The sequence below is a fragment of the Zingiber officinale genome, chromosome 8A, assembly GCF_018446385.1.
Source record: "Zingiber officinale cultivar Zhangliang chromosome 8A, Zo_v1.1, whole genome shotgun sequence".
Classification (NCBI taxonomy): Eukaryota; Viridiplantae; Streptophyta; class Magnoliopsida; order Zingiberales; family Zingiberaceae; genus Zingiber; species Zingiber officinale.
The window spans coordinates 38,400,897-38,545,075 of record NC_056000.1 but is presented as its reverse complement, the minus strand read 5'-3'; the positions used below and the strand labels follow the sequence as shown (position 1 = coordinate 38,545,075).

The 144,179-nt window shown below is 39.2% G+C and overlaps 3 protein-coding genes across 4 annotated transcripts; 1 reads left to right on the top strand and 2 right to left on the bottom strand.

The window, feature by feature from the left end:
• Window positions 1-19,856: 19,856 nt before the first annotated feature.
• Window positions 19,857-21,640, bottom strand: LOC122008556 (anthocyanidin-3-O-glucoside rhamnosyltransferase-like). The gene has a single exon (XM_042564317.1). It carries the CDS (start codon window positions 21,426-21,428, stop codon window positions 20,010-20,012), a length of 1,419 nt encoding a protein of 472 aa, XP_042420251.1. The 5' UTR covers window positions 21,429-21,640; the 3' UTR covers window positions 19,857-20,009.
• Window positions 21,641-76,086: 54,446 nt separating this feature from the next.
• On the top strand, window positions 76,087-91,782 carry LOC122008553 (probable xyloglucan glycosyltransferase 6). Of its 2 annotated transcripts, none has more exons than XM_042564315.1 (5): window positions 76,087-76,910; window positions 80,894-81,202; window positions 89,954-90,244; window positions 90,340-90,453; window positions 90,598-91,782. In XM_042564315.1, exons 1-5 carry the CDS (start codon window positions 76,167-76,169, stop codon window positions 91,177-91,179), a joined length of 2,040 nt encoding a protein of 679 aa, XP_042420249.1. In that variant the 5' UTR covers window positions 76,087-76,166; the 3' UTR covers window positions 91,180-91,782. The 2 variants fall into 2 exon arrangements, with proteins under 2 accessions (XP_042420249.1, XP_042420248.1); XM_042564314.1 differs by having other exon boundaries at window positions 90,544-91,782.
• A 17,482-nt stretch (window positions 91,783-109,264) lies between these two features.
• LOC122008552 (receptor like protein kinase S.2-like) lies at window positions 109,265-112,174 on the bottom strand. Its single transcript, XM_042564313.1, has one exon. It carries the CDS (start codon window positions 111,799-111,801, stop codon window positions 109,384-109,386), a length of 2,418 nt encoding a protein of 805 aa, XP_042420247.1. The 5' UTR covers window positions 111,802-112,174; the 3' UTR covers window positions 109,265-109,383.
• Between the last annotated feature and the right edge of the window lie 32,005 nt (window positions 112,175-144,179).

The window sequence follows — 144,179 nt, the reverse complement described above, 5'->3', positions numbered from 1 at the left end:
GCTGAACCTTGCAAGGAGGAGAAGAAGGTGCTTTGGTGGTTTCTCATCTCGGAAGATCGTTGCCCACACAACGTTCGAGGTTAGAAGAGGAATACGGTAGAAGACCTAGAGGTTTTTGCTTGCAAAAGAAAAGGTATACTAGTATTTAATTTCCGCATCATACTAGTTTTATTTCTTTGTAAAAATATCAAATACAAGAGGCATGCGATTCTAGTATTTTGAATTAGTTTTCGATGTTGTGTTCTTTATTTTTCTTTTCCTTGTGATTTGATTGTTCCTTTTGGTTGACCTAAAGTTATTTAAGGAAATTAAATATTAGCTTTCCTTAAAAGGCTTTGTCTAGGCGGTGGTGGTTGTTCCCATATCCAAGAAGGCCATGTGCCTCGCCATGCAGTCCTAGAAGCTAATTTTGGAAATTAATATTTAATGGAATTAATAACCTAGGTGATTTGGATCGAACGTGTTAAGTTCCGCAGGAGATCCAAGTCTAAACCTAAAAGAACAAATAAATTAAACTTTGGATCAAACGTGTTAAGTTCCGCAGGCGATCCAAGTTTAATTTAAAAGAATACATGGTAGCTAGGAAAAGGTTCAGACCTTTGTACAAAATTTTTATACAGTGGAACCATTAGGTTTTCCGAGCAGCAACCAACAAATGTCACATGGAATTCTCGATTCCCTTGACATGTCAGACTTTAATATCTGCATAGAGTGTATCAAGGGGAAGATCACTAACAAAAGGTATAAGAGGGCTAATCATTGTAGTGATGTTTTAAAGCTAATACATACGAATATTTGTAGACCATTCCCTAAGGCATCTTAGAATGGACACACATATTTTATTAGCTTCATAGACAACTATTCTAGATTTTGCTATCTGTACCTTATTCATGAGAAATCGTAATCTTTGGACATGTTCAAAATTTTCAAAGTCGAAATTGAACTTCAACTAGGTAAGAAAATTAAAGCTCTCCGATCCGACCGTGAAGGTGAATATTACGATCGATATGATGGATCAGATGAACAAAGTCTATGACCTTTTGCGAATTACCTTATTGAGTGTGAATTTGTACCTCAGTATACCATGCCTGGTATACCTAGTTAGAATGATGTAGCTGAGCGTCGCAATCGAACCATAAAAGACATGGTAAGAAGTATGATGACTTTCACTTCTCTACCAGGGTTCTTGTGGGGTGAAGAACTCAAGACTGTAGTTTACCTACTCAATAGAGTATCTAGTAAGGCAGTAACTAAAACTCCATTCGAGACGTGGACGGGTAAGAGGCCTAGCATTAGGTACTTACACGTCTGAGTTTGTTTAGCTTAAGCTAGGCCTTATAAGCCTAATGAAAGGAAACTGGACTTAAGAATGGTTAGTTATAATTTTGTAGGATACTCTAAGAAGTCAAGAGGGTATAAATTTTATGATCCCTCTAATAGATCATTCTTCGAAACGGAAAATGCCAAGTTCATTAAGGACAGTGGGAGTAATAAAATCAGAGAAGTATCTTTTGAGGAAAGCATTGACGATCCTCCTGTGGTTACTGCTAGTGCGATCAGTAGCGGCATGATTACCATACTGCATATTATGGGTATCACACATCCAGTAAGCGTAGTGAACCAAGATATTCCCATGATATTTCCAATGCAATTGGAGGAATCTGCCACTGAAATTGAAGTATTACCTCATATTGATGAGCAAGTACCTCAACCACCTTAAACATAAGTGCCTTTAAGGTGATCCACAAGGGAACGAAGAACCATGAATTTTCGTGATTATGTTTATCTCTAAGAGCATGATTTTGACATAGGCCTGGAGAGCGATCCTACATATTTCCAAGAAGTCAAATAATGTTCTAACCCTGAAAGGAGGATTAACGCCATGCAAGAAGAGTTGAAGTCTATGGTGGACAATGACATTTGAGAACTTGTCGAATTCCCTGAAGGAAAGAAGCTCATTGGTTGTAAATAGATATTTAAAACCAAGCAGGATTCAAGGGGCAATGTCGAAAAGTATAAGGCTCATCTTGTTGCCAAGGGATTCACTCAGAAAGAAGACATTGATTACAAGGAAACTTTCTCACCTGTGTCGATGAAAGACTCCCTTAGGGTAATTATGACACTTGTAGCTCATTCTAATTTGGAGCAACATCAAATGGACGTAAAGACTGCATTCCTCAATGGAGATATAGAGAAGTCTATATATATAGTGCAACCAGAAAACTTTGAGTCTAAAGATTTAAAACACCTAGTATGTAGATTAGAGAAGTCTATTTATGGTTTAAAACAAGCATCTCGTCAGTGGTACCGAAAATTTAATCAAGTGGTTACCTCATTTGGATTTAAAGAGAATCCCGTTGATCAGTGCATATATGTCAAGTTCAGTGGGAGCAAGTTTGTTATACTTGTTTTGTATGTGCATGATATATTGCTTGCGAGTAATAATAAAGGTATGCTGCATCAAACCAAGTCATTTCTATCTGATAATTTTGAAATGAAAGATCTTGGTGAAGCATCCTTTGTTTTAGGCATACAGATCTATCGTGATCGTTCAGGAGGCATTCTTGGACTTTCACAATAGACCTATATTGAAAAGGTACTTATTGTAGGACCGTTAGATTCGATAGAGGGGGGGGTGAATATCGATTCAAAAACTTAGAGTATAAACGCAGCGGAAAAGTAAAATAGACACAAATGTTTTTTACTTCGTTCAGAGCCTGTGACGACTCCTACTCGAAGGCCCGTGGTCCTTGACCACTTTCGTTGGGCAATCACTAACAAATCGAAATATGATTACAGAATGAATACAGGAAATGCTAGTGAAAATAAAGCAATACCGACAAGGAAATTAAATAAAAACTGAAGGAGCACTTTGTCGGAGCGTTGTTGGCGTCGCACTGAACGTCGAGCAGCAAGACCAGCAGTAGAAGAGTTCTCAGATGAATTGTTGATGAAGCTCCTGCCTGGGGCTTCTTTTATATGCTGTTCCGGGCGCCTGGATCCCTTCCGGGCGCCTGGAATGCGACGTAGCTGCACAAACTGTGATGCTCCACGTGGCGACGACTCGGCTGGATATAATTTGCCTTCCAGGCGCCCGGACCACCTTGTTCCAGAAATCTCCTTTTTCCTACAAAACAAAGTTAGTCCGAGGCAATATATATCCTGCAAAACAGATTATTAGCACATTTATAATAGTATGAATTAGCATAAGTTAGTATGACTTAGATTCCGTCTTTCCGAGACCGGAATCTAGTCACGATCTCGACTTAGACATCCGAAATGGATCTAAGCCGGATCGACGCCTAATGTTTCCTTCCCGGGAACGCGTCCTCGCAGTCACTCCCCTCCAGTGACTTACCTCACTTACCTGCCAGACGTCCGGTCAGCCCTTCGACTCGTCTGGACTTCTTGCCAGCTATCCGGTCAGCCCGTCGACCTAGTTGGACTTCTTGCTAGCTATCCGGTCAGCCCATCGACCTAGCTAGACTTCTTGCTAGCTATCCGGTCAGCCCGTCGACCTAGCTAGACTTCTCGCCAAGCGTCCGGTCAGCCCGTCGACCCGCTTGGATTTCTCGCCAGCTATCCGGTCAGCCCCATCTGGACTTATCCTGCACACTTCGTCGAGTGTTAGATAAATATGAACCTAACTTAACCTGATTTGTCATTCATCAAAACCTGAGTTAGACCGTTAGTGCTAACCGCACCAACAATCTCCCCCTTTTTGATGGAATGACAACCTGGTTAAGTTAGTGATAAATATATGCAAAAATCAAGCATGATTTTCGAGGTTTTTAAGTTAGTTTTTCAAGTTTGCATTTAGTTGCTCTAACTTAACCACCTAACCCTCCCCCTTTTGCATTCATAAAAAAAAACAAGGGTACACATAGTGTAGAGTTACTGTAAAACAGCTGATCTTGAAAAATATCTGAGTTCGGTTCAAAAATTCAAGAAAAAATTCAAGTAAAAATTTTTTTTAAATCAGGTTTTTCAACTTTTCAACAAAAAATTTTGGTTTAAGTAACATTTACTTTTACTTTTCACTTTTTCAAAACAAAGCAAAAATTAAGTGAGATTAAATTTTGCCAAAAAAATTTTTAAGGCTAATTTGATAAAAGCTAAATTTGTAAAGTTTAATAGTCAACTTTTTAAATCAGGTTTAGAAATTAGGTGGAATTAATCTTCCAAGTTTTTCAAACACTTAGTTAAGTTTAACTTTTTGTAAACATAAAGCATTTTTCAAACACACAAATTTTAGTTAACTCTCCCCCTGAACTTGATACTTAAATTTAACCAGCTGTCTAACCAATTAGGTACTAACTGACTATCAGAAGATAGTAGCTTTCACTTGGTTAGTCAGATTAAGTTGACTTGATTGATCAACTTAATCTAATTAATATCTGAGTTGTATTTAACGTCCAGACTTATGCTGATGCACTGAAATAAGCATCTTAAGTCCAGACAATTGGCCTATGCATCTCACCCTTTTCTATGTTTGTCAAACACAAGCAAGGTAAACCTAAGGTATTGGCGAGATGCTCAAAAACTAGACCTATGGGTACATGCTTTCTAAGGATTCAAAACTAGTCTAAGGCCAAAACTGTTTTTGAAAACTAAAAATGGAAAGTTTTGAAAACTTACAGTTTTAACTTATAAGTTAAAAAACATTATTTTAAAAGTAGTTTTAAAAAAATCCTAGTCTATTAGGCGCATCCCTAATTGTCGCCGTAAGTTGCTAAATTCACTTTCAGGGAGTGGTTTTGTAAAAATGTCAGCTAAATTTGATTTGGACTCAATGTATTTGAGTTCAATATCACCTTTAGTAACATGATCCCTGATGAAGTGGTGCCTAATTTCAATATGTTTGGTTCTTGAATGATGCACAGGATTCTTGGTTAAGTTAATTGAACTTATATTGTCAATTAATACTTTTACATTTGTGATATTTAAGTTGAAATCTTTTAGAGTATGCATCATCCATAATAATTGTGCAACACATTTGCCTATAGCTATGTATTCTGACTCAGTTGTAGATAGAGCAACACAATGTTGCTTTCTACTAAACCAGCTAACAAGTGATGAACCTAATAATTGGCATCCACCACCTGTGCTTTTGCGGTCTAATTTGCATCCAGCATAATCTGAGTCAGAATACCCTATTAGTTCAAAATTATTTGTCCTAGGATACCAGATTCCTACATTTGTTGTTCCTTTAAGATATCTAAAAATTCTTTTGACTTGTGTCAAATGGGATTCCTTAGCACAGGTTTGGTATCTAGCACACATACTAACTGCAAATAAAATATCAGGTCGGCTTGCAGTTAAGTACAGTAGGCTACCTATTGTACTTCTATAATGTTTTAAATCAATTGATTTTCCATTTGGGTCACTGTCTAAGATTGTGTTTACTGCCATAGGTGTCTTTATTTCTTTTGTATTTTCCATTCCGAATTTTTTAAGTAATTCTTTGGTGTATTTATGTTAATAAATATAATTTCCTTCATTTGTTTGTTTGATTTGTAATCCTAAGAAATAGGTTAATTTTCCCACTAAGCTCATTTCAAATTCTTTTTCCATTAGATTAATAAATTCTTCTAAAAATTTTGAATTTGTTGAGCCAAATATTATATCATCTACATATATTTGTGCAATAAATATGTATGTATTTAATGATTTAACAAACAAGGTTGGGTCAATTTGACCTTGTTTGAATCCTTTAGATGTTAAGTAAGATGTTAGCCTCTCATACCATGCCCTGGGTGCTTGTTTAAGTCTATATAGTGCTTTCTTTAATTTAAAAACATAATCAGGATGTTCTAGACTTTCAAACCCAGGAGACTGACCTATATAAACTTATTCTTTAATTAGTCCATTAAGAAAGGCAGGCTTAACATCCATTTGGTATAGTTTGAATCCCTTATGGGCTGCATAACTTAGTAACATTCTGATGGACTCTAATCTGGCTACTGGGGCATATGTTTCATCATAGTCAAGTCCTTTAACTTGACTAAATCCTTTGGCAACCAGCCTAGCCTTATTTCTAGTAATTTCCCCAGTTTCACTTAGTTTGTTTCTGAATACCCATTTTGTTTCTATTATTTTCTTATTCTTAGGTGGTGGGACTAGGTCCCAAACCTCATTACGCTCAAATTGGGCTAGTTCTTCTTGCATAGATATAATCCAATCTGGGTCTAGTAAGGATTCATCCACAGTTTTGGGTTTAATTTTTGAAATTAATGAAATTTGACTTAGGTTTCGAAAAGATGATCTGGTTTGAACTCTTAAGTCTGGGTCACCGATTATTTGATCAAATGGATGATTTGGGTTGACCCTTATTGTTCTAGGGGGTTGACTCTCTTGATGTTGTTCCTCCTCTTCATGACTTAGAGTTTGGTTGGTTTCTGGAACAAACTTAGGTATTTGTGTAGGTTCTATGTCTTGTTTAGTTTCTTCAAATTTTACATTAGTAGTTTCTTCAATTTTTAAGGTAACCTTATTGTAAATTCTGTAGCCTCTACTATTTAGGGAATATCCTACAAAAATTCCATTTTCAATTTTAGAGGTGAATTTTCCTAAGTGTTCTCTTGTATTTAAGATAAAGACTGGGCACCCAAATACTTTAAAATATTTTATATTAGGTTGTTTATTATAAAACATTTCGAAGAATGTTTTGTTATGAGTTTTATTTATTGTTGTTCTGTTCTGTACATAGCAGGCTGTACTAATGGCTTCTGCCCAAAAGTATTTAGGTAGGTTATACTCATTTAACATTGTTCTAGAAGCTTCAAGTAAGGTTCTATTTTTTCTTTCTACAATTCCATTTTGTTGGGGGGTTTTAGGGCATGAGAACTCATGATGGTAACCGTTTTCTAGACAAAAACTGTTAAGGTTGTGATTTTTAAATTCTCCCCCATTGTCACTCCTAATTCTTTTAATTTTAATATCTTTTTCGTTTTCAATTTGTTTACAAAAATTTGTAAAAATTTCAAAAGTTTCATCTTTATGTTTTAAGAATTTTACCCAAGTAAACCTAGAATAATCGTCTATAATTACTAAGCAATATAAGTTTCCATTTATAGATTTGACTCCATGGGAGTCAAAAAGGTCTAAATGTAGGAGTTCTAAGATTGAGTTAGTTTGTGGTTGATTTGTTTGTTTGTGGGTTGATTTAGTTTGTTTGCCTTGTTGACAAGCATTACATATAGTTGAATATAAGTTAGGTAGCTTTGGTAAGCCTTTTACAAGTCCATTTAGTTTACTTATATTTCTAAAGTTGGTGTGAGACATCCTCTTATGCCATAACCAAGTTTCTTCTTTTTGTGTTAAATAACACTTAATGGAAGAAATGGTTAGGTTGATGGCATAGATGTTGTCTTTTCTAAAACCTTTTAGGCTTATGGTAGGATTATCTAGATGTTTGATTAAACACTCTGTAGATAGAAATTTGACCTTATACCTAGTATCACACAATTGACTTATACTTAGAAGATTATATTTAAAATTTTCAATAAGTAAAACATTTGTAATTATAAAGTCTAATTTTAATTCAATATTACCTATACCAATTACCTTGAGTTTGTCGTTGTTTCCAAAGGCAACTGTTCCTAGGCTTTTGTAAGTGAGTTGAGTGAACTTGGTGTGATCTCCAGTCATATGTTTGGAGCAACCACTGTCCAAAATCCACTTGGTTTCCTACAGTAAGTAGGATTTAAAGTTAGTCTTTTGAGCATGCATTACTTAAGTGTAAAATTAATTTAAGTTTGAAATTAATTAAAAATAAAATTTTTAAGTTTTTAAGATTAAAATTTTAAGTTTAAAAATTTTGAAAATAATTTTGAAGTTTTAAAAGTTAGAATTTTGAAAATTAATTTTTAAGTTTAGAATAAAAAAAATTTAAAAATTTTGAAATTAATTTTTTTTTAAATTTAAGATTAAAATTTTGAGATTAATTTTTAAAATTAAAATTTTGAAGCTTTATTCATCTCACCCGATTTATATTTTCAATCAGGGAATCCTATGATTTCGTGAGATGAAATTGGATTTTTAATTATGGAGTTTTGGTTTAACGTGTGTTAGATTCAGATTTAGTTTTGGTTTCCACAAATAGGCATTCTTCAGATAAACTTCTAAGCTTGGTGAGTCACATGGACATCATTAGAAGTAACCAACCTTTCGAGGTTTTCCGAATAGTCCTATCCACGGAACTTAGTACTAAATCTTGGTCTAACTGGTTAGGATTCATTTAAGGGTAGCTTCGGTCAGTTTCACTTGGCCAAATGCACCAGATCGAAGCCATATCTTTCTAGACATGCGATGCCCAAGCTTCCCTAACGTACTATCATCCAAAAATTTCACCAGTACCATGATTCAAGTTAAACTTGGTCTCTTTTTAACTAATGCTAATTACCCTGCCGGGTTGGTAAATTTTGGGTTACCCTGTCGGGTAAATTAGTTTTGGAGGTGCCAGCTATTCTGGAGCCTCCCCCTGAATTATTGGCCTTTAATAAATTTTGATTTTAGGCTTGTGTCGATTCTTTTTATAGTTATGGTTAACTTGGTGATAATTTTGTTGATTTTTAAACTATTTAGATTTTGAATTTGATTTAGGTTTGTATTTTGGATTTTGGTTTGGTTTATTTGATTTTATATAATGTATTTTTTTCTTTAGGTATATAATATTGATTGAGTACTACTTGCGTGGTTAAGCACGCTTTCGGAACCCACGCTTGATTAGTTGATTTGTATTGAGTTATTAATGACTTAAAAGTTTTATTTGAGTTTGACTTGTATCCGAGTCCGGTTTTATTATAACATGCTTTTTGATTGTTCAGGATTAAGTCAAGATTTTTTGATCTTGTTGTGAATTTTTCTAACATTCCTTTTAAACTGTTGATCTCATTTTTTAGTGATAAATTCTCCTCCTCAAGTGTTAGATCTTGAGTTGGATTTGAATTTTTGATTTGTTCCTTGAGGTTTTGATTTTCCTCAAGAAGTGATTTGTTTTCATTTTCTATTTTGGTTAATTTACTATTTAAACAGGAAATAATTCTAAAAAAAATTTTGTTTAAATTAAAATATACCTCATTCGGGCCTTTGGAAACGAGTATGGACTCGTGGCTTGTTTCGGGTTCAGACCCGTCTTCATCTTCCGACTCGTCTTCTGTTTCGTCTTCGCGGGCCATCAGTGCGAGGTGGCTCTGATGTTTCTGCTCTTCTTCCTCTGATTCGTCCGAGGAGTCGTCCCACGTTGCTTTGAGTGCCTTCTTTCTGGTTGGCTTTGGTTTGTCGAACTTCAGTTTTGGGCATTCGTTCTTGTAGTGTCCCTTTTTATTACAGCCGTAGCAAGTCACATTCTTTTGTTCTGAAGGAGAACTGATCTTTTGAAGATCCTTTTTGCTGAAGCTCCTCTTTCTCCTGGTGAACATTTTTCTTACCAAGTTCACCAGGTGTTCTTCGTCTTCGGAGTCTTCTTCAAATTCAGGCTTGCTTTTCTTTTCTTTGGAGGAACCTGCAAATAAAGCTACACCTTTCTCGGCTCCAGCATTAGTTTGTTCGTGTAATTCTAATTCACAGAAAAGCTCATCTAATTTTAATTTAGAAAGATTCTTAGAAATTTTGTAGGCATCCACTATTGATGCCCACAAATTATTACGTGGAAAGACGTTTAATGCGTACCTTATTAAGTCTCTATTATCCATCTGGTGGCCTATCGCATGAAGCCCGTTGAGGATATCCTTGATCCTCGCGTGGAGCTGATTCGCCATTTCACCTTCCTGCATTTTTATATTAAAAATTTTATTCAAGAGCAAGTCTCGTTTGGTTACCTTGGCGTCGCTCGTTCCCTCGTGCAGCTCGATCAATTTGTCCCATAGCTCTTTAGCGTTTTTGTGTGGACCGACTCTGTTTAGTTCTTCTCTTGTTAATCCGCACTGTAGAGTGTTGATTGCTTTATTTTCTGTTGATGCTTTCTTCTTCAAATCAGCTGTCCAGTCTTCAGGATCCAGTATATTCCCGGAAGTGTCTGCTGGAATTTTGTAGGGCCTCGTAACGCTCATCCACTGGTCGAAGTCTGTTTTGAGGTAGACCTCCATGCGCTTCTTCCAGTACGGAAAATCGTCCCCATTGAAAAGTGGAGGTCGTACTGTGCTGAAGCCTTCTTGTTGGGACATCTTGTACACAGATAAATAAAAAAAATCCCAAGACTTGGTCTTGGATTAGTAGTGCGGGAGGAGAAAATAAAAATAAAAAATCTAGATTGGTGTTGCACCAATTTAGCAAGAAAAAATTATAGAAAATTATAAACTAGTTTGGAGTTTTGAGTGTAAAACTGAAGACCGGAAAAAGAAAGAATTTCACCCCCAGTCTGATTGGTGGTTGCACCAAATCAGAGCGATACCTGCTCTGATACCACTTGTAGGACCGTTAGATTCGATAGAGGGGGGGTGAATATCGATTCAAAAACTTAGAGTATAAACGCAGCGGAAAAGTAAAATAGACACAAATGTTTTTTACTTCGTTCAGAGCCTGTGACGACTCCTACTCGAAGGCCCGTGGTCCTTGACCACTTTCGTTGGGCAATCACTAACAAATCGAAATATGATTACAGAATGAATACAGGAAATGCTAGTGAAAATAAAGCAATACCGACAAGGAAATTAAATAAAAACTGAAGGAGCACTTTGTCGGAGCGTTGTTGGCGTCGCACTGAACGTCGAGCAGCAAGACCAGCAGTAGAAGAGTTCTCAGATGAATTGTCGATGAAGCTCCTGCCTGGGGCTTCTTTTATATGCTGTTCCGGGCGCCTGGATCCCTTCCGGGCGCCTGGAATGCGACGTAGCTGCACAAACCGTGATGCTCTACGTGGCGACGACTCGGCTGGATATAATTTGCCTTCCGGGCGCCCGGATCCCCTCCGGGGAAAACTCCTTTTTCCTGCAAAACAAAGTTAGTCCGAGGCAATATATATCCTGCAAAATAGATTATTAGCACATTTATAATAGTATGAATTAGCATAAGTTAGTATGACTTAGATTCCGTCTTTCCGAGACCGGAATCTAGTCACGATCTCGACTTAGACATCCGAAATGGATCTAAGCCGGATCGACGCGAACGCGTCCTCGCAGTCACTCCCCACCAGTGACTTACCTCACTTACCTGCCAGACGTCCGGTCAGCCCTTCGACCCGTCTGGACTTCTTGCCAGCTATCCGGTCAGCCCGTCGACCTAGCTGGATTTCTTGCTAGCTATCCGGTCAGCCCATCGACCTAGCTAGACTTCTTGCTAGCTATCCGGTCAGCCCGTTGACCTAGCTAGACTTCTCGCCAAGAGTCCGGTCAGCCCGTCGACCCGCTTGGATTTCTCGCCAGCTATCCGGTCAGCCCGTCGACCTAGCTGGACTTATCCTGCACACTCGATCAGAGTGTTAGATAACGACGAACCTAACTTAACCTGATTTGTCATTCATCAAAACCTGAGTTAGACCGTTAGTGATAACCGCACCAACACTTATAAGGTATGGTATGCAGAACTGTACACCTAGTGACACACCTGTGTCAAGAGGTGATAAGTTCAGCTTGCAGTAGTGTTCACGACTTGAACTTGAAATAAAGGAGATGGAGCAATTCATATATGCGTCAGCAGTGGGAAGTCTCATGTATGCACAAGTTTATATTCGACCAGTATAACATTTATAGTGAGAATGTTAGGCAGATATGTTAGTAACCCAGGACCGTCACACTGGAAAGCGGTAAAGAGAGTGATGTGATATTTGCAAAGAACTAAAGGACAAGTACTCACGTATCGGAGATCAGATCACTTGGAGGTGATTAGATATTCAGACTCTGATTTTACTGGATGCTTGGATAGTAGAAAGTCTATTTCGGGCTATATTTTCATACTTGCTAGAGGGGCTATATCTTTGAAGCGTATCAAGCAGACACTAATATCCATTTCTACTATTGAAGCAGAGTTGATAGCATGCTATGAAGCATCCAATCATGGGATTTGGCTGTGGAACTTCATCATAGCATTACAGATTGTTGATATCATTGACAGGCCATTGAGGATTTATTGTGATAATAAAGCCGCAAAACTTTATGCCAAAAACAACCACAGTTCGTCAAAATCTAAACACATCGACATCAAGCTTCTAGTGGTTAAAGAAAAAGTTCAGAGTTGTCAGATTATGGTAGAGCACATTAGCACAAATTTCATGTTGGCTGATCCATTCACCAAAGGCTTACTGCCTAAGGTGTTTCATGCACATGTTGTGGATATGAGAATCCTTCGTATGGAAGAAGAACATATCTAGTAGGAGTCTGTATTTATTGCTCTATATTGATTAATAAAGATAAATATTTGTTTTGATTATTGTACGTACTTAAAATTCAAAACATTAATGGAAATTTATATGTTTGTTTGACACTCTGAATATGATATCATTTACTATTGCTATTTAGTATTTGGCGTTTGTAAATAATATATAGATTTGTTTTGGAATCATACAGTTTGGATCATGATTTGCTATTGCAGTTTAACATAAAGTATTTTACAAATATAATTTGATATCTTTTGAGGTCATTTTAGGATCAGTTGAAAATTGACATGTACTGATCACATTTCATGTAATTTTCACTCTACAAATCTATATCTTAATCTATGATCCGGATGTAAGTGGATGGCATAAGAGTGGTTAGGGAATAGGGAAAGGGCAGTTTTGTCATTTCATTGATTGAGGGTTTTTGCTCATAAAGAGCACGGTTCACACAGCGCAAGGGGAGGCTCTCGTGTGGTGATTTTCCGCCGCCAGCCAGGGAGGAACGTTCTCCCTCTCACATCCTTCGTCAGCGCCCGATGCAGTCGCCGGCGCTACTCTTCTTCTCCTCCTCTCCTCCCTCGCCGGCAGCCTCCGCGCGCACAGCAGCCCTCCTCGCCGGCAGCCTCCGCGTGCACAGCAGCCCTCCTCGCCGGCAGCCTCCGCGCGCACAGCAGCCCTCTCGCCGGCAGCCTCCGCGCGCACAGCAACCTTCCCCCGCGGCCACAGCCGCCGCCGGCAGCCACTATTACCTTCCCCCGCGGCCACAGCCGCCGCCGGCAGCCACTGCTGCCTTCCCCCGCGTCCATAGCCGCCACCGGCAGCCAACATCTTCCCCATCTCGCATCTACTGCCGCTGTCTTTAGTGGATATCGTCACCTTCCAGATAGCCGCAGCTCGATACTATTTGGGTTATTCCGGCCATCGCGCCGAGGTTGGGTTCGGCCATCGAGCCGAGGTTGTTCCGGCCATTGAGTCGTTGGGTTTCACTCTGTGCATCTCTTATGATTACGAGCTATCTGTGTTATCCGGCCTGCGTGCCGCGTATCGGCCTACGAGCCATTATGTCTCGGCCTACATGTCGCTTTTCGGATCCGGGACCACGACGACTTGATCATTAGCTCGACCAGCTCATCCATCCATCCGAGGGCGCCCCCCTGGGCCAGGGTACGTTCTCGTACCTTTTCTGCATTCAGTTAATTATGCTATATTATTATGCGGTTATTTATATGTCTGTGGGATTCGCCTCGAGCACCGAGGTACCAGAGACCGGGGGCGACCCGGTCGCTGGATACAGGTACAGTTGACCGGAGGAGGACTTCTGACGATCTGGTCAACGTAGAGGACAGATCACCCCCGGGTCATGGGGATGCGGTCAACCTTCCAGACACATCACACCGGCAGGTTCGTTTTCTCAGCTTCCAGACAGGAACAAAATGGCGCCGTCTGTGGGAACGCGCCTGATCTGGAACGTGAAGATGAACGACGCCGGATAGTTCTGCCATCCTCATGATCACGGTCAGTTTTTCTGGTATTTATCCTGGCAGTTATATGATCTGTATTAGTCCCGAAGGCCCCCGAGCCGTTCGGCCGGGAGGTTTATATCCGAGCCACAGGCTCGAACCCGAAGGCCCCCGAGCCGTTCGGCCGGGAGGTTTATATCCGAGCCACAGGCTCGAAGCCGAAGGCCCCCGAGCCGTTCGGCCGGGAGGTTTATATCCGAGCCACAGGCTCGAAGAGGTTTATATCCGAGCCACAGGCTCAAACACGAAGACCCCGAGCCGTTCGACCGGGCTGCATACTATTATGGCAGGATGGGAAACCAAAACCCTGCGCTGTTCAGGATGATAGAGGGAGGTTATTGCCTAGGAGCGAATGCCCGAGCCGTTCGGCCGGGTATATGGTATCCGAGCCCAGCGCTCGATGTGAAGGCCCGAGCCGTTCGGCCGGGTATATGGTATCCGAGCCCAGCGCTCGATGTGAAGGCCCGAGCCGTTCGGCCGGGTATATGGTATGCGAGCCAAGCGCTCGATGTGAAGGCCCGAGCCGTTCGGCCGGGTATATGGTATCCGAGCCCAGCGCTCGATGTGAAGGCCCGAGCCGTTCGGCCGGGTATATGGTATGCGAGCCCAGCGCTCGATGTGAAGGCCCGAGCCGTTCGGCCGGGTATATAGTCTCACTTGAAGACCGACGAGCACCGTCGGTAAAAATCGAGAGCCGCGCCGACCGGCTATAAATATCCGCGCCGACGAGCACCGTCGTTAAAAATCGAGAGCCGCGCCGACCGGCTATAAATATCCGCGCCGACGAGCACCGTCGTTAAAAATCGAGAGCCGCGCCGACCGGCTATAAATATCCGCGCCGACGAGCACCGTCGTTAAAAATCGAGAGCCGCGCCGACCGGCTATAAATATCCGCGCCGACGAGCACCGTCGTTAAAAATCGAAAGTCGGACCGGCGACTATAAACCTCCCGGGCGACCGACCAAGAGTCGGGACGCAGTCGGGCCGGCGACTATAAACCTCCCGGGCTGAAGACCTCTGCACGGACCAGCATATCATACATCTATCTCTCCCGTTCGGGGTCGAGCAGTCCTTGCGGCCCGGCATCTATTTGACCGATCGACGTCACCACGGTCGCACGCGCGGCATCGTCCGCCCGGCATCTATCTGACCGATCGACGTCACCACGGTCGCACGCGCGGCATCGTCCGCCCGGCATCTATCTGACCGATCGACGTCACCACGGTCGCACGCGCGGCATCGTCCGCCCGGCATCTATCTGACCGATCGACGTCACCACGGTCGCACGCGCGACATCGTCCGCCCGGCATCTATCTGACCGATCGACGTCACCACGGTCGCACGCGCGGCATCGTCCGCCCGGCATCCCACGTGTCATTCAGTTGGCTGTCATTTTACATGTCTATCACTTAGCTTGTTGTCGTCCGCCCGACATTTATCCGATCGATCCGGCATCTATCCGACCGATCGACATCATTCCGGTCGCACGCGCGGCATAGTCCGTCCGACATCTATCCACCCGATCGTCATCTCTTCGATCGCCCGGTCAGTATCTGCGTGGCTGCGCACTCGGCATTGGACCGATTACAGACTTGGTCCGCTCTGTATCGCTACCATCTCCTACGACACCACTATTATAGCGACCGCTCGAGCGACATTATATTATTGGTTTAGCGATTTGGTTTTGACATCGAGAGTGGTTCAACTCTTTGCAATAGACGGTCCAGTCAGTCGGACTCACGCCTCCTTCGACTAGACTTGAAGGGGGGGCTTGTGATCCAGATGTAAGTGGATGGCATAAGAGTGGTTAGGGAATAGGGAAAGGGCAGTTTTGTCATTTCATTGATTGAGGGTTTTTGCTCATAAAGAGCACGGTTCACACAGCGCAAGGGGAGGCTCTCGTGTGGTGATTTTCCGCCGCCAGCCAGGGAGGAACGTTCTCCCTCTCACATCCTTCGTCAGCGCCCGATGCAGTCGCCGGCGCTACTCTTCTTCTCCTCCTCTCCTCCCTCGCCGGCAGCCTCCGCGCGCACAGCAGCCCTCCTCGCCGGCAGCCTCCGCGTGCACAGCAGCCCTCCTCGCCGGTAGCCTCCGCGCGCACAGCAACCTTCCCCCGCGGCCACAGCCGCCGCCGGCAGCCACGGCCACAGTCGCCGCCGACAGCCGCATCTTCCCCATCTCGCATCTACTGCCGCTGTCTTTAGTGGATATCGTCACCTTCCAGATAGCCGCAGCTCGATACTATTTGGGTTATTCCGGCCATCGCGCCGAGGTTGGGTTCGGCCATCGAGCCGAGGTTGTTCCGGCCATTGAGTCGTTGGGTTTCACTCTGTGCATCTCTTATGATTACGAGCTATCTGTGTTATCCGGCCTGCGTGCCGCGTATCGGCCTACGAGCCATTATGTCTTTTTCGGATCCGGGACCACGACGACTTGATCATTAGCTCGACCAGCTCATCCATCCATCCGAGGGCGCCCCCCTGGGCCAGGGTACGTTCTCGTACCTTTTCTGCATTCAGTTAATTATGCTATATTATTATGCGGTTATTTATATGTCTGTGGGATTCGCCTCGAGCACCGAGGTACCAGAGACCGGGGGCGACCCGGTCGCTGGATACAGGTACAGTTGACCGGAGGAGGACTTCTGACGATCTGGTCAACGTAGAGGACAGATCACCCCCGGGTCATGGGGATGCGGTCAACCTTCCAGACACGTCACACCGGCAGGTTCGTTTTCTCAGCTTCCAGACAGGAACAATCTATATCATTAATAAGATTGGTATTGTGATTATTGTTGGAGCTTGTTACGATCATATATAGTAGTTATGACCTCTTTAATCTATACTAATGAAGTTAATGGACCAGATTGTTTGCAGGGGTATCTTGTACCCATAAAGTTTGATATCAACTAAACTTTTACTTGTATTCCGCATACAACTCACATATAGCTCAAGTGGGAGTTTGTTGGATATAATTATCCCTATTAGGTGGACTTATTTGTAAGTTGTATATGTGAATACTATCTGAACCCTTTAAAGTGATCTAACTTAGGCTTATTGGGTTAAGTTGTTGTGTAGACCTTGTATGTGTAGAACCTTTACACCCTGTTTGGAAATAACTTAAGTTATGGAATTGAATTGAATTCCATTATGAATTGAATTCCATAAGGAATTGAATTCAATTCTCATGTTTGGAATGAATTGCAACTTAAGTTATGGAATTCTTATGTTTTACCATTTTATCCTTCTCTCTTTTTTCTTTTCTTTTTTTACAAAGAAGAGAGAATGAGGGCACAATGGACATAATATGGATAATTGAATTCCCTATCTAAATCACACATAAAGAGGTGTGATTTACTTTTACCTTGTTTGATGGAACTGGAATTGAATTCCATATCAATTCTTAGCTAAAAAATCATTCCAAAGCATGGAATTCAATTCCAATTCTAAAAGGAATTGAATTCCATATCATTCCAAACAGGCTGTTAGTCCCGCATCTATTGCCATTTATATGCTGATAATAGATGTTCAGTATATATATGGACTTATAATCCCGCATCTATTATTATCTATGAGCTGATAATAGATGTCCACTATATATAGGGTTGGTCCCTAGGGGCTTAGGGAATGATCTTGACATATTTTCTTATTCCCCATTGACAAGAAGCTTTATGGTATAGTTATCCCTTAAGCTCCTTGGAGGACCTTACTTTCCACCGCATCTTTTTCCACAGAAATCAAGCCGACACCACTAAAAACAAGGATATGACTTTTCAATCAGGTTCCTTGTCTATTATGTACGTATTTATTTTTCTTATGTCATATTTAATTGATAAAACGAAGATCCATGCTTATATTTCTTATATGTGAATTCTTATATCATTTTATAAATCTATAGTTTAACTTTAAAAGAATTAATTTTTTATTTTATTTGGGCTCTTAATTCATTTTTCATGCTCAAAGCTCATCTCAACTTAGCTTTCAAGATTCATCCATATAGTTACTATAATACGAATTTAATTGTTTATTTAACATTCATGTTATAGTTTATAATAATTATAGTTTCATAATTATTACAATATAAATTTAATATATTCATCTAATATTTAAGTTATAGTAATTATAAAATGATAACTTTTTCAATGTTATAGCGGTTTCGTAATTACATGTTATAGTAGATATGATTCTCTTAAACTGTTAGACTCAAACTTAACTTAATTATTCTCATACATTCACATTGTAACGGAATTGTAACTTCAACACTGTAAATATATCATGAAAATAATGAAAATTAAAAACCAAGAAATCAAAAGGTCTCGAAGAAGAAACCAATAAAAAGTTTGTATTCTTATATGTCTTATAATTTTAAACAGATCTTAAACCTCTTAGGCGGTGCATGAAGAAAACCAAATAAATGGACGGAAAGAAAACTGAGGGGAAGGTAGACAAGCTGTGCGGTGGAATTAACGATGATGAGATAGGACGGGTGAGGCAGGGATTTTGGACAAATTACGAAGTAGCAATGATAAATGAAAGGGGCGAGTTTCTAAACTTAACTATCAAAATATCAAAATTGATCAAAAAAATATATTTAATGGTGTGGTGATAAGGAGGGGTCCCATCTGATGAAGGATAACGGTCACGGTAGAGGTCAAAATTAAAACGGTCAACGCTTAGATAACATCTGATCGGACGAGTATACCCCGACTCGGGGGAGAAGATCTCAATCTGATCTCGCTTTTGACACGGGGAGGTGTCAAATGGCCGACGTTCAATGAAGTATTAGACGTTGGACGGAGGAGACGATGTGCAGAAGCCGGGTCGAGCGGCTACCCTGCTTAGTCAGGCAGCAGGACTCGACATTGGCAAAATGGAACTTCGGACGTGACACAAGCAAAGGGGAGTTATGGCCGATCGGACGCGACACAGTTATAACGGTGTTTCGGCCGAACGAACGTAACACAAACATAGTGGAGTTCCGACCGAGTGAGCGGTACACAGGAACAACAAAGTTCCGATCAAGCGGCCAACCTGCTCAACCTAGCAGTATACTCTGTTATCCATCGATATCCTTTTGGGAATTAGTGCCACTGACACCAGGCATGGACAATCAGAAGATCGTACGACGAAGACTTGCACTTTCATTTAAGAGATATGCTTGGCCTGTTAAGGTACTGTGTCTGGGACACTTTATTGATAAGTTTTTTAAGGAAAAACTTTGTGAAACATACTTGCCTTGGGGAGCATACACATACGTTACAGAAACTCTATATAAATGAAAGTCCAAGCATCGACAGAGGTACGTAAGACGCGATACGCGATAGACACTGTTCTCACTACTGCTCATTCTTAATGTTTCACCTTATACTTCATCGTTGGTGACTAACTTAAATGTCGCAGGACCAACGCCAGGGACCCCTTCCCTGACTCGACACTGACATAATTTATGTTGCAGTCTGAACAGAGTCTATAAGCGATCAACAAAAACACCACATCTCTGATTTTTCATCTCATCGATTTTAAGACAGGATCATTTAAGAAATAATTATATCCGATTAATAATAATAATAATAATAATAATAATCTATTCAATTTCCTTAAAACTAATACATTTTGTCCTAAACGCCTTACCTGACATTATGGTCCGGGAGCAGCTTTATATTATTTAAAACACACTCTACAATTTATTTTATATTCATTAAAATATAAATAAATTACAGATTGCCAGCTTGCGGAGGCCGTCCAGCATCCCTGCGACCAGCGACTTAAAAGTTTTATATTATTTAAAACACCTCCTACAATTCATTTTATATTCATTAAAATATAAATAAATTACAGATTTGCCAGACTGTCCAGCATCCCTGCGACCAGCGACTTAAAGTTTTATATTATTTAAAACACCCCCTACAATTTATTTTATATTCATTAAAATATAAATAAATTACAGATTTGCCAGCTTGCGGAGGCCGTCCAACATCCCTGATTTAGATTAAGAGAGGAGAATTTTGATTTAGATGAATTCCATCTTTAAATAAATAAAATCCATTCAAATTAACAATCTATTTAATCTATAATTTACGGATAGATCCATCCTCCCTGCGACCAGCGACTTAAAAGTTTTATATTATTTAAAACACACCCTACAATTTATTTTATATTTATTAAAATATAAATAAATTACAGATTTGCCAGCTTGCGGAGGCCGTCCAGCAGCCCTGCGGCGAAGCCCTCTTGCTTCTCCTTGTCCAGCAGAAACTCCCTCCACTTGGCGTGCTTCTCCTTCACCTCCTCGCTCTCCGTCACCTCCCTCACCGCCGAACACACCGCCTCCCTAGTGAATCCCCCGTCCTCCTCCCTCCTCTCCACCTCCACCCCGATGCCCATGTCCCCCGCGAACAGCCTCGCGTTCAGGAACTGGTCCCCCTTCTGCGGCAGCATCGCCAGTCCGCACCCCGACGCCACCGCCTCCATCACCGAGCTCAGCCCCGCGTGGCACAGGAACACGCCCACGCTATCGTGCCGCAGGATGTGCTGCTGCTGGACCCACCCGCTGTGGACCAGCCCCCGTCCCTTCACCCGTTCCGCCCACCCTTCCGGTAGAAGCCGCCCCACCTCCTCCTCCCCCTCCCCCTTCGCCTGGTTCAAGTTCAACACCGCCAGGAAGGGCTTCCCCGTCATTTCCAGCCCCAGCAGCAGCTCCCGCACGCCTTCCTCACTCAGGAACGTCTCGCTCCCGAAGGAGCTGAACACCACCGCGCCGGCCGGGAAGCCGCCGAGCCACTCGGCCCAGCGCGGGTCCAACTCCCCCGTCGGCGGTTCCGGCGTGATGGGCCCCGCCAGCAGTATCGGCTTCCCGTGCTCCCTAGCCACGTAGTCGATGTAGGGCCCCTCCATCTCCGCGCAGGTCTTCGCCATGATGGCGCTGCTGCGCGACAAGCACGCGAGCGCCCGCTCGAACACGGAGGCCCCCGCGAGGGTCCGGAAGATGTAGAGGAAGTCGGCCGCCTGGTAGGCCGGCACGCCGCGGATGGAGGAGGCCTCTGGGAACTTCGCCGGCGGGGACTTAAGGTCCTCGACGGAGGGATTCGGCCCGTGGAGCCTTCGGGCGGGGGAGATGAGGTACGCTGTGGAGACGGCCGCGAATACGGAGAAGAACACGGCGCGGACGCCGAGCGGCTCCGCGACCTCCGGCAACCACTGCATGGCGAAGTCAAAGACGGCGACGTGGGGACGAAGCTCGCGAAGGAGCGCGTCCACCTGGGGACGCGTCCCGTCGACTGCGAGCTTCAGAAGCTCCACAGCAGGGGAGTCGGAGGGGAGATCAGCGGTGCTCTCGACTCCCGAAGGGAGTCCCGGGATCGCGGGCAGGTGCAGCGTCACAACGGAGACGGAGGACGAAGAGGGGAGCAGCGACCGGATGCGCTCCACGTTGGCGGCGCCGGAGAGGAAGGTGACGCGGATGTTCCCGGCGGCCGCGGCGGAGAGCTTGGTGGCGAGCTGGATGAAAGGGCTGATGTGACCGAAGGCGAGGTAAGGAAACATGAGCACGCGGAGAGGCTCAGTAGCGGAAGATAATGATGCGTCGTCAGCCGCCATTGATCTGTTGTCGGATCGATATCGCAGCGCTGTCGGTGGGATCGATGGCGTGCGCGCGTCCGTGATTCTTATAGAGAGAGTGAGAGAGAGTGCGGGTGGCCACGTTTGATGCTTCACAGGAGAAAAAGGCTTGGCCACGTAGTCCGAACGACAAGCATTCAATCGATGAAACGGACAGGGCTTAGGCTCAATACTAATGTAAAGGAGTGTAGCTATTGAAGCTCCCTTTCAGCTACCGAACTTTCTTCTCCCATCTCCCATTCCCCCTTTGACTAGTAAACTTTCTATCATACTAACGTAAAACGTCCACGTAAATTATTCTATTAATAATTTTATTATAAATTTTCAATAAATTGATTAAAAAAATCTCTATATTAGATATCTTAGCTAGTCCAGATTTAAATTTGATAAATAATAATTTTCTAAATTTAAAAAGTAAATTTCTATTAAAAATAAAATAATATTTTTTTAATTTCTCTCATTCACCCATTCTTTCCAATCTTTTTGTTTCTGTTCATTTCATAAATATAATAATAAAAATATATATATAAAAAAATAATAATAAAAAATTAAGAATGATAAAAATTTTAGGATAGTTGATATAGTGTATATTGAAAAATAATTTTATATATAGTGATAGAAAAATTAATATAAATACTCAGTGTTTAAGAATTTATTGCATAACTAGAGCCTTTAAATGTTGAATAGACGTTATAATTTACGGCAAATTTACAAAGGTGCATTTCAAGTTTAATTTTAAACAAAAGTAGCATCCAAATTTCATTCTTTCCCCTTCTAATTTTACACCTTCACGACTATTTGCTTTTCCACTTGCTTATTTTTTATTTGCATCCAATATTTAATTAATCTCTTCTTTTTCTCTCATCTAATTTTTCTTTTTTCTATTTTCTCTAAAATTAATTTAAACACTCTAAATTTAATTATTTTTAATTTTAAAAATTTAATAAAAAGTTTTAAAAATATAAAATAAATTAATAAAATATTAATTTTTTATTTTTAATATGTTCTAATTTTAATAAAATAAAATTAATAAAGATGATTTTATTAATAAAAATAATAAATAAAATAAAATAAAAATTACTTTAGTGTTGTCGTTCAAAAACCAATACCACAGTTTAATACCAATATTGTTGTAGTGCTAATTTTTGAAAAAAAGCTTTAAATCATTTTGAGCATTGTTGAGATGACTTAAAATTAGTAAATGAGGGTTTATTTGGACTCAGGTTCACCTAATAAATTCATAGAATTTGGAATAAGTCCAATCATAACTCTATAGGAGACTCATATTTCTAAAAACTTGAAATGAATGAGATGAAAGATATGAGTGTGTAAAAGGGAGAAATAATATTAAATCATAGTCTTGAGTCTTCTATACGAAGTTATAGATCCATGTCAATTGACACAAAGTCTTAAACTTTCTAAACCTTCTGAGTAATGCTGAGAATCTTTTATGATAATAACGGAGAGTACCCTTGGACTCTAGGGCACTACAGAAATCTATAAGAGTTGGAATGAGTCTGATTAGAGCTCTCTAGGTCCATCAATGAATTTTGACTAAAATCCATTGATAGACCTAGATGACTTAGATTTTTGAATTTTTATAATGAGATGGAAGTGTAGAGTGTACAAGGTTGATATGGTGAGAAATGTTGGCTTTGAGCCTCTTACATGAAGTTATAGGCTCATGTCAATTGACACAAAGTCTGAAACTTTTTTCTAAACCTTCTAAGCAATGTTGAGAATCTTTTACGATGATAACGAAGGGTACCCTTAGACTCTAGAGAACTATAGAAACCTACAAAAGTTAGAATAAGTCTGATCAAAGCTCTCTAAGTCCGTCAATGAGTTTTCATCGAAACTATTGATGTACTTAGACGACTTGAATTTTTGAAATTTTACAATGAGATGGAAATGTGAAGTGTATAGAATATATATATGACGTCTAATTCTAGTCCTCCTACATGTTGATAAAGTTATGATTACGTGTCAACAAGCACAGAGAATTATCTTGCTTTCTTATTTAGCAAGAATACACAATTAATAAAATAAGATATAAGCATAAAAAATAGAGTAAGAGATAGAATTTACTTGGTTACGACATAGATGGTTGTTAATCCAAGATAGTAAAATGTTTACTAAAAAGAACTCCTTCTTTGACTAAGATCAGAGGCGGAGTAACCCCTTATAGTAGTTGACCATACAAGAAATGAATACTGAAGTTTAAGAACAGGTGTGTATTTTACAATTGGCTTCAGGGTTATATTTATAGCTTAATGGTAAGTCCACAATGAGTCTCACGAATGAACTCCAAATTATTAAAGTGTTTGAAAACCCTCAACTACATAAGAATAATATAAAATAGTGCCCAAGTCGAATCTCTCGAGGAACTAATAGGAGGATGTTTGTTCTAGATTAAGAACTCTTTTTAGGGTTTTCTTCTTAAAAATGGGGGTTGTTGGGTTTTTGGTTTAAGTCCTAGATTAGAGAAGGAATTACAAACAAACAAAGACAATTGTAATAAAATGAAATATGATCTAGTGTAGAAATTAAAGCTAAGCTAATAACTAAGCAACTTAACAATTAACAAATCACTAATAAGAAGTTAAACTAAATTGCACCAATGAAGCAAACTTAACTACTTAATATGAATTAAACTCAATAAGGGAAAGAGATGCTAGATTACTAAATCAAAACATCCCAAATGCCATATGAAATCAATTCAAGAACTAAAAATGCTGAAAACAAATAAACAATCTCCAAGTCCAAACCAAACTTCAAGGAAACCTCTCCATGACATCACACAAGGAACCTAAGTGAAACCCTCACTTCAGTGGTCGGAGAAGGAGCTCTTAGCTACTAAACTTAGATCAATCTCACCAGCAATCCCAAAGAAATCCTTTTCGAGAAACTGTTAAAGAATTGAAATGTCAACACTCGAACAAAACTACAAATTTGGGATTTGAAATTCTGCTCCAATGAGTGTGGTGGTGATGGATGTAAAGAAGTCGGAAGGAGTTTAGTAGGCATTGGAGAACCCTTGCAATTCTCGTTGATGATGGGCGGAACCAATGCCTTCTTCACCGTTCCTAGCAGTGGCGGAAACAGAGAATTTCAGAAACAGAAATAGCACCGGAGAACCCCTCACCGAAGAGCTCAGATGATTGGGAGTTGGACGCAAGTAGCTGGAATCCTCAATGCCGATGAAGTTGGCTAAGATGTAGATTTTGATGGATCCCAAGCGGCTGACTAGAGGGGGGTGAATAGGCTGCACAATAAGAAAACAAAAAAAATTCTTTCTCGACTTATAGCTTTACCAATATTAACACATATATAAACAAATAAAAACTAAATAGAGAAAAGAAGAGACACAACTATTTACTTGGTTACAACCAGAGAGATTGTTAATCCAAGGATAATGAAAAGTTCAATATTATCTCCTTTGGACGGAGAAGCATCTTACAACAACCAAAGCTCACAATCACGAAGCTAAATAGACAAGTAAACGATTACAAATGTTGTTTCTCTCTTTTTCAGTTGTGTTTTAGCTTCTATGATCAGGGTTGTATTTATAGCCCTGGTCGGGGCGCCTGGAAGGGTTTCAAGTACCTGGAGGGGGATAAAATTTTATCCCCACTGCAACGGATAAGATTCAAGGTCCAAGCGCCTGGATTAAGTCCAAACGCCTGGACCCAAGTTAACAACTTGTTAACTTGTTTGGTCTGGGTTCTTGCTCCGGCTCAGCTCGCTTAGGTCCGAGTCTTTCGCTCTAGCTCTGGCTCCACTTGGGTGATATCGACCTTCTGAAATAGGGCTCACCCGAACCCAACTTCCGACCTTCGAGCAAGCTTCTGCTCCGGCTTCTCGTCCCTCGAAAATATTACGCGCCTTCTTCTCATTCGCCCGCGTACTCTTCCACAACACCTCGTCCCTCGAGCGCACAGAGCCCGTCGGCTCTCTCCCGTGCCATCCTTTTCGCTAGCTGCATCTTATGCTTGACTTCCTATGCTCCTAAGCTTTTGCACACTTAGATACTAATAGAACCTAACTTGACTTGGTTGATCACATCAAAACCACTTTGGGGTACTAACAATCTCCCCCTTTTTAATGTGATCAAACCCAAGTTAAGTTAGGGTAAACAAATAGAAATTATAATTAAAAAATAGTAAGTACAAAAATTAAATGCAAAATTTAAAATTTAAAATACTGCCCTCCCCCTAGACTTAATCTTTATTACTCCCCTTTTTGTTCACATTAAAAATAGGGTACCAAAAAAATTCTACTTAACAATGATAAAAAGGCTAAGGGTTACTTAAAAAAATATGAAAGTTTAAGAAAAAAAAACTCTAAGTTTTAAAAAAAACTTGGAAATGTTTTGCATAAATTTTGTTTAACAAGGACTCGAAAATTTTCTAACTATTTACGAAAAATTTAAAAGCATCATGTGAGATAAAAACTTCATAATTTATTATTTTTTTATAGATGAGTGAGAAGCAAAACAAATCTAACTAATTTCTTGTGGAATTTTGACAAACATTAAAAGCATTATATAATTATAATTAAATGCTTAACAGTTAGTCAATTAAATATTCATTTAAGTAATCGGCTTTCAGGCTGTGGCAAGACACTAGACCATTTTGGTTATTGGAGCAACAAACAAAGCCTTTTAAAGAAATTAAACATTTAATTTTCTCTCTGAAAACCCTAATTTTAAAGACATTCAATTCAAATATGATTTTGGAACTCACTTATGATATTTGAAGTGCCAATTTAAACCATTGTATTTTCTAATATTTTGATTATTTGAGCATGCATGATTTTTCAAGTTCTTTATTTCTTTTTGCAATTTTTCATTCTCAATTTTAATTTTATTAAAGTCCTCTAATCGACAAGTAGTTGCTAAGACTGATTTTAATTCTTTATTTTCTTTTTTCTAACATGCAATAATTCTTTGATAATAACTTTACAAATTTGAATAACTTATTAGAAGGATGAGATTGTACCTGACTTACCTTGTCGATCCCGTTATCTGAATCTCCCCTTGAAGTACCACTTTCTTCCGATGTCACTCCCCCTTCATCGATGCTCTCGATGCTCATTTTGGACGAGCTTGCTTTGTCTTTGTCTTTTTGATGACTTGCTACTAACACAAGTCCGACGATGACTTCGATCTCTGATTCGGATGATGTGTCATCCCATGTTGCCTTTAAATTATACTTGGGTCGGGCTGGCTTCTTGTTCTTTTCATTATCCTTGCCCTTATCCTTCAATTTTGGACATTTATCTTTAGCATACCCTTCTTCATTGCAGTGGTAGCATCTTACTTTTCTTTTTCTTCTAGTACTCTGCACTTTATTAGATTTGTTAGATTTAAATATTTTTTTAAATCTACTTACCATTAATGTCATTTCGTCATCATCGAGAGAAGATTCTAAATCTTGTTCGTCCATCTTTGCCTTTAAGGCAATGTTGTACTTTGGCTCCTTCTTCACATCTACACATCTTGTTTCATGAACTTCAAAAGTTGAAAATAATTCTTCTAAAATATTAGTTTCTAGATCCTTAGATATATAATATGCATATACTAATGATGCCCATTCAGTATTTCTGGAGAATGCATTAAGCGCGTACCTTAGCGAATTTCGATTGCTTATCTTTTCTCCGAGATTTGTGAGTCCGATGATGAGCTCCTTAATCCTTGAGTGAAGGTGTGCAACTGTTTCGCCTTCTTCTAGTTTAATATTGCTGATCTAGTTTCTCAGCAGATCCCGTCTCGCGAGTTTTGCCTCCGAGGTTCTTTCATGTAATTCTAGGAATTTCTCCCAGAGCTCCTTAGCAGACTCGTAGGCTTTGATCTGGTTGACTTCCTGTGACGGTAAGCCACTTAGCAAATGGTGTAGGACCGTTGGGCCGGCTAGGAGGGGGTTGTTGGATATCCTGCTAACACAAAAAGAAAACAAACCCTCCTCGAACTCTTTAAGCTAACACTTGCATAAATAAACTAAGCAGTAAATTAAAAGCATAAAGAAAAATCAAGGCACAAAAGGTTTACTTGGTTACAACCGATGTGGTTGTTAATCCAAGGAAGATTAAGCTCAATAAAAATCTCCTTCAGGCAGAGAAGCCTCTTAAAATGTTGAAGCACAGAAAATAGAAGCTTAGACTAAAAGAGAGCGTGCAAGCACTGGATTTACAATCAATGAGTTCCTTTAAAAGGTTTTGGACCAAGGCTATATTTATAGCCTTGGTCGAGGCGCCTGGAAGGGTTCCGGGCGCCCTGGGGGGGATAAAACTTATCCCCCAATGTTCAGATCTAGTCAAAACTCGATCTGATCAACTTTACTGCTCAGGGCGCCCCGGAGGGCTCCGGGCACCCCGGACTGCTCTGGGCGCCCCGGACTGCTCCGGGCGCCCCGAAGCCTAAAGTCAACAGTTGTTGACTTTTTCGTCCGGGACTTCTTCTCTGGTTTAGTCCCGCCTCGGTCCGGTTCTTCTCCTCCGGATCCGCTCACTTGGGTGATCTCTGCCATCCGAAATAGGGCTCACCCGAACCCAACTTCCGGTCTTCTCGAGCAGCCTTCCGCTCCGGCTTCTCGTCCCTCGGAATCGCTGCGTGTTTCCTTCTCGTCCACCAGCGTACTCATCCGCAGTCTTCGTCCCTCGGTCGCACCGCGTGCCGACCTTCTCGCTAGCTGCGTCTCTTGCTCCCCGAGTAATCTTTCGCTCCGGCTTTCGTCCCTCAGAACCACCGCACGCTTCCTTCTCGCCCACCGGGGTACTTTTCCGCAGCACCTCGTCCCTCGGACGCACCGCGTGCCGTCCTTCTCACTAGCTGCGTCTTTCGCTCGAGTACCTGTGCTCCTAAGCTCCTGCACACTTAGACACAAGGTTAAAACAACGCAGGACCTAACTTAACTTGTTGATCACACCAAAACAACCTTGGGGTTCCAACAATCTCCCCCTTTTTGGTGTGATCAACCCAAGTTAAGTTAGGGGTACAAATAGACATAGAATAAAAACAATTTATTGCAATAACATGCAACATGATAGAAAAAAATTGAATTTCAAAATTTTTAAATTTTAATTTTTAATTTTCTACCTCCCCCTAGACTTATACTTTCCCTTCTCCCCCTTTGATCACAATAAAAATGGGGTTTCAAGAAAAAACAATCTAAGGGTTTGACACAAAAAAATTTATAGAAATCTATTTCAATATTTTTCGGAGAAAAAATATTTCCAAGTTAAAAAAATTTCTAAGTCAAAGAATGACTTTTGAAAAATTTCTAAGTTTTCACCAAAAATAAATCTTTCTAAGCCCAAAAATTTATGCAAGAAAATTTAAGAAAATTGATAGCATTAAAAAAAAAAATTCTATGCATTTATTTATTTATTTTATAAGCAAGTTTTAAATTTCCATTTTAATTTTTCATAACTTCTCAGATTACACTTTTTCAAATTTAAAGCCACAGATATTAAACATGCAATAATTTGTATCATGTTAATTTCTATTATTTTTGAATTTCAACTTCACAAAAATATTCAAATAGCATAGATTCTAACTTGATAAAATTTTTCGACAATATAAAAATTTCTTTCGGCAATGTGCAAAATTCATTCGAAAGAATATTTTGTAATTTGTAAGAATTTTTTAACAACAAAAATTCTAATTTACAGGAATCTATTAACAATAAATTTCTTAATCCGAAACACCTTTTCGGTGACTCAATTTCTAAATCGCAAAATTCTTTCGAGAGAGTGATTTGTAATTTGAAAAATTCTTCTAATTTGCATAATTCTTTTGTCAAAATATTTTTAAATTTGCAAATTTCTTTTGATAATATTTCTAATTTGCAAGACAAATTTGACAATTGATTTTCTAATTCAAAAAACTTTTTCGGTAATTCAATTTTTAAATCGCAAAAATCTTCAGGCAATTTTTCTATTGAATTAACCGGTTGTTCAAAAGGTAGAGACCATACCTTACTTACCTCGTTGGCCGTTGGTTCTCCCCCATGTTGAATTAATTTCTTCCGAAGATTCTCCCCCTTCATCGATCTCGTGATGTACTTTGGCTGTTGGGGTCGTCTCGGTAATTTCTTCCATCTCAGATTCTTCTGATGACGGCTCCATGTCTATTGAGGAGACCGCTTCAACCGGTTTTTCGTAGAACTTTAAGAACTTTTCCCAAAGTTCTTTTGCGTTCTTGTATTCTCCGACTCTGTCGAGATCTTCTTTTCGTATTACGGTTAGAAGATGAAATTCAGCTCGCCTGTTTGCCATAAACTCGTCACATTGCTTCTTGTTCCAGAGGCATAGATCGAGTTCTTCTCCATTCGTTGTCTTTGGTGCTTCATAGCCAGATTTTAATATGAAAGAAATACCAACATCAGAATTAAGATATACCTCCATTTGTTTCTTCCATGAAGAAAACTCCCCCTTGAATGCTGGTGGATATTCGCTAGCTCCGGCCATCGTTTTGTTGCTTCAGACGGCGATTAGTCCTTCTGAGGCGTCTCGGCTCTGATACCACTTGTAGGACCGTTGGGTCGGCTAGGAGGGGGTTGTTGGATATCCTGCTAACACAAAAAGAAAACAAACCCTCCTCGAACTCTTTAAGCTAACACTTGCATAAATAAACTAAGCAGTAAATTAAAAGCATAAAGAAAAAGCAAGGCACAAAAGGTTTACTTGGTTACAACCGATGTGGTTGTTAATCCAAGGAAGAGTAAGCTCAATAAAAATCTCCTTCAGGCGGAGAAGCCTCTTACAATGTTGAAGCGCAGAAAATAGAAGCTTAGACTAAAAGAGAGCGTGCAAGCACTGGATTTACAATCAGTGAGTTCATTTAAAAGCTTCTAGACCAAGGCTATATTTATAGCCTTGGTCAGGGCGCCTGGAAGGGTTCCGGGCGCCCTGGGGGGGATAAAACTTATCCCCCAACGTTCAGATTGAGTCAAAACTCGATCTGGTCAACTTTACTGCTCAGGGCGCCCCGGAGCCCAAAGTCAACAGTTGTTGACTTTTTCGTCCAGGACTTCTTCTCTGGTTCAGTCCCGCCTCGGTCCGGTTCTTCTCCTCCGGATCCGCTCGCTTGGGCGATCTCTGCCATCCGGAATAGGGCTCACCCGAATCCAACTTCCGGTCTTCTCGAGCAGCCTTCCGCTCCGGCTTCTCGTCCCTCGGAATCGCTGTGTGTTTCCTTCTTGTCCACCAGCATACTCATCCGCAGTCTTCGTCCCTCGGTCGCACTGCGTGTCGACCTTTTCGCTAGCTGCGTGTCTTGCTCCCCGAGCAATCTTCCGCTCCGGCTTTCGTCCCTCGGAACCACCGCACGCTTCCTTCTCATCCACCAGGGTACTCTTCCGCAGCGCCTCGTCCCTCGGACGCACCGCGTGCCGTCCTTCTCGCTAGCTGCGTCTTCCGCTCGAGTACCTGTACTCCTAAGCTCCTGCACACTTAGACACAAAGTTAAAACAACGCATGACCTAACTTAACTTGTTGATCACACCAAAACAACCTTGGGGTTCCAACAGATGGAACTCTGCTTTGTCGTTTGCCACAAAGTCGGCTTACTCTTTCTTGGTTCATTGGTGTTTTTCTTTGCCTTTGAGTGCTACAAAATCAAATTTCATCATCAAGAGTAAATCAAAGTCTATCTTAAAAAATACCTCCATCCTTTTCTTCCATCTCATGAATTTCCCCTCAAATTTTGGTAGGTAGACATTCGGTCTGGCCATCTTATGTGCTTCGTTCGACGGTTAGTCCTTCTGAATCAACCTCGCTCTAATACCACTTGATGGATCCCGGGTGGCCGACTAAAGGGGGGTGAATAGCCTACCCAATAAGAAAATAAAAAATCTTTTCTCGACTTATAGCTTTACCAATATTAACACTTGTATAAAACAAATAAAAACTAAAGAGAGAAAAGAAGAGGCACAACTATTTACTTGGTTACAGCCGGGGAGGTTGTTAATCCAAGAATAATGAAAAGTTCAATATTGTCTCCTTCGGGCAGAACAACAATCAAAGCTCACAATCACGAAGCTAAATAGACAAGTAAATGATTATAAGTATTATTTCTCTCTTTTTCAGTTGTGTTTTAGCTTCTGGTATCAGGGTTGTATTTATAGCCCTAGTCGGGGTGCCTAGAAGGGTTCCAGGTGCTTGGAGGGGGATAAAACTTTATCCCCACCATAACGGATCGCATTTAACGTGATCTGGATAAAATTCAAGGTCCGGGTGCCTCGATTTAGTCCAGGTGCTTGGCCCCAAGTTAACAACTTGTTAACTTGTTTAGTTCGGGTTCTTACTCTGGCTCTGCTCGCTTAGGTCCAAGTTTTCTTTTTCGACTCCGGCTCCACTTGGGTGATCTCGGCCTTCCGAAATAGGGTTCACTTAAACTCAACTTCCGGCCTTTGAGCAAGTTTCCGCTCCGGCTTCTCATCCCTCAGAAATGTCACGCGCCTCCTTCTCATCTGGGCACGTACTCTTCCATAGCACCTTGTCCCTTGAATGCACCGAGCATGTCAGATCTCTCTCGTGTCACCCTTCTCGCTAGCTGTATCTTTTGCTCGACTTCCTGTGCTCCTAAGCTACTGCACACTTTGACATAGGGTTAAACACCAACAACACCTAACCTGACTTGGTTAATCACATCAAAACTACTTTGGGGTACCAATAGATTTAGAGAAGGAGAAGGGGGTTGCGATCGCACAATGAGAAAAAGCATGATGAACAGTAGCGCAAGCCACTCTTCATCCATGAAAATTTGGTTTTTATACCTCTTGATTGAAATGAGGTTTGAATGGGGTTTAGGTTTTAGTTCAATGGGGGGTTTTAGAGATTTGGTAGGGGAATTAGACTTGAGTTGAGCTCAAGAGGTTATCTCCTTATGATGGGTTGAATCAATTTGGTTTGAGCTTCTTCATTTAGTTGGATGAACCAAACTTGTTTGGGTTGGTATCAATCTTCCAGGTGTGAGCCCACCCTTTTCCTTGGTCATGTACTAATTTGAATCAACTTAAATGTCCTACAAGACCAAATTTAAATCGTGAGGAATAATATCATGAATTAGGAGAAAAAATACAATTGAGCTCAGAACAATCCTCAACTTGTAAACATGATAAAAAGTGTAACATTAACATATGCAAATAGATATAATACAACTAATATTAATCCAAAAGAATGTATCAAATAATAACTTATCAAATCTCCCACACTTATTCTTGCATGTCTCGTGCAAGTAAACAAAACTAAAGAAACAACTAAGGTTGTACCTCCTAATCATTCTCAATCATGTTTAGAAGATAATAAAAGAAAATTACTTAGAACTGTCAAGTTTCAATAACTCAAGCATTCATGGACTTGAGTTGGGATTTCAGTTTAAATAGGGTCATTCAAGGATTCGGAGTTAGTCACTTCTTTAAGGGATGTTACCTCCTTTAGAAGTGATTTGATTTGAATGTTGGACTTAGCTAATTTATGCATAAGGTAATTAACTAAGTTATACAACCGAGAAATACTTACAGTGGGGTTTGACCCTTCGAAAATGGATACAGATCCATGGCTTCTCTCGGACTCAACTTCTGATTCATCCTCGCTTTCAGATTCGTTGACTTGATCCTGGGACGTCAGTGCAAGGTAGCTTGTCTGCTCGAGCTCTTCATCAGACTCTTCTGATGAGGACTCGTCCCAGGTCGCTTTCAAAGCTTTCTTTTTTCTTTGTTTCTTTGCATCCTTTTGATTAGGACAGTTGGCTTTGATATGTCCCTTTTGGTTGCAGTCGTAGCAGGTTACTTCGAACTTCATCTTGGAACTTGGTTGAACCTCCTTGGACTGGATCACTTTCTTGACATCCTTCTTGTTGAAGCCCTTCTTCTTTTTGTAGAGCTTTCTTACCAGGTTGACGAGTTTGGCTGTGATCTCCTCGTCGTCGTCATCCGAGTCTGGTTCTTCTTCTGACTCCGGTTCGATCCTGTGCCTTGCTTTAGGTTCCCTGGTTCTGCTTGTACCTGCAATTAAAGCAATACCTTTCTCGGCCGATCGAGCGTTAATTTGTTCATGCAATTCAAATTCAGCAAACAATTCATCTAATTTAATTGAAGAGAGATCCTTGGATACCTTGTAAGCATTTACCATTGATGCCCACAAGATATTCCTCGAGAAAGCATTGAGTGAATACCTGATTATGCCTCTATTTTCTACCTTTTGTCTGATTGCGTGGAGACCGTTGAGGAGGTCTTGGATGCGTGCATGCAGTTGGCTCGCTGTTTCACCTTCCTGCAACTTTATATTATATAATTTATTAAGAATGAGATCCCTCTTACTTACCTTTGTATCTGATGTACCCTCGTGCAGCTCAATCAATTGTTGCCACAATTCTTTGGCGCTCGAGTAGGGGCCGACGCGGTTTAACTCCTCCTTGGTTAGGCCGCACTGAAGTGTACAGGTTGCTTTGGCATTTGCTTCTACCTTCTTTATCAGAGATGCATTCCAGTTCTCGCACGATATGAGCTTGTCGTCGTTGTCAGTTGAGAGTTTAAGACCGGTTTTGACGATCATCCAGACTTTAAAATGTGTTTGAAGGTACGACTCCATTCGGCCCTTCCAGTAGCCGAAGTCTTCTCCAGTGAAGAGCGGAGGTTGGGTTGTACTGTAGCCTTCTTGAAGAGCCATAGAACTTACACAAGAAAAACAACAAAATAAACTTGTCCCAGGACTTGATCTGGATTAGTAGTGTGGGTTAAAAGAAAAACTAACACGCGATCTCAAGTGGTGTTGTACCAACTTCGAGAAAAATTCGATTACGAAAAAAAAGATCGGAGGACGACAAGAATACTGATTCCGATCGACTCCGAAAAACTGAAAATCACCACGAAAAATGAGCCGGCTAGTGGTTGCACCAAATTGAAGTGATCTCGCTCTGATATCAATTGTTGGATCGAGATGCACTAGAGGGGGTGAATAGCGCTCATAGCTGTCACTTTTTGTATTCGAAAAACTATCGAGTAAATGCAGCAGAAATATAAAACACAACATAGAAAGATCCAAGTGTTTTTATTTGGTTCGGAGCCTTGGGCGACTCCTACTCCAAGGCCCACGTTCGTTGAGTGTTTACTTTGGGCAACAACTATAGTCGCAAAATAGTACAATAGATTATTACAATTTAATTGTACTATAAGACTATACCGACACAAGGGAATCGAAAAATTGAAGATCTTGGTCGTCGATGTCTTGTTGTAGCTCAACCTGATCATCTCGTTAGTAGTGCACTGAAGAAAGATTGCTCCGTTAGTGATTGATCATGTTGTTGGTCGAGATTGCTTTATAAAGGCTATTGAGGGCGCCTCCATCACCATCGGATCTGCAGCGTGGATCAGCTCTGAAACAGTCTTCGCCTATCCACTTGAGGGTGCCTCCAACCTCCTGGAGGGCACCTTCAATGCCATCTGAGACGCCTCAGTACTCCATGAGGGTGCCTCCAGCTTCGCTGCGCGCACTCTTCAGCCTTTGCACCCGAGGCGCCTCCAAGCTCCATGGAGGGCGCCTCGGGTACTGTTCATCCGAGGTAAAGTTTGCTCCTTTGTCGCTATAGGATATGTTAGCCCCAAAAATACCCTGCAATACAAAATTAGCACATAATAGTAATATGAATACAAAAGTCTGATAGTCAACGGACCGTCTGGTTCTGACTTCGGATTTTCGACCGAAAACCCTAGGTCGAACAGACGCCTACTGTTCCCTTAGCTGGGAACGCGCCCTCACATATTCCACTCAGGAGAGTATACCTGTTGTCAGTCCAGTCCTCTAGACCTACTGGACTTTTACTCAGCGACCGAGTCTTCAGGTCTTTCCATTAGACGTCCGCTCCATGACCTGTCCAGACTTACCACCTAGTTCACGATACTAGGACTTTCCACCTAGAGTATCTGACTCTAGGACTTTTTCCCGAAGACCTCAACCCACCAAGGCTTTCCTCCTAAGGTTACCACCTCCTAGGACCTAGGGTTACCACCCCTAGGGTTTTCCTGCTTGCCTAACCGCAGCTAGGACTTTCCGTGGAATGCTTTGTGGGCATCAATAGTAGATGCTTACAAAGTTTCTAAGGATCTTTCAATTCTTAAACTAGATGAGTTATTTTGCGAATTAGAAATACATGAACAATCTAACTTGAGCCAAGTCGAGAAAGGAGTCGCTTTGTATGCAGGTCCAAGCAAGGAAACCAAATCAAGAACAAAGATCGAATCAGAAAGTGAGTCAGACTCTGATTCAACAAGTGAAGAAGAATTAGTCAATATGGTATGGAGATTGCTAACAAAAAAGAAATTCAAACGAAGAGCCAAAAGGACACCAATCATCCAAACTAAAAAAAAATCAGAAATGATTTGTTACGGATCTAACAAGAAGGGCCATTTCAAAAAAGAATGCCTAAATCGGAAGGAAGAAATGCCCAAGTCAACAAGAAAGAAGAAAGCCTCCAAGCAACATGGGACGAGATATAGGATCACTCTCCAACCCTATGTCAAAATCATGCTCTTGGAGATAAACATAATCACGAGAATTCGTGGTTCTCCGTTCCCTTATGGATCGCCTTAAAAGCACTTGTGTTTGAGGTGATTGAGGTACTTGTTCATCAATATAAGGCAATACTTCAATTTCAGTGGCAGGTTCCTCCAATTGCATTGGAGATGTCATGGGAATATCTTGGTTCACTAAGCACACTGGATGTGTGATACCCATAATGTGTGGTATGGTAACCATATCGCTACTGATCGCACTAGTAGTAACCATAGGAGGATCACCAATGCTTTCCTTAAAAGATACTCCCCTGATTTATTACTCCCACTATCCTCAATAAACTTGGCATTTCCCATTTTGGAGAAGGATCTATTAGAGGGATTATAAAATTTATACTCTCTTGACTTCTCAGAGTATCCTATAAAATTACAGCTAACCATTTTTGAGTCTAGTTTCCTTTCATTAGGCTTATAAGACCTAGCTTCAACTGGACAAACTCAGACGTGTAAGTGCCTAATGCTAGGCTTCTTACCCGTACACATCTCGAATGGGGTTTTAGTTACTGATTCACTAAGTACTCTATTAAGTATGTAAACTGCAGTCTTAAGTACTTCATCCCACAAAGGCTCTCGTAGAGAAGTGAAAGTCATCATACTTTTTACCATGTCTTTTAGGGTTCGATTGCGACACTCGACTACACCATTCTTATTGGGTGTACTAGGCATGGTATATTGAGGCACAATTCCACACTCAGCAAGGTAATTCGCAAAAAGTCCTGGACATTGTTTATCTGATCCATCATATTGATCGTAATATTCAACTCCACGGTCAGATCAGACAGCTTTAATTTTCTTACCTAGTTGAAGTTCAACTTCAGCTTTGAAAATTTTGAACATGTCCAAATATTACGATTTCTCATGAATAAGGTACAGATAGTCAAATCTGAAATAGTCATCTATGAAGCTAATAAAATATGTGTGTCTATTCCAATATGCCTTAAGGAATGATCCACAAATATCTGTATGTATTAGCTCCAAAACATCACTAAAATGGCTAGCCCCCTTATTCCTTTTGTTAGCGGTCTTCCCCTTGAGATACTCTATGCAGACATCAAAGTCTAACATGTCAAGGGAATTGAGAATTCCATGTGATATTAACCTTTCTAGGCGTTATTTTGATATATGTCTTAAACGCCTATGCTACAACATGGAAGAATTCTCGTTAGTCAATTTACATTTCGTACCTATACTATGCATTATCACGTTATCAACTGTAGGAGTAAAGGTGTTCAATTTATAAAACTTATCAACCAAGGAACCATTGCCAACCAACACTAAATTAAGTAAAATACTAAAAATTTCATTTCTAAATGAACAAGAATAGCCTGATTTGTCTAAATAAGAAATTGAAATTAAATTCCGTCAAAAAGACGGTACAATAAATGTATTTTCTAAATCCAGAAAAATATTGGTTCCTAAACAAAGCCTAAAAACACCAATCGACTCGACTTTAGCCTTCTTTCCATTTCCTGTATAGATATATCTTTTACCATCAAGCGGAAGTCAGCTCCTGAGACAACCCTACATAGTGACATTTATGTAAGTAGTAGCACCGGTATCTATCCACCAAGTGTCAATGGGTACAATAGCTAGATTGACTTCCGAACTAACAAAGTTGAGAAGTTTACTTTTATTTACACGCCAGTTGGCATACTTGGGGCAGTTTTTCTTCATATGACCTTTCTTCTTGCAAAAGAAACAAGTGGATTCCTTATCCTGGTTCTTGTGTTCCTTATGGCCATTGCCTCCAGAATCTGCAGTTTGATTTCCTTTTCCTTTGTTATTGATTCTCTTTCATTTCTTGCTTGTACTTTGAGAACCAGATGCTAAGTGAGCACTCTCAGATGTCTCAATCTTTAATCTCCCCTCCTCTTGCACGCATTGGGCAATAAGCTCATTCAATGTCCACTTTTTCTTTTAAGTATTATACGATATCTTAAAAGGAGTAAACCATGCAGCTAGAGACATCAAGTCAAAATACACTAACACACTACAACAAAAATAGCTTTTCGCAGCGCGCAAATTCGCTTTCCGCAGCGCGCATTGCATGCTGCACAATTAAAAGCTGTTAAAAATCCTAAATTATTGACAGCGTACTTTGCACGCTGCGGATAATATTATCCGCGGCGTGCTTTGCGTGCCGCGGATAATACTTTCCGCGGCATGCTTTGCGCGCCGCGGATAATACTTTCCGCGGCATGCTTTGCGCGCCATGGATAATACTTTCCGCGGCATGCGTTGTGCGCCGCGGATAATACTTTCCGCGGCGTGCTTTGCGCTCTATGGAAAGTATTATCCGCAGCGCGCAAAGCATGCTACAAATAGTAGTTTCCGCGGCGTGCTTTGCGCGCTGCGGATAATATTATCCGTAGCGCGCAAAGCACGCCGCGGAAAGCATTTTTATGCACTAAGGATAATAATCTACAGCTTATAAATGTATGCTGTTGATAGTCTTAACTATATTAAAAAAAAATATTAATTTGATGAAAATAATAAACCAAAATTTTACAATAAATTTAGTGCAAATAAATCCACAAAATTAACAAAAGTCATAGTTTTTCATTATACCAAAAAAATTTAAAGATCTTAAACAAGATACAAAATCTTTATCAAACTAGTTACATAACAACAATTAAACTTACAATCCACACAAATTAGTATATTATGTATCAATCACACAATACTATAAATTTCGATAACCATGCAACCGTGCTTCCTATTGCATCATCAAGAAACTGCATTTCATCATTTGGTCGAATTAGGTCAACCTTTTCCACCAAAACTTTATCAACCCAAATTTTCCAACATGATCTGCCAAGAATAACGTGATGCACTTTTGTATTTGGATCTGTGGATGCAATTCGACCTTCTGTAACAACTAATTCATCAGCAGACCAATGAAGCAGCTTACATTTAGTATTAGCACATATATCTCCACGACTCGCATTTCTCGAATTTGACTGTAAATAAACAATACAAAGTTATTAATTCAATCATATATATTTTTGTAACAATTTTGTGATTCAGAAATACATAATTTTATGATAATCACCTGAAAAACATGACCAAAATCACCACTTTTTTTTGGCACCAATATTAATATCGCTATTGCTACCAAATTCATTCCCAATACCGCTACAAATACCACCACTAGCAATCTAATTTTATAACCAAATCGTGTCAAACAATGTCATCATGATAATTCAAAATCATTTAAGTGTACATATCAAACTTATTTTATATATATTGTTTACTTACTAACCTGTTCTGGATGATTTTGTTGTCTCATACTTTGTAAAAACATAGACCTCATTTCTTGCATTTCTAGTTGATTTTGTTGCCTCATTTCCTGCATTTGTTGTTGAACATTTTGTACTATAGTTTGAAGTTGTTGAACCATTCCATTTTGTTGCACTGAAGCTCCAACTTTCGATGGTGTTACTCCAAAGCTCATTCCACGCACTCTACCCCGAGCTTCATTGCCAAACACAATGCTAATTGCATCATCAGCAATATTAGTTGTGTTTTGAGATTCGGGTGGACATTCTAATATTTTTTTCTGCAACAAAAAATAACTTTCATTATATTATCATTAATATAATAGATGACTATACTGAACATCAACATATAATGCATGTAAATGAAATCAACATATAATGCACGTAGTTTAATAAAATCACATGTACGTACTTCAACAAAAGATCTAATTGGTTATTTTAGATAATTATTCTAAGAAATTGGTATAGGCTCAGTAGCACATCTATGTTTATGCAAATGTATGTCCATTTGTTTTCTCATTTTGGAGAAAGACAAAATAAATCTAAGTTGAGGCCATCTGATTTTACTGAATCATTGTGCCATCCATTCTTATGTTGTGAGCGAATCTTTAGTCATATAATTCGTAATCTATGACTGAGTTTGGCTTTTTGCAAGATGGTGTTAAGATTCTATATATGGAAAATAGAGCCTTACTGAGACTACTTTAACACTGATGCTTCTTGAACACTGAGACTAATCATAGAGCCTTATGATGTTATTTAGATGTTTGTTACATCCTCTGTAAATGCTTGGGAAAAAATAGTTGTTTACTATTTAGTTCAATTATTTATATTTAGTTATCTTGGATTTTTTCTTCTAAGAGCAAAATATTTCTATCTTTTCATTTGTGAAAAGAATTGTTGATAAATGAACTGAAATAACAATGTTTGGGCTTTGGATTAAGCTAACATCTATGACTTCACATGTTTGAGAGATTGCACTTTGTCCGTTAACATCACAGATAGTGACAATAAAGCTTTAGTATTATGACTTACTTTTGAGATCTGCTTCCATTAGCTATGGAAAATATTCTTTTGTTGATTCACTCTCTTCTTCTCAAGCCAATACAAAGAAACTAGTTGGAAGTTTTACAAAGGTTTGATGAGATCATTGCAGAAAATAGGTTGCACTCGTATATTAGATGTCTATTGCTAGATTGACTAATAATTATAGTACCTCTCTGTAACATGATTCTAAATTTGCTGAATTGCAAGTTGACCTTTTATTAGAAACTATGTTATATCCATTGTTTTGTTATTATTGTGTGTGCAGATGTTTGTGATGATATATGTATATTTGTACTCTGTAGTATGAAGCTGATTGGAGTTATAGAAATTGGGACTTCTCATTAGTTTCTGGAGAGCACTCCTTATTCAAGATAATCTTCTAGTAGTTGTCAATTCAACGAGAACTTGCATAGGTTTATATAAACTATTTCTTTTTTCTTTATTGGAATGCATCTGGATTCTGGATTATTTTATTCTTAATCCTAGACAATTGGTACTAGAAGATAAATGAATGATTTATATTTCTACGATGAAAAAATTAAGTTCCAAGAAACACGGAGGAGTGCTAGAAAATCAGAGTAGTGCAAGAGTACTGCTGGAAGAAATCAAGTTTCAAGAAGCTGAGTAGTGCTAGAAAAATTTATTGAGAAATCAAAGAGTCAGGTCTTGGTCGATATGAGGGTTTGTAAACTATTAGTGAAAGAGTTCATTAATAAGTCTAGGAACTTTAAGTTTAATGAACTCTCCCTTAAAATGTTTTGATACTAAGGTTTTTTATAGGGAACAAACAAAAATTTTCAGTGTAGGTCTAGAAGTAAACTCCTATTCTACGATTTACTTCACGTGTTTTTGCATAGTTCCTAGCTTGAGCATAGTTCCTAGCTTGAGTAAACTCCTATTGATACTAAGGGTTTTTACAACGCTTGCAAGGACATAAGATTACTTCACGTGTTTTTGCATAGTTCCTAGCTTGAGCAATAAATTTTTTTACCCCTTCTTCATACTCGGGTACAAGCCTTGAAGGCAGATGCATCCATTCCTTATCCATCTCGTGAATAAACCTTTTTCATTTATATGAAATAATTATGAGATTTTATCAAAATATATGTATAAGAAAACACCACATAATAAATAAAAAACTTAAATATAAAAAATTGATTCCTATATCATAATATTTTAAACAAATAAATAGCATGTGTCATAGTAGTATTAACTAGCCATGTCAAAGTATTATTCACACACTTTAAAGACTGATAATTTGTTTTTTTTTCTTTTTTAGTTTAATATATTTAATCATTATTTTTGTGTCCATTCATTCTTGTTACACGTATCAATCATTGTCTCTAATGATATACTCGTGTCAAAAGATCAAACAAAATATATCAATGGTGAGAACTAAATAATGTGGATTTCATGTAGAGCAAGGGTAGCATAATTAATAGAATTGTATTAATATATGCATGTAACACACAAGATCAGTTAATTCTAATCTAATTAGCGTGTTCCAAATCAAGATAAGAAAATGGAAGGTGTTAAATTATACCATCAAGATAAGAAAATGGGAGGTGTTGAATTATACCATCGATAACGTGCTTGTAAATTGAAACTAGTAAAATAGTTGATCATTTTATAAAGAAGAAAGGCATGACTCTTGGAGCACAAATATTGTGAGACAAATCGAAGCATTAAGCAATCGAAACTAAAAAATCTTTTATATAAATCGCTCACAAAAGGAGGATGCGAAATTGTAATTATTAATCCAACTCCTCCACTGCACTCTATAGAATTGATTATCCCTAACCAATTCTATTAAATCAGAATTAATCTATGCTGTGGGAAGAATTTACAAGAAAAATAATAATAACAATTTGAGACACTATACTCCAAAATAATTTCTAAGAAAAATAAGAGGAAAGAAAGGAGGAAGTAGCTAACCTTCTCGGCTACCAAAGAAATACATCTCTCTCGATATAAGTCCAAAAAAAAAACTTATACCACTGGTCCGACAAATCACATAATGCAATTTGTTGACTAATAAAACCCAGAAGATCACATATAAATCTAAATAGGACAGGCAATGATTTCCAGAAGATCACAAGTCAAAAATTGTTCGACTAATAGAAGTGTAATAAATTGCATAGAGATCAGCTCTAGGAAGTATGAAAATGAATAGTCTAAAATATGAAACCCAAAAGTTTAGCAGGTACATTAGACAGCAGACAAACAGAATCACATAATGCAATTTGCATGGAGGTGAAACTAAATCCTGGAAACACATCTGATACAGACTAAAACTAGATGTGCATTAAATGTAACTACTAAGTTCTAGCATACATGACCAGAGTGGCATGAAAACTCATGAATTGAGACTGGTCCACAATATAAATATGTCAAACAGGAATGGGGATCAAAGAAAAAAAATTGATAGAACAATCTTGTGCTGGCAATATGAACATGCAAGATTAAAATCTTCAATGTAAGTAGAATGAACACAAAATCGTAAAATATATAAATACACTCGAGCTCCAATTTATGAATAAAACTACTTGCTATAGAGTGCCGCCCAAATAAGTTTAGGGACATAGAGATTAGGGTTACCTTTGCGTTGAGCTTTTGGCTTGATGTAGAGTGTGGAGTGGCTATCAAAGGGCTTGCTTACTCTTGCTGTGGTCCTATGATACGGAGAGATGGAAGGAAGTCTTGCAGCGACGGCGAGTGCGGAGAGGCGGAGTGGAGGCGTGCGGCCGACGATGGAGAGGCGGAGAGGATTCCTACGGCTGGTGGCGGTGAGTGTCGAGAGGTAGAGAGGAGTCCGGCGACGGCGACGGCAGTGAAGAGAGGCAGAACTATTGCGGAGAGGTTGCGGCGAAGGCTTCGGCGGCGAAGGCTTCGAGCATTTTTTTTATTTAGCAGAATGTTACTCTTTATTTAACCAAGTTACAATGAACGCATATAATTTTATTCGAAGAAATTGTTGACTTTTTTAACCAAGTTACAACAACTTTTTAACCAATTAAGTTACGTTTTGTTTCATGTATTTTTTTTTAATTTAATTTTGTTTAATATAACTTTATTTTTTTATTACTTTTTCTTTATTATTTCCAAACTAATCATTAAATTTTAATCATGTTTTTTTATTTACTACGTTTGGCTGTTATTATTATTAACTATTCGCAGCATACATTAACATGCATGTCGTTAATAATATATTATTGACGGCGTGCTTTTAATGCGCGCTGTTAATACCTTTTTTTATTTCAAAGTTCATACTATTAACAGTGCACATCAACATGCACGCCATTAATAATACTATTAACGGCATGCTTTTAATGTACGCTGTTAATAGCGCGCTGCGAAAAGTGATTTTTGTTGTAGTGACATACCCTCAGACATATCGAGTTTTAGTGCTTTTAGACTTGTCGCTATATTGGACATCTCCATAATGTACTCCCTTATGTTTCCTTTGTTGGTTGATACTCAGAATATCATACTGGTTCCTCTGTATAAAAATTTTGTACAAGTCCTGAACCATTCCTAACAACCTATTGTGTTCTTTAGAAATTAAATTAGGAATCACAAGTAGAGCTTAACATTATTGATTCCAAATTTAACTTATCTGTTCTTAGAGGTTTAGACTTGGATCGAAAACGATACTTAACATTATTGATCTAAATCCACCCATTTTACAAATTCAATTAAATATTAATTTCAGAGATTGGCTTCTAGGTTAAACATGACGAGGTACTAGGCCTTCTTGGGTATGGGAGCATCCACCACTTCCTAGATAAAGCCTTTCAATGAAATTTAATATTTAATTTCCTTATAGTAACCCTAAGTTTAACCAAACAGAACAATCGAATCACAAGATCGAAAAAAAAAAATAAAAGAACACAAACTCGAATCACAAATTTGAAACCTAGAATCATATGCCTCTTGTGTTTGGTATTTCAAAATCTATACAAAGAAAAACTAGTATGATGCGGAATAGAATTACTAGTTATACCTTTCTTTGTAAGCAACAACCTCATGATCTTCTATCGCATTCCTCTTCTTATCTCGGATGTCGTGTGGGCGACGATCTACCGAGACGAAAACCACCCAAGCTTCCTTCTTCTCCAAGCAAGTTTCTGCCACCACAAGAACTCCAAGAGAAGATGAGGTTCGACCACCACCAAGCTCCAAGGGATGCTAAGAAACAATACCTCCTATCTCTCCTTCTTCCTTTAGCAAGATCCGACCACCAACCATGCTCCTTGAGATGAAGATGTCGCCGGCCGAGGAAGAAGAATAGGAGAGGGAGAGGAAGAGAGGGGCCGACCACCAACTAAGGAAGAGAGGAAATAATAGAAGAGATATTGTTATGAGGTGAGACACCTCTACCCTCTCTTTTATATTCCTTGGTCTTGGCAAATAAGAAAAGTTTTATTAAAACTTCCTTATTCTCTTTTCTAATGAAAAGAAAGTTTAATAAAATTTTCCTTTCAAACTATATATGGTCATCCACCTTAATCCCTCCAAACAAGGAAAGTTTTAAACACAAAATTAAAACCTTCTAATTTGTTTCCGGAAATTTTTAAATAAAAATTTCTCATTTGAAAATTCCCTTCATGGTTGGTCATAAAAGGAAACTTTTATAAATTAAAATCTCTCTATTAAAACATGTGGATGATTTACAAAAAGGAAAGTTTTCTCTAAAATTAAAATCTTCCTTTCAATCTACAAATAAGGAAATATATCAAATCTTTTCTTAATCTTTTGTAGAAACTATAAAAGGAAAGATTTAATTTTAAAACTCTCTTTTAAATCATGAGGATGGTTACAAAAAAGGAAAGTTATTATCAAAAATTAAAATCTTCCTTTTAACTACAAATAAGGAAAGTTAGTGATCCTCCTATAGATGATTCTCCCACTGAGGATATTGATGTTGGTTTATTTTTTGATGTTATTGTTGATGATGATAATATTAAAGAATGTGTAGGGAGCTGTGTTTTGGAAGCAGCATCTTAAGAATCACCTCCTTCGATCACACAACCAATTGATGATATGGAATTTGTAAGAATGGAATTGGTTGATGATAAATGTGTAGGGACTTTTGCAATGGAAGTGAAGCCCCAAGAATCACCACCTTTTATAGCATCAACACCTGAGCCAGAGCCAGAACCATCATTTGCTTCAGAGGAAGTCACATCCACAGGTTTAGTAGTTTCAGGTATCACTCAGCAAAGCAAGGTTAGTATTTTTTGTGATCCTGTGGAAAACATTATAGATGTACCCATCATTGACTTTATTGGATGTGATTCAGTTTATATTTCTTATTCTGCTTATTTTAATATGGTTATGGTTCCATCTTATCTAGCACGTTTGTGGGAGATTTGTATTTCTTTTGCTTGTGTAGATTTCACTTGGGCTGCTAATTGGAAGTTCAATCTGAACCGTCTTCGACCACTTGAAAGAACTTCAAAGAAGACGAAGATGGAGAGAGCGATACCTCATTTTTCAACTCCTACATTGAAAGCTCCCTCCATAATAAGAGCCCTTGGTAGGAGGGTGTTGAAATATCTTACCCGTCCAAAAGCGAGATTTCGATGAATCTAATGAGGTGGTCGAGCTAATGACCTTAAACAAGCGCTTCTTAGGAGGCAACCCAAGTTCTTTCTTATTTTATTTATGTCTTCAGTTATTTCTTATTTTCGTAATAAACACGTGCCCTCTACTTAATTTTTTCCTATCTATCTTCTTATATAAGATTCAAAGATTAGGAAGAGCATGACTGTCTGATGGAGAAGTCAATTAATTGGGTGTTTGCACGCATCATTTGGTAATTTCTTTTATTTCGAACCTCTTCCTTATTCCATTTTTTGTTTTCATTGGGACAATGAAAGATTTAAGTCTAGGGGGGTGCATGGTAGTTCTGTTAAATATCTGCTTAGTTACATCAACATCAATCCTCACATTATTGTTGACTTGTCTGATAGCAAAATGACTAGCATTTTCTTAGTTCATGTATTGTCCAGATAGTGTTAGTATGTTTGGTGTATCTCCTTTCTCTATCTTTAGTAGCATGAAATAAGCTAAGTATTATACGAAGTTTTGTATAAGTTTTGGCCTGACCTTAAGGATCTTATTTTCACTACACTTAAGTACTTAAGCTTAAATGGTAGATATACTTTTGAAATAGTTATGATTCATCTAAATTGTTTAGTACTTTTATTCCCATGGTGATTCCTTATTTACATTTTGGTTACTGGATAACCTCAGATCATGGAAGCTCATTTGGAAAAATCTAAATCCTAACATATGCATCGCATATGTAATAAGTGCTACACCTCTATAGCACCAAAAATAAAATAAAAAAAAAGAAAAAAAAATAAATAAGGGATAAAAAAATAATTGTCGTGAGTGGAAACTAATAATTCACTCCTTTGAGACCGAGTTAGGTTACTGGGGAAATGAATGTTATGTTTCTCTTGATTCCGAGAAGTACCCTTTGAGACCTTGTGTAATTTAAGGAAAACGAACCAAGTGTGTGGCAGGTAAATGCCTATCACCGGGAACATTAGGAACTCAATTGTATGATGACTTAACTAGGACAAAAAATTGAAACTTGAAGAGTTGAGTTACTTACTGCACCGAGCACAAAGAACTTATACTTAGGCCATACTTAGGTTACTCCACAATCATGCTTATCAATGAAACTAGTTGATAGAGTTAGGCGAATGCACTAGGGATTATGATACACTATAAGAACGCATGAACATAGTTTGTAGCGTTTTGCTTGAGAACAAGCAAAGGTTTAAGTCTGGGGGTGTGATGTGCGTAAATAGTATGATCGTTTATGCATGTTTTGACGCACATTCACTTGCTTTATACGTATATATTCCTTGCATGATCGCCTCTTTTAGCATGTATTCACCATATATATTCTTTTATTCGGATATCTGCTCTTTGTTTGGTTTTGTGTTGACAGGGACAACTTTTGGAGCGAAAATGGTGATTGTCAACGCGCCAGAACAAAGCAGAGAGCATGCGACGAAGAACGTGGGCCGTGCGGCTTCGCCAGAAGAGAGGATGGGTGTGGTCGTGCCAACCTTGCACGGCCGTGCCACGGGCCGTGCGGCGCCCATACCCTAGCTTATAAAAGGGTCAAGAAACCTATCTTTGGGCATCTTTGGTTTGGGGGCTTCGTCCCTCTCCTTGGGAAAGAGTTTTCTCCTTTGGGGGAAACCCTAGAGCTTCATCCACTGCTGTCCCTCGACGTTCCATCCATCTCCAGAGCAAGGGGGCATCTCTAAGACATCGGAAACCTTGGCAAGCATCGCTTCTTCCCTTTCTTCTCACACCTAGGGTTGTAAGTACGTTCTTCTTTATATTTTGGGGTTGTTCTTCCCCCACAATGGAGTAGACGCCCTCTTCTAGGATTAGGGAGTATTTGCAATGCAATGGAGATAAAGAACTATGTAGATTCACTCTGTTTCTATTCGATGACTTGTCAGTGTCTTGTTCATGCTTATGTGACATGTTTATATTTCTATTCTTTGATTGATTGATGTGGAGGATTGTTGATCCCGCAAAGGGGATACCTTAGAGCGTATTGACCAAGGTACCCTAGTGACAGGGGTAACCCTTTCCGGACGTCTAAGATGTTCCCTCAAAAGGAGAGACAATTCCTTATGAACTGCTGCTCTCGTAAAAAGAGTGCTCTAGATCGTATACCCGAGGGGCCCTAGTGACAAGGGTAACCCGTTCACGAACGTCTAGGACATTCTCTTGAAAGGAGAGATAATTCCTCCATAAGGAAGTAGGCAACCATACCGAACCTCTACCCTTATCCTTATTGTTCTTTACTAGATATGTATCCTAGTGATCTACCGAGGCGTCCTCGTGATAGGGGGGTTAACCGTTACAGGATTTCACAGGGAACATCTCTACGTGATACTTAGGGATACTGGCCAATCTAACTTCCTACAAGAATATTAACATAGAGGATGGAAACTAAGAAATCTATGTAGTATCTCCTAGTATTACAATGAAACCGAAATCCTAGAATCCATCTCCCGAAGCTCATTCCCTCCAAGATCAGTTCTCTCTCTTCTCACTTTCCTCTTCTCTCTCTCTTACTCTCCTTCCTCACCAATCTTAGGCTTGTCTAGATAACTTACTTTACGATATCTCTAGTGCTTAATCAGCAGTCCCTGTGGATTCGATATTTTTATTCCTGACGACGAAACTGTACACTTGCGGTTGCGTAACAATACCACTTAACCTTATTGTCATGTCGGACTAAGTCCACCTGCAGGGTTTACATGACAATCCTTATGAGCTCCTCTTGGGGACATCATCAACCTAGATTACTAGGACACAGTTTCCTTCTATAATCAACAACACACACTATAAATAATATCATTTCCTAACTTATCGGGCCTATTGATTTATCGAACTAAATCACACCCTTTGATAAGTCAAAGAAATAAATATTAGATATATATGCTTGTTATTATATCAAGATTAAGAGCACACACTTCCATAATAACAAAGGTCTTATTCTTTTATGCAGTCAGTATAAAAAGAACTTACCTTAAATGGTCCAGCTCAATATACTCTGAGTGTACTAGTGTAATTTTATAGTTAAGATAAACTAATACCAAATTACACTATAACTATTCCAATGGTTTGTTCCTTTCCATCTTAGTCGTGAGCTACTGTTTATAATTTATAAGGAATTGATAACATGATCTTCTGTGTGTGACACCACACACCATGTTATCTACAATATAAATTAATTGAACAACTACACTTAGCATATAAATGTAGACATTTGATCAATGTAATTCTTTATAACAAAACTAAATGTTTACAAAAAGCTAGGCTTTTAGTATACACTCTAACATCCTTTACCATTATACCACATGGTTACCAACTTTGTAAGAAGTGTGGTAGTCTCGACCTTTTCATTTGAGGTGAATCGGTCTACCAATTAGTCTAGGAAACTCCTAGCATCTCCTCCTTCTGTTATTGAGCCCTTTATTGGTGCCGATATGGAAAGTTTCATGATAAAATTTCAAACATAAAATATTTTAAAGTATTTGGATGTAATGTACATATTTTAAGCCTTAAAGATTACTTAGGGAAATTCACCTCAAAAACTCAACAAGGAATTTTTATTGGTTATTCATCTACAAGTAGAGCCTATAGATTTACAATAAATCTACCTTAACAATTGAAGAATCCACTAATATAAATAATATCACAACTAATAATCAATGTAGTTATATAAATCAAGAAGAAGAAGAACAAATAACACAAACTAAATAACCTGAAAAATCTAACTCACGTACAATAGAATCAAACCCTAATCATCCAATTGAACAAATCATAGGTAATCCCGAATTAAGGGTTCAAACCAGATCAACCTTTAGGAACTTAAGTCAAATAGTACTAATATTTAAAATTGAACCTAAAACCGTAAATGATGCATTGTCAGAACTCGACTGGATAATTGCAATGCAAGAAGAGTTAGGTCAATTTGAAAGAAATCAGGTTTGGGATCTAGTACGTCCACCAAAAGGAAAAACAATTATTAATACCAAATGGGTATTTAGGAATAAGTTAGATGATCAAGGAGAAATCATAAGGAATAAAGCCCGACTAGTTGCCAAAGGGTTTAGTCAAGTCGAAGGACTAGATTATGACAAGACTTATGCCCTGGTAGCTAGACTTGAATCAATTAGGATGTTGCTAGCCTATGTAGCATACAAAATATTCAAATTATATCAAATGGATGTTAAATCCACATTCCTTAATGGACAAATTAAAGAAGAAGTTTATGTAAGTCAACCACCAGGGTTTGAAGATTTAGAAAATCCAAACTGTCTTTAAGCTCAAAAAGACACTATACGGATTAAAACAAGCGCCTAGGGCTTGGTATGAAAAATTGTCTAGCTTTCTAAATTCAAAAGGGTTTAAGGAGGGTCAAGTTAACCCTACACTTTTCATAAAAACCCTTAATTCTGATATTTTCATAGCTCAAGTTTATGTCGACGACATAGTGTTTGGATCAACAAATTCAAAATTCTTAAGAGAATTTATAACGTTAATGGAAAATGAATTTGAAATAAGTTTAGTTGGAGAGTTAAGTTATTTCCTAGGACTTCAAATTAAACAAACTAAAGAAGGCAACTATGTGCATCAAACTAAATGCACAAAAGATCTACTTAGAAAATTTGGTTTGAAAAACTCAAAAGCACTAAAAACACCTATGGCTAGTAACATTAATCTAGATAGTGACGCAAATGGTAAATCAGTTGACTTAATACATTATAGAAGAATGATAGATAGCCTATTATACTTAACTACAAGCAGACTTGACATATTATTTGCAATAAGTATGTGTGCTCACTATCAAACATGCACCAAAGAGTCTCATCTATCATGTGTTAAAAGAATAATGAAATATCTAAAAGGAACCATTAATGTAGGAATGTGGTACCCTACATCATCACATTTTGAATTAGTTGGCTATTCTGATTCAGATTATGCCAGATGTAAGTTAGATAGAAAGAGTACAAGTGGAGGATGTCAATTGCTAGGACCTTTTTTAGTTAGTTAGTTTAGTAGAAAGCAACATTGTGTTGCCTTATCTACTACTGAAGTGGAATACATAGTAATCACTACAACAAAATTGTTAAAAGACAACACCATAAAGACAACGGTTTTAAAAGAAACTGTTATTAATTTGGTTAAAGATAACGGTTTTTGACAAAACCGTTGTCTTTGAGCGCCTGAAAAAAATAAAAGACAATAGTTTGTAAAAACCGTTGTTGTTGAGCGATTTTTTGTAAAATCAACAACACCTTTTACAACAATTTTCTAAAACTGTTGTCTTTAAGCGCTTTTTTAGGGGTCAAAGACAACAGTTTTAATAAACCGTTGTCTTTGACTTTATTCTTTCGCCGTTTTTCTCCTTCGTTATTTTTGTTGTAGCAGTGATTTGATTCCCTCTCTCAGAAAATTTTTTGGCGCTCTATTTTCCCCCCTTAACCTACCTGAACCCTAAACCTCTCCCCTTATACGATCTTTCTCCTCATACGGCTGTGCGACATGGCGCTGAAACCAAACCTTGATCCCTTCGGTGACTTCATCAACAATCTGCGACTCCTTCCACCGCCATCTACTTCCCTCGATCAACCCCCTCCCCTACTCCGTTGCCGGCGCCATCAAGGACCAACTTCGTGAGTCTCCTTCTTCTTTCCCTCTTGTAGATCTGAGGTTTTAGGTATGGATGGCGGTAAAACTCAGATCTGAAAGAAAGATCTGGTTTTCCCTTTTTGATCGAGTTGCCCCTCGCTCATGAATCTTGACGCCCTTCTCTCTCTTGGCTACGTTCTCAGCTCCGTGACCAATTAGGAGCCCCCTCGATCGCCGAGATGGACCGTGGATCGGCAGCCCAAAACTCCCGCCTGGTGGAGGAGGTGTTCCGCGACATCAAGGGCCAGTGAGCCGCCATCATCAGGGCGCTCACCACCAGTAACTCCACTCTGCTTCTTTCTTCTTTTCCTTTCTCAACGATGTTATCGTCATTGACCTTCTGTTGTTTCCTGGTTATTCGCCTGTGCAGATTTCGAGGACTTCTATCAACAATACGATCCCGGTTAGTAATTCCACAATCTTAGCTGCTGGTGGTCAACTTGGTTTTTGAATTTCAAGTACTTGGGAGTTTTATCTCAAATGGGGTACGGTGTGTTGGGAGGTGCTTATGGTGCTCTAGCTTCAAGGTTTCAGCAGGTATAAAGTACAACATGCTTCTTTAAGGAAAATGTGAAAGGCTCATTGTTTTACTGTATTATTTGCCTTACCTTTTGTTTCTCATATTTCTGTTCAGAGGGTTTTGCATATCTCATTTCGCCTACTTTGCAGTCTATGGCTTATGGAAGGGGACAGATCCCTATTGGCATGACAATGGTGCCCATGGTCTTACCCGATGGACGACTTGGATATGTGCTGTAAGTGAGCTAACAATTGTTTCAACAGATAAACATTCTCGTGGAGTAACAAAAGCTCTTTGTTTTTTGTCTTCCATATGTTTTTTTGTCTTGTTTTGCAACTAAGATTGTTAAATCATCAATACATTCTCCATTTATCTTAGGCAACAGCCTGAAGCACTTGTCTCAAGACCGCAGCATGGGGGAAAATATAGTGGCAGCTCAAGTGGAGGTTAGAACAATGACAGTGGACGTGGACGCAGATATAAGCCATACTAAGTCATTTTGGTTCTCTCTTCTAATTCCTGGATTTCAAGCTGTATTGATTGGATCCCTATAAGTTCAACGTTAATTTAAGTAGCTTACTTTTGTTACCTACTGTGTTTTCACGTTTTGAGTCAGTTTCGCCTACACAGTTGGAAGAGCATGGTTTTGAAAGCACGACTATCCGGGATGTTCTTACAGCTAAGGGGAAGAATGCTGATGGTTCCTAGCTGTGGTGCACAACTGATGACACTTTTTATGATGCTATCAAATCTGTAAATGGCCATTGTGTCAATCTTGTTTGGGATTACCATCTAGCTTTAAATAGTTTTAACTGATGGCTTATGCTCTACTATTTCTAGATGACACAACACAATGTTGGAGCTTTAGTGGTGGTGAGACCCGGAGAAGAGAAGACAATTGCTGGAATTGTTACTGAGAGAGGTAATTGGTTGTCCATGTTTGTTTTTGTTGGCTGTGAAATGGTATTAAATGTGCTCATGGGTGCATGGATAAAGCTAAACATTTATGTGAAATCATAAGATATTTTCCAATTAGTTGGTAAATTTCTCAATTCTATGGCTGCTCCAGTAGATTCAACTGGGTAGATGATTTTCAGATGTTCTTCGGCAGCTTCAATTTTTATGGCAATCTTTTTACAACTGAGTGTACGCCAATGTGAAGTTTTAAATTTCAATTAAATTAAAAATTATCTAATTATCCTGAAAGTTATTTTCATGACATTTTGATAATCACATTGTCTCAAACACAATCATTTACTTGATGCAAATCAATTGTGTGATGGTCCAATGTGTGTGTCAGTTCTCTCTAAGCAGCAGATTTGTTCTTCACCTCTTCAAGACATTAGGGAAATAAGTTTAAGACAATTTTAACATCCTACAAGAGCAGTTGATTAGCAGATAAATTTGGTCTTCACCTCTATTCAATATCTTTTTTGAAAACTAAGAACCAGTTTTGATAATGGTTCTTTTATGCAATTATACTTGTCGTGCACATTACTTGTGTTCTTAACGATTCCTTCTTCTTCAGATTATCTCTGGAAAATGATTGTATAGGGAAGATCTTCCAAGTCAACTAAAGTTGGTGACATCATGACTGAAGAGGTAAATTTCAATCTCAAGTTGTATAGACAATGTTTGAAAATTTTGAATTGAGTAGAAGTATTATTTCAAGATTTTGTTATTTTGCTTCCAATCTAATGCTGATTCTTTTCCTATATCCAGAATAAATTAATCACAGTGACTCCAGAGACCAAGGTTCTGCAGGCAATGCAACTGATGACAGGTCTCTTTAGCAAGATTTTGTCGACAGATTGTCTAAATCAATTCAACTAGTTAATCTCTCAACATGTATTAAACTGCTGGTTTCATGCATTTCAGTACAACTTTGTTGGTTGTTTACTAGGACCACGTGGGAACTCCTTAAAAAGAGTTGAAGCTTCAACTCAATGCAGGGTTTATATATGAGGTCGAGGTTCAGTGAAGGATTCTATAATGGTATGTGGATATCATGTAATATTTATCTTAATGAAAAATGAGTATATTCCAATCTCCCAAACCTTGATGTATTAGCCTCACTATTAACTTTTTAAGGCCTACGTACATAAAAAATAGATCTTTGTCTTTATGTTTGAAGGCAAAATAATCCATGTTTTTGAATGTGATATGGGTTTCTCTTCTCTTGTTTCTGCTAGAGTATGCTGTTCTTTGTACAAGTTACATCGACATTAAGTTAACCGTGCATTTTAGAACTTATGTAATTTTCGATATTAGCATCCTATAATATGTCCTAATTAATGGATTGTTATTATCAACTCAAAAGCTAAGGTGCATTATTTCTTGTCTTAATACTCAAGTTTTCTCTCCTTTTTTTGAACAGGAAGAAAGCTTATGGGATAAATCTAGATATGAACACTTAAACGAACTGCTGCACATACTATTGGAGGCATAATTTACACCAGACATAATTGATGCTCGCTTAAACTAAGCTGTTGCCACCCTTGAAGATCTTCTGAAGCTTGTGGCAACAAAAACTTTCACCTAGGTTGCATCCTCCTCATTGTTCTACAAGATGTCGACGCGAATGTTATTATCGAAACATAGTCACTATTCAAACTCCAAATCTTGCAGGACGAGTCAATGGACTACTATAAGAAGCAACAGCTCAGGGAGTTGGTCATACTCAACGACACATTGAGGGAAGAGAGTCCACAAATGAGCCCACAAACGTTCAGGGAGTTGCCCCACAGGAAGCAGTTGTAGATGGAGTTTATTTGTTTATTTGTATTGGGATAAATTTTATTTGAATATGAGACATGTTTCTTCTTTTATGATTATAATTCTTGTATAAGTAACATTTTGAATGACATTGATATGGGGAATATTTTTTCTTTTGTGATTATAAGCTTTTATTATATATTTATATTGAAATATGATATATTGGTATTAAAAGACAATAGTTTAAAAGACAACGATTTAAAATTGTTATTATTGTTGTCTATCACCCTAAAAGACAACGGTTAAAAACCGTTGTCGTAGCCCCAAAAACTGTTGTAATTGATAGCAGCATTATTAAAAGTGCTCTAAACAACAACGGTTTTAAACCGTTGTCTTTTCATTCAAAGACAACGGTTTTTAACCGTTGCAAAACTGTTGTCGTTTCATTCTACGACAACGGTTTTAAACCGTTGTCGTAGCCCCCGCTTTTAACAACACTGCCAGTTACAACGGTTTTAAAGGGCCTACGACAACGGTTTTTAACCGTTGTCTTTTAATATTTTTGTTGTACTGAATGGGCGAATGTGTAGCTCAATTGCTATGGATGTCCCATACCTTGCAAGATTTTAATCTAGATTATAAAAATGTAAAAAACCTATATTGATAACATAAGTTCTATAAATCTAACTAAAAATCCAATACATCACTCTAGAACTAAATACATAGAAGTTAAACATCATTTCGTTAGGGATCATGTCTCTAAAGGAAATATTGATCTTAACTATATTGACTCAAAATCTAACCTAGCCAACTTATTTACCAAACCTTTACCTGAAGATGAATTTAATAACTTAAGAAGACAATTAGGAATGTATTTTATAGAATAGGTTTCTTATTCACTTAACATATTTTTGAAATTATTACATAGTAGTTTTTTAAAATTATTTTCAAAATTTTCCCTTTCAAAATTATTTTAAAATTGATTTCAAAATATTTTATCTTTTTGGAGTAGTATAGGTCTTTCCCGTAGAATTACATGATCATATAGTTTTAGGAGCCAACATCTCACAAGCACAGTAGGATCCCTTACTTGCAAAACTTAGAATGAGTGAGATGCTTAGGACTTAGCCTAAGATTTCAAATACTTATATCAGTGTATCACTATAAATCTGGGCTTTAAACAACATATATCGATTAATTTGAGTTAACTAACTAGTAACAAACTAGTTATATCTAAAAGCTCAAATTGACCAACTCGAGTCAAGAGCTACTATCTTGTGGTAGTTAGCTTTGTACAAAGGTTGGATATTTCATCATAAGGACATTTTTTTAGTTTTTAAATTATGTTTGGACTTTTAGAGTGTATACTAAAAGCCTAGCTTTTTATAAATATCTATATTTGAAATAAAAGAATCATATTGGTCAAATGTCTACATTTATTTGTTAAGTGTAGTTGTTCAATTAATTTATATTATAGATAACATGGTGTGTGATGTCACACACAGAATATCGTGTTATCAGTTCTTTATAAATTATAAACAGTTGCTCACGACTAAGATGGAAAGGAACAACCCATTGGAATAGTCGTAGTGTAATTAGGTATTAGTTTATCTTGACTAATAAATTACACTGATACACTCTAAGTGTATTGAGTAGGACCATTTAAGGTAAGTTCTTTTTATACTGACTTAATAAAAGAACATGACCTTAGTTATTATGGAAGTATGTGCTCTTAATTCTAATATAATAACAAGCACATATATTTAGTATTTATTTCTTTGACTTATCAAAGGGTGAGATTTAGCTCGATAAATCAATAGGTTCGATAAGTTGGGAAATGATATTACTTATAGTGTGTGTTGTTGATTATAGAAGGAAACTGTGTCCTAGTCATCTAGGTTGAGAATGTCCCCAAAAGAAGCTCATAAGGATTGTCATGTTAAACCCTGCAGATGGACTTAGTCTGACATGACAATAAAGTTGAGTGGTACTACTCTTGGACTAAGACATTTATTAAAATGAGTTGTCAGTAACTCAATTAATTAGTGGGCATTCGATATCTTAAACATAGGGAGACTAACACACTCATGATAAGAAGGAGCTCATAATGTAATTTGGGATTGGTGTGGTAGTGCAATAATAACTCTCTAGTGGAATGAGTTATTATTGATGAACTTGAGTTGTGTGTTCGGGGCGAACACGGGATACTTAAGCTCGTCGGAAGGTCAAAACCAATTTCTCCTCTAGGTCCCTGTCGTAGCCTCATTAAAGCCTCAAGTCCATCCATATAAAAGCTCATCTTGGTGTCCAAGAAAGGGGCCGGCCCAAGGCTTGGTGACCAAGCCAAGGGTCGGCCACCATCTCCTCAAGAGGGTCGGCCCTATGCTTGGTGCCCAAGCAAAGGAGGGGCCAACCACTATATTTCAAATTAGAAGGGGTGTTTTGAATTTTTAAAATCTTCTCTTCGTAGATAACTACAAGTTTAAAAGAAGGATTTTAAATTTACAAAACTTTCCTTATTTGAATTAGGCCACATGGTTTAAAAGAAAGTTAAAAGTTTTAAACTTTCCTTTTTTAACCATCCTCATGGTTGTTGGAAAAAAGGAAGAGAGTTTTAAATTTGAAACTTTCTATTTTTGTAACCATCTTAAAAAAGGAAAATTTAGAAGAGAAATTTTAAATTTTAAAACTTGGTTTTATTTATTTTAAAAAAAAACTTTCCTTTTTTAATATCCACATTAAGAAATTAAAAGAGAGCTTGTAAAATTTTATAAGAGCTTTCCTTCTTTGCTTATAAAATTTTTACAAAGTTTTTATTCCTCTTTAAGTGGCCGACCACCCTTGCTTGGTGCCCAAGCAAGGGCCCGACCAATCAATTAACCAATCAAAGATTGATGATTGAATCAATCAAGAGGAAAGAAAAGGAAAAATAAAAGGGGAAAATGAAAAACAAGAGGAAGATTTTAATTTTTGTAAAACGTCTTTCCTTATTTGCCTTGGACAAGTAATATAAAAGAAGGGGAGGAGAGGCCTCATAGAAATATCTAATCAATGCTATTCTTTTTTCTCTTCTCTCTAGTCTTCTCCTAAGGGTTGGCCCTTTCTTCTCTTCATGCTAGGGCCGGCCACCTCTTGTGGATACTTTGTGTGGCCGGATACAAAGAGAAGGAGAAGAAGAAGAGAAGTAGGGATTGCATATATTCTTATTCTATTGCTTGTGTGGTCAGATCTCTCCCCTTTCCTTTCCCCTTGCTCTCTTTGGTTCCTTGGTGGTGGTGGTGGCCAAATACTAGAGAAGGAGGAGAAGCTTTTGGGTGGTGTTCATCTTGGAGGATCGTCACCCACACGACGTCCAAGAGGAGGTGAGGAATACGGCAGAAGATCTCGAGGTTATTAGCATACAAAGAAAAGGTATAACTAGTAATTGTTTTCCGCATCATGCTAGTTATTTTTCTTTGTAAGAATTCCAAACACAAGAGGCATTAGATTCTAGTTTTTCGAATTTGTAATTCGAGTTGTTTTTTTTGTTTTTCGAATTTGTGATTCGATTGTTCTTTTCTGTTAAACCTAATGTTATTTTAGGAAATTAAATATTAAATTTCTATTAAAGGCTTTGTCGAGACAGTGGTGGATGATCTCATACCCAAGAAGGCCTAGTGCCTTGCTATGTTTAACCTGGGAGCCGATTTTAGAAATAAATATTTAATTAACTTTATAACATAGGTTGATTTGGATCAATAGTGTTAAGTTTCGCTTGCGATCCAAATCTAAACCATTAAGAATAGATAAGTTAAATTTGGAATCAATAATGTTAAGTTTCGTTTGCGATTCCTAAGTTAATTTCTAAAGAACACAATAGATTGTTTAGGAAAGGTTCGACACTTGTACAAAATTTTTGTACAATGTAACTGGTACAATCTTCCTAGGACCAACCAACAATTGGTATTAGAGCTAGGGTTTGCCTCTATGTGTTTTGGTTTTCTGTTAATTATGCGCATGTCATACATAATTTAGGTAGGATAATAGTAGGATGTGCTAACTTTGTGGTTACAGGCTCCAACTATTATGGCTTATGGTTGTTGTGTGTGATTGGACCCTTGGATATGTCAAGGGCATTTTATTGTGTGTGCATGATTGTAATATTAAATACAGCAGGAGCTGTATTAGTTATTAGGATTTTACATTTTTGTTTCGATCTAAATTACATGTACATTCCGTTGTGAAATATAGGATCGATAAATGTAAAATTCTATTTTTGTCGCGGATCATATCCTTACGAGGTGTGGTACTATTGGAGCACCAGAGACACAGTGGAATAAGAAGCAAGATGGATACGGCGACGGGACCCGATTGCAGTGGCCAAAGATGGCAGCAGCTAGGGTTTGCAGCACACGGAGGACAGTGATAGAAAATACCATAATAGTTGGAAAAATATTTTTCCATATTTGTTGCTTTATTTGTTGTGATGTGTGCTCGCATAGTTTAAAATTCCTCACCTTAAATAGCTAAGTGGGAGAGAGATTTTTAAATAAATTCCACGGTCTCCATTGCTGGTTTGTAAGTGATGTAACAAGTTTGCGTGTTGGCTCTGAGTGCCTCCCTCCACAACGGATGGGTTTGTTGTGGATCACTAGATCAAACTTCCTTTATGGATGGTTATAGGAAATTATTTAGGAGCATGTGATCTTCTCCAACTGAAGGGACACAATCTGTTAGAATGTATACTAAAAGCTTAGCTTTTGGTATAAACATTTATCTAGAAATAAGAATCACATTGGTCAAATGTCTACATTTATGATAAATGTAGTTGTTCAATTAATTTATATTGTAGATAACATAGTGTGTAGAATCACACACAGAGGATCATGTTATCAGTACCTTATAAATTATAGATAGTAGATCACGACCAAGATGGAAAGGAACAAACCATTAGAAGGTCGTAGTGTAATTAGGTATTAGTTTATCTTAACTATATAATTACACTAGTACACTTAGAGTGTATTGAGTAGGACCATTAGAGGTCGTTTCTTTTTATACTGACTTTATAAAGGAACAAAAACCTCAGTTATTATGGAAGTGTGTGCTCTTAATCCTAATATAATAACAAACACATATATTTGATATTTATTTCTTTAATTTATCAATGGGTGAGATTTAGTTCGATAAATCAATAAGCCCGATAAGTTGGGAAATGATATTACTTATAGTGTGTGTTGTTGATTATAGAAGGAAACTGTGTCCTAATAATCTAGGTTGAGAATGACCCCAAGAGTAGCTCATAAATATTGTCATGTTAAACCCTGTAGGTGGACTTAGTCCGACATGACGATAAGGTTGGGTGGTACTACTCTTGGAACTAAGATATTAATTAAGTGAGTTGTCAGTAACTCATTTAATTAGTGGACATTCGACATCTTAAACACAGGGAGATTAACACACTCATAATAAGAAGGAGTCCAAAACGTAATTTGGGATTGGTGCGGTAGTTCAATAATAATTCTTTAGTAGTATGAATTATTATTGATGAAATTAAGTTGGGTGTTCGGGGTGAACACGAGAAGCTTAATTTCATCGGGAGACCAAAACCAATTCCTCCTCTCAGTCTCTATTGTAACCTCTATATAAAAATCTTGTATCCACTCAAGCCTATGTTCAAGTCCATGTTATTGGCGTTGCTATCTAAGGATGCTTCATGTTGCTGTGATTAATGTAAACAGCGAGTTCTCAATTGCTTGCTGTGAAATGCCGATTGCTTAAACAGAACAGCAACTCACGGTTTTGTTTGCCAACCAAGTCAACGTGAGAAGCTTTGTTTAAGCAACTCATGGTTTTGTTTGCCAACCAAGTCAACGTGAAAAGCTTTGTTTTGTTTGCCAACCAAGTCAACGTGAGAAGCTTTGTTTAAGCAACTCACGTTTTTGTTTACCAACCAAGTCAACGTGAGAAGTTTTGTTTAAGCAACTCACGTGTTTGCTTGCCAATTAAGTCAACATGAGAAGCTTGCCAATTGTCAACATGATCACATGGAATTAAGAAGGGAAAAATTTTAATTAAAATATTTCTTTTTGTGGAGAGATATTTTTAAAGGAAGTTTTAATTTTTTTAGTAAAAATTTTCCTTTGTAAATTATCCACATATTTAAAAGAAAATTTTTAATTTATAAAATTTCCTTTTACAAACCATCATGAAGGGAAAAATTATTGGAGAAGTTTTTATAAATCTTCGGAAACAAATTAGGAAGTTTTAATTCTTGTGAATAAAAACTTTCCTTGATGGAGAATTTTAAGTGACCGGCCATATGGTTTGAGAAAAGTAAATTGATTTTAAATCAATTAAATTTTCTTTTTCATGGCAAAGAAATTAAGAAAGTTTTTATTAAAATTTTCTTATTTGCCAAGACTAAGGAATATAAAAGAGGGGGTAGAGATGCCTTCATGGTGAACAACTCTTTTCTTTTCTTCCTCTCTTTTTCTCCTTGGTGTGGCCGGCCCTAGAGGTTCTCCTTCTCCTCTTCTCTTCTTCTTTAGTGGTTGGTTTTATCCTCTCTTGGAGCTCTTGATGGTGGCCGGTTCTAGCTAGGAGAAGAAGGAGAGAAAGGAGGTTTTGTTTCTTACATCCCTTGGAGCTTGGTGGTGGTGGCCGGACCTCTACTTCTCTTGGAGAATTGTGGTGGCCGAATCTTGCTTGGAGAAGAAGGTGGCTTAGGTGGATTCTCATTTCGGTAGATCGTTGCCCACACAACGTCCGGGATAAGAAGAGGAATACGGTAGAAGATCAAGAGGTTATTTGCTTACAAAGAAAGATATAACTAGTAATTGTTTTCCGCATCATACTGGTTTTCTTTGTATAGTTATTTTTGGAAATACCAAACACAAGAGAGATATGATTCTAGAGTTTTCGAATTTGTTTCGAAATTGTGTTTCTTTTTTTTTATTTTTCAAATTTGTGATTCAATTGTTCTTTTTGGTTAACCTAGAGTTATTTAAGGAAATTAAATATTAGCTTTCCTTAAAAGGTTTTGTCTAGGCGGTGGTGGTTGCTCCCATATCGAAGAAGGTCATGTGCCTCGCCATGCAGTCCTGGAAGCTAATTTTGAAAATCAATATTTAATTGAATTTATAACATAGGTTGATTTGGATCAATAGTGTTAAGTTCCGCTTGCGATCCAAGTCTAAACCATTAAGAACAGATAAGTTAAATTTGGAATCAATAATGTTAAGTTCCGTTTGCGATTCCTAATTTAACTTCTAAAGAATACAATAGGTTGTTTAGGAAAAGGTGTAACGACCACTCTTCTTACTACTACTACTCTCTAAGAGTGACCGTTACTTAGCTACTAACTCTACTTAACCGGTATGATTAAAAACCACATGGAAACCCTACCGAAAAATTTCGACAGAGTCTCCCTTGTACCGGTGACCTTAAACTGATATACAAACACTATATACACAGCCACAGGCGGCTGGAACAGATAACAAACTCTCACGCAGTTATATAAGTGTCAAATCCAAAAGAAAATAATACCCCAAATCATCACACAAGAACACAATTCATCTACTATGTCTTAATCACATCAAAATAACATATACTGTCTCAAATACTTCTAACATAGCAAAAGAAAAAGGGAACTAAAGGAAACTCCTTCCTAGTCCCAAGGCTTCCATAGTCCTGGCATCACACATCCTTCGACCACCTCCTTGTCGCCTTCATTTCTATATCTTTTCCTTTCCTGTATCTACAGTAAGAGGAAATGCAATCTATAAGTAAAATGCTTAGTAAGCGCTATCTAACTCACAAAATCTCGATATGCATGAGAATATACTGAAATCTAAAACTGAATGCTCAAAAGGAAATCTACTCATGCTCATCTACTAGTGAAAGAAATATACTGAAAGGCTAAACATGTAAAGTAAATCTATACAATCATGCTAGCATAAAGAACTAAACTTACTGAATTCTAAACACCTTCTGAATCTTATTTCACTTGCTTAAAGACTTATTCTTTAATACTTATGTGAAACTTATTTTACTTGTTCAAAAAAAATTTATACTTATAATACTTCAAAATAATAATCAACTTCTTCTTGGGCCCTAGCAATTGTACTTACTTTGCGCGCATCCCTAACTTGACCCGAGGTAGCTAGTCCCGAATCTAGTAGGGTATACTAGGTTATCTGAACCTAGGGAAGACTATGGGAGCCCAACCCAAGGACAACTGAGAGTCCAACACAGTGCCACTGATAAAAGTAAAATACTTGTTATCTTTTAATACTTCTAATATATAATGCCTTGGCATTTTAATAAGCACCTTGTGTGCCAAAATCCCTAAAGTCTTGACTTTGGGATCTACTTAAGCCTTGGCCTTTTACTTTCTTTTCTTTATCTTTCTTATACTTTTCTTAAACTCAAAATACTGTTAGGGTATTTTTAAATATGCATCTATAAGTGAAATCAACTAGATAATACACAATCATGCATATTTAAAAAAAATCTAAAGCCTTGTTCTACAATGCTTTCTATAAACTATCTGTATTTTAAAAATAAAGACTACAACTTTAGATGTTCCATAATTCCAAACCTCCTAAGCAGTTAGGTGAAGCAACTACATTAAACCTCAATAGTGCAGTAACATTCCAATATCATAAAATTGATGGATCACAACTACACAAATTTAGCTAACATGAGGTAAACTTCAACTCTACTCATTCTACAATCTTGCTCCTTTAGTCATGATAAAGAGTTATCTGAACTAACCATCACCCTATCTAGAAGAAAGGTTTGTCATTAAACAAATATTGTACCAACATTTAGGGTCATCTAGAAAGAGTAGAAATCATGCTCAGAATTGATCTAACATTTAACTCTCTTTTCTCATCTTCTAAACTAAACTTCTACTCTGAAGTTACTACTTGCATATCTAAAACACTCACATACTTCTCACCTGTTAAATTCATTACATCACTTCAAATCATCTTTTAGTCTTAATACATGATACCCACCAAAAAAACATATTACATATGCTCATCTTCACTCCTTCATCCACACTTCTGCACTAAAGAGATTACACTATCTACTTCATCATAAAATAAACCAAAATCACTGTCGGATCAACCTCCAATTAGCCTAATAAACCAATACTTAATCCAAGTCATTCTGTGTTCAATGTCTATTAGCAGAACAAAGGGAAATTAAAAGCTTAAAGATAAATCTAACTTTATATATACTTGAAATAAAAGGCAATTCGTTGCATAGATATATATATAAACTAAAACTGAAAATCTACAACTGAAATGTTTTCATGAAATCTAAAACTAACATGCTACAAATTAATCTAACTCGTTCTAAACTGCAAGACTTCCTCAATTCTGTACAAACACAATCAAAAAGCGTGCCTAAAGACTTCCTCAAAACTTATCATATCATGTAAAGAACATCTTTAACCTAACAGAACCTCACAAATCTACAAAGGAATATACTTGAAACCTCTTAATCTACACCGGAAATTTCCACAAGCAAGGAAAGAACTAAAAATGTTTCTTATCTTCTAATTCTTTTATTATAGAATGCCTCGGCATTTCTTCGAGCACTTGGCGTGCTGCTGATCCCAAATTCTGAAATTTAGAGATCCTATCAAGACCTTGGTCCATTCTTTACTTATAACTACTTATAATCTTCTAAAAAGATTTAATGAAACACATGCTTTAAATTAAAGAACTATTCTTGCTCATTAAGGAAGTAGCAAACTTCAACTCTGCACCCTAAAAGTGGAGGACTGCATCTTCGTGATATGCATGTTGTTTATGCCCACGGCAGTAATAGAAAGACTATAAACTATATGCTTATTATTAAAAGGTTGTGCAAGCTTATTATAAAGATTGTTCTTGCCTATTAAGGAAGCAAAACTCCTCTCCACACTTAAGGAAACAGGGATGTTCGGGTTCATTAAAGCTCGAAAGTCTAGAATTTCAATGCACAACATATGGGCTGGAAGATCTAAACCACAAACTCTGCACTATACTACTAAATTCTGCATACCATAAGCTTAACATGATTCTGCAATATAATCAATCCCAAAGTACTGATATGAATCAAGATTTATTACTAGGTATGACTACTTTATATCATTATAATAAAATGGAGTCCTATAAAAGAGCAGCTGAATTGTATACTTAACCCATTGCTCTAAGGCAAGAAGATAATATCTCAATAATCACCCATTGCTATATAATCTCAAGAAGCTGAATTGTATTATCTCAAGAAGATAATATACTCAACCCATTGCTATATCAAAACTCTACACTAATTCCTTATGGAAACATGCACTGTTTGGAAATCCAAATGAATTCACAAGGAAAAGCTATTCTCAATTATTCTCTAACCTCCTTATTCTATGCTTACACTATCTAGCATCATTACCAGATATGAAAATTAGTCAACAAAAATTCATAGAGACAAAATCATTTGAGATCAAGACTTAGAACACCTACTTTCGGTCCAATCTGCAATTCAGCCAAGCATATTAACGAACAGGTTTCTTGCAAACCACTCACAACATCAAGGATACGGTAGAAATTGAATCAAAACCCGTTCACAGTCAACTGAATCTTGCAATATTCACATCAAGAACATTCCAGTGGAAATCGAGCTCCTTCAACAGCATAATGTATTGATCAAATGGTGAAATCCAGAAATCCGACGTTTCCAAAAGCACCTCAACGAATCTTCATCTCGCATCAGTAAATCCCAAAGGAAAACCGAGTACAATCTTATTCACAAACAAGCAACAACTTCACAGCATGCTTCAAAAAAAATCAAGAGAAACAAGGAAACACCAAATCCAATTCGGGAAACTCACGGCAGCACACCCTAACCCTACCATCCGCACAGAAAAATTCGGAACAAAAGGAAAAGGAATTCGGAACTATCCTACTGCAGGTGAGTAGCGACTTACCCTTGCTTTTAGGACTTACAACCGAAAGGGAGAAATCTAGGATTCGGGTGAAGCTTCAAATCCGGCGATCCTTCTGTGCCCGCGTGCTCCCCTCGACGAGCCAACCTCAAGGAGGTGAAGAAAACCTCTCGGAAACCCTGGTCGGCGCCGGAGATGATCCCTAGTTCCGTCGCCTCTTTCGCCCGAGAGCACCGCCGCGCGCCGTCGCGAGCATGAGAGGAGGAATTTTGAGAGAAATTTTTAGGTTTTAGGAAAAAGATTTAAATCTTATACTTAAGGTTATTTTCATTTCCAACTATAGCTTATATACATTTATTCCATACTTGATTAATAAAACTCCCGTGGAACACTTGGTTGGCTGCGTTCCGTTTAAAACTCGGTTTGTGGGTTTGAGTCTCGGCTGCAACCATTTTATTTCCTATTTATTCTCTGTTTCCTAACTACTGCTTAAATAGAATTTTTCTCCTTCTTTAATAACAAACGATCGCTAGCACACTTGGTCAACTCGGCTTTAACCAAATCCCAGGTCGCAGCTTCGATTCCCTTAGCTGCGCACTTTTTATTTCCAATTTATTTAAACTTTCCTAAATACTGCTTATATATATTTTATCCCATATATGTTCGCAAACAGGTCGCAGACCAGTTGGCTGGTTGGATTCGGTTAAGACTCGGGCCAAGTCGAGGTCGTGGGTTCAAAACCCGGCTTCAACATTTTTTTCCTTTTTTTTTAAACTTCTTTCTCTTGGTAAAAATACCAAACGAACTCCAAAAATTACATAAGAATACTCTAAAAATTTCTAAAAATCTCTAGAATTTTTCTATAGCATTTAAAAATATTTTTGAATTATTTTTGGGGCTCAAAATGAAGAAATTTAGGTCATTACAAAAGGTTTGACACTTATACAAAATTTTTGTACAGTGGAACCGGTACGATTCTCCTAGGACCAACCAACACAATCCTATTTAATGGACTAACACTTAGACACATTCAATAGTATCCTCCCCAACGGAATCACTGCTATTGTTTTACGTGACCAAAAGAACACCAACTATTAATTTGTCATAAATTAGGTAAAACCCCCCTCTTACAAATGTTTGAATCTGTATACGTCCACACTAACATGACATACAAAATTCACGGTGTTTGAGGTAATTTTATTTGTCATAAAGTTAGGTTGACAAAATAAAATGGGTAATACCTCCTCTTACAAACAATTGAATTTGTATACGTCCACACTAACGTGGCATACAAAATTCATGGTGTTTGAGGTAATTTAAGGTTGACAAGATAATTAATGGGTTAAACCCTCCTCTTACAAATGTTTGAATTTGTATACGTCCACACTAACATGGCATGTATAATTCCCGGTGTTTGAGGTGTTGGTGAATTTAAATAATATTGTTTGAGGAATTAATATTATTATAAATTCAAAATTTTGACCAAATATTTAATTAAAGAAAGACCAATTATTAATTTTATTTGTCATAAAAGATAGGTTGACAAGACAATAAAATTAATGGATAAAATCTCCTATTAAAGTTTGAATTTGTATACGTCCACACTAACGTGACATACAAAATTCACGGAGATTTTAAGATGTTGGTCTTAATCAAATATTTTTGTGATTTTTAGGATTTCAAATGTTTGTCAATCCCTTAGCTGTTATACTATAGAATAGACTTAGTAGTCCCAATTATGATTGGAAACAAAACTTGGACTCTAAGGTGGGTTGTCCTCTCAGAAATGAGAACAATAAAAGTGTATTTAATTTATTAGTTGTTGAAACATGTTTAGTGGTGTTATCTATCGGTACTTGGTATGTAGATATGGGAGCCACTGATCATGTCTGCAATTCATTGCAGGGGTTCCAGAAAACCTGACAACTATGTGGAAGGAAAAATACTGTCTACATGGGCACTGCTACAAAAGTAGCAGCTGTTGCAGTGGGAGATGTTTATCCTTTGAAAGGAATAAAACATTGATTGTCTTAACGTACTAAGTTTTAGAAAGAACTTGATTTCAGTTTCTAAAACTATTTAAGGATTGATATACTGTCTCTTTTGATAACAAAGTTGTTATCGAGAAAAAGAGGGAAGTTATCTATTCTGGTATGTTGGTTGACAATTTATAACTTTCACGATGCAACAAATTGGAAATTAATAACACATCTTCTAACTTTAATAAGAGAAAGCAACCTTCGGAAATGAACCAATCATATCTTTGGTATCCAAGGCTAGGTTATATTAACTTAAGTAGGATTCAAAGCATAATAGTCGATGAACTTTTGGATTCATTGGTATTGGAAACATTTCCAACCTGCGAGTCTTACTTGGAAGGAAGAATAACCAAGAAGCTTTTAAGTCTAAGGGGTATAGAGCCAAAGATGTGTTGGAATTGGTTCATTCTGATTAGTGTGGATCTATGACTATCCAAGAAAGAGGTGGTTTCGAATATTTCATCTATTTTATAGACAACTATTCAAAATACGGGTACATTTACTTGATGCGCCGCAAGTCTAAGTGCTTTGATAAGTTCAAAGAGTATTAGGCTGATGTGGAGTAACGTCAAGGTAAAAGTATCAAGACACTATGCTGAGATCGTAGTGGCAAGTACTTCTTGGGAGAGTTTAGGAGTCACTTATCAGAAGCCGGGGTTCAATCCCAACTAACTGCACCTGGTACACCCTCAACAGAATGGTGTAGTAAGATGGTATAGGACTCTTATGGAAATGATTAGATCGATGAGTCATTCAGAAAATTACCAAAATTCATTTTAAGGATATATTCTGGAAACGTAAGTGAATATAATATCTCCTAAGTCAGAACTCTCTACTCATATAGAATTGCATAATAGGCGTAAGCCTAAGCATATTCGGATTCAAGGTAGTCCAACACATGTGCTGAAGGGAGACACTGATAAGATGGACAGGAGTTCACTTATTTGAGGGTTATCCTAGAGAAACGAAAGGAGGTTTATAGTCCTAAAAATCAGAAGGTCATGGTTAGCACCAATGCTCGATTTTTCAGAAGAGAACTATGTAATGAACCACAAGCCCATAAGTAAATTTGCTCTTAAAGAAATAATAAAGGACACATCTAATCTAGTACCAACTGTACAAGATGAAATATCACAGGAAACTGTAACACGTATCATAAATGATACACAATTACAGACAGTGCATCATCGTAGTAGGAGGGTTGTTAGGCAACCTGAAAGATTCATGTTTTGGGAAAGTCTTTGGACTAGATCCCTAGCGAAGATGAACTTGATCCCCGGACATATGATGAAGCACTCCAAGATAAGGATGCAGCATCTTGGCAAAGAGCAATGAATACAGAATTAGAATATATGCATTCTAATAAAGTCTGGGAGCTTGTAGAGCCACCAGATGGTGTAAAAGCCATTGAGTCTACAATAGGAAAAGAGGGATAGACAGGAAGGTGGAAACTTTCAAAGCAAGGCTTGTTGAAAAAGGAAACTTTCTCACCGGTAGCCATGCTCAAGTCTATCCAGATACTTTTATCTATTGGACTATGAGATTTGGCAAGTGGATGTCAAGACAGCTTTCCTTAATGGAAGTCTTGAAGAAAACATCCATATAAAGCAACCAGAATGGTTCATTGCAAAGGGAAAAGAGCATCTTGTGTGCAAGCTCAATCAGTCTATGGACTAAAGCAAAGCTTCAAGGTCTTGGAACATCCGGTTTAATGAAGTAATCCAGTCGCATGGATTTATTCAGTGGCCCGATGAGTTTTGTATACAAGAAGTGTGATGGAAACGTGATAGTATTTCTTGTACTATACGTATATGACATTTTTGGTAGTTGGAAACAATATCAAAGTGTTGTCGGAAGTAAGGGTATGATTGTCTAAAGAATTTGATATGAAAGACTTGGGATAATACACACATATTCTCGGGATCAAAGTGATCACAAGAAAAGAATGTTGTGCTTATCCCGAGTTTCATGCAATTCTAGCTCGTTTTAGCATGCAAGACTCCATGAAAGTTTTTTTTTTACCTTTTGGGCATGGAGAATCTTTATCTGAAGAGATATCTCCGAAAACATCAAAATAGATAGAGGGCATGAAGGCAATTCCTTATGCTTCGGCTATCGAAAGTCTAATGTATGTAATGCTGTGTACAAGACTGGATATCTGTTTTGCCCAAGGCATAGTTAGCAGATATCGAAGTAACCCAGGACCAGGACACTAGACTGCCGTAAAGCATATATTAAAGTACCTTAGAGAGACTAAATATTATATGCTAGTTTACAAGGCAGATAATTTGATCCCTGTGGGTTACACGGATTTTGACTTCCAATCAGATAGGGACAATAGTAAATTGACCTCGGGGTTTTGTGTTTACTTTAGGAGGTGAAGCCATAACTATGGAGGAGTGTTAAGCATAGATGCTTTTCCGGACTCCACCATAGAAGCTGAGTATGTGACAGTCTCTTAGGCAGCCACAGAAGTTATATGGCTCAGAAACTTCATGATAGACTTAAACATGATTTCTGGTTTATCTAAAATTATTACAATTTTTTGTAATAATAGTGGTACAGTTGCAAACTCGAAGGAACCATAAGTCCATAAGTCAAGTAAAACACAATAGAGCGCAAGTACTACACAATACGAGACATCATATAACGAGGAGAAATTGTTGCCGCCTAGATTGCATCAGATGATAGCCTAAGAGATCCTTTCACTAAGGCCTTTAAGGCAAGAGCTTTTGATGGGCATGATGAAGGGTTGGGAATCAGATGTATGACAGCAGATATGGCAGCTTAGTCTTTTAGTATAAGTGGGAGATTGTTAGAGTGTATACTAAAAGCCTAGCTTTTTGTAAACATTTATATTTGAAATAAAAGAATCATATTGGTCAAATGTCTACATTTATTTGTTAAGTGTAGTTGTTCAATTAATTTATATTGTAGATAACATGGTGTGTGATGTCACACATAGAAGATCGTGTTATCAGTTCTTTATAAATTATAAACAGTTGCTCACGACTAAGATGGAAAGGAACAAACCATTGGAATAGTCGTAGTGTAATTAGGTATTAGTTTATCTTGACTAATAAATTACACTAATACACTCTAAGTGTATTGAGTAGGATCATTTAAGGTAAGTTCTTTTTATACTGACTTAATAAAAGAACAAGACCTTAGTTATTATGGAAGTGTGTGCTCTTAATCCTAATATAATAACAAGCACATATATTTAGTATTTATTTCTTTAACTTATCAAAGGGTGAGATTTAGCTTGATAAATCAATAGGCCCGATAAGTTGGGAAATGATATTACTTATAGTGTGTGTTGTTGATTATAGAAGGAAACTGTATCCTAGTCATCTAGGTTGAGAATGCCCCCAAGAGGAGCTCATAAGGATTGTCATGTTAAACCCTGCAGGTGGACTTAGTCTAACATGACAATGAAGTTGAGTGATACTACTCTTGGACTAAGACATTAATTAAAATGAGTTGTCAGTAACTCAATTAATTAATAGACATTCGATATCTTAAACACAGGGAAACTAACACACTCATGATAAGAAGGAGCCCATAATGTAATTTGGGATTGGTGCGATAGTGCAATAATAACTCTATAGTGGAATGAGTTATTATTGATGAACTTGAGTTGTGTGTTCGGGGCGAATACGGGATACTTAAGCTCGTCGGAAGGCCAAAACCAATTTCTCCTCTAGGTCCCTGTCATAGCCTCATTAAAGCCTCAAGTCCATCCATATAAAAGTCCATCTTGGTGTCCAAGAAAGGGGTCGACCCAAGGCTTGGTGACCAAGCCAAGGGCCGACTACCATCTCCTCAAGAGGGTCGGCCCTATGCTTCGTGCCCAAGCAAAGGAGGGGTCGACCACTATATTTCAAATTAGGAGGGGTATTTTAAATTTTTAAAATCTTCTCTTTGTACATAACTACAAGTTTAAAAGAAGGATTTTAAATTTACAAAACTTTCCTTATTTTAATTAGGTCACATGGTTTAAAAGAAAGTTTAAAAGTTTTAAAACTTTCCTTCTTTAACCATCCTCATTGTTGTTGGAAAAAAGGAAGGGAGTTTTAAATTTGAAACTTTCTATTTTTGTAACCATGTTAAAAAAGGAAAATTTAGAAGAGAAATTTTAAATTTTAAAACTTGGTTTTATTTTTTTTAAAAAAAAACTTTCCTTTTTTAACATCCACATTAAGAAATTAAAAGAGAGCTTGTAAAATTTTATAAGAGCTTTCCTTCTTTGCTTATAAAATTTTTACAAAGTTTTTATTCCTCTTTAAGTGGCCGACCACCCTTGCTTGGTGCCCAAGCAAGGGCCCGACCAATCAATTAACCAATCAAAGATTGATGATTGAATTAATCAAGAGGAAAGAAAAGGTAAAATAAAAGGGGAAAAGGAAAAACAAGAGGAAGATTTTAATTTTTGTAAAAAGTCTTTCTTTATTTGCCTTGGACAAGTAATATAAAAGAAGGGGAGGAGAGACCTCATGGAAATATCTAATCTATGCTATTCTTTTCTCTCTTCTCTCTAGTCTTCTCCTAAGGGCCGACCCTTGCTTCTCTTCATGCTAGGGCCGACCACCTCTTGTTGATACTTTGTGTGGCCGAATACAAAGAGAAGGAGAAGAAGAAGAGAAGTAGGGATTGTTGGATCGTGAAACGTCGATAGAGGGGGGGTGAATATCGATTCGAAAAATCAGCGTTAATAAGAGTTAAGCGCAGCGGAATAATAAAAAACTTAGACAAACTGAACATGGTGTTTTTTACTTCGTTCGGAGCCTGTGACGACTCCTACTCGAAGGCCCGTACTCCGTGAGTACTTTCGTTGGGCAATCACTAGCCGTTCGAAAATAATTACAATTTAAAGTACAGGAATGCTAGCAAAATAAAGGAAAATACCGACAAGAATTAAAGAAAAGGAAAGGAGCGTATTGTCGGATCTTTGTTGGCGTCGCTGGAGCGCAGAGCAGTAGAGCAAGCAGTAGAAGACTTTCTTTTCGTTGTTATTTTTCAAGCTCCCCTCTGACCCTTCTTTTATATGAAGCTCGGGGCACCCCGGATCCCTTTCGGGTGCCCTGGTGGGACGTCGCAGGTCCAACCAGCAAGCTCCACGTGGCGACGCGCGAGTTTGGATAAAACTTACCTCCGGGCGCCCGGACCTCCTATTTCCAGGAACTCCTTCTCCTGCAAAATAGAGTTAGTCCGAGGCAAATATATATCCTGTAAAACAAATTGTTAGCACAGTTAAAGTTCAACAAATTAATAGAAAAAAGTATGACATAGATTCCGTCTTTCCGAGACCGGAATCTAGTCACGATCTCGACTTAGATATCCGAAATGGATCTAAGTCGGATCGACGCCTAATGTTCCCTTCCCGGGAACGCGTCCTCGCAGTCACTCCCCTCTAGTGACTTACCTCACTTACCTGCCAGACGTCCGGTCAGCCCGTCGACCCGTCTGGACTTCGTGCCAGCTATCCGGTCAGCCCGTCGACCTAGCTGGGCTTCGTGCCTAAGCGTCCGGTCAGCCCGTCGACCCGCTTGGACTTCGTGTCAGCTATCCGGTCAGCCCATCGACCTAGCTGGGCTTCGTGCCAGACATCCGGTCAGCCCGTCGACCTGTCTGGACTTCTCCTGCACACTCGATCAAAGTGTCAGACAACAACAAACTAACTTAACCTGATTTGTCATTCATCAAAACCTGGGTTAAATCGTTAGTGCTAACCGCGCCAACAGGGATTGCATCTATTCTTATTCTATTGCTTGTGTGGCCGGATCTCTCCCCTTTCCTTTCCCCTTGCTCTCTTTGGTTCCTTGGTGGTGGTGGTGGCCGGATACTAGAGAAGGAAGAGAAGCTTTTGGGTGGTGTTCATCTTGGAGGATCGTCGCCCACACGACGTCCAAGAGGAGGCGAGGAATACGGCAGAAGATCTCTAGGTTATTAGCATACAAAGAAAAGGTATAACTAGTAATTATTTTCCGCATTATGCTAGTTATTTTTCTTTGTAAGAATTCCAAACATAAGAGACATTAGATTCTAGTTTTTCGAATTTGTAATTCGAGTTGTGTTTTTTTTTGTTTTTCTAATTTGTTATTCGATTATTCTTTTCAGTTAAACCTAATGTTATTTTAGGAAATTAAATATTGAATTTCTATTAAAGGCTTTGTCAAGGCAGTGGTGGATGATCCCATACCCAAGAAAGTCTAGTGTCTCACCATGTTTGACCTGGGAGCCGATTTTAGAAATAAATATTTAATTAACTTTATAACATAGGTTAATTTGGATCAATAGTGTTAAGTTTTGCTTGTGATCCAAATCTAAACCATTAAGAATAGATAAGTTAAATTTGGATTCAATAATGTTAAGTTTCGTTTGTGATTCCTAATTTAACTTCTAAAAAATACAATAGATTGTTTAGGAAATGTTCGACACTTGTACAAAATTTGTATACAGCGGAACCGGTACGATCTTCCTAGGACCAACCAACAGATGAGACACTTATACCTTCTATACCAAAACATGACATTATGTCAGAAACGCATCATCTCCTCTGACAACTGCGGATGTGACATCTCCTGTTTTTTATTATTTAAAGCCCTGCCCCTGTGAGCAAAGGTATGCGTGTGCCTGCAAAGATGTATATTACTTTGTTGTATTGCTCATCTTCTTGATTCATATCACTGAAAACTGACTTGAGTGTTGAAGTGAACTAGATGGGGCACCCCCTGATCGCCTCTCTAACACTTTGTTTCCCTTTTCTTGTCTTTTAGTAACCTTGCAAGAACTATTGACTAACGACCTTCTTGTACTATCGATTCCCTCTTCCGGGCTTTTATTGGAAGTTCAACGATTCAGTCAACTTAGAGAGCAACTCATCTCCTTCCTCCTCCTGGTCATGGGAACTTGGTCAACACTAGCAACACCTCACCTATAGTCTAGATTTTGTTGATTTCAGACATGATTATTTATATAATAGCAATTATTATTTCATAGCTACTATAATAATTATAATTTCATAATTGTTACAATGTGAATATTTTTGAATATGTCAAATCTATCTAACGTTGTATTTAATACATGTGGCAGGAGATAATAATATTGAATACTGTATTTGAGGACAACCCTATTATTTTATTGAGTTGATGGCAAGATGAGATGCCTCTTTGATGATTCCGAAAGAATGAGATGACCTTTTGATTTTTATGTGTTTTTTAATCCAGGTATCCAACTATTCTAGCCGAATAATCCTGAAGGTGACTAGCTCAACTCCATAAAAGTTTTCCACCGACCACTTAGATAAATCGAGAAGTACTAACAGAGGTCCATTCAAACAACCAATATTCTTATGGTTGTTGTCCCATTGAAGAAAAATTCTTATATTGTGTCGTAGTTGAGATACCCCAGGGGTTAATCACTTGGAAGGTTTAACTACTTCATCGTAATTCCAAAGACTTTCTTTTAAGTTATTTATTTTTTAGTTGGTATTAGTTATTTATCTTACGTCAATTAATCCTGAAGTGATCTGCTCGATTTTATAAAAGGTTTCACTCATTATTAGAGTAAATTAGAAATTAGTCTAATAGTTTTTAGATTAATTGTTCATGGAAAAAAATCTATTTATTGATTTATTAAAATTGAGATTTGAATTTTAAATATTTAGAAAATTAAAAAGACGCCCCGCATCATCGTCCTGGTTTTTTTTAATATTTACTAAGCCTTATAAGTGTATTTAATGACATAATTTTTAAATAAATAAAACATTAAAGCGATTAGCAAAGTGATTTTGACTGCTACCAAACGGTCGTCGTTCACATGACCCGTTGACTAGAATGGACTGCTTGCACATGCCGCTTCGCTTTAAACAGCGACGGGGACTCGGATCCTGTAACAAATTTCATACCTCCGCCGCGGGCAATGGGCGACCCGCCTATCGCAACCGCTCGTACCTCCCTGGTCCCACAAGGCATCTTTACTTTTTGGTGGGCCCGTTTCTCGAACCTGGACGGGATCCCTACAAGAGGCGGGCCCCGTTGCCACCGTCGGTGACTGCGGAGACCACGTGCGGTGTTGCTTACTTGCTTCTTCCTTCTCCTGATTCGGATCCGATGCAAGTCACGCTGCAAAATAACATGGCACAATATCTATCACTCTTCAATTAGGCCGCAAAAGCAAGAGTTTCGACTTTCCATCGGCAATGCAGCCGTATCATGTGATGGGGCTTGCATTTAATCCGGAGGCCTCCGAATTCGGGTATCCTCTCACCGAATAAATTAAACTGCATTTCCGATTTTGCCCCTCCTGGCTGCTGTTGCCCCAATTAGATCGAGGAAAGAGTGCGAAAGCAGAGGGGAAGGAAGGGAGCGGGAGAGATCTCGTCGCGCCGATGGCTCCTCCGCCGCCCAATTACGAGTTCCAAGAATGGTGGAACAAGGAGCGCCTCAAGGCCCATGGCTTCCTCTCGCCCTCCGCGCCTCATTCGCCGCTGCCGGCCACCGCGGCCGGGTACGCCTCCTTCGATTCCACCGCCGTCGAGATCGGTACGCCCACCACCCCTGCCGACGGCGGCAAGTTCCGCGGACGCAGCCCCCGTCAGCTGTCCTGGTTCCTCCTCCTCCGCCTCCTCGGCTCGGCTCTCCTCCTCGCCTCCCTCCCCTCTCGTCTCTTCGGCCTCCTCCGCACTGCAGCCCGGCGGATCTCCACACTCACCCACCGGCCCGCCCCCGCCTCGCGTCTCTACCGCCTTATCCGAGGCTTCCTCGTCCTAGCCATCCTCCTCCTCGTCCTCGAGCTGATCGCTTATTTCAAGGGTTGGCACTTCAACCCCCCGTCATATGCCTCGTCCGCCGAGGCCCTGGAGTTCATCTACGCCAACTGGCTCATGATCAGGGTGACGTACCTCGCGCCTCCGGTACAGGCGTTGGCCAACATGTGCATTGTGTTATTTCTTGTGCAGTCGGTGGATCGGCTCGTCTTGACGATTGGCTGCTTCTATATTAGACTCCGAGGCTTGAAGCCCGTCTCATTGGTCGAGTATGGAAGTGCGGGGGATTTGGAAGGTGCAAACACGATCAATGTTGATGAGTATCCGATGGTTCTGCTCCAGATCCCGATGTGCAACGAGCGAGAAGTAAGTTGATATAGGTTCCTTCCTCCCGTCGCTCTGATTATCTTCCAAATTATGCATCTTTTCCATTTATCTCGCTCTTATATTTTTCCTTTTCATTCACATTTCTTTGTTATATTTATTTATTGTTCTTTTAACTTTCTTCCTTGGTTGAGAACTTGGTATATGCACACACACATGAAGATTACTGTGCATAGAAAATGGCCAACAATCTATAAGAGTTCGGCACTCATGGATAAATATTCTCTTTTCGATTAGCACACCACTGCTTATTACCATACCTTAAGCAGTGCAAATCAGTGATCTTCAAAAATTGTTTAGTGTATTAAATGACGATCTTTATTTATTCAACAAAATTGCAAGATCAATCACCAAACGGACAAAACTTCGGTTTAACATTTTATTGATCACTGATACGTCCTATCAAGTTGCTTAAATTAAATGAAAATGATCAGTTTACCCAAGTGTATATTTTAAGATAATGTGATGTTCTAGATTTTGTCCATCATTATACTTTTCGTTAAATTTTAATCTAATTTTCCCATTATATATTGCTCTCCTAATTTGTTTTATAACACAAAACTTCATTTTAATTGCTTCATGATTCACCCTCCTTGATGTATGAAGGGAAGTTATGAAATGAAGTTAATGAACCATCCAAAATTTTTGTTTTAATGAGGTATAACTTGTTTTTTTCACTACTATACTTTTCTTCCAAGTAATAGAATATTTAATTATTGCTTAAACTTTTATACTTTATATGCCATCTTTTTCTTGTGTATCTGTGTGCTGATTGCTCTTGTTGTTCCTTCATATCTTTTAATTTTTGTATCCATTAATTGCATAGCCTGGTTATTTGGTTATTTCTCCAAGACTTATCTACTTGATATGTTTTGTGACTTCAGCTAATGTTGCACTTGTTCTCAACTAACCATCTGCTAGTATCAAGAAAGAATTTGGAAGTTCGCTTAGAGATCACAGAGTGATTTGTAGTGAGCATAAGTGTAGTTGACAATTATCCTGCTGAATGCACACTTTTAGCTAATATGATATCTTTAAATTTTAAAGTTTAAACACATGTCAACACAAATATTATCTGATTCTGAATGGTATTACTTCTGGAAGATATCTATAGGCACCAAAACTGTACTTAAGGCAGCTAAAAGTTTTAAAATTTTCCTTGTGCCATGTGACATCTGAATAAGTGTTTAGTAAATTTTGTTTTGTATCTAAATAATGAGATTAAAGTTTATGAAAACTGGAAATATTGTCATATCTTTTGAGCATTCATTTATATGCCTTCCGAAAATTTCTAGGGAGATATCTTCTATGGCAAATTGTTCCGGTGACAGTTTAAGTCATTGGATCATAGTAGATGGTCTCTCCAAGTATATGCCTTTCAAATTTTTCTAGGGCATATATCTTCAATGTTATTGTGAGGATGAAAGTTTAGGTCATTGGATCATAGTAGTTGGTTTTAGATCCATGAATTGATAAATGTGAACTTAACACAATTTGTTTAATTTAATATGTTAGCCAACTAAACATGACATAATCTTTACATGGGTGGCATGGCATGACCCACCTATTATGTAGATCAACTGTTTGATGAATACACTATTATGCCTAACCCATACCGACAAAGTTATATGCCAAGTCACAGGTGCACTGCAAAGACTTCTCTGTTGACTCACAAAAATTGTGATGTGGTCATAATGAAATAATCCTGGTGGCACTTGAAGGCCTGACCTCAATTTTTAAGTCTTCTGATATCAATAAAAAAAACTAAAAAAAATATAATAAAGAAAGAAAGAAGATAGTATAGTAGTTTCTCTCACCATTGCCAGTCTGATCATGCAAGTTGTTTAGCTTATACTCAACTCCAATTTACATCTTTTGTTAGAATGGTTTAATACTCAACAACCATCCTTGAACCGGACCTCTGAAATATTGCATACTGAAAGCCATATCAGGGTTCATAAGATATACGAGTATTGCCTTGATTCTTATTAAAAAAGTAATCTATCTTATAACATTTTAATGCTTGCTATTAGAAATTCAAACTACTCTGTAATGTTCAAGGAAATATTTGAAGATTATTATTCCTCTTTCTTCCATTTGTTAATGGAATGCTCTTCGCTGTGTGCCTTTCTTATGTCTTATTCTAGTTGTATTAAATCCAAATTTGACTCATGTTTATTTGTATTTTTTTGTACCATTTGCATGCCCTTGGAATCCAGAATGTTGTGGCCATAATTATCAAAATTGATTACAACAAATGTTCTAACTTCTTAAGAAGAATGTCTATTATAGGTCATTACATATCCAATTATTAATAACGCAATATACAAATAGTGACATTTATTAATATGAAATTAATGAATATAAATTATAATGGATAATAGGATCATTGTGTAGATTCTCAATGACAATAAATTTTCAATAGTTTTTTTTAGTAAAAATGTCATTATTTAATGTTATAGGATGTAGTTGGACCCATCGTTGTGTTCAAATTGTTTTGTTAGTTGAAGAAAGGGTGGATTTAGTTGAAGGAAGGGAAGTCTTGCGGTCATTGTTGATTGAGTGAGGTATTACTTTCTCTCTGATCTACAATAATAAATAGAAAGATAGGTGAGACATTGAGTCTAAATAGTGATGATAAGGTTGAACTAGTAATTCTTGATTTTGTATTGGATCTTGAATAATGGTGAGATTAGATAATTTAATAAGCTGAAGACTCTCTCCTTCCCATCTTTGGTTCTCTAAGAATTAAGCTGGGATTAATAGGAAGGCTAGATCGATCAAATTTTTCATGGCTTTCTCAAGTTGACTAGATTTTAATAAGGTAACTTTTTTTCTCCTAAATTATGCATTTTGGATAAGAAAGCAAATGCGGATGTTCTTAGCCTGCTAGTTCTTTTTTCTAATCATGTATTATAATCATCATTTTTAAGCTTAGTAGATTAAAGACAGAATATATGGAATTTAAATTTAGCAATATTAGAAGTAATGAAACAATTGTTAAGATAGGAGAGGACGAGTTGCCTGGAACCAAGAGATTTAAATATTTAGGATCATTTTTACAAAATGATGGAGGGATTGAGAGAGACGTCTTATATAGAATACAAGCAGGATGGGTGAAATGGAGGGGAACGTCGGGTGTTTTATGTGACCGTAAAGTACCTCTTAAACTTAAAGGTAAGTTCTATAAAACTGCAGTTAGACCTGCTATGTTATATGGAGCTGAATGTTGGGTTATGACTCGAGCACATGAGCATAACATGAGAGTTGCAGAGATGAGGATGTTAAGGTGGATGTGTGGACATACGAAGATGGACAAAATAAGGAATGAGAGCATTAGAGAAAAAGTCGGAGTTGCATCTATTGAGGACAAACTCTGAGAGACACGTTTAAGATGGTACGGACATGTACTTAGACGACCAATAAATGCTCCAGTTAGGCGATGTGAAATTATGATAAATATGCATATCAAACGAGGAAGAGGAAGACCAAAAAAACACTTGGTTAGCAACAATAAAACAAGATAAAATTGATTTAAATATAGATGATGATATAATAGGAGATAGAGCTCAATGACGTAAAAGGATTCATATAGCCGACCCCACCTAGTGGGAAAAGGCTTGATTGTTGTTGTTGTTTTTGTTGTTGTGTATCATCATCAAACTCAAGTTGTGTTTGCCCCAGCTATTTGAGTTGGCTAAATGAGTATTATCCTTTAGTGAGCTGGAGCTCTATGCAAAATTATATCACTAGTATAAAATTAAAGTAATTAAATATTTTTATTACATTGACTAATTTAACCTATATATAACAAGTTTTTATCTGTTATAAGCATTTTTTCCTTTTCCATAGTATATATGTGTTTATGAATATTCATTACTTTAAATACAAGAAACTGCCAGTTATTTTGTTGAAAAGGGTGGATAGTACATTTGTTTACGATGATTAGTTCAATCCTGAAACAGGTTTACCAACAATCAATAGCAGCAGTTTGCATCCAGGATTGGCCAAGGGAGAGAATGCTAGTTCAAGTATTAGATGATTCTGATGATGTGGAAGTCCAACGTCTTATAAACACTGAAGTGCAAAAATGGCAGCAGAAAGGTGTACATATCATATATAGGCACCGCCTTATTCGCACAGGCTACAAAGCTGGGAACCTAAAATCTGCCATGAACTGTGATTATGTGAAGGATTATGAATTTGTCGCAATATTTGATGCAGATTTTCAGCCAGCACCTGATTTCTTAAGAAAGACAATCCCACATTTTAAGGTATCATTTTTCTTCCTCATCTGATGAGTAGAAAACAACATTTCTGCTAAGTTGGAGAATATCATGGTTGAGAAGTGACGACATGATTTAACCTGAATTCATGCTTTGAAACAAGAACACGATTTTATCATGCTTTTCCCGGCCATGTAAATTCTAGAAAGTCATCATTGGCTTTAGCAAACAGACATATGTCTAGGATCGAAAACAGTGCTGGGGGTGGGTGAATACGCACATCACTTTTTCACTTTTTTAGAAAATACGAGAGATAACGCAATGGAATTAAAAGAATATAGAACTAATGCTAAGAGTAAGACACTTTGTTTTTACTTGATTCACAACCTAACGATTGCAAGGTCCGCACTCGCTGAGTACTTTCGTTGGACAATTTATTGATAGAAGTACAAGAAACTCGGATTACAAATGATGAAATGCAACTAATAATAAATGAACAATTTTACTTACAACTCGGAAAAAATGTAGACTTGGAGTTGTTGTTGGAGTAATGTTTCGGTGTCGTAGCGGAGGTCTGAAGCAGCATGAGCGTTGTTTGAGCATAGAAGAATGATGTCTGAGCTATTGGTCGAAGTCTTCTTTTATAGGGCATTCTGGATGCTTGGATCCCTTCCAGACACCTAGAGTCGACCTAATTTGATTCTACTCCGTCTGCAATTATCCACCTTTTGGGCGCTTGGGTCGTTGATGTGACTACACCTCGACGAACCTCTATCCAAGTCGTCTTTATCCATTCTCGGACGCCTGGATCCCTTCTAGGCGCTTGGAGTCTGATGTGTGCTAGCCAACTAAGGTATGCCACCTTAACTGCTTTAGTGGTTGGATTCAGGTATTCTGGGCATCTGGATCCTTTATGATTGTCAGACCTCTGGGCGCTTGGATCCATTCCAGGTGCCGGAATGCCTTAAACTTCAGCTTTGATTTCCTGCATCACAGAGTTAGCACAACAGACATAATATGAAATATAAATATAAAAATATTTTAGACAGTCTCGGGACTGTCCGGTCCTAACCTTTGGATGTCGCTGAAATCCTAAGTTGGACCGATGCCTTTTGTTCCCTCAACGGGGAACACATCCTTATCTACTCCTCTTAGAAGAGTTTACATGTTGCTAAACATCTGGTCTTCCTCACTTGTTTGGACTTTTGCTCAACATCTAATCTTGACCTTCGGGACTTCCCACTAGACATCCGATCCTCGATTCTTCTAAACTTCTGCTTGGCGTCTACAACTCTAAGGTTGCTTGTCTAGTGTCCTCGACCCCTAGGACTTCTGTCCGATGTCCTCGATCTACCAAGACTTCTGTCCAGTCCACAATTCACTTGACCAAAACTTCTTTGCCTAGTCTCGACTAGGATTTTCTTGCATACTTAGTTAAGCGTGTTAGATCACAATAATTATTAACTTTGAACATTTGCCAATATCAAAATATATGTTTGATGAACTAGTGTTTTCAGCATCAACAATCTCTCTTTTTGATTTATGGTAAGTTAGTTCAAAGTTAAGTAAAACATAGCATTTTAAAGACGAATTTTAATAAAAAAAAACTTTTCAAAATAAAAAGTTTGAGTTTAGTTTTTTAAATGTTAAATGCTTTTGACTTTTTAAAGTAAGGAAATTTTAAAAGATGTAAGGAAATTTAAAAAAATGCTCTCCTTAATTTAACATTCTCCCCTCAAAAGCTTGAAAGCATATTTTGAAAATTTTAAAAGTATATTTTCAAAATCTATATTTTGAAAATCTATTTTATCTTAGAAATCAATTATCTTTAACCTTTCTATCTCACTTTGTCATATTCAAAAAGTTTGATAGGAGGAAAAAGTAAAGTTTGAAAAAAATATTTTAAAATCAAAACATAGGTATTTTCAAAACATTTAATTTTGAAAATTTGCAATTTTTTTTTGAAGAAAATTACTTGTTTTTTTTTTAAATGTCACTCAATTTGTTGAAGAAAAATTAATGATTTATTTTATTCAAATAATAGAATTTAGCAAAAAAACTTATGCATGAAAACAATTAATCAAAATGCCCTTTTATTCCAAGTTAGCAATTAAAGAATGATTTTCTTATAGTCCAAGCATGATTAAAAAAAATATTTAGTAATTTTAAAAAATAAAATGTAAAAATACTTCATCTATTTTCCGTAAAGAAATGTCTAATCTTTAGCTACTAACTAACTACCAAAATATTGTAGTTTTCACTTGGTTAGTCAAGTTAAGTAAAAATGTTCAACTAGTGATTACTTGATGGTATTTTTAGTCCAGATTTATGATATATACTAATATAAGTATCTGAAATCCAAGCTTGATCCTAAACATCTCACACCATTCTAATTTTTTTTAATACACAAGTAAAGTAATTCTAATGTGCTTGTAAGATGTTGACGGCTTAAATGTATAGGTTCATGCTTTCTAGGGGAAACCTAGGCTAAGTCCAATTTATTTTGAAAAATGTAAAAATGAAAACAAAATCCCTAAAAAAAATAGTTTTATACTTTCAATTTTGAAGAAGATAGTTTTGAAAAACAAGGTTTTTTAAAACACAAGGTTGAAAATATCTTATTCTACTGAAATTTTTATTAGAAATGTATAAGTCAACCATCATGAGCATAAGTTAAAGTCAAACTCAAGCTAAAAAGCGAAAACAAAGTCAACTACAGTCAAAAAGTCTGTAGCTAAAAAAAATACAAATCGGTCTGAAGACATAAAATCTGGCAGTCTACTGTGAAGATGGTGGATGGGAGATCTGAGTTCCAAGATTTATCAGCTGGAGGTATTGAGTCTGCTTCTCCCCCAAGGCTATGAATCTTTTGTCGGAGACCAGTGGCAGACTCCTAAGGCTAGTGACTTTGTCCTCTAAAGTAGGTGGAGCCAGGGGTGGAGGAAGCTAAAGAAGATCAGCAAGAAGATCAGGTAGGTCCTCTACTGGGGTTGGATCTGGGTTAGGATGAGGTTGATCCTCTGAGTCAGGTTGATGCTAGTCCTCTCTCTTCTATGACATGACTCCCTCATCATCTATATGAACACTAGCCAAAGAAAGGTTTCTAACACCTTCTATGTCATAACCTATTTAGGTTTTTGACATCACATAAGGTGACATCGAAACCTAGTGATGCTAAAAGTGAAGTCAAAATGTGGTAGTAAGGCATGTGAATCCTCTGCTAGTGCTAATACTGGTCGAGTAAATGATGACATAAAACATATATAAACTAATATATCTATGTTAAGCTTATGACATAATGCATTAAGTAGAAAAGAATGAAATGATTGCATCATGACAATATTTCTACTAGTCAGGGCAGAATGTACAGAACTAGTACCCTATATAAAACGTAGTCCTGAATTCGGAGTGTAACGGATCGCAATTGGTCATAGTGGTTACTCTCTCTCCTCCGAAAAAATATGAGTATATTGTATCTAGCCTAATATGGGAGTAGGGATCACCAAATGGTAAGTCTCTAGAAGGGTAACATAGAAAGGTGCATGATAAGGGTTTAAGTGCTAAATGCTCTCTAATGATGGTGGGGGACAGTGTAAAGTGCCTATCGGCTATCCTAGTGGTGTAGGTGAGGTCATCGACTCGAACCAAGTTATTGTATAGTTTAGCACACAAACCTTTGTTAATTGAATTGGAACAATAAACTATGTTCTATAGATTATAATACTCAATTAACTCAACAGATGTATCTAGAGTGAAGAGGCATATATGATATGGACAGAAACCAGTCCTAAGTTCCTCTGTAAGAAATCTAGGATCAATACTAGGGGTTTGAGAGGTGCCAATATTAGAGTTCTTTCTCTTAACCCTATTAATAATAATTGAAAGATTAAAAATATTAAATTTTGAATTAGTTTGAGTTAGGAGTATTACCGAGGCATTTTTCGGATGATTATGTAAGAAATGATGACCTCAAAAGCGGAGTAGGCTTAAGATTTAGGAAGAAAACAAAGGGTAATATTCTGTTTGGGCGCCCGGAGCTGAAGCTCCGGGTGCCTTATATAGGCAAAATATGGGTGCTTGGAGACAGTTCCAGGCGTTGTATAGGAGGCATTTTGGGGCGCATGGAAGTGAACCATGCCCTTATTCCTAAAACTATGGGCGGTTTAACAAAACCGTAGGCGAGTTTGTTTAGCAGCGATGTGGGGCGCACCTGGATTGAATCCAGGCGGCTTGTTTTAGGCGAGTCAGGGCGCCTATATTATTTACAGGCGCCTCGAGTGTGTTGATTAAATTCATGGTTTTAGGTTAATTAAGTTAATTTTAATTTTAATTAGGTTTTGTTTAAGTTTATTTAAATTTTAATTAAGTTGGTTTTAATTTTAATTAAGTTTAGTTTAAATTAATAAAGTTAGATTAATTTATTTTTAACTAATTAAGTTAGATATTAAATTAAATTTGGATTACTTACTTTAATTAATTAGTTTGGGTTATTAATTATGTAAATTTTGGATTAATTAATTAAATAGGTGTTAACTAAGCTTTAAGTTAGTTGAAGGTTAGTTTATATTTAATTAATTTAAGGTTAATTTAATGTTAATTTGGGGTTTACTTTTAATTTAGGTTTACTTAATTTAAGGTTAATTTAATTTAGGTTTAATTAATTTAAGTTTGATTTAATGTTAATTTGGGGTTAATTTAATTTTAATTAAGGTTAATTTAAAGTTAATTTGGGTTTAATTAATTTAAGGTTAATTTAATTTAGGTTTAATTAATTTTTGGTTAATTTAAAGTTAATTAATTGATTTAATTAATTTAAGCTTGATTAATTGAAGTTTAATTGAGCTAATATTCAATTTGATCTAAGTCCATCTCACTATTTTCTAGATTTTCAAACAGGAACCTTATATGTTTTGTGAAATGATTGTTAATTTTATCTTTATTGATTTAATTTGAAATTTATGGATTGATTGACATTTGAGTTAAATTCAGGTTTAACAATTAGTCAATTAAGTGCACATTTTAAAAATTGGTTTCCAGGCTGGGCGAGGCACAGAGCTTTCTTGGATATCAGAGCAACGACCATTTTTAGACAAAGCTTTTTTAAGAAATCATAACTTAATGTTCTTTTTGAAAAATCCTAGTCTAACTAGTCTAGGATGTGACGAGGTAGTTTCGGTTAGTTTTATTTAGCTAAGTAGATCAAATAGGGTACGCTTTACACTACATGACTCCTAAACTAAGTTTTCCTAACATACTATCATCTCGTCCCACCCTAGTACTAGGTTGATCATGTCTCAGTCAAGCCTAAGTCCTTATCTAAACATTCTATGTTAACAAAAAATAGGCAAGTAAATAAAGTGGTAAATCAAACAAACATGCAGTAATAATTTTTCTATTGGCTCCGCCGAATCATAATCTCGATAAGGTCTATCTAGATAATGAATTTGACCCTTGGGAATCTAATATTGATTTGTTCCAACTTGATTAATCAAGTTTGATTTAGAGACCCATGCTTGGACTTGGTTTGTAGTAGTTCGATTAACAATTGATAAATATGATTTGAAACGTGACTTAACCTTATATCATAGTTCGGATCGATTGTATATGGCTCTTTATTTTTTAAGAATTATATTAAAAGTTTTAGAACTCAAAGTAAACCGTTCCAATGAATCCTTATGTTCTGACTTGAGTTTTCAATGTGGAATTTTCTTCCTCAAATTGTTGGACTTGAGTTGAAATTCCACTTTGAACTGATTCAGTCAAAGGACTTGGGTTAATCTCCTCCTTAAGGGTTTTTACTTCCTTTTGGAATGACTTGATCCGGACGTTAGACTTGGCTAACTTACGAGTTAAATATGAAATCATGTTATAAAATTTATCTACTAAAGCAGTACTTACAGCGGTGTTGGAACCTTCTGAACCGGATACGGATTCGTGGCTTAACTTGAACTTGGCTTCGGATTTAGTCTCGGACTCGGTGTCGATCACTTGCTATGATGCTGGTAATGCAAGGATGCCTTCTTGGGCTTGCTTTTCTTCGTCCGAGTCTTCCGACGAAGATTCGTCCCACGTAGCTTGCAGCGCCTTCTTTCTTCTTTGCTTCTTAGCGTCTTTCAGATTTGAACACTCCGACTTAAAATGCCCCTTCTGGTTGCACTTGTAACATGTAAGGTCTAACTTGCTTTTTTTGGGAGTCTGGCTTGGTTTGACTAGTTGCCCTTCGTTTGGATCACCTTCTTGATTTCGCGTTTGGTGAAGCCTCTTTTTTTCTTGTACAATTTCTGAACTAGATTGACTTGTTCAGCGGTGATCTCGTTGTCGTCTTCGGAGTCCGATTCGTCTTCGGACTTGGGCTTGAATCGGGAGTGATACTTTTGTTCCTTCATCTTGATTTTTCCTGCTAGCAAAGCAATTTCTTTCTCGATTTGGAGTGTATTAGTTTGCTCATGCAATTCAAATTCGAAAAATAACTCATCTAGTCTAAGAATTGAAAGATCCTTGGAAACCTTGTAAACATCTACCATAAATGCCACAAGGTATTCCTAGGAAAAACATTGAGAGTGTATGTTATTACATCGCGATTCTCCGCCTTTTGTCTGATTGAGTGAAAGTCATTGAGTAGATCTTGAATTCGGGCATGCAACTGATTTGTTGATTCTCCTTTTTGCATTTTAATATTATACAGTTTATTGAAAATTAAATCTCTTTTACTTTGGCATCGGAAGTTCTCTCATGTAATTTGATTAACTTCTCTTAAAGGTCTTTGGCACTTTTGAAGTGTCTGATCCGGTTCAGCTCTTTTCTAGCTAGGTTGCATTGTAGGGTCACCTTAGCATTCACCCCGATTTTCTTCATCATGTGTGGAACCCGTTCTCGCATCCTATCGGTATTCCGTTTCTGTCGAGCAGTAGTGCAAACCCAGTTTGAATGATGATTCACATTTCCACTTGGGTATTTAGGTGGAACTTCATCTAGCCTTTAGTCGAAGTCCTCGTCGGAAAAAAGAGGCAGGCGATACTGAAGCCTTCTTAATGGACCATGAAAACAAATCTTGCAAAGAAAAAAAACAAATGGAGAAACTTGTACCAAGACTTTGTCTTGGATTAGTAGTGCGGGAGAAGAGTAATGCGAGAACGAAATTAACTCGAGTGTTGTTGCACTAACTTCGAAAAACAAAAAACCATGAGCGAGAAAAAGGATTAGAAGTGGTGATTGCACCGATTCTGATTGACACACTGGAAAAATGAAAACAACGAAAAATTCTTGAGAAGGTGGTTGCACCAGTTCAAAGTGTTCCCGCTTTGATATCAATTGTAGGTTCGAAACCAACACTAGAGGGGGTGGTGAATAGCGCGTATTGCTTTTTCACTTTTTTCGAAAAACACGAGAGATAATGCAACGGAATTAAAAGAAAACGGAAACAATATTAAGACACTTTGTTTTTACTTGGTTTGTAGCCCTATGGTCCGCACTCGCTGAGTGTTTTCGTTTGACAATTCACTAATAGATTCGTCAAGTACAAGAAACTCCGATTACAAATGATGAAATGCAACTAATAATAAATGAACAATTTTACCGATAACTTGGAAAGAATGTAGACTTGACGTTGTTGTTGGAGTAGCGTTTCAGTGTCGTAGTGAAGGTTTGGAGCAACACGAGCGTTGTTTGAGCATAGAAGAATGGTGTATGAGCTACTGGTTGTCGAAGCCTTCTTTTATAGGGCATTCTGGGTGCTTAGATCCCTTTCGGGCACCTTTTGTCGATCTGATCCGATCTGACTTCATTGGTGAGTATCCACCTTCTAGGCACCTTGATTCCTTCTAGACACCTGGGCCGTTGATGCGGTTGCACCTTGACGAACCTCTATCCAAGTCATCTCTATCCATTCTCCAGCACTTGGATCCCTTCCAGGCACTTGGAATATGACGTGTGCCGACCAACCAGGGTATGCCAACTTAGCTGCTTGTGTGGCTGGATTCTGGTCATTCCGGGCACCTGGATCCTTTTCGGGCGACCTAGACACATTCCGAGCGTTTGGAATGCCTTAATTTCAGTTTTGATTTCCTGCATTGCAGAGTTAGCACAACCTACATAATATGAAATATAAGTACAAAAATGTCTTAGAAAGTCTTGGACTGTCCGGTCCTGACTTTCAAATTTCGTTGAAATCCTAGGTCAGACCAATGTCTACATTTTCTTTAACGGGAAATGCGTCTTCACATACTCCTTTCAAGAGAGTTTAACTAGTTGCCAAACATCTAGTTCTCCTGACCTGTTTGGATTTTTGTTTTGATCTTGACCTTCGGGACTTCCCGCTTAACGTCCGATCCTCGATCCGTCTAGACTTTTGCCTGATGTCTATGACTTCTAGGGCTTCCCGTCTAGTATCCTCGACCATTTCTGTCTGACGTCCTCGATCTACCAAGACTTTTGCCCAGTTCACTCAATCAGGACTTCTTTGCTCAATCCACTTGACCATGACTCGTTGCCCAATCCACTTGACAAGGAATTCTTTGCCTAGCCTCAACTAGGACTTTTCTACACACTTAGTTAAGCTTGTTAGATCACAATAACTCTTAATTTTGAACCTTTGTCAATATTGAAACATAAGTTGGATTATCTAGTGCTTTCAACACCAACATTATGCACCTTGAAATATTTGTGAATAGTTCTCAGACCTCCAAAATGTCGATATCTCAAAGGCTAAGTTTAACAACTTTTTTCAATGAGCATGTAGCCTTAATGGTAGATGATTGCAACTTTGTCCTGATTTTATTTCTTCTTGAATATTTTCTGTAGGGTAATGATGATGTAGCACTTGTACAAGCTAGATGGTCCTTTGTAAACAAGGATGAAAACCTTCTCACAAGGCTGCAGAACATAAATTTGTCTTTCCATTTTGAGGTTGAACAACAAGTCAATGGAATATTTATCAATTTCTTTGGCTTCAATGGAACAGCTGGAGTATGGAGAATAAAAGCTCTTGAAGAGTCTGGTGGCTGGTTAGAGAGAACCACTGTTGAGGACATGGACATTGCCGTCCGTGCTCACCTTTGTGGTTGGAAATTTGTTTTTCTCAATGATGTCAAGGTTCCTTAAAGTTCAAATTTTTTTTCATATTTATTTTAATTTGTTTTTGTGTGAATTTTTATTGACAATGTATTTCATTCAAATTGATTGTGCAGTGTCTTTGTGAACTGCCAGAATCCTACGAGGCTTATAAGAAACAGCAACACCGGTGGCATTCAGGCCCAATGCAGCTGTTTCGTTTGTGTTTCTTTGACATCCTTCATGCGAAGGTGAGGTCTAGTCCAGTATCTGTAAACAAGGACTTGAAATGACCAATTTTATTTAAAATTTTGAACTGATGTTGCTTCTCTATATGACAGGTAAGTCTCTTTAAGAAGGCTAACTTAATTTTTCTTTTCTTCCTTTTGAGGAAGCTGATCTTGCCATTCTACTCGTTTACTCTGTTCTGTATCATACTCCCTTTGTCGATGTTCCTGCCAGAAGCTCATTTGCCAGCGTGGGTTGTCTGTTATGTACCTGGTATAATGTCTGTTATGAGCATACTTCCAGCACCAAAGTCATTCCCATTTATAGTACCATACCTTCTTTTCGAGAATACAATGTCTGTGACCAAATTCCATGCTATGATATCTGGACTTTTCAAATTTGGAAGTTCATACGAATGGATAGTTACTAAGAAGTTAGGAAGGTCATCAGAAGCAGATTTGGTCGCATACATCCAAAAAGATCCCGAGCCTATTGTAGAAAGTAGCATCCACAGGTCATCCTCGGAGTCTGGTCTTACTGAGTTAAATAAACTGGACGTCACTAAGAAGGCAGGGAAAGCCAAGATGAATCGCCTATACCGGAAGGAGCTTGCTCTTGCTATTATTTTGTTAATTGCTTCTGTACGAAGTTTATTGTCTGCACAGGGGATTCATTTCTATTTCTTGTTGTTTCAAGGAATCACTTTCCTTGCTGTTGGATTAGATCTCATTGGAGAGCAGGTAAGCTAAGCCTTGTTGCCTCGCTCGGTCTATGCCAAAAGGAATTCCAAGCAGCAATCTCGTGTCATTCACAACTCCTGGCTTGACAAAGCATGATCGAAGTCACTGATGGAAAATCTTATCTTGACTATCAAGGAGTCCACGACGGGATCAATTGCTTTAAGCTATTCATTCTTTCAAATCTTCATTTTGTATATTTCACTTCAGAAAAAGCCCTGCTGATGCTACCGAGTGGATCAATAGTCGTCCTCTGCTCCACTAGGAAGGTTGTAGAAGGGCCAACATATTCATTAGGTTTTCTTTCGTCCCATCCCCTTTTGTTTGTTATTTACTATTCAGATGGAGATACGTAGTCGATTTTTTGTTGGAAGTGGCTTATATTTATTCATATGACTCAACAATCAGACTTAGCAAGATAGAATCATTTGTGACGTCTAGCTGTATTCGTTCGCAATAAACTTGTAAGAATTAAGAGACCGAAGTGGCTTCCATTTTTCCAAATCATTGTACCGTTCCTCTACTTTTTTCAAGAAACTTGTAAGAATTAAGAGACTGCAATGCATTTGTCCTATCTTTGTTGAATGGGAGTGGAAAAAGGCCCTATCTTGATCCTCTGCTGGTTGTCAACATTTATTGGAGCAAAAGATCGATTGTTCCTCTACTTAGGTAGCAGAAACTTGCAAGACTGCAATGCATTTGTCCTATCTCTGTTGAATGGGAGTGGTAAAAGGCCCTATCTTGATCATCGACGGCTGGCTAAAATGTCATTGTAGACACTGGCCATTGTTGGCGGGAGGTGGCTGAGGATTGTCGAACATCTTAGAACATTGTTGTCGGTCGCTTATCGCTTGCCTATTGTTACAAGCTTCTCAATTTGGAACCAAGATGAGATTAGAAAAGATGATAATGGATGGATTTTCTCATCCTCTCGTTCTCCCTTTTCATTCTTTGTAGCATAATTCTGTCTCTTTTCTCACTTCCTCTCCCTTTTCTCTCTATTCTTTCTTTCATTTTCTATCCCCCCAAATAAGTATCTTCGAATTGGATGCCTTTTATTTCGTCTTCCCCATTGCAAAAATGGTCAACTGACAAGAAACTCTTTCAAAAATCTCAAAATATATATATCTAAAGAAAGAGAAACTATACCATGGACTTCTCCTCGATGAAGTGCTTGTGCAAGACGCATGACCTACATCTTTCCCCGCTCGATACGGTAAAACCCCATCAAAAACAACCATGACACTTGCATAAAGTTCTTCTACTTGGACTTGAAGCTATGCCTCGAATTTTTTAAATGCCTATCAATTTGATTTGGTGCAAGGTGGAAATTAGATTAATTAATTCTTAAGTTAATATAATTTATAAGAAATATTCAAGTTGGAAAATATAGGAGAAAAGAATAGTATTCAAGGTGCATTCTCCCTTGTTTATCTTGATCGAGGGAACGAGATAGGCTGACATCATTCTCACTAGGATAGACACTAGTGCAGTGACGAACATAATCCCCTTCAATCTAGACTCATTTGAGGCAATCTTAGATAGACCAATTTCAAGATTTTCAATTTGATCTATCATTGAAACTTCTTCAGAATCCTCTTTAGATTCTTCAGGATCCTCCTCTGGATCGTTCTCAAATTCTTCAGGATCTTCCTCTAGGAACTCATGGTGAAGTAGCTCCACACACAACTGTGCATATAAGGTTCTTCCTTCGGAGAGCCTCCATATCTAGCGTGCTACCATCTTAGGATTCTCCGGTAGTGAAGGAATCAACACCCAGATCCTGTAATTATCCAGGATTGGAAACTCTTCTTATTTAAGTTTCCAGGATTGATAATCATCCGTGTCAACTTTAAATTTAAATTAAATAAGTTAGTACAAAACCAGCTTTATTTAATTTATATAGGCATGGAACCAACATTATTAATCAAGAAAAACAAATCTTCTTGATTTTCAAGAGTCTAAATCGACTGATCCATTTGATCGGTTGATTGGGAATCCAGATCCTTAGCTCTGTCTAATGTCCTCATTAGAACTAATCTAACTGGACTAGGATTTCTTATCTATGTTCTATTAATCTAAGCTCATTTAAGTCAATCTCAGACTTATTGATCAAACTCAGGTCCATTTGATCAATCCAATGTTTATTGGATTAAGTTTGACCCGTTAGAACAAATCTAATCATTTTGATTAAACCAACTTATGTAATCAAAATTATCCCAATTAATTTAATAATAAACCAAACTAGTTAAACTAATGAATGATTTGAACTAGATCTAGGTATCATTAAATCAAATTGGTCTGCTTAAATCATCTAATTATTTAAATTAGACCTGTGTTTGATTGGACAAGTTGGTCTCATTCAATTTTCAATTAATTGAACCCTAAATTAATTAAATATGTATTTATTAATTAATAATACATTTCATTATGTATTTAATTAATTAATAAATATATTTAATTTAATTTTACATATGCATGGTTTCACGAGTTTCTTTTTTTTTTTTTGTTGCACTGTGCTTCATCAAAACGAAACACTGTTTATCGTGTTTTTGAATCGATTAAAATTTCATTCAATCAATTCAATTTAATCGAATCAATTGATCTAATCGATTAAGAATTCAATCGATACAGCTTTGTCATTTCAATCGATGAAGCTGTCATTTGAATCGATTAAAATTATTTTAATCGATTAGTTAATCGATTAAACTTCTTCTCTGCCGTGACTGCAACTTTCTCTTCTTCTGCCACGACGAACGAGGTTGCCATGACTGTCGATTGTCGGCCTCTCGACGTGGTCGTCGACACTCTCTGACCACGGAAGCCGATAGCTAATAACCTCTCAGGGCTCGACAACTGTGGAAGATAACTGTGGTAGATCACGACCCAGTCGCGATCTCGCCTGCCGAAGGCGACTGAGAGATTTTCATTTCGACAAAGAGACCAGTTTCATGCTTAGGCATCACTCTGATACCATTGTTGACAGTTCTAAGCATGGAAAATAGTAAACATGAAAACTGTAAACACTTACAGCGATCTCTCGCAAATCTACAATCGACGCTGGTAAGATTTGTTAACGGAAGAATGATCACAGAATCAGAAAGCTCTTCATAGTTCACAAACCAAATCCCTCTTGCGAGATTGGATAAACCAATCTTGAATATTCTTCTATCCTCTTACAATCTTGTGCACATGGACAAACCTTGCACAGTGACCTTGTCCGATATGAGTCTAACCCTTTCTCAACCTTGCACATAGCAAGTCCCCTCTTCTCATCTTTTTCTTTTGCTTGGACGCATATTTATATTGAGTAAGATAATTCTTCCTCTTCCTCCATTAATGGAGGAAATAAATGGACTAGAAGATGAAGGGGAAGGGGTGCTCTTTCATCTTCCAACAGATCCCGCATCCAATTTGAGTTTTTCCCCAATAATCAAGCATTTTTTTGCATCATTTTTCCATGAAGGGAAGAATGAACATATGACGAAGGAGATCAAAAGTCATGCATGGATTTCTGGCCTCTCTTAATTATCCTCTTCTTGATTGGAGAGGGAAGTTTCTTCCATGTAGCTGCTGCATTCTTTGCCTTTCGCCATCCCTTCTTGCATGACGCTTTCACCTTCTTCATGAGATGCTTTAGCTCCTTGGCATTGTCCTTTATCTCATTCATCTCCCCCATTTCACTTAAAAAGGTCAATGAAATATGAAGAATGAAAGAGGAGAAGAGATTGACTTTCCTCACTTTGATTCTCCTTTTGTTCCTCTTTATTCTCATTGGATTAGTTGATTTCGGTGTGTCTTGTTATGAATGAAGGGCTTGAGATGGGGGTGCCAGTGGAGTATTTTTCTAGAATACAAGAAAAAGGTTAAGTAGAGAAGAACTTGACAAAATATGACTAGTGCAATGCTAACCAAGAAAAAATAATTTCATTTTCTATTGTTTTTTATAATTCATATGTTTAAGTTTTTTTTATATGATCCCTTCCTTTTTTTTTATAATGATCTTTATTTTTAGTCTTTAACCTTCTCAAATAATACTAAAATATTATAATGTAATCTAAATATTAACTCTTTGTTTATTGTTATTTCTAGGTTAATTTGTGACTTCTCCAAATAAATTTATTTTTTCTCGATTTGTTCCATCACCCTACCCAATGAATTATTCAAATTTTTTTCAATAAAATAGTTAGACTTTGATATATTTTAATCATTTTTGTTATCCAACTCACTCGTCCATGAACACCTAGTATTATTTAATTTTTTTTTTAGGATTTAGGTTTAGGTTATATGCTAAAGGAAGTACAAAATTAAAAAAAAAAAACAAATTAACATTAAGTGCATATGAATTGCCCATGGATGGATGAGAAGTAACAAATCTCATATTTTTCTGACTACAAGTGTCTTTTATGGATGTAAAATGTGATAACACTCACACCAACGATAAGATGAAAGGAGATAAATAAGATAGTGAATGACTTCTTATGTGGAAGGATTACTTGTCAAAACTGTAACTTGAACCCTTGCCTATCGATAAGTCTATCATTTGAATACCAACTCGATAAGTCTATCATTTGAATATCAACTCAATTACACTTTGAGGACGTACAAGTGTCTTTTATAAATAGTAAATGAGTTGCTAATCATAATTTAGTGCTTATATTTGCACAAACAAGAAATAAATATTTTCCAATTGCATTCTTGTAACGGACTATTCTTAAATTTTTCTTGTTTTTTTTTTAAAAAATGAAGCCAAGAAAGGAGAAAAATATGGATTTAAAGTAATTTCAAGATGGTATTTCAATCACATGTATCACCTTTTTTTGCCATCCTTTTATTTGTTAATAGTTCCATTTCATTTTTTTTATTTAGGAACTATATAATAATAGTATTTTAATAAAGTACACTTTATTTAAATGAGGTTAATTTGTATCAATCAAGCATATTCAAACATAAAAAGAAGAGTTTATGCCCCTAAATAAAATATGAATATGGTTAAAGAAAAGGAAATGTTATTCTATGAAATTAAGAATATGTCATGTTAGCATTTTTTGGTAATGCCCCTTGATCCGGTGGTAAGGCCGGGGGGTCCTCATGAGGAAAAGGTCAACGATACGTGAAGGTCAACAGTCAAAGGGGGGGTCCACCCCATGGGCTCGACGAGCGGGCGGGACATGCCGATCACTAGGCAATGACCTTCATCCGAGAGAACAACCATCTGGCCGTGAGTCCAGATTTCCAATGAAGAAGATCATATGGCCGAGCGGATAGTCCGCTCGGCCGCGGTGCAAAGCAAGAGTAAAGGCCGAGCAGTCTGCCCGCTCGGCCAGGGTGTCAGGCTACGAGAGCCGAGCAGGCAACGACCCTGAACCTTCCCGGACGGACGACCACCTATGCCAGATCAAAGGCGAATGTTCTGGCTGAGCGGCTTGATGGTTGATCCGGAAAGAGGAAGTCAAAAAGTGTGGAACAGCGGGGACGTCATCTTAGTAACCCCTGTTGCTGACAACAGGCATGTTCGAGGACCAGGCCATACTCAGTATCGTACGACAAAGGGTTCTGCTGTCCCATCAGGGAGACGCTCAAACTGTAGCAGTATGGCGTCAGACATGCTCTTCTGACAAGCCCATGCTGTGGTACGGTATATGACACGTGTACACCTCGGTTTGTGTGCACCAAGCTCCCGTAGCTTTATATAAGAGCCCTTAGACTTCACCGGAGGTATGAAATCTATGATCCCGGGAGCCACTTTCTTATTTTTCGTCTGCCTGACTTGAGCGTCGGAGGGTCGTCGCCGGTAACCCTTTCCCGGCTCGACTTCTTTGCAGGTTCGCCAGAGCTCCATACGGGCAGTCAGATAGCCATGTCATCGGTTGGGAGAGCGCTACGTGCCCAGCGTCCGTTGATTCAGCATTCGGACAGGATCAATTTGGCGCAGTCTGTGGGAACGCTCCTGCATCCGATCGGAAGCAATGGACGAAGCTGGACGACAGCACTCGGTGATGTTCTCCACAGAGGAGCTCGATGCTCTGATTGAGACACGAGCAGCTAAGCTCGTAGAACAGAGGCAGAAGTCGCAAGCCGAGCGGATTGAGCAGCAAGCAACATCAGCATCAGGAGGCCGAGCGGAAGCACCGCAGGCCACAGTTCCATTTCATCGGGCCCTATTCCGCACTCCTCCTGAAGCCGCAGCAGTTAATCGTGATCGGGGATCTTCATCAGATGAAGTACCAAGACGAGATAGCAGAAAAGGCAAGGTCCCCCGAGCGGACGTCTCTCCCGAGTGGATCAACCGTCAATTCTCAGAGGTCATCCTGCGGGATCCTCTACCAAAGCACTATGTACCCCCGGCGATCGGTGAATACAACGGAACCACTGACCGGGACGATCATTTGAGTAAGTTCGACAACACCGCTACTCTTCATCAATACACAGATGGAGTGAAGTGTTGGGTTTTCCTTACCACCCTCTCGGGATCGGCTCAACGGTGGTTTCGGAGGCTTCCGGACGGATCCATCACAAGTTTCAAAGACTTCCGAACGGCCTTCCTCCACCATTTTGCAAGCAGTCGGCGCTACCAGAAGACCAGCGTCAGCTTATTCGCTATCAAGCAAGAGCCCAGAGAGTCGCTCAGAGCTTATATCCAGCGATTCAACCAGGTGGCCATGGACATTCCAACAGCCACCTCCGAGACAATGATGAACGCATTTACGCAAGGCCTCGTGGACAGGGACTTTTTCCGCTCACTCATTTGGAAGCCGCCCCGGGACTACGACCATATGCTACACCGGGCCAACGAATACATCAATGTGGAGGAGGCCCAAGCGGCCTGAAGGAAGGAAACTCCAACCGAGCGGGCGCCCATTGCCGAGCGGAAGCAGCACATTGCTCATCAACCGCCCAGAGGACCGCGAGTTGAAGCAACTCGCCCCCTGCAACATGTAAGATCCCACGCCATTCATGAAGTGTCTCCCGAGCGGCCCAAGCCTAAAAAGAAATGGACGCCTATGTTCTGCTCATTCCACCGGACGGACACGCACAATACAAGAGATTGTCGAAGACTTCCCCTGATCGCTCACCCCGTTCCCCGGAGTGGCGGTCGTCGATCGCCATCATCAGACAGGCGACAGAGACCTCGGGAAGCCGATCGGATGATGTCCGACAGGCGACAAAGACAGACTCCTGAGCGGCACCATACTCCGAGGCGTGAGGACAATCCCCGGAGGTCTAGGGAGCAGCCTAGGCCGTCGGCTCGGGAAGAAGAAAATAGAAACAACACCTCCCGAGGCGAAATCAACATTATTGCTGGCGGGCCGACCGGAGGCGACTCCAACAGGGCAAGGAAGGCGAGCGTCAGACAGCTATAGATCCATGCGGTCGGCTGCAACCAGGAAAGGGCGAGCGGACCCGAAAGCAGCTTCGGGCCCCGGGATTTTGAGGGAGTTGAAGTGCCGCATGACGATGCTCTCCTCATCAAAGCGGTAATAGCCAACTACACTATTCACCGTATTTTTATTGATACAGGAAGCTCGGTCAATATCATATTTAAAAAGGTCTTCGACCAACTACAAAATGATCGAGCCGAGCTGCTGCCCATGACAACCCCCCTCTACGGGTTTATGGGCAATGAAGTTCTGCCGGTCGGACAGATCCGGCTGGCTATTTCGCTGGGAGAAGAGCCGCTCAGGAGAACGCGGACAGCAAACTTCGTCGTCGTCGACTCTCCCTCAGCATACAACGTCATTTTGGGGCGACCGGCGCTCAGCGAGTTCCGAGCGGCCGTCTCCACCTTCCACCAGAAAATCAAGTTCCTGGTGGAAGATAAAGTGGGAGAAGTACGGGGAGACCAGCTAGCAGCTCGGCGATGCTACGTCGAGATGGTCCGAGCTAAAGCAAATTCCGCTCGGAAAGCGCCCCGGATCGAGGTAAACGCCATAACCGATAAACCACCCTCTTTGGTGTATGAAGAAAAAGAGGAAGTGCAGATTCATCCGACCCGACCGGAGGCCACCACGTTCGTTGCGGCCGATCTGGAGGCGAGCCAGAAAGAGGAAGTGATCAAATGCCTCCAGAGAAACTGTGATGTCTTCGTCTGGTCGACGCACGAGCTGCCCGAAATTTCGTCGAGTATAGCGCAGCACGAGCTCCACGTCCGACCGGACACTCGGCCGGTGAAGCAGAGAAAAAGGGATTTCAGCGCTGAACAGAATGTCATCATCCGAGCGGAGGTTGAGAAGCTCCTGGAGGCCGGCCATATACGCGAGGTCTAGTTCCCGAGTTGGCTGGCGAACGTAGTATTAGTCTCCAAGCCGGGCAACAAGTGGAGGGTGTGCATAGATTTTCGGGATCTCAACAAAGCTTGCCCGAAGGATTTTTATCCTCTGCCTCGGATCGATCAACTGGTGGACTCCACAGCTGGCTGCGAGTTGATATGTATGCTCGACGCTTATCAAAGCTATCATCAAGTGCTGCTCGCCCGAGAAGATCAGGAGAAAGTTAGCTTCGTTACAGCCAACGGTACTTACTGCTACAATGTGATGTCGTTCGGACTGAAGAACGCTGGAGCAACTTACCAGCGCTTGATGAACAAAGTGTTCAAGGAGCAGATCGGACGCAATTTGGAAGTATACGTGGACGATATTCTCATCAAATCCGTCCGATCGGCAGATCTCTTTAAAGACATGGAGGAGACTTTCCGAACGCTGAGGAGGTATGGAGTTAAGCTCAACCCTCAGAAGTGTCTGTTCGGAGCAAAAGGCAGGCGTTTCTTGGGCTACATAGTGACCGAGCGGGGCATCGAGGCAAATCCCAACAAGGTGAAAGCATTACAAGATATGCCGCCTCCAAGAAATCTGAGGGAAGTACAGCGCTTGACCGGTCGGATAACAGCATTGTCCAGATTCATCTCAAAGACGACCGATCGGAGTCTCCTGTTTTTTAAAATCTTGCACAAGGCTACCAAGTTCCATTGGGATGAAGGATGCGATCGGGCGTTTGAAGAACTGAAAGCATATCTTAATTCTCTGCCTGTGTTAGCCAAGCCAACTGTGGGTGAGCCGCTCTGTATTTACTTATCTTCGACCTAGCAAGCAGTGGGCTCGGCATTAGTGAGGGTGAGCGGAGAAGAACCTGTGTATTTCTTAAGTCATATTTTAAAGGACGCAGAATCTCGCTACACCGGGCTCGAAAAGCTGGCTTTTGATTTGGTCCTCGCCGCTCGGCGCCTCCGTCCCTATTTCTTGGCTCATGCTATCATCGTTCGGACGAACATCCCTTTGGGAAGAGTGCTGCTGAACCCAGAAGCGTCCGGTCGGCTCATCAAATGGATAACGGAGTTGAGCAAATTTGACATTCAGTATCAACCCTGCTCGGCGATAAAGGCGCAATCCTTGGCAGATTTTATCACTGAAGTGCAAAGGCCAGAACCCGAGGCTATGTGGAAAATATTTGTGGACGGATGGTCCACTCGGCTCGGAAGCGGGATTGGCGTACTATTACTCTCTCCTCAAGAAGAAAAGATGCACTTAGCCGTCCAGCTGGATTATAGAGCTACAAATAACGAAACAGAGTATGAGGCCCTTATAGCCGGCTTACAGGCCGCCCGGCATGTGGGGGCCGGACGGGTGACGCTGCATTCAGACTCTCAGTTGGCCGCTCAGCAGCTCTCTGGTACTTTTGAGATTAACAACGCTCGGCTCAAACTCTACGCTGAAGCCTTCGAAAAGCTTAAAGCCAATTTCAGAGAAGTCATTATCCAGAAGATACCCCGAGCGGAAAATCAGGCGGCAGATGAGTTATCCAAACTCGCAAGTTCAGTAACGCCAGTCGTCATCCAGCAGCCAATTGAACAAGTATCTTTGGTGGCGCACGCCGACCGGATGGAAGGCCTCGCGTTTCCGAGCGATTGGAGGACACCCATCATGGAGTTTCTCCGCTCGGGTGTTACACCGTCCGATCGGGATGAAGCCCAGCTGTTAAGAAGGAGAGCCGGTCGGTTCACGCTTATTGGAGACCAACTCTACAAGAAGGCTTTCTCTCGCCCTCTTTTGAAATGCGTGAGCTCGGAAGACGCGGCGTACATCCTCCAAGAAGTGCATCAAGGATCGTGCGGAGGGCATCCGGGCGGACGGTCGTTGGCTAAGAAGATCCTGCTGGCCGGATATTTCTGGCCAACCCTGCAAGCGGATGCCGCTCGAACCTTCGCGACGTGCCTTTCTTGCCAGAAGTATCACAACTTCTCACACCGATTGGCGGAGGAAATGAAAGCAGCTACCGTCTCATGTCCGTTCGACCAGTGGGGGATGGATATTGTGGGTCCATTTCCTATGGCGACCGGTCAGCGGAAGTTTCTACTGGTGGCTGTCGACTATTTTTCCAAATGGGTGGAGGCCGAGCCACTGGCCAGGATCACCGAGATGATGGTCAAAAAGTTTATATGACAACACATCATCTGTCGGTTCGGCATCCCCCGTCGACTTGTTTCCGATAACGGGCGGCAGTTCGCGGGAAAGTTGCTAGAAGATTGGTGCAAAAGCTACGGCATCGAGCAACACTTCACGTCTGTGGCGTATCCCCAGAGCAATGGTCAAGCCGAAGTAGCCAACCGGGAAATTCTTCGCATTCTGCGCGCTCGGCTCGACCATTTGGGAGGAAGCTGGGTGGATGAAGTGTCAGGCGTCTTATGGGCCATCCGAACGACCCCAAAGGAAGGAACGGGCGTCACGCCTTTCCATTTGGTGTATGGCGGCGAAGCGGTTATTCCTGTCGAAGTCGGCATCGAGTCCGTCCGAATCCAGAATTATGATGATGATAACGCCAAGCGGAGGAACATGGAGCTGGATTTGGTCGATGAAGAGCGAGCCAAGGCGTCCGTCCGGCTGATGACGTACCGGCAACGGATGAAGCAAAACTACAACCGGCGCGTAATCCCCAGAGCATTCCAAGTTGGCGATCTTGTCTGGAAGAAAGTAAAGCCAGTCGGCGACGTTGGCAAGCTAGAAGCTCCTTGGGCGGGCCCCTTCAAAGTCATCGAGAAGCTCCGCTCGGGTGCTTATTATTTGGAGGATGAAGACGGACGGCGGCTGGACAGACCATGGAGCGCGAATCATCTCCAGCCGTTAAATGTAATTTTATATATGTTGTGGGTCGTCCAGGTCCTTGTAATGCAGGAAGCAAAATGATAAAGGATGGCAAATAGCTTCGCCGAACGGCAGGGTCAAAATTAGCCTTAAAGGCCGTCGAGCTCCGACGTTAAAAATCGAGAGACGAGCCAGCGTCTATAAACCCTCCGAGAGGAAGGCCGTCGAGCTCCGACGTTAAATATCGAGAGACGAACCGGCGTCTATAAACCCTCCGAGAGGAAGGTCATCGAGCTCTGATGTTAAATATCGAGAGACGAGCCGGCGTCTATAAACCCCCCGGCCGGAAGGCCGTCGAGCTCCGACGTTAAAAATCGAGAGACGAGCCGGCGTCTATAAACCCTCCGAGCGGAAGACCATCGAGCTTCGACGTTAAAAATCGAGAGACGAACCGGCGTCTATAAACCCCCCGGCCGGAAGACCGTCGAGCTCCGACGTTAAAAATCGAGAGTCGAGCCGGCGTCTATAAACCCTCCGAGCGGAAGGCCGTCGAGCTCCGACGTTAAAAATCGAGAGACGAGCCGGCGTCTATAAATCTTCCGAGTGGAAGACCGTCGAGCTCCGACGTTAAAAATCGAGAGGCGGGCGGCTATAAATATTCGAGCGGAAGACCGTCGAACTCCAACGTTAAAAATCGAGAGAGGAGCCGGCGTCTATAAATCTGCTGAGACCGTCGAGCTCCGACGTTAAAATCGAGACGGCGTCTATAAATCTTCGAGCGGAAGACCGACGAGCTCCGGCGTTAAAATCCGAGAGACGAGCCGGCGTCTATAAATATTCCGAGCGGAAGACCGTCGAACTCCAACGTTAAAAATCGAGAGAGCCGGCGTCTATAAATCTTCCGGCGGAAGACCGTCGAGCTCCGACGTTAAAATCGAGACGAGCTGGCATCTATAAATCTTCCGAAGGAAGACCGTCGAGCTCGGCGTTAAAAATCGAGAGACGCGGCGTCTATAAATCATCCGAGTGGAAGGCCGTCGAGCTCCGGCGTTAAAAATCGAGAGCGAGCGGCGTCTATAAATCTTCCAGCGGAAGATCGTCGAGCTCGACGTTAAAAATCGAGACAGTCGACGTCTATAAATCTCTCGGCGGAAGACCGTCGAGCTCCGGCGTTAAAATCGAGACAAGCCGGCGTCTATAAATCTTCCGAGCGGAAGACCGTCGACCTCCGGCGTTAAAAATCGAGACGAGCGGCGTCTATAAATCTTCCGAGCGGAAGACCGTCGAGCTCCGACGTTAAAAATCGAGAGACGAGCCGGCGTCTATAAATCTTCCGAGCGGAAGACCGTCGAGCTCCGACGTTAAAAATCGAGAGACGAGCCGGCGTCTATAAATCTTCCGAGCGGAAGGCCGTCGAGCTCCGACGTTAAAAATCGAGAGACGAGCCGGCGTCTATAAATCTTCCGAGCGGAAGGCCGTCGAGCTCCGACGTTAAAAATCGAGAGACGAGCCGGCGTCTATAAATCTTCCGAGCGGAAGACCGTCGAGCTCCGACGTTAAAAATCGAGAGACGAGCCGGCGTCTATAAATCTCCCGAGCGGAAGACCGTCGAGCTCCGACGTTAAAAATCGAGAGACGAGCCGGCGTCTATAAATCTTCCGAGCGGAAGACCGTCTCATGTCCGACGTTAAAAATCGAGCGATGAACCGCCGTTTATAAAGCCTCCGGACGGATAGCTGTTCGCATGGTACGACCCGGTTGTAAGCGCCGACCCATAACCGGTCCTACTATTAATGCAAGAATAAGGCCATCGTACGGCCGAACGGCTCCTTTATAAAGAATACTTAGAGTGAAAAAATTATTATGATCGAAACAAAGGCTAAGGATGAATATTGGTCTAGCAAGCAAATAACAAGCAAAAACAGAGTTCATTTACGCCGAACGGCGTCCAGACAAAAGTAGTAATAACAAGAGTGTTCGCACCGAACAACGGGCATACAAAAAGCGGTTCAAATACTTCTCACTCATCGAAATTAAAAAGGGTGTCAGGGATAGAGCCCATCATGATAGCCAGATCTTCGGGGGGGGGGGGGGGGGGCAGCTCGGACGATAGGTGGCCCTTAGTCTTCAAATAATCAATCGCCACCTTGATAGCCTCTTCAAAAGTTAGAGACAGCTTGTCGCTGAACTTTTCACCGAACTCGTCCGAGCGGACGAAAGCTTTCCGCACTTCAGCCGACCGGCCAGCCTCCTCATCTTGATATTCTTTGAGCGTGGCTCGGGAAGCGTCAAGGGCAGCCTGGAGATCTTTCAAATCCGCTTCAAATTTAGCCTGATCGGCCGAGCGGCCCCCCCGTTCGGTGGACAAGAGGGTGCCCAACTCTTTGACGCGTTGATCTAGTCCCCGATTCTCCACTTTCATAATATCCAGGTCTGAGATGGCCTGAAACTTCCGATTAGTCGCAAGCTTTATTTAAAGTTTCAAGTTTCACCTGGTCAGACAGCTCATAGCTTATCCGGCTGCCTTTAAAACCCTTTTCGCTTTTACTTTTCTCCATCGTCTACGGCGTTACGGCGGTCAGTTAATTAATCCTCTCTTTTTTTTGTTGTTCCCCTTCTTTCTTCTCCCGATTCCGGTGTCGGTGAACACCCGGGGAGAAAGAACATACCCCGGTGGCCTGCTGCAGATTGTTGTCCCCCAACTGACTGGGAGTCATGAGCGCGACACGAATTCGGGCATCCTCTCAAACTTTGGCAAGAGGGCCTGTTAGGGTAATTTGCTGCTCGGGGCTCGTAGGCCGATCGGCCTCCAAAAGTTGTTCCTCGGACGGAAAGCGCAGAATGGTCTTGATCACCCGAGGGCCGCTCGGATCATCTTGGGTCTCAGCTGCCTGATCAGAAGGTCCCCCAATAGTAGAAAGGTCGCCTAAGCGCCTGAGGCGACGACGAGTGCGGGGGCGAGAATCAGTCGGCTCCCCTTCGGGGAGCGCCTCAGGCAAGCCAAGCTGGGAGGGTGTTCGATCGAAGAGAGCTCCTCGATGGTCGCCGGAGCTCCTTCTTCTCGATCGGGAGGAATACCACCCCGTTCAGAAAGCTGCTCACTAGAGGGGACCAATGGTGGCGTGGGGTCCGCCCGGCGTCTCTTCCGGGTCCTTAGTGGGGCGTCATCAATATGAAGAATCTCCTCCCCGACGGGGGCGGATGAAGTAGCGTCACCTGCGGCTTCATGTACGGGTGCTCGAGCGGCTGATATCTCGGGGGCGGACTGTGTCCCTTCAACCCCCGAGCTGGCTGGGACAAGCCCCCGCGCAGCGACCTCCTTTTCAGTAGCCGCCTCAATCTCTGCGGCTCTCAGCTTCAGACGTTCGGTAGCCTTAGCGCGCCACATGAGCTCAACTGCAGAAAAGAAAAATAAATCAGTTAGAGCAAAGGAGAAAGATAAAGATTAATCCTTACCCATGCTGCAGGGAATGCCAGCCCAAACGGGAGATAGGCCGAACAAGTATATTACTCCCTTAAGGAGTAACTTATCAATGTTGTATCGTTGGCCGACCAGACGGTTAGCTGCATGGAGGTAGGATGGATCGCTCTTGTATTTGCCGAGCTCTGGTTGGGCCGGCACCGTGGTCTGCCACTTGGTTCGGAAAAGCGGCGGCTCGGGGAAACGCACATAGAAAAAGTATTCCTTCCAGTGCTTGTTGGAGCTCGGCATATTACTAAAAAGAACAAAACCAATCCTAGTTTGGAAAATGAAAGTGTCCCACTCAGATTGTTTCGGATAGTAGAAGTAATGGAAGGTTTTGGGGTCCAGAGAGATGTCGTTCAGCTTGAAAAGAATTACCACCCCGCACAGCAGCCTAATGGAGTTTGGAACAAGTTGGCCGAGCGGGAGGCGGAAGTAATTACATACTTCCAAGATGAAGTGATGTATAGGAAACCGCAGGCCGGCCAGAAATTGATCCCAAAAAAAGCAAACAGTGTCGGACGACGGGTTATTGGGCCGGTCGGAAGGAGTGGCTAATATTATTTCAAGGTTAGTGGGGAACTCATAAGTACGAACGAGGCGAAGAGCATCTTCCTCATCAAACCGGCTCACCATGGTCGGGATTGAAGAGGATATCGAAGGCGGAAAAGGGAACAACGAGCAAGCGGGAAAGGATGGTGACAAGATGAAAAGGACAGCTAACGAAAAATGCAACGGAAAGACGAAGTGAAAGATGAGGGAGGCTTACGAACAAGAGAACGATCGAAGGGGCTGCGAAGTCGTCGGAGAGCCGAAAGACGAGGTCGCCGGAGCAAAGAAAGCAGCAAGGCTCCTAAACGCGAGGGAGCAGAAATGCGGTGGAGAGAAGAATCGAAAGCTTTATAGTGTTGGCCCCTAATGGCCTCAGCCGTCAGATTCAGGTCGCAAGAAACGAAGCTGTCATCGAGCCGTTCATTTCAAATGGCGCCTGTCCCATCGGAGGTAACGCCATCGCCGTACGCTGACGACAGCGGGAGCGCCACGTGTCAGCGGGACACAGGTCGCATTTAATGAACGCCCATTACCGCGCGCAGCGTGCGTGCTTGCCGTTAATGGAGAAGATTTGGCACAAATTCCGAGGGAATACCGAAAGCGTCAGCATTGACCATCCGTCCATTGGTAGAGCCGAACGGGCATAATGAAGAGTGTGAGCCGAGCGGATGAGCATGCCCGGGGCCGGCCTAGCTGTCGTTACTCAATCAGACCGGCAGTCCAGTCAGTCGGACTTTGACGCCTCCTTCGACTAGACTTGAGAGGGAGGCAAGTGATCCGGTGGTAAGGCCGGGGGGCCCTCATGAGGGAAAGGTCAACGACAAGTGGAGGTCAACAGTCAAAGGGGGGTCCACCCCATGGGCTCGACGAGCGGGCGGGACATGCCGATCACTAGGCAATGACCTTCATCCGAGAGAACAACCATCTGGCCATGAGTCCAGATTTCCAATGAAGAAGATCATATGGCCGAGCGGATAGTCCGCTCGGCCGCGGTGCAAGGCAAGAGTAAAGGTCGAGCAGTCTGCCCGCTCGGCCAGGGTGTCAGGCTACGAGAGCCGAGCAGGCGACGACCCTGAACCTTCCCGGACGGGCGACCACCTATGCCAGATCAAAGGCGAATGTTTTGGCTGAGCGGCTTGATTGTTGATCCGGAAAGAGGAAGTCAAAAAGTGTGGGACAACGGGGACGTCATCTTAGTAACCCCTGTTGCTGACAACAGGCATGTTCGAGGACCAGACCATACTCAGTATCGTACGACAAAGGGTTCTGCTGCCCCATCAGGGAGACGCTCAAACTGTAGCAGTATGGCGTCAGACATGCTCTTCTGACAAGCCCATGTTGCGGTATGGTATAGGACACGTGTACACCTCGGTTTGTGTGCACCAAGCTCCCGTAGCTTTATATAAGAGCTCTTAGACTTCACCGGAGGTATGAAATCTATGATCCCGGTAGCCACTTTCTTATTTTTCGTCTGCCTGACTTGAGCGTCGGAGGGTCGTCGCCGGGAACCCTTTCCCGGCTCGACTTCTTTGCAGGTTCGCCGGGGCTCCATACGGGTAGTCAGATAGCCACGTCATCGGTTGGGAGAGCGCTACGTGCCCAGCGTCCGTTGATTCAGCATTCGGACAGGATCACCTCTCATTTGGAAGAAAAATTCTTATAAATATATCATAGTTAGGGATCGAACCACATGTACCTATATGACAATCTGAATATCCTACCATGACTCTGGGGACAATGTTTAAACAATTTTATGAAAGATATAATGGGATGAAATCATTAATTGATCTCTCAAATACACTAAAAAAATTAATAACCTTCTAATAATAAATTCATACATTGATTTTGGACAAATAAATTTCAATTGTAATTATTAATTTGCTGATTTCACAGACTTTACACCTAACAAGAAAATTTTGTTTTTAAGTTAATATAGTTTAATTTCTTAACACTCTAGCAAGATAAGCAATATGTTATAAAAATCATCCTAAATGAGCAATAACAACGACTTTAGAAGATTCACTTTTGCATTCGAGGAAGACAAAGTGGAATGGATTATGAGATCACTTCTTCTCCAAAGCCTAGAAGATCTTTTTATGTTCACCGATTATTTAAGGTGAGTCAAGTGTAGGCATCAACCTCGATATTACAACGACATCATTGAGGCTACCATTTTGCTCACTATAATAATAATGTCAAAGAGTATTTAACCAAAGGAAGACACATTTTCATGTACTATTCCCTACTCTAACAATGTGCTTACAACAAGGGTGACCTACATGACATTTGAGACGAGTTGAAAGAGTACTCAGGATCCTTCATCTCTTTGAAATTTCTCTTGGAAATATGTCTAGATGAAAGCCATCACGGTGGCTTGTAAGTAGTGCTCATGTTTATGTACATGATGAATATACTCATCGAACGACAACTCATTTTTAGCAATAATGGTGCCTAGACTTATAGGCGTTAACCGTCGAAAGATTCCTACTTATAACCTCTCATTGAACTTAGTTGAGGCTATTGAGAGACTTGTCGGTAAGAAGTGTTCCCCAAATGCTAATGGAGGATATTTTAACTCATCGAATTTCTTGTCGCATGTTGTGAGGTCCATAAGACTTGGCTATGATTTGGCATCTCATTGTGTTTTAGTCATGCATTCATTCGTTAATATAGCTCGATCACACAAAATATCGACACTAACACAAAAAAAAAAAAAATGTAGCCTGTAACCAACTTCAAGAGGATATTTTCCGATCTTACAATAATCAAGAAATTGGCATTAGCATCCACAAGATCGCCGACATCATTCAAGTGCATTCAAACCGAACTATCGACCATGAAGAACCAAATAAGTGCCGGAGAGTACTAAACTTTAGCATTACCGAGAAGAGATCGATCGATAGACAGAAAGGATTGCGATACCATAGAAATTCCTCAGTTGTATTTATAGGCTGAGGGTGATTTACTGTGTTCACTGATCTAAATTTTTCTTCGCCTTATGCTACCGTGATATAAATTTCTTTTCCAAAAAAGGAAAATCTCACATAAAGAGAAGTGTCGAGAAATCTATTTATACACACCAAAAAGGGAAAACAAAGGGTTATTTTTAGCAAAGAAAATGGTGTATTACTGGATTCCGAGAGCTTGGATTCTCCTGATCAAGGAGAGAGCGGCGGCGTTCTTGGATTCCCAATCCGATCTGCTCTCCTTCTTGTGGCTTGACATTTTTAGCAATCCGTCGTTGCCGTCCAATATGCTCACGATCTGCCGCATGCTCGGCCTCGACGCCGCGCTCGACCGCGTGCAGGCGATGCCCAGCTTCACTAGTCGCACCAGCTCCTCTGGTTCGAACTCGCCGTCGAGCTTCGGGTCGGCGAGCTCCGCCAGCGGCCGCTTCCTCGACTCCAGCAAGCACACCTTTTTGACCAGAAGCACCTCCGGCCACCGCAGGTCCACCGCCATCCGCCCGCTCACCACCTCCAGCACCACCACGCCGAAGCTGTACACGTCCGCCATCGCCGTCGCCTCCCCTGTTTCCATGTACTCCGGCGACATGTACCCGAATATGCCGCGCGCCGAGGCTGAAGGGGCGGGCGCGTGGTGTCCTTCTGCGTTGCGGGAGAGGAACTCGGCCAGCGCGAAGGCGCCTAGCCGGGGGTTGCGGTCGGGGTCGAGGAAGATGGCCGAGGAGGTGATGTTGCGGTGGATCACCTGCTCCTCCCACTCTTCGTGGAGGTAGAGCACGGCGGAGGCGAGGCACTTCACGATGTGGTAGCGGCGGCGCCAGTCCAGGGCTGCGGCGCGGTGGAAGAGGTGGTGGCTGAGCAGGCTGCTGCCGCCGGTGAAGAAGTCGTAGACGACCAGCATCTCGCCCTGCTCCGTGCACCACCCGCGCAGCTGGACGAGGTGGCGGTGGCGGAGGTGAGCGAGGTTGCGGAGCTCGCCAGCGAACCGCGCGCGCAGGGCCGGGCACGTGCGCATCCCCAGCCGCTTCACTAGCACGTGGAAGCGGTTGTCGAGGTAGCCACGGTAGCCGGTGCCGAAGTCCATCTCTGCTACCATCTGCGACACTGAGAAATTGTTAGTTATCGCCACGATCTCCTTGTAGGGGATCTCGCGAGGCGTGTCGATGCTCGGTATCGCCGCCTTCATGGCGCGCCGGCTCTCGCTGCCTGTTGATCCGCCGCCGTTGTCGGCGGTTATGAACAGAGTGGTGTTCCCGGCGGTTAGGTAGTTGGATGTAGTGGTGGTGGTTGCGGTGGTTGTGGTGGTGGTCGAGGAAGAAAAGGAGATGTATTGGGGCTGGGATTTAAAACAGGGGAGAGTGGGGAGATCGGTGGCGCTCTCTGACGAGAGGATCTCCATCACCCACTTCATCGTCGGCCGTGAGTGCGGGTCGTGGAGGGAGCAGAGGAGGCCGAGGTGGATGAACCGCCGCATCTCCGACAAGGGATAGGAGCCGTCCGGAAGCCTGTGATCTCCAGCCTCGAGGCAGCGCCCGTCGTCGGCGAGCCGCCGGATCCAATCTAGCATGAAGATTTGGTCGTCCGGTGAGGAGAGGTCCACGGCTCGACGCCCGGTTGCCACCTCCAGCACCACAATCCCGAAGCTGAACACGTCCGACTTCGCCGTCGCCGATCCCCCGCCGCCGCGCTTCTGAAAGCTCTCCGGCGGGAGGTACCCTATCGTGCCGCCGATCCGGCTGGTGTCCGTGAGCCGGAACTGGTAGTTGGTGGCGGAGAAAGAACGCATTGTTTTCTCAACGAGCTCGTCGCCGTGCTCCAGCCACCGCGCGAGGCCGAAGTCGCCGAGCCGGGCATTGAACTCCGCGTCCAGCATAACGTTGCTGGTCTTGACGTCGCGGTGGATGATCTGCGTGTCGAGCTGCTCGTGGAGATAGAAGAGGGCCGCCGCGAGGCCGCGCATGATCCTCCTGCGGCGCGGCCAGTCGAGCGGCCGGACGCCGGTCTTCAGCGGCTGGGGGAACAGGAGACGGTCCAGGCTGCGGTTGGGCATGTAGTCGTAGACGAGCAAGAGATGGTCGTCGTGGACGCACCAGCCGCAGAGGCGGACGAGGTTCCGGTGGCGGAGCTGAGCGACAGCCACCAGTTCCGCCGCGAAGGCCTTCTCGATGCGGTCGCCGCGGCGGGCGACGCACTTGACGGCCACCACAGATCCGTCGCCGGGGAGCACCGCGCGGTACACGCGTCCGAACCCGCCGCTGCCGAGGACCTCCTCGTCGCTAAACCCTTTGGTGCCGATGTAAAGCTCGGAATAGCTAAAGATCCGGGGGTTTCCTCCGGCGACCTTGTGACTCGCAGGGAGAACATGCGCGCCTGCGACATCCTGGAATTCGCCGGCGCCGTCGCGAGGGAAACAGCGAGGGCAGAACCAGCGGAGAGCGGAGACGACGCGGCGGCGGAAGGGCTTCCCAATCGGAGGCTTTAAGGAGTGGAAGGGGGTGGTGCTTTGTCTGGCAGCTTCAGCGTCGGAGGGGAGGAGGAAACAGAGGCAGAGGCCGAGTCGCGTCACGTCGAACGGCATGGCCGTAACAAGAGAAATTCATGTAAAGCAGTTTGTGAGGATTGAGAAATGGTATAAATTAAGAGGATGGATGATGGATTTGTGGAGTGGAAGATGATGCAACTGTTTGAAATGGAAGATGAGGAGTAGGTTTTGATATGCCTTCTCGTCTCGTTTTTTCTCTTCTATCCAGACCAATTTGGAGGACAGTTCATAGAAGAGAAAGATGGAGTGAGGGAAAAGAAAGCAAGAGACTTTGTCAAGTCAGCCATGGCGGTGGATTTGCACGTAGGCTGCGAGGTCTTGACCAGGTCGCCGGAGCTAGTGTGGTTTCTTGAGTAGGTCGCAAGCTCGTGGGCAGGCAGCGACTTTGATCTCGCGAGTAGACAGACTATAAACTCGTGGCAAGGCTGTGCCATGAGATCGGTCCGCCACTGTGAGTGTACCACCGTGATCTCTCAAGCAAGCCGCCGGATCCCTATGGTGTCTAGCCTAGCCATGATCTTGCCGCAGCCTAACCGCGAGCTTGTGAAGATTTGGTTTGCCAACTCATGAGAAGGTCGTCAGCTCATGGCGACTTGATTTTGAGCTCACAAGGAGGCCAAGCCGAAGTAAGTAAATGAATCAAACGTTTTAAGTAAATTTGGCGTTCAGGTGGGTAAGAATTTACTGATCTTTGTTTAATAAATCAATTAAATGAATAAATTTAAATATACATATACTCAATCCAGTTAATATTTTAATAAACAATGAGTGTTAAAGAATAAAATTTATGAATTATATTTATCAATAAAATTATCATATAAATAAATAAATAAATTTTCAAAGTCAACAAACAATCTTGTATTATCAAATTTAATAACCAACTAAATAAGTTTAAAATTATAAAATTTTTAAATGATCAAATAGTTTAATTGAGAGCTTGATAATATTTAAACGAATCAAAGTTCAAATCAAATTTAAAATTAAGCTCGTAAAATAAAAAATCAAGTTAAGATTAAATAATAATTTTAAAATTTTAGTTCATTTTAGACTTGACTTGCTTAAACCAATTATCTTATCAAACAAATTTGAATATCATAAAATTTAATTCAGCTTGGTTGGTTTATAGCCCTAATTGTGAGCTGATAACATCTTGGCCACAAACTCATGGCGACCATGCCATAAGTTTGTAAGGAGACCATGATAGTTGGTCTCACAACACAACTATAAGTTGTCATGGTAAATGAACCAAGCAAGTTGAGTTAGTTAGAAAGGTCGAGTTGTTGAGTAGGGAGGTCAATCTATCGGGTAGGAAGGCTAAGTTGATAGGCAAGAGGGCTAAGCAAGGAAGGTCAAGCTCGGAGGCAAGAATGCCAAGCAAAGAGGCAGAGATATTGAGTAGAGAGGTAGGACTATCGAGTGGGAAGGCTGAACTGCCTAAGAAGGTTGAGTAGAAGTTTTGCATAGCACAACTGATGTATGTATTTGACACAGTTTCTTTAAAATATATTTGTCCCATCTTCGACAATGTTTAAAGGTTCAACAAGACATCTATTTTAGGGATACGATGACTCTACCACATTAGCAATCAAATATTGATTATTTGTGGTAAGCTAAATAGTAGCCGAACATTATCATCACAAGGTGGAAGATGGAGGAATAGCAATGAGGAAGATGAATTATTTGATTGGACTGCCTAGGAATTATTGGTGCAGTCAACTCTTGATCAAGGTTTGATCAAGTTGAATAAGTTTGAGTTGACTTGAATTAGAATTTTGATATTTGATTAATATGTTATTTGGTCGAGTGAGACATTATATATGTCAAGGTCAATTGGATACCTGACAACCAATCGATATGTTAATTTGATTGAGTGGAAAGTCCAAGTGGGTCAAGGTTGATAAAATACTTAGTGATCGGAGATGGTGAAAGTCCAAGTGGGTTTTGAAGGACCGAATACTTGACACCGACGAGAATTCCAAGTGAGTCATGGAGGACTGAACACTTGACATGAGAAAGGAAGTCTTCGTAGGTCAAGGTTGACTAGATGCTTTGCACGAGAAGAAAAGTCCAAGTGGATCAAGCCTAATCGGATATTTGGTGATCAGAAGTATAATAGAAAGTTGGCACAAGAAAGATCCAAGTTGTTAGAACATGTAGAGAGCTAGGGGGTGAATAGCGTTTTTTTAAACTTGATTTGCAATAGAAAACTTAAAACAATGCTAACATCTTAATTTTACTTTATATCTACCTCTAGAGATGACTAATCCAAAGGGTCCACTCCTTACTCTTATAGATGCACTATGAAAATTTTCTTCTTGGAGGCAAAGAAGCCTTGTACAAGCTTAAGCACGAGAATACAACCAAGAAATGCAAACTAGGTTACAATAAAAATAAAAAATGACTTTACAACATGAATCTTGTTTTGCTTGCTCTTTTCTTGCTTTGGATTGCCTCTTGATGGTGAAAAATGCAACAGTACTTCTTCTCCAAACACCCAAGAATTGACCAAAATAAGTATACTTCAAATCTTCATGAAAACCCCTTTTCTAGCATTACTTCGATGTCTCCTAATCAATTGACTTATTCCTAATCAATTGCCACACAACCTAGACTATTCAAAACTTATAGAATGACTCTTTTTTGCCCATCTAATCAATTAGTGAGTCATACCAATTGATTCGGCAATTTCTAATTGATTGGCCCAATCGATTCAGAAGATTTATGCTTGCAGAGAATCACTACCCAATTGATTGACAAAGTTGAATTGATTGCCTCAATCGATTCTAAGTCTTTCTGATCTCATGTGAAAAACTCTTGATTGATTGACCTAATCGATTAACATGAAGGTTAATTGATTGGCCAATCAGTTCCTAGCCTTATTAAGCTTCGCGAAAAGCTCCCAATCGATTAGGCAATCTTCCTAATTGATTGGAACATGTCCCAATTGATTAGAAGGGTTGATCGATTAAACTAATTGATTGCCAAACCATAAACTACAATGTCAAATTTAAGGTTCCTTTGCTCAACCCTAAAGTCATCCATGATTCGTTGGGACTTTCCGTTACCTAGTATTCAGTCACCCACCCTTGACCTACCAAGGCTTCTCCACCAAGTGTCCGATTAACTTTTGACCCACTTGGACTTTTCATCTTATACCAACTTCAGTTGGACTTCCGATCACTAAGTGTTCATCAATCTTTGACTCACTTGGATTTTTCCCTTGCTTAGCTCCGCTAGGACTTCATTGCCTAGTTTCCAACTAGATCTTCACTGCCTAGCTTCGCTAGAACTTCCATTGCCTAGTTTCCAACTAGATTTTCACTACCTAGCTCCACTAGGACTTCCACTGTCGAATTTCACACACTAAGACTTTTCTGTGGCCTAACCTCCAGTTAGTACTTCCCATTGCCTAACCTCTAGTTAAGACTTTCCAGACAAGTATCTGGTCATCTCTTGCCTTACTTGACTTCTCTCTCATATATTGTCAAATATCGAAACTCAAGCTCGATCCAACTCAAGATTAGTCAAACTGATCAACCTTGACCCGAGTATGATTGCACCAATACAAGTGAATCATAGAGGATCAGACACTTGACATAAGAGAGGAAGCTCTGGTAGGTCAAGGTTGACCAAATGCTTGACATGAGACACGAAGATCCAATAGTTCAAGGTTGATCAGATATTGGACAACGGGAAGTCTAGCAGGCCACGAATGATTGGATATTGGGTAGAGGAAGTTCTTGTATATTGAGGTCAATCGTATACTAGACAAGACGTGAATTCAGTCTTGAAAAGGCTAAAATTAGGGTGGGCAACATCAATCGATTGACAAACTCTAAATCCGAAATTATGAGTTTGCTGCTTGAGTAGAGCAATCAATTGGTATCTTTTTTCGGGCAGACAGAACATTCCCAAATCCATTGATGAATCAATTGGAGGCTAGGAATCAATCTCAATCGATTGGTAGAAGGTGCTAGCAAACATAACGCTGTGGAATCTATTGGCGCACGGTCAAGCAAAAATAATTATTTTGCAGGTTAAACAGTCGGCTCTGAAGTGACAATCGATTGGTGAGTAAGATCAATCGATTGGTAGGTGAAAATCAACCCGAACAGCAAACATATAAGAGGGTTTCGTTTGAAGGAAGAAGGCGTTAGTTCTTGAGAGTTTAGAATGAAGTGCTACTGCATTTCAATCATCAAGAGATATTTCCAAGCAACAAGAGATAAGTAAAAAAAAAAAATTAATTGTAAAGTCGTTTTCGATTTCATTTATCGTTGCATTCTCGTTTCTTGCTGTATTATTGTAATTAAAGGTTGTAAGATGCTTCTCTACATCTAGAAGGTATCTAAAAGGGAGAAGTTTAGAGTAGAGGGAGATCACTAGGAATAGACATTGGATTAGTCGTTTCAAGGATGTAAATACCAAGTAAAATCTTAAAGTTGTGCATGTTGAGTTAAGTTTAAATCAAGGTTTCCACTGCGCATTCAAATGACGAGCACAAAATTGAGACAATGTGATTGGATCTATTCATTCCCTTCTAGCTCATATGGGTCATAACAGGAAGAACTTTTATTTGTAGGTTTAAAATCCTAGTAGTCATTGTGAGACAATGGTGCAGTGGCAGGATGTCTTCTTAGTTTATCTGGCTTCTAAGGATCGATTCCTAGATTCGGAGAATTAACAGAAGAATTTCCCTTAATAGACGGTTGACTAAAAAATCTATTATCAATACTTAGTAAATTTTTTTTATAAGATCAAATAGTTCATCTCAAAATCGAGCATAAGCTGGATATATATAGGACAACTAAAAAACCATCCTCATTAATACTAGTGTCACTAATGTATTACTCGATCATTCATTACCAACAACCGTCAAAAAAACAAAAAACAAAAAATAAAAAACAAAAATTGAACGGTAAAAAGTTGGTTTGGTTGCTGCGCAAATTTCAATCTAAATTAGCTATCTGCCTTAAAACTAAGTCCTATTGGAGTTAATTCCATCAACTGCATCCTTTCAGCGGGGTACTATTTTTAATAATATTAAAATAAATTTTAATTATTTTTTTTATTCACTTTTCCAACGCGTACTACAATTTGTTCTATTCATTATTTTCCGTGGATAAAAAATTCAGCCAAAATCAATCTATCTACCACCAATGAATTGAGAGTAATCCAAACTCTTGTTTTTTTTTTATAATTCAAATTTCAGCTCTTCGTTAATCACGCAGGAGATCGATCCGTACTATCAAAATTTTCTACCGAATAAATCAAAAGTCTTGTTCTTCTACCACGTACTCGAGAGTTGAGTCTTCTTTTTTTGAACCGTAACACCGAATTAAAAGGATTATCCTATAAATTTTTTTCATTAAAATAAATCAAAAATTTTCAAAACAGACGATTTAAAAGCCGATTACACGCCTCATTTGAAAAAAAAAAATATCTATATAAAAAAAGTCCGCCATTGCCCATTATCATCGCCATCGTCATTGCCATCGCGATCGCCATCGCCAAATGAGACAAAAGCTAGTGGTCCTTTTTGACTTTGTTGGGCATTAGGCCTGGGTGGGTCCTCAGAGTGCCGCAATTAGGTGGAGCAGTTGATACCATGAACAAAATCTTTGAAAATAAAATTTCCTTTTTCTTTTCTTTTGGAACATTTACTTTATCACTTTCTTTCTTTTGCAATCACTCTCCACAACAAGTGACTCATTTTCTTTATTTGGTTGTCATAATAGAAACAATAATTTCATTGTATTTGAAAGAGAATGGCCAATAGTAGAAGTCACTTTGTTAGCTAGTATTGGTTTTGGTAGCTCTACTCATAGTTTATGTCTTATCCTTCTTTCTAAAAAGTTAAACTTTGTTAAGTACTGTCTTAATTTACTACTGACAGAACAATATTTGTTTTTTTCTCCTTTGGATGATCATGGGCACTAACATAGATAATCTTTTGCCTGAATTCTTAAAGAGACTTGATACGCCTAGACTCTTGCTCATCGAATGGATCAAATACACTCTATTACCAAAAACAACTCTAAAGTTGTTGACTAGAACTTCTTTCATTATTATCGCAATGTGTACCCCCTACGTAGCCATCGATTAACTTAAACTTAAGTTCCATGTTTGGGGTGGGAGAAAATTTAGGCTTTGTTTACTTTAAGGAGAGGATCAATGGAGGGAGAGATAAAGTTAACCTTCTTCTGGTCCCTAAGTGTAATTTGCCCCTCCGTGAGCAAACAAAGCATTAAAGTATTGTGGAAATGGAAGGTGGCACCGACCAAAAATATTAATCATCGTTTATTCTTCCCTTCAACATCCTATTAAGCACTAACACCAACTTCACACAAATGATATGATTCAAAATTTGCTTGGAGAAGAGAATCAAAAAACAAAAAATAAAAAGTTTCAAACAACTTTCCAATCCAAATGCCGTTCATCTTAAATCCTCATATCGATTAATTAACATTCTCCACTTGTTTCATTGCTTTGGAGGTGACTGAATCAATCACCCACCACCATTCTTAATTCAGTGTGATGCGAGGGTTTGCTCCAAGGGGATGACTAGACTACCACCGTGCTCCTCATTAATTATCACGATTATCGTCGTTGTCTATCCAACTTGTTTCGATCAGACGGTGAGCTTGTTGTTTAGTCCGTGGCTCAGCTAGATAAGGTGCATCGATATAAGACGGCAAAACTCAATTTAAACTAAGAGTAATGATACAACCAAGGTGGCACAAGTTGGCATATTTGTATATAAATTGCTCTTATTTTAATACATAATTAATTTAATATTATTTCATATAATTTCTTATTGATTTAAATTATATGATACAATACAATTAGTGCATATTCAATAAGATCCGTAATGAATGAGTAATTTTCTTAATAATGATATAATTATATTGCTACTCGATCTTACTAATAATCTCCTATTTGAACAAGATCTAATTATTCATGCGTCTCTTATCAAATGACTAAACATGATCTTTCTATATTTATTAGAACATTGCCTTAGTGAGTGGACCGGTAATTTTTCATTGGTTTAACTCTCTCTATTATGATGCCGATATGTTTCATATAAACTCTTTGATTAGGTGAGATCGCCATAACTAGATCAATGATGTCATTCTAACTTCACCAATGAACTCATAGATCTAAATAAAGAAAAATGTTTTTCTTTGTTGCCTTAGTGAATGCAATGTACTTCACTTCTATAATTGAGTTAGCTAACTCACTGTGCCTCCATTCAGATAGAAACATACCCCGACTACGACCATACGCGATCATGCCCGGTTTAAAAAATGCATGCCTAAGTACTCTTTTATGATAATCATGTGACAAAAAGGTGATTCGCTCGTCCTCAGCGCCCCCGTCAACTCGTCCCTAAGTCAATACGGAGGAGGTAAATCACGGATGACTACTAGCCATTAGTGCAAATGGCCAAGATATGGGAGAGGTTATGCTCGGTCACGTCGAGTTTCAACCCCAATATCTCATGTGACAACACCCCATGTTTTAATCATCGCACCGCCCCAAGGGAATTCTCTTTTATGACAACCATGTACCATTGACCAGAGACCAAACCGGTCCAATTACGGTTCACTAGAATTCCACCAAATCAAACTAGAGTCACTCGCCCAAATTAAATGAAAAATCCACTTAACAGAAGCCTCAAATAGCTAACTTAACATCAATCAGATCGAAATGCTCAAGAGTCGGCATCAATCTAGTTGCTAATCACTTGATTGAGCTCAATTGGGAATCTTTCTAGTCGTTGACATTAGCATTATTGAGAAAGTCATTGAGCATTAGTTTGGTGCCGAGTCAGTTGAGAAATAGTGAGCAGAGGAGTTAGGTGAGCACCCAAATGGCCAAGCTCATGGACTTTGCTCTTATTGTGAGGCCTGTTCAGGCTGCAGGCAGGCAGACAAGAAATTAATATCTCAATCAGCAGTGTGATTGGGACATGGAGTGCAGGTTGCAGCAGGTGCACCTACCAAGGTCATATTCATTCAATAAAGATTTGGGGAGAAAGGAAATTAAGGATGTGTGTGTGTGTGTTTTCTTCAAAAAGGTTAAGCGTTAGACTGACTGATCAACTAGTTTAACACGCGTGCCTAAGTAGGCTCTTTGTGGGGATGATGATTATATTGCTTGGGCTCTAAGTAGGCTCTAAGTGGGGAAGGGAATATTGCTTGGGCTTCGAGAAAGTGGTAGCTAGAGAAAGAGAGAGGGAGTGTGTGTAATGCCTTGCTTACTCGAAGCTCAAGTGCGACTGAAGGAAAGGATGGATTGCATGAGAATAATGATAATTTTACTTGTTTATCTAGTTAGTGTCAAAATAATCTACGAATAGATTTAGGAATCAAGATAGCTTAATCCGTTTGGTTAAAAATACAATTAAAGTCCAAAAGATATGAAAAAAATTATGAATTTAAAAAGACGTAAGATATCTAAGACATTTTAGGTAGAGAAAAAATAAAATCATAAGGACTTAAGCTTAAAGTGGACAATATCATAACATTTCGAAGATATGTAAATTTCTTTTGGACACAACAAATGGTATCATAGTCATAGTCTAGGCAAGATGTCATATGTGGTGACCTTGAATAAAATTGAGAGGAGGCCCGGAGCAGATCAGGAGTCACCGGATGCTTGTCGGGAGGTCCGAAGTAAATCAGGGTGACCTGATGCTTGCGGAAAGACCTGAAGCATGTCAAGAGTGACCGAATGCTTGTAGGAAAGATCGAAGCAGGTCAAGAATGACTAAATGCTTTCGGGTATGCCTCGAATAAGTCAAGATGATTGAATGCTTGTGAGGAGGCTTGAAATATGTCAAGAGTGATTGGATGCGGATGCTTATAGTAGGCTCAGAGTAGGTCAGGATGATTAGATACTTGCGAGGAGATCTGGAGTAGATCAGGGTAACTGGATACTTACAAAGAGATTTGGAGAAGGTCAGGGTGATCGGATACTCGTGGGGAGGCTCAAAGCATGTCAAAAGTAATCGAATGCTCACAGGGGGCTCGGACCATGAAAGTAATGGTGGTCCTTCATTTGAGGGAAGGATTGTTAGGGATACAATCAAAGTCTCATATTAGGAAGATATGGAAAAAAATCATGAATTTAAAATAATGTAAGATATCTACATTAGCATGAGACATTTTAGGTAGAATCCAAAAATAAAACCATGAGGATTTAGGTCCAAGTGGATAATAATATATCATTGTAGAGATATGTGAATTTCTTTTGAACACAATACATTTATCAAATGTATCCCTATGTGCAAGGGTACCCTCTCCAATATTTTTTTATCCTTTTAAAATAGGATAGAAGAAAATGTTTTCTTCCTCGTGTAAGTGTTGTAGCAATCAATCATCCTCGGATCTTGACCAGTTTAACTAAGCTTGGGTTGACTCAAGCTTAAGTTTCAATGTTTGACAATATGTGAGAGATAAGTCAAGTAGGTCAAGGGAGAACCAGATATTTGTCTAGGAAAGTCCTAACTATAGGTTAGGCAACGAGAAGTTATAACTGGAAGTTAGATAATAGGAATTCCTAACAGGGCTAGGCAGTGAAGACCTAGTGGGAACTAGGCAATGGAAGTCCTAGTGAGACTAGGTGGTGAAGACCTAGTTGGGTACTAGACAACAAAAGTTCTAGAGGGGTTAGACAGTGAAAGACCTAGTTGGGAACTAGGTAACAAAAGTTCAACAAGAAGTTCGCAAAGGAAAGTCCAAGTTGGTCAATGGTTGACCATACATTTGGTAAAGAAGCCCTGGCAGGTCAAGGTTGATCGGATGCTAGACAACAGGAAGTCCCAACAAGTCACAAATGACTGGATGTTGGGCAATAGAAGTCCTGGTAAGTTGAGGTTAACCAGATACCGGGTAAGATGTGATTTCAGCCTTAGAAATGTTGAAATTAGGCTCAGTAATCAATTGCCAAGGAGTGAAATCAATTGACAAACCTTGAACCTGAAGCTTAGGATTTTGGTGCTCGAATGGATTGACTTAATCAATTGAGAAGTGTCAATCAATCAGGTAGGAGATGCAATTCGAATAGAAGATGTTCGAATCAATTTGGCAAATTGCTTAATCGATTGGGAACTATTCTAATCGATTAGGCTGATTGCCTAATTGATTGGGAAATATTTTCATGAAGCACAGAAAGATGCTGAATCGATTAGGCTAATTGATTAAGCATTGCCCAATTGATTAGCGTAATTGATTGAGAGCTTTGTCACGACAACACAGAAGGTGTTGGAATTAATAGGAAATCAATTAAGGTCAAACCAATCAATTGGGGTAATTGATTTAGGGTCTTTTCGCAAGAGCACAAAAAGCTTTGGAATCTATTATAACAATCGATTAGAAGCTTCCTAATTGATTTATATGACTCATCAATAGATTAAACATTAAAAAAAAAGTCGTTCTGCAGGATGAATAGTCAAATTATGATATTGGCAATCTAATGGAAAGATAAGTTAATCGATTAGGAGGTAGAAATTAGTTCAAGGAGAATCCATATAAAGGGGAGTGTTGGAGGATCGGTGGCCGCTTGAAGGGGGGTTGGATAGCTAGGCCACCCCCAAATCGATTTCTTCTCTACAATACGTTAGTTTGCGCAAGCGAAAATATAGAAACTAAAACAATGAAACACAAACGAGAATACAAACGCTAACACGCTCGATGTAACGTGGTTCGGAGATTGCTTGCTCCTACTCCACGACGTGTCCTTGAGGTGGACGAGCCCTTGATCCTTTGGTGGATCAGTCCCCGGCAATCTCCGGCTAAAGCTTCTCCTTCTCGGTGGAGCAAACCTCTCACAAAGTTCTCTTCCTCTTTACAAGATGAAACTTAGGGCTAGAAGGAAGAGAGTTGGCTTGGAAGCTTTGGGCAAGATTCAGAAGGTTTACAATGAGTATCAGTAACCTCCTCAATGCCCCAAAGCTCCCCTTAAATAAGAGGAGAGAGTTGATCACAAATCAACTCAAACCCCGACACCAGTCAACTGGTCCATGTACCAGTCGACTGGTGCTAGCCGTTAGGCAAAGCCAACGGCTCTCTTTAGAGCCCGTTTTTTGCCAACGGTCATGTACCAGTCGACTGGTCTTAGGACCAGTCGACTGGTCCCCTTAGTCGACAAGCACAGAATGCTTCTGTGCATTCTGTGAAGCTGGATCAGTCGACTGGTCCCATGACCAGTCGACTGGTCCCGGTACATTCACTCCCTTTGAAGTCCTCTTCCTCGGCCTTCGTCCCTCAGATGCACCCGAGCCTGCGGCTCCTCTCCGTGCCATCCTTCACGCTGCCTTGAAGTCCACTTCCTTCGGCTCCACTCCATTGCTCCTCGTCCGCGCGGTCCCTCGGATGTCTTCCACACCATCCTTCACCGACTCAACGATCCGAGCCCTTGGATGAGCTTCCCGAACTTGGTCACACCAAGTCCTTATGTGTTCCACCAAGTCCTGCATGACTCAAACACATATCAAATACATATGAAAGCCTAACTTAAACTCTTTAACACACACATCAAAACCTAGGTCGATTGCACCAACAGGGAGTTCATGTAGATTTCCACATGCTAATTCTTAAAGGGTTGAAGAAGAAGTGTTGCTGCATTTCCAACTAAACAAGAGGTAATTTCAATCGACAAGAAAGCGCTCAAAGCAAGATTCATGTAAAGTTGTGTATTTATTGTATTTTCTTTTATTTCTTGTTGTGTTTCTTATGCTCAAGATTGTATAAGGTTTCTCCACCTCTAGAGGGATTTTGAGAAGGAGGATTTTGTTGGGGTTGTAAGGTTGCAAACAAAATCTCACATTAAAATCATATAGAAAAGATCATGGGTTTATAAGGGACAAATATCTTCATTGGTATAAGACCTTTTAGATAGAGCCTAAAAACTAAAGTCATGAGGGCTTATGTCCAAAGTGGACAATATTATATCATTGTGGAGATACCTATATTTTTTTGTCCTAACAATCGGTATCAGAGCTTAGACTGCCAAAAGGTCTAACCACCAACTATGCACAAGAGCTATGGTATAATTGAGTCATGTGAGTAGAATATTCATCTCAAACAAAGAAAGTGGGGGCTCCCTTATATGGATCAAGAGGACTAGACATCAGGTAAAAATTTCTGGTGGATAGCTAGACAAAGAAGCCCTAGTTGCGGCTAGGCAAGGAAGTCTTAGTAAGTCGGGTGGACTGAGGGGTAGGAAGACTAGTAGGTCGGTTGAACCGAGGGGTAGTAAGATTTAGTGGGTCAAGGATCGAAGATTAAATGGATAGGCTTTCCGCTTGAGAGAGGCCTTGTGGTTCTTCGTTTGAGGGGAGATTGTTGGGGTTGCAAGGTTAGAAACAAAGCCCCACATTAAAATCACATGGAAAATATCATGAGCTTATAAGGGAAAGATATCTTCATTGGTATGAGGTCTTTTGAGTAGAGCCTAAAAATAAAACCATGAGGGCTTAAATCTAAAGTGGATAATATCATACCATTGTAGAAATATTTAAATTTTTTTAGTTCTAATAGATTTCATAGTGGATGAGATCGTGAGAGCTAAACCCTTGGATTAGTCACCTCAAGGAGATGGAGATCAAGTAAATCGAGGTGTTAGCATTGCTTTAAGTTTCCACCATAAATTATCTTCAAAAAAGCAAACAAAATTATTCACCCCCTCCTCAAGCTCTCTACATATCCTAACAATAACCAGATTGAACTAACCCAACTTAATACGATTGAACTAGACTATTCGAAATAAAAATTTGGATCAGGCATTAACTAGCCAAAATGAATGCAAATAAATTCCCGCTTAAACCTATGTGACTCAAATCACTATATCTACTCAATGACTTCAACTCAAACATAAAGGAACTTCAACCTAATCCCCCGAACCTATAAACTATATATTTAATTTGGTTCAACTTAATTCATTGTCTAAAAATTTATATAAAAAGAATTTAATATTGAATAATGTGAATGGAAATCAAGAGGTGGATGGAGGGACTCCATTGTGCATGAGAACTTTAGTCCCACATAAATATTTCTAGGGCATTATGATTGGTTTATATTGTTTCACATGCATATATAATATGAATAAATGCATGGGGAGAGACTCTTTCACACGCATGAGTGTGTAGGGGGCATGCAAATTTAGAGCTTGGATTACACTAAACCAAGTTAACTTATGTGCGAGCACAACCTGCGTACATTGAATGCCAGATCGATCGGGAAAAAATTTACCCACATGAATGAATCAACCTTTTGCCAATTTTTTTTTTGTTGCTTAAATATCAAACAGATGAATTAATTAAGATTAATTCAATAGGATTGAAACCAATGAGTAGTAATGGCTGACGAGTAATGACATTAAATGACCTATATTCAGCCATCTACTACAACCAACGGCTAAGCTCCTTTATAAGGAGGTCGCCATTAATAGAGCAAAAAAAAAGAGAGCTCAAAGCATATGCTCAAGCTAAAACCTTCCACATAACAATCATGTATATTCTCAGTTCATCATGATCTAACAGTGCTTGGTGGCAATCATGATCTATAGCTATATGTTGGGAAACATATGATCCAAGATAACCTCGAAGAATAGCCGGAAGTGAGACGAATCTATTTCAAGGAAATTACATTAAATGCATGCCTCAACATCTCAATTTTCGAGCAATTGAGAATCTTTCCTGACTCGACACCTTCATTTCCTGACTCGATGATCAACTCTGACTTGATGACTTTCATCCCAACTCAGTTTTTCATCGCATCGACTCGTGCCCCAACTTGACACTTGAAGCATTCGACCAACTTGACTTGCCACTCAGACTCAGCTAGGACTTGAACTTGGTGATATAAGGTAGCCTTACTCTAGAGCACCTAGCAACTTAGTCTAACATTTAAGGTCGACAACTTAAGATTATTTGCTCAGGTCTTCTCAACAAATAAGTTGAAATTAATTTTGTATAGATTTAATTCAGCTAAAAAATTTTCAATATCTCTGGCAAATTGTCCAATAATCTTAAAATAGATTCTATTCTGTTGAGATGCAACAGGCTCAACGTGTGAAGGCCCCCTCCACCCCGATTGAAAATGTTTCAATCAATCACGGGGAAAAGCTAGAGAAGTTCAATGGGTTGAACTTCAAGTGGTAGCAACAAAAAATGTTCTTCTATTTGACCACGCTCACTCTATTTCGGTTCTTGACCGAGGACTCTCCTAGGCATGTTGAGAATGTTGATGTTCAGACCATCAGTGCAGTAGAGAAATGAACTCATTTTGAGTTTCTATATGAAAATTATATCTTTAACCATCTTGCCGACTCATTGTATGTTGTGTACAATACAAAGAGAATAACTAAGGAACTATAAGAGTCCCTAGATAAGAACTACAAGATAGAGGATGCAGGGTAAAAAAGTTCATCGTTAGCTGATTCCTGGACTATAAGATAGTTGAATCCAAGATGGTGATCAACCAAGTCTAAGAGCTTCAGGTAATCTTGCATCAGATCCACTTAGAAGGTATGGTTCTAAGTGAAATTTTCCAGGAGGTAGAAATCATTGAAAAGCTACCTTCCGGTTGGAAGGATTTCAAGAACTACCTGAAGCACGAGCGAATGGAAATGAACGTGGAAGAACTTATTGTTAGACTTCGAATTGAGGAAGACAACAAGAGTTTAGAGAGAAAGTTGTTCTCTCAGACTACTGTAAAAGCCAACGTAGTCAAGCACTAAAACTCAAAACAGAAGAATCCTAAAGCTTCGAAGATGAGATCCCTAAGAAGTGCTTTGACTATGACCGAGTCAGTTACAAATCTTCGGAGTGTTGGTTGCTACTTGGAAAGCCTAGAGGTTCCACTGTACAAAAATTTTGTACAAAAGTCTGAACCTTTTCCTAGCTACCATGTGTTCTTTTAAATTAAATTTTGGATCGCCTGCAGAACTTAACACGTTTGATCCAAAACTTAATCTATTTGTTCTTTTAGGTTTTGACTTGGATCTCCTGCGGAACTTAACACGTTCGATCCAAATCACCTTAAGTTATTAATTCCATTAAATATTAATTTCCATAATTGGTTCCCAGTACTGACGTGGCGAGGCACATGGCCTTCTTGGATATGGGAGCAACCACCACCGACTAGACAAAACCTTTTATAGAAATCTAATATTTAATTTCCTAAAATAACTTTAGGTTAACCGAAAAGAACAATCAAATCACAAGGAAAAAATAAAACAAAAGAACACAACTTCGAAAAACATATTCGAAATACTAGAACGTAAGCCTCTTGTATTTGGTATTATTTCCATAAATAACTAGCATGATGCGGAAAGGAAAAATTACTAGTTATACCTTCTAGAAAGACCTCTTGATCTTCTACCGTATTCCTCTTCTAACCTCGGACGTTGTGTGGGCAATGATCTTCCAAGATGAGAAACCACCAACCACCTTCTTCTCCTCCTAGCTAGGTTCGGCCAACAATAAGGAAGCTTCACCAAGGAAGAAGATCAAAACACCAACCAAGCTCCAAGAGATGCTAGCTTTCTCTCCTTCTTCTTCTTCTTCTCCAAGTAGTATCCGGCCACCACAAGAGCTCCAAGGGAGAGAGGATTCGGCCACCACAAGAGGAAGAGAGGAGAGGATGGATGGCCACACCAAGGAACAAAAGAGGGAGAGAAATAATAGATGTTGTGTCTCATGAAGGCACCCTCACCCCTTCTTTTATATTCCTTGGCCTAGGCAAATTAGGAAATTTAATTACAATAAAATTTTCTTAATTTCCTTGACATAATTTAATTGAGAAAAATAAAATAAAATTTCCCAATTTAATCTATATTGGCTGGCCACATCAAAATAAATAAATTAGACAAATTTTAATCAACAAATTAAAACTTCCTAATTTGTTTCCGGAAATTTTAAAATTAAAATTTCTCTTCAAAAATCTCTTCATGGTTGATAAAAAGAAATTTTCATAATTTTAATTTTACAACATGTGAATAATTTTTAAAGAGAAAATAAAATATCTCTCCAATCTACAAATAAGGAAAGAGATTTAATTTCTTTCTTTAATCTTTTGTAGATCTTTTACAAGAGAGATATTTTAATTTTAATTCTCTTTAATAAATTATATCTTCCACATAATAAAAATTAAAATTAAAAATCTTTTTTAATTTAATTATGGCCGGCCCTACTAGCTTGGGTTCAAGCTAGGGCCGGCCACTCTAAACCCATGCTTAGGCCGGCCCTAGCTTGGTTCCCAAGCTAGCTTGGCCGGCCCCCTTTAGGTGGGTATAGGTGAGTATAGTACTCTATAAATAAGAGGCTACGATAGGGATCGAGAGGAGGAATTGGTTTTGGTCTCCCGATAAAATTAAGCATCCCGTGTTCGCCCCGAACACACAACTTAATTTTATCAATAATAATTCATTCCACTAGAGAACTATTATTGAACTCCGCACCAATCCCAAATTACATTTTTGGGCTCCTTCTTATTATGAGTGTGTTAGTCTCCCTATGTTTAAGATATCGAATGTCCACTAATTAAGTGAGTTACTGACAACTCATTTAATTAATATCTAAGTCCAAGAGTAGTACCACTCAACCTTATTGTCATGTCGGACTAAGTCCACCTGCAGGGTTTAACATGACAATTCTTATGAGCTCCACTTGGGGACATTATCAACCTAGTATCTTTAGGACACAGTTTCCTTCTATAATCAACAACACACACTATAAGTGATATCATTTCCCAACTTATCGGGTTTATTGATTCATTGAACTAAATATCACCCATTGATAAATTAAACAAATAAATATCAAATATATGTGTTTGTTATTATATTAGGATTAAGAGCACACACTTCCATAATAACCGAGGTCTTTGTTTCTTTATAAAGTCAGTATAAAAGAAACGACCTCAAATGGTCCTACTCAATACACTCTAAGTGTACTAGTGTAATTATACAGTCAAGATAAACTGATACCTAATTACACTACGACCTTCTAATGGTTTGTTCCTTTCCATTTTGGTCGTGAGCTACTGTTTATAATTTATAAGGTACTGATAACATCATTTTCTGCATGTGGCACCACATACTATGTTATCTACAGTATAAATTAATTGAACAACTATAACTAAATGTAGACAATTTGACCAAATGTGATTCTTTATTCATAATGAATGTTTACAAAGCTTAGGCTTTCAGTATACACTCCAACACAGAGTGCAAAAAGTCGAAGAAGTAGCAGGAGGTCAACCTAAATGAGAGACTAGAAATGAATGACCTTTGCATCATAGTCTCTGAACTGAACGTGGTGGGTTTAAATTTGTGACAATGGTGAATCGATACCAGTGCCACCATGCATATCTGTAATAATAAGGAGTTACTCCACAACTTTGAAGAAGTCAAATAAAGGGAGAAGTTGTTCATGAAGAACTCGGCAACCATAGACATCATGGGTAAAAAAAAAAAAGTGGTGTTGAAGCTGACGACAAGGAGTTAACTATTAACAATGTGCTATATGTTCCAGAGATTCGGAAGAATCTAGTATTTAGATCACTATTAAGCAAACATGACTTCTACATTATTTTTATATTGGACAGAGATGTTGTGTCTTAAAATAGAATGTTTTTAGGAAAGAGTTATGTAATCAATGGGCTATTCAAGCTCAGTGTAGTGGCTACTACGCCTAAAGTTAATAAAATTGTAAATCCTTTCGTTTATATACTTGAGTCTTCGTATTTGTGACATGGTAAACTAGGATGTGTTAACTACGGCATGTGTATAAATTAATTAATATGCAAAGTATGCCAACATTTCACCTTGACCTGACTCACAAGTATGAGTTGTGTTAAAAGTAAAATTGACAAGGTCATTCTTTCAACATGTTGAAAGAAGTAACGAATCACTCAGCATAATTCACACTGACGTGTGCAACTTAAAAGATACACCACCACGTGGTAGAAATAGATACTGTAACGCTCCGCCCCTTCCTGCTTAAGCTGACGGGGGTTACTTATCTTTTTTTCTTAAAACAGCGGAAGTCTTATCTATAGTATATTTTTTTTTTCTTTTTAAACTTTTCTTTTACTTTTCAAATCATCATCGCTAACTACCTATCATATGAGTCACATAACATGCTTAACATAAATTTAACCCATAATACTAAAGAGCATGATGAAGTTTCATAGAGTCATAAAAGAAACAACATGAACATAATTCTTATTAACTAGAAGCAGGTCTTTCTCTTTAGCCAAGTCACTACTACACACGTCCTCCTTGCCCCCTCCTGCTGTTCCCTTAGTACATCCATTCTTTGCCCTTATCTGTGGTACAAGGAAAGTAAGCTGTGAGCACTCAAGGCTCAGTAAGATCCTTTCCTACTCACGAAAACCGTATAGCATAAAGAAAGCTTCAAGGCATAAAGCATAAAGACAACTCATCATATCATGTATAGAAGCATCATATCATAACATAATCATATGGTATCATGGCATATCCTAATAAAGTCATAAAGTGCATTCTAGCATAACATAATCATGATCATAACATATCATAACATAATCATAAGGTTCATCCTAACATAACATAACATAATCATAGACATCATAGTATATCGTAACATAATCATAATGTGTTATGCGAGATGACTTTCAAAAACATGATTCATGCAATAATATATGCAGCATGTCCTTTGAAAAACTTTTTACTTACATACTTAAACATAATCATAACATGATTAGGGCACCGGCTTGTACCACATACATAAATGCGCGCATCCCATGTAGGTCCAAGGTAGCAAGTCTTGAACCCTACAAGGAATACATACTAGACCCGTTTCTTAGTCCATCAACCTAGGGGCACTTAGGAGTTCATCCCTAACGAGGCTCGTTTCTTAGTCCATCGACCCCAAGGCGCTTATGGAGCCCACCCTTGGTACAAGCCATATAAAGTAAAGTAGCATGTCATACATATCATGGTTCTTATCATTTCTTGCACATCGTATTTCTTATCATGTCATACCATATAGAATTTTGGGCACACAGCTCATCATAATGATATGTAAAATTTGGGCACACAGCACATCATAAATACATGCATAGTTTGGGCACACAGCTCATCATAAATAGCATGTAAACTTGGGCACACAACTCATCACATATATCATGCGTAAATTGGGCACACGGCTCATCATAAATAACGCACAGCATAGCATAAGGGTTTCCATCATGTATAGATCATAAGTGTGCATAATTAAACATAGAAGCATAGCAATCTCATAAACATGGCATATAAGATACATGGGAAACATAATTAGATTTCTAACCCTAATGTCTTATAGTGGCCGAAACATATAGATTGGGTTTTAGGTAAAAACTCCATACCAACATGTGAACCCTAAATAAGTATCATTTCCTATACCATAAGAAAAACACCATGAGCAAGTTTAGGTAGAGTTCTAGGTTTCTTAAGCTTACAACTTATCATGGCCGAAACTTATCAAGCATACATTGGGTTAAAAATTATCATTCAAGCTTGTGAACCCTAAACAACTTCATAGCAATTATTTCAAGGAACAACATGAGCATAGTTGAGTTAGGTTCTAAGTTTCCTAGGCCCTTAAACATGATATGGCCGAAACTTGTAGGGCTTAAAGCTAGGGTTCAAGTGTCATAAAAGCATGAGAACCTTAAACAACTTTCATAGCAAATATTTCAAGGAACAACATGAGCATAGTTGAGTTAGGTTCTAAGTTTCCTAGGCCCTTAAACATGATATGGCCAAAACTTGTAGGACTTAAAGCTAGGGTTCAAGTGTCCTAAAAGCATGAGAACCTTAAACAACTTTCATAGCAAATATTTCAAGGAACAACATGAGCATAGTTGAGTTAGATTCTAAGTTTCCTAGGCCCTTAAACATGATATGGCCGAAACTTGTAGGGCTTAAAGCTAGGGTTCAAGTGTCCTAAAAGCATGAGAACCTTAAACAACTTTCATAGCAATTATTTCAAGGAACAACATGAGCATAGTTGAGTTAGGTTCTAAGTTCCCTAGGCCCTTCAACATGATATGGCCGAAACTTGTAGGGCTTAAAGCTAGGGTTCAAGTGTCATAAAAGTATGAGAACCTTAACAACTTTCATAGCAAATATTTCAAGGAACAACATGAGCATAGTTGAGTTAGGTTCTAAGTTTCCTAGGTCTTAAAACCTTGTGTGGCCGAAAGTTGTAGAGCATGTAACCAAATTTCCATGCAACAAACAAACATAAGAACATTAAGTTAGTTTCATATCATTTCATCAAGAAGGTCATGAGCATCTTAGACTTGTTTTAAACTCTCCTAGGCCTCAAATCTAAACATGGCCGAACCTTCATAGACATGAAATAAAGTTCAACTCAACATACAATCATGGGCATATCATAATAGCTTCATATCTTATCTTAGGGAAATCATGGCATGCTTAGTTTTAAATTAAAGCTCTCCTAGGCCCTTAGTTCTACCATGGCTGAATATTCATGAGCCTGAAAATAAAGTTCCAAACAACATAACAAGTAGGAGAAAATGTTAACAATACCATTATCATAGGGCACCTATCATAAGAACAAAGGAGCATGTTTTAGTTTGAGGCTTAAGCTTACCTAATCCCTTTGTTCATGCTTGGCCGAAAGTCTAGGATCATGAATCTAAGTTCTAACTAAACATTCTAGCATAGAAACATGAAATAAATCCCTACCATAAAATACATGTTACAAGAAACATATCGAGCATGTCGAAATTTAGATCTTTACATTCCCTAGGTCCTTCCTTTGGTCTTATCTTGGCCGAAATTCTTCATGAGGTTTTCTTAGATTTTTATGTAACCGAATCTTCATAGAACACACAAAAGCTATTGTACCACAGGTGAGGGAAACTTACATCCTTTCGCTTGTGATTTTTTTCTTAAGGAGAAAAGTATCCTAAGTGCCAAGGAAGGGGAAAGCTTCTTTTTCTTGTACCTCCTTTTGTTTCCTTTGCTTGGAAGGGCTAGGACTTGAGGGCTTCTTCACGGAAATTAGTTTTCTTGGAGAAGAACTTAACTTAGCTATTAGAATGAGGAGAGGGAAAGGTTCTTGGTTCGGTGAGGAATGAAGAAGGAAGAAGGAGGAAGAGAGAAAAGGACTTACTCTCTTGTTTTTCTTCTCCCAAATCTATTTATTCCTTTGTTCAATGAAACATGTCTTCATTCATTCCCTCAACTCTTCTTCTCCATCATTCCTTTAATTCCCACGAAAATTGAGAGAGGGAGGGAAGTAGGCAATTCCTCTTTTGCTTGCTCCTTTTCTTAACCAAGAGGAAAAGAAGGTAAGCCACTTGGTTTTCTCTTGCTCTTTTGTTTAGTTTTCTTTTATTTCCTTCTCACCTTTAATTAAATTTTTCATTCCTTTCCATCCAAATATTACTCCTTATCCTAGTGGTTATCATGCATCAATTTATCTCCATCATTTGTGGGAGGTTCAAGGTTCAATCCTTGACCTCACCTCTTCTTATTCTATATTTTTGTTTTTATTTTCCCTTTTCTCTTATTCTTTTCATTTCTATGCTCTAAGGAAAAATAATATTCATATACCTATCTTATAATTTCGTGGGTGTTACAGATACTTCATCACTTTTATAGATAATAATACAAAATATTGTTATGTGTATATTCTCAAAAGTAAGGATAAAGCTATAGAAAAAATCATTCTCTATAAGAATGAAGTTGAAAACCAACTTAATAACAAAAATTAAGGTGGTTTAAAGTGACGAAGCGGTGAATATGTTTCACTGTTCGCTGAGTTGTGTGCTGAATATGAGATTAGACACGAAATAATAACTCCTTATACCCCTCAGCAAAATGGAGTCGGTGAGCGAAAGAGTCACACTCTAAAGGAGATGATGAATGCTCTTCTATAGAATTCTGGATTGCTAGAGTTCATGTAGGGGAAGCTATGATTATCTTTTAAATAAGATGTCTCAAAAGAAAATAGATAAGAGCTCTTATCAGTTATGGATTGGAAGATAACCATCATATATATATTTTTGAATGTGGGGGATGTCTTGCCAAATTTTTGGTGCATGATCCGAAAATAATTAAGATAGGACTAAAAATTATTGATTACATATTTATTGTATATGCACATAACAACAGTGTGCATCAATTTTTTATGTATGAGTCACAAATGTCGGATATAAATAAGAACTTGATACTAGAATTGAGAAATGTCTTGTTCTTCAAGTAAATGTTTCTATATAAAACCCAAGAGGAAGCTAGCTCCTCAAAATAGATATATAAAACATAAGAAGAAGAAGATGTTGAACCAGTTGACGTTGAGGTTGAGCTCAGACGAAGTAAAAGAGCTCGGCTGAAAAAATCCTAAGGAATAGATTTTATCACGTTCATATTGGAAAGTAAGCCCCAAAGCTACTCAAAAGCAGTAAACTTTTTTGATGGACCTTATTGGAAAGAGGTAATTGTATCTGAGATAGACTTTATCTTTCAAAATCACACTTAAAAACTTGTGGATCTTTTCCTGGGAAGTAAACCAGTAGTTTACAAGTAGATCTTCAAGAAGAAAATGATGTCAAATGACACGATTAATATGTAAAAGGACAGATTGATAATTACAAGTTACTGACAATGAAAAAACCTTGATTATTTTGATATATATTCTCCAGTATTAAGAATAATCTCCATTAAAGTATTGTTAGCTATTACAACTCTATAAAATCTGAAAATATATCAGATAGATGTAAAAATAGTTTTTCTAAGTTAGAATTTAGAAGAGAAAATTTACATGAAACAACCTGAATGGTTTTCTGTGCCAGGGTATAAAAATAAGGTTTGTAGATTGAAAAAGTCGTTATACTACTTGAAACAAGCACCAAAGTAATGACATAACATATTTAATAATGTCATAAAGGAATTTAAATTTAAAATTAATAAATGTGATAAATGTGTCTACATAAAAGACACAAAGAATGACTATGTCATCTTATGCTTATATGTAGATGATATACTTATCATTTAAAGTAATAATAAAATAAATAAATCCACTAAAGATATATTGAACTCAAGATTTGACATGAAAGACATGAGTCTAGCTGATGTAATTGTAGGAATCAAAATTCTTAGAATAACAGAAGGACTTACACTTAGTTAGTCCCACCATGTGGATAAGTTCATCAAGGGTGAGACTATATTGGCATAAACGTCAATAGATACGAGTCAACATCCATAGAAGAATGGAGGAGAAAGTATCTCTTAGATAGAGTACTTTCCAGTGATTAGAAATTTGACATACTTGATGAGTTGTACACAATCATACTTGGCCTACACAGTAAGTAAACTACATAGATATACGATTAGTCCCTATGTTGAGCACTGGAAATAAATAACAAGAGTATTGAGGTAATTGAAGTATACTAATGGATATGAACTACATTATATAAGATATCCTGCTGTGATTCAAGGATACATCGATGCGAGTTGGATATCTGATATAAAAGATTCTGAAGTCTACGAGTGGATATGTATTCACTTTGGGAGGTGCAGTCATTTTATGAAAATCTTCTAAGAAAACCATAATAACTATATCCACGATGGAATCTGAGTTTGTAGCTCTTGACAAATGTGGTGAAGAGACTGAATGACTATAATAATTCTTAGAAGATATTCCTTGATGGCCGAAATCTATGCCAGCAATTTGCATATATTGCGATAGTCAATCAACAATTGGTTGGGCATAAAGTCATATGCATAATGGTAAGTCTAGACATATGCATCGTAAATATAATACCATTAGATAACTACTCTTAACGAGAGTTATTATTGTTGACAATATGAAATCAAAGGATAACCTAACAGATCCACTAACCAAATGGTTAAATAAAGAGTTAGTTGCAAGTTTATCGCAAGGAATAAATTTGATGCCGATGAGAAATATTGGTACAAACGAAACTCAACCTATGCAGAATAGAGATCCTAAGAACTAGATTTAAAGGGACAACATAACTGTACCGATAAAGTTGCTTACTATTGGGGAACATCCTAATAGATCAGTGAAGGATGTAGGTTAAGCACACGACTTTTAATAATCTAGTAGAGTAATGTTGAATGCTCTTAAGAGATCACCTATGTGAGAAAGAAGTGGGGCCGCTTCAAAAAGAATTGGAGACATAATTCTTAGAACTTCTCACAGAATCAGATATGTTCATGGTCAAGAATTAACACACTCATGAGAACTGAGTTGTATCAGGAAAAATCTTGGGTGAGATATGTCAATGCTTACATAGATGACAAAACAATCACGGACATCGTGTCTATTGTCACCCAGTAAGTAAATAGATCTTAATAAGGGAAGGTTTAAAGGGTAAAACTCATTTGTTCTATATTGGACTCAACTGTTGAATGCTATAACATACTCTATTTTCATTCCTATGGGATATTGTTGAATAATGTGAATGGAAATCAAGAGGTGAATGGAGAGGACTCCATTTTGCATGAGAATTTTAGTCCCGCATTGGTAGTTCTAGGACATTATAATTGGTTTATATTATTTTACATGCATATATAATGTGAACAAATAAATAGGGAGAAACTCTCTCTCCTTTATAAGGAGGTTCTCAAATTTTGAGCAACTGGAGTGGAACTTGGACTCGGTGATTTTAAAGTCGACATTCTGAGATTATCTATTCAAGTCATCTCAACCGATAAATAGAATTGATCAACTAATTTAGATCAAAATATATGAGTGTGAGGACGGACTAAAATACAAGTAGAAGATAATAAAGTGAGGATAAACATGCTAAACCATTTAGTCAAATAAAATTCCATTAAGAAATAACCTAAACAAAAATGTAAAGGAAAATTGCATCCATGCATACTAAATAAATAGGAGAAAGATAGGCCTTAATCACCAAGTGCAATCTTCACAATCATCAAGTGTCTCAACTTAAGTCTAAACAAGTCCAACAGTAGAAAATATAAGGGTGTGTTTGATTTGTACCATTTTTTATTTTCTGAAAAATGCGTGTTTTCTAGAAAACAGAAAAATGACTTTTTGTCATTCTCTGTTTTTCTAGAAAACAATAGTCAATTTTTTAGAAAACGCTCGCGGAAAACGCAAACCAAACACCATTTTTCAGAAAACACGCATTTTCCAGAAAATGAAAATGAAAAATACGCGTACCAAACGCCCCCTAAATCACTACACTACTCAACAAAGCTCGCAACAACTTAAATGGCTTTCACATGTTCAAGCCAATGGCACAACTTTATCTGCATATCTAAACCTTTTATGACTTTTGTGCTTCCTCTCGGTTGTAGGCCATCGGTTTAAGTCAACAATGTTTTTAAATAATATAATTAAGTGCAGTAGTTCAACAACTAAGTAATGAAGTGATAATTTAACAAGTTACACACGGACTAATAATTCTAGATTGGTGGTTTGGGCTTAATCAAAGGCAACCTCAAGTGGTTATGTGATATTGAAAAGGTTTAGGACCCTAGGACACTTTCTAGGGAAGTTGGTGAACTAAGATATTTTTGGTGAAAGTATGTCGACCAACATTGAAGGTTATATCTACTAACATTGTAATTTGTGAATTTGCTACTTTTTTCAAAAATTATTGTTCCAATGGTTATTGTTCATTGTTGGTCGACCAATCTCCGACTTTATAGGCCAAAGTTTGTAGATAAGCTTGAATTTAAATTTTAGCTATTGAAAATCACTTCTAAATGTCGTCAAGAGGGGTATTGCTCAATATAACTCGCACAAATACTCCTATCTTTCTTCCTTCCTTGTTAAGAAATAATTGTTCTGAAAGTTATCTTTGCATTCCAAGCTTCAGCTACAGATGATCAAACGTTCTTTGTAACTCTCTCTTACCTTTGTGCTTTGTTTTCATTATTTAGGGTGAGACTAGAGTGATTTGCTTTTATATTCTTCTACAAATTAAAAATCATTATTTTCTAGGGTTGATTAAAAGTTGCAATTCTTTATGGCTAATCTAGAAATTATCTTGTATTAAAGTAAATTAATCGAGAGGTTATAATCCACTAAGGTTAATCTAGAAACTATCTTGTATTCAAATAGATTGATCCAAAAATTGTAAATGCTAATGTTAATCTACATATTTTAAAGGATTGATCTTGATGATGTTATAATCCTCTTAAGTGTAATCGAGAGGGAATTCTATACACTGATCTAGAATTCTAGATTCACTAGACTTGTAAGGGCACCATTGCTCGACTAATTTTATAGTGTTTTTTCTATTAGAAAAATGTCGCACTAGATGTGACATGAGATGCAAGGAAAGCTCTTGAATCTAATTGCTTAATTTGAGTTCGCTATTCTCTTTCTATAAAATGTAATATTTTCTCTTCAAAAAGATTATAGTTGTTATTCTCGTAAGGCATATTGTACCATTGTTTATTTATTTCTACCAACGTGATCTTCTTGGAGTCAATTTTGCTCCTTCCTATTGCAAGAAGTTCTCCTTGTCCCGATCTCCTTGTTCTTTTCAGGAATGTCTCAGAGGCCCTTTCGAAGGAATCTACATTGATGTTATGAGTAATATAAAAAGGGCAAGGTGACCATGACATAGAGATCTAGTAACCTTTCATTGGGTTTTCATTCTAAACAAAAACAACAACTCAGTTCTTTATATTTTTAATAAAAGCAGAAGAAAATTTCAGTCTTTTCTTTCTCTCTTTCATTTCCACCAAAGGAAACAGAGGTTTGGTTGATGATTTGGAGAATTGGGGGCGATTTCGATTGGACTTCCAGCTCTTAGGGAAGGCTAAACTGCTCGGAATGGGTAGCTGAAGAGGACCTAAGCACCTGATTGATGAACTTGTTCTACCTGGAAACTAATCGTCTTCGATTCTATCTGTTGGCCTTTCGGACCACTATCTACAAATACTTTCATAAGTATGCTATAGAGAGGTTCTGAATTTTGGCATGTTTTGCTTTTGAAAATCGTATGGTTCCGGTAATTACAGAAGTTTTGACTTGTGTACGTGCAACTTTAAATCTTGAATAAAGAGGAAATGGCTAAATGGATTTTGCCAAAGCCTTTGACAAGGCTAACTTGGAGGCCCTAAAGGAAGGCCTTGTTCTACAGGGTTTCCTAGCATTTGGATAGATGTAGTCATGTAGCTTCGGCTCGGTGCTCCCAAACAACAAAGAATTAAGGAATTGGTTTGCCGAAAGGGGCTCTCATTTGCCTTAGCTATTCATTCTCCTCTAAGATTTTCTACTAGGATACTTGGAGGTATTTGATTGATGGATTTGAGAATGAGAAAATGGAATAGTAGTAAAAGATTATATTTGAATTGTGGATTTAGGAATGATAATTTAAAAATGATTTCTAAATTTATGGGAATCAACCAAATTCATATAACTAGGTGTGTTTCATTCCCATTCTCATTCTCATTACATCTTGCTATCAAACTCATACCCATAGTCATTCCTATTATTTAACCAAACGTCACCTTACTATGTAAAGAACATATGTGTGGGGCTCATTGATGGAGTCACTAGAGAATACTTTAATCTGCCAACCATATGAATTTTATGGCTCCGTCCCTCCTCCTTCATAAATTCTACTGAATTATATTGTATAAGGGCATCTCCAGTGAAAGATATTTGAAGGAGATATTTCTCCAAATATCCCTCCTCTTAAATATCCCTCATTGTGGGAGATATTTGAGAGGTGAATAGAAATCATCGGGCATAACTTTATGTTCGGTGATTTCATTTTAGGTGGCATGCAAGTGGACCCCACAAGGGGCAATGATTATTTTATTGAGATATTTTATTATATAATTTGAGATATTTGAGAGTAAGATATTTGGTAGGTGAAACCTATAAATATTTAGTTGAGGGGATATTTAATTATGAGATTTAAAATATTTGAGGAGTAAGATATTTAATTGATAATGTAAATATGAAAATCAGAAATATTTGAGAGAAATATTTAATGTTATTGTGAATACTCTAAATATCTTTGGGAAGAAAAAAAAAAGTGTGTGTGAATTGGAGAAGCTAGACAAAGACAAGAGCCAGTCCAATGCATCCCATTGAATGGCTAAGCCACAGTGGCATGCCAGCGAGGATTGGGCAGCGGCCATGGCACGGACCCTTCGCGTGCCACCTCGCGACCGGCACACGCTTCCCCTTTTTCTGAAAAATCATGAGCTTTTAGCTAAGTCGTCTTTGCCTTTTTCTGAATACGATGCCTCACTGTGCCCGCCTGTCATTTCATGCCTCTACCACTGGACTACAAAAATAGAGCACCTATGTTTTTGGAAAACAAATATATATTAAAATAATATCTTTAATATATTTTTATCTAAAAAATATTTACAATCATAACTATTATAATATTTAGAATACTATTATATTATATTTTGATCAAAATTTTTTAAACTTAATAAAAATAACATCAACTTAATTAAAATTATTTCTAAACTATTATAATTGCTATTATGACAGTTATTGTAACAGTTATAATTATAATTATTATAACAATCTAATAATTTATCAAATTATAAATATAATTGTTAGAATATTTTGAAATGAATTTGATAAGCTTAAGCGATTTTGATAATTATCTTGTCTGAAACCGGCCGGAGGAGATGGTGCACTTAGTGCATTTCTCTGTTGTTGGCTGAGAGAAAACTTCGAACTAAAGAAGAGGATGAAACCTAGCTATCCTTTTTGTGCACACCAAAGAGATCAAACGGAATTTTAGAGCGAGAAACAGGGAAGAGGTCCTTGGTGTAGGAACTCTGACGCTCAAATCAGTACAGTATATAGACGAAAAGTGAAGAAGAAGGATGATTGTTGCATGATCCAAAGTCTGTAAAGTGTATTGCGTACCTCGCCAATGGAGAGAACTCTTTTTATATCACCTCTCATAACCTCCGTAGTAATGAGGCGACAAGAAATATTTAGTGTCAGAATATGTTGGGTAATAGAAGATGTACAACCTAAAAGATGTTCAATCATCCTCCGACGAATCTTTCGTTACTGGTATATGAACCGCCTCTTATAACCTTTTCCATTAATGAGGTAGTTAAGAGAATATGTTGTTAGACTATGTCGAACGATGGAAAGGGTACAATCACCCTTTAAAGAATGTTACATTGTCTGTATATGTTATAATAGCAGAATATTCTTTGATAAGTAGTTGCTATTATATGAAGGATCAACACTTTGGATCGATCGACCATATGTTATGAGACTTGCCCCTGAAATGTTAACTTTGGAGTTCAACTGGCCCTATGTCCGACCCGGTTTATACTGAGAATTGTCTCATATATTTGCCTTATATATAAAAGATGAGGGCATTGCACCTTATAAACTCGATCAGCGTTGACTGGCTGGTCATAGTCTTATAAGTTTGACTAGCTATTGGGTTGACCAATTATATACTAAGAGATTGTAGCAATTGGGAGCTAGACCCCATATGTTCAACTAACACTAGGGTCATGGTTTAATCTGTACATCCTAGCACTAGGTGGAGCGATGAGTCTCTTAAGTCAAACTTGAAGCACCAAATGATCGAACCTGAGTTTGAATATTAGTAAAGGGTTCAAAGTTAAGTCTTACTATTGTATTGATAAGTTTGACTAAGTGTACAGGAAAGTCCTAAGTGATCTTAGACAAGGTGAAAGTCCTAGTTGAAGATAGATAAAGAAGTCCTAGTGGATACTAGGCAATGGAAAGTCCTAGTTGCGACTAGGCAAGGAAGTCATGGTTCATGGGACTGGACGAAGTCTTGGCAGGTCGAGGATATCGCATGTCGGACAAAAATCCTAGGGTCAAGGACACTAGGTGAAAGTTCTGGGAGTTGCAGGCACTAGGTGGAAGATTGGACGGGTCGGGTTTCAGACGTCCAGAGGAAAGTCCTGAGGTCTCAGATACTGAGCAAAAGTTCAAACGGTTTGGAGGACCGATTTGACAAAAGGTAAACTCTCCTAAGAGAAGTAGGTAGGATGTGTTTCCCATAGAGAAACAGTAGATGTCGACCTGAACTAGAGTTTTAGTGAAACTTAAAGTTAGGACCAGACAGTCCGAAAACTCTCAAATATTACTCTGCTTTACATATTATTGCTTATAGGACTTCCTTTGTGTTGCAAAAAATCAAAGGCTGGAAAAAGAGGCTCCAGGCGCCCGGAGCTTGTCCAGGCACCTGAAGGTCCGAACGCCCGAACAGGTGGATAGGCACCCGAGCGACGGGCTGTAGTGGCATGCTTTAACTGGCCAACCCACGTCAATGATCCGTGCGCCTAGACCGATCCAAGAGCCCGGAAGTGGGTAAAGTTTATGGGATAAACTTGCAATGAGGTGCTGACGTGTCAGTACACTTCAGGCGCCCAGGGGTGGTTCTAGACGCCCGAAGAGGTCCTATATAAAGGCCTTCGAGCAGCAACTTCAGAACATCAATTCCAACAATTGTTGCTCTTATGCGCTATTCTAAAAAGCCTTCGACGAACTAAGTAAAAAATCAAAGTGTTAGTGATTGTTTCTTTTACTTTCTATTTCCACTGCGTATTCTGTGTTTTACGAAAAACGTGAAAAAATACGAGCGTTATTCACCCCCTCTAGCACTTCTGATCCAACAATTAGTATCTGTTGGATCGTGAATTCGCTAGGGGGGGTGAATAGTGATTAAAAAATTTATCGAGAGTATGCAGCGGAGTAAACACAAAAACAACAACGCTAACACAAAAGCAATTTACTTGGTTCGGAGCCTTGGTCGACTCCTACTCCAAGGCCCGCACTCGTTGAGTGCTTTCGTTGAGCAATCCACTAGCAATTCGGAATATTACAGATGAAAGTACAATTGCAAAAGAAAATTACCAACAACAATAAGGAATATATAAAAAAATGTGCGTTGTCGGAGGAGCTTCGCAGTGTCGCAAGAGCGTAGCACGGTAGAGCAATCATTGGAAGATCTTTTTGTTCGTTGTCCTTTGCTCCAGTCCTCACCCTCCTTATATAGGAGGCTCGGGGCTCCCTGATCCCTTCCGGGCGCCTGGAGTGTGACGTATCTCAGCCAACCATGAAGCTCCACGTGTCAACGTGCGTTTGAGGATAAAATTTACCTCTGGGCGCTCGGACCTTTGGGCGCTCGGACCTTTATTTTCCAGCAATCTCCTTTTTGCAAGAAAATGTTAGTCCGGAGGTAAATGTAAATGATAAATCCTGTAAAATAGAGTGTTAGCACAGTTTATAATTAAATAGAATAGTAATTAGATTCCATCTCACCGAGACCAGAATCTAATCAAGATCTCAACTTAGAGTTCCGAAATGGTTCTAAGTTGGATCGGCGCCTAGGTTCCCTTCCCGAGAACGCATCCGCACAGTCACTCCTCTCTAGTGACTTACCTCAACTTACCTGTCAGACGTCCGGTCAGCCCTTCGACCCGTCTGGACTTCATACCAGCTATTCGATCGGCCCTTTGACCAGCTGGAATTTATGCCAAACGTCTGGTCAACCCATCGACCCGTTTGGACTTCGTGCCAGCTATCCGATCGGCCCGTCGACCTAGCTGGACTTCATGCTAGACGTTAAGTCAGCCCGTCGATCCGCCTGGGCTTCTCATGGACACTTCATAGAAGTGTTAGATCAATATGAAACTAACTTAACTTACTTTGTCATTTATCAAAATTGAGTTAAACCGTTAGTGCTAACCGCACCAACAGTATCAAAGCGGGGACGCTCTGTGAATTGGTGTAACCACCATAAGAGCATTTTGTTGTTTTTTTATTTTTTTTTGCAAAAAATATATTTTGTTTAAGATTAAAAATTATGCTTATACCTTTTTCCCGATTTTGAATTTTTAAATTTTTGTCATAAGTCAGAATTGGAATAATAATCATTCTGACAAATTTCACATACATTTTTTTCCAAAATTTCTTGAAGTTAGTGCAACCCCACTCGAGCAGTATTTCTCTCTCTTTCTTCTCTTTGCAAGATTTCAAATGGTCCATCAAGAAGGCTATAGTACTGCACGCTCAACCCTCTTCTCCAACAAGGATTTCGAATACTGGAAAGGCCGAATGGAATACTATCTGAAGATCCAAGTTAAAATGTGGATCATCATCCAAACAGGCTTCTCCCTACCAGTTGACAGCTCCAAAGCACTTGTTTCATGCGAAAACTGGAACACGCACATGATGAAAAAGATCGAGGCTGACGCAAAGGTGACTCGAGCCCTACAATACGGTTTAACCAAAGATGAGTTGAATCAAATTGGACCATTCAGCAGCGCACTCTAGCAAAAGTTGATCGAACTTCATGAAGGAACCTCCAACGCTAAGGTATGTAAGAAAGATTTGTTGTTAAATAAATTATATGACATCGAAATACAGA

Coding starts and splice junctions, on each gene's coding strand:
- LOC122008556 (XM_042564317.1), bottom strand. CDS start 21,428: ATGGCGGCTGACGACGCATCATTATCTTCCGCTACTGAGCCTCTCCGC.
- LOC122008553 (XM_042564314.1), top strand. CDS start 76,167: ATGGCTCCTCCGCCGCCCAATTACGAGTTCCAAGAATGGTGGAACAAG. Junction 76,911..80,893: donor CGATGTGCAACGAGCGAGAA/GTAAGTTGATAT, acceptor ATCCTGAAACAG/GTTTACCAACAATCAATAGC. Junction 90,245..90,339: donor TTTTTCTCAATGATGTCAAG/GTTCCTTAAAGT, acceptor TTGATTGTGCAG/TGTCTTTGTGAACTGCCAGA.
- LOC122008552 (XM_042564313.1), bottom strand. CDS start 111,801: ATGCCGTTCGACGTGACGCGACTCGGCCTCTGCCTCTGTTTCCTCCTC.